The sequence below is a fragment of the Suncus etruscus genome, chromosome 7 (genome assembly GCF_024139225.1).
Source record: "Suncus etruscus isolate mSunEtr1 chromosome 7, mSunEtr1.pri.cur, whole genome shotgun sequence".
Classification (NCBI taxonomy): Eukaryota; Metazoa; Chordata; class Mammalia; order Eulipotyphla; family Soricidae; genus Suncus; species Suncus etruscus.
In genome coordinates this window covers 58965725-59108896 of record NC_064854.1, presented here as the reverse complement: position 1 = coordinate 59108896, position 143172 = coordinate 58965725, and the positions used below count along the sequence as shown (strand labels likewise).

The window sequence follows — 143172 nt, the reverse complement described above, 5'->3', positions numbered from 1 at the left end:
TTCAGAAACATGTACCTTAGGAGAAATAGGAAGTTCTGAGTCACTGAGAACTTACTCCTGAGCAGTATCTATACTCTGATTTCAATCATGCTATCTACAGTGTCACAGGAATTCCACTGTGTAGATCTTGGCATTTTATGTTTTTCCTACGCTTCCATGGAACCCTGATTTTCCATGTCTAAAGCCAGTTCTCAGACCTCCAGAGTGAAAGGAGCAGCATCTCTGTGAGTGTCTTTCCTGCCTTGTGGCCCTCACAGGACCCAGATTTTCTGTCACCACTATTTCTCAGTTAGGACTTATGAAGTGTCTGTCTTTGGATATGGCTTTTCTCCTCCACCCTCCCCACAACCCCAGACTAGGACGTCCCCTGGGCCCCAACACACCCCACAAAGGGAAATTCTGAGCCCAAAGAACTCTACCTCCATGTGCTGATTCATTTGGTCCACACGGCACAGCCAACAGAAGATTTGCTCAATGATGTTCTTCATGTGGACTTCATGGCAGGGCGGGGTGGGGGCAGAGTGCACACACTTTTTTTATCCCCCTCAACATCTTTTATGTCAAGTACTTCTGAACTCATTGGCAAGAAGGCATAGATGCATTCAGAGTGACACTCGGGGTGGTCCCTTCACACGGTGGCCTTGAGCAGGGAAGCGCTGTGAGTGTGGCCCACGTGCATGGCTCACAGATGTGCACTCCTGTCACTGTTGCCTGGCTTTGTGGAAGCAGGGAAGGCTGGCAGAGAAGGATTAAGGGGGTGTGGGGGTCAAATATGTATGGATGCCATGCAGGGAGGCAACAGTACCTCAAAGGGCTGAAGCAAGCTTGGCACCCTAGGTTTGATCCTCAGCATTCCACAGTCCCCCAAGGGACTAAGCACCCAGTCAAAAGTAGCCCCAGCACAACGTCAGTGTGACACCCAAACCAGAACAACAACTACAACAAAATTCTGAGTTTGTTTGAGGGCATGTTTCAAGTGATTTCTTTCCATGCCTCTGCCCCTGTCATAGCCCCACAAGGCATGCTTCAGACACCAAGTGTAGGTAAGGGCTCTGGGCATGAGCACCTGGAAAAGCAAATGTCTGGGTAAGGGCAGCAGAGATCACACTCCTCTGTGGTCTCAGGGGACAGTCCTATTCAGACATGGCCCTGGGACACAGAGGCTTCCAGCCTCAAAGTTTCCCCTGACTTCCCTGGTCAACCAGAGTGGAACCATGAGAGAAACAGTGGCTTAGGCTCAGCCCCACCCCAAGGCCATGGTAAGAGGGCTTCTCTTTCTGCTGCCAGGAGCTGGCAAGCCACCCATCATTGGCTGGACTCCTTGATGCCACTTCTCCTAAAGCCAACTCTGCTCACTATGGACTTGCCCAACATTCCAGAGAGGAGTTAGAGTTTCCACCGTCTCCGTCAGGGACCTGATCTCAGATTAGCCACAACTGAAATATTATCCATGTAACGAGAACATAGGACCTGGCTTGGAAGAACCTTAGTTTGACCCACCATAGCTCTGAGTCCAGCTGTTGCCCTCACTGCCCAGCCATCCAAGGGGTTCTTTGTTTACACCCCAATGTCTCTCACAGTACTTGACTAACATGGGCCTGTTCCCTGGAGGCAGGGCTGAAATGAGGTGCTGGGTAGCAGTGGGAGTCTTTTTCCAGCACCAAAGTCAGAAACTACTATGAAGACTCTGTGTGGTTCTAACCTGCTTCGGAACCTCATGCAGTCCTGCAGGGAGGAAGGGGGACTTGAGAGTTGTGGTAAGAGGTGATGTCATGCCAGAGTGAAAGGCCAAAACATTAGGACGGGCCATAAGGGCACCAGGTTTCAGAACACTGGTAGCAGCAGGGCTTTCTCGTCTGCACTAAGTGCTTAAACTTTTTTTACTCTGGACCCTTTTCACCCAAGAAACTCACCACGAGGGAGCACAGCCAGAAATGCATCCATTTGGGGGACTGGAGCAATCGTACACCACATAAGGTACTTGCCTTGTAGGTGGCTCACCCAGTTCGATCTCTAGCATCCCATATTGGCCCCCCAAGCATTGCCAGGAGTGATTCCTGAGTGCAAAGCCAGGAGTCAGCTCTGAGCATCGCAAGGTGTGGCCAAAAACTAGAAATAGAAAAAAATAGTAACGATAACAACAACAACAAAAAAAAACAAGAACCCCATATAGGATCACTCTTCCCAGCTGAGTAAATTGGGGTGAAGACTTGCTGGTCAGGTTATATATGGTTCTAAAGGCTACTCATCCTCCCAGGTTCATAAGTCTGAATCTGAGGCTGAGGCAGATATGGTCATCGGCAGCCATATGATCACATGGCTAGTATGTTCAACTCAGGTCTCCCAGACCTCAGCCTCACTGAACATGACCCAAAACACAGCCTGGGCAGTGTTGACTTTGGTCTGGCTGATCAGTGTGGGGAGCAACACTCAGAGCCCTCCAGAGAGCACCGCTGCATAGGGGTTTACAGAGCCAAGTCAAGGGTGGGAGTAGGATGATTTCCACAGCTGGGCTCCCTCTGTAGGCTTCCAGGAGCAGGGTCCCCTTCTTCTTGTAGCAAATGAGACAGACAGTTCTCAGGGCTGGAGGTCCAGGTTCAATTCCCAGCACCACGGGAATGACCATGGAGTACTGAGCACTGAATATGGCCATAAAAAAAAAGGAGGAAGTATGTTAAGATAAATTTAAGGAGGAGAGTTTTTGGGTTTTGTTGTTGTTGTTGTTGTTGTTCTGATTGTTTGAGGGCCACACCTGGCTTACTTTTGGCTCTGTGTTCAGGGATCACTCTTGGCTGGCCTTGGGGAACGATTTTCATTGGGAGAAAGCCAGGTCCTTCTCAAATTGAGATGTGAAATCTCGTGTGCATGTGTCTGCATATGTATTGATCGTGATCCTTGGCTTGTTTCTGATTTCAAACTCCACAAGAAAGCCAGCAAGCTGTGGGTTTCTGGAGAAGCAAGAGTGAACCACGCAAACTCTTAAGATATCGGCAGAGTTATGTTCCTCTCTGCGTGCATGTTTTTGAAATAAGCAAATCTCAGGGGAAATTACACAGAACACAATTGTCAAAATTGAACTCAGTGAGATGGTTTGTAAATACTCAGAGGACAATGAGAGCTGCCCCGGCCCCCCATCCCACGGGTTTGGGGGACATTCCTGCCGTGTACTGTGATCACCAAGAAGACGAGGTCAGCCCCATGCTGTGAGCTGAGAGAGCCAGAAAAGCTCTGCATGTAGAAGGAAGGTCCGTGGGGATCCCATCACTGGCACCACATGATCCCCTAAGAACTGCCAGGACTAATCCCACATTAAAAAAATGACCAAGGACAAGTCTAAACTGTGAGCAGCGGAGAGTTAGTAGTTTTTTCAGAGGGATAACTAGCTTCATGGGTATTCATCAGAGATCTGCTTATGAGACCCCATCATTCTGGGTCCACCTTCTGGGACAATAGTAGGTTTCGCCAGAAGGGCAGTAGTCTTGCTGTGGCCAGACTCATATCTACCTGTAAACAAGACCTAGTTTTAATTTGAGAGCCATTCAGTCTTTGCTGTTGTTATTGCCAAATAAAGAAGCATCTAAGAGTGGCAGTGATGAAAGTACAGGGGAGGCACTTGGGTTGCAAGAGGCCAACCCTAGTTTGATCCCCAGAATCCCATGTGGTGCCCTGAGCATTACCAAGTGATCACTGAGCATGGTATCTAATAAACATTCTCTGCTTTGCCAGTCCTGTGGCAGAACTGTGGCCTGTGGAAGTTTATGGATGGAGTACAGGTATTGGACTTGGCCCTCCAGCTTTGGTTTACCAACTCCAGGTCTGATGGGCCCTGTGTGCATCTTGCTCTGCTGTCTGGCATCTTTGCTCTACAGATAGGGAATCTCATGAAATACAGCCAGGCCATGTCCTGGCTCTGGGTCTTCATCAGGAAGTCAAAGTGCTTCCCAGAGCCCCCAATTCCTCCATGCTCTCCACTAGCCCCTCTTCCCCAGATGCCTTTTTCCCAGGGGCAGGAGATACATATGATACTTCTCCCAAATATCCTGGTGGCCTATGTTCGTCTGCTTCCCTTCCTGGCACAGGGAAGCTGAAATTCTTACTTGAAGTCCCTACCTTCCCTCATACAGCCCACACCCCATATTCAACTTTCTCTCCTTTCCTCCCATCTCAACAGAAAAATTAACTTCAGACAATTCATTTTATCCTTTTGTGGCATCCTTCCAGAGTGGGGGACACTGGGATCATCAGGTGTGCCTGCAGATGCAATTCAAAAGGGGCCTGTTTTGCATTGTTGCCTAGAGAAGGTAGATTCCTGACGGGTGTTGAGTGATTTTTTTTCACCTCAGTACAGGGCAGTCAACCAAACAAGTTTGGGTTTTTCTGTGTCTTTCTTCTAGAGCACAATCCCCCACAAGGGATCTCTAGGTTCATTCCCCAAGGTCCCAGAGTAGTGCATGGCCCTCAGGAAGCCTCCAAAACTGTATGTAGAGAAAGTGAAGCCATGTATCTACCAACAGTGGGGAAAGTCAGTCATCTGGGCTTTAGATTACCCAGAAATATTTTATTTAATCAAACTGCTTTTACCCTTTGTCTGTGACCTTTCTCAAGTTCTTTTTGCTCTGCTTTATTTATTTGTTTATTATTTACAGCTCTTATTATTTATATTACTAGTTATCTCTCTTATTACTTATTGTATTATTATTTCTATTCTATATAAATGTATATATTTATAGTTTACATTATCATTTATATTATAAATTATTATTTATATTATTTCTATTCCCAGTACTGAGCTCTGATCTTCAGGGTCATTACCAGCATCTCATCACAGGTGTCACTATAGCCTGTCACAGAGCAAGCCTAAGCCTGCCCACTTGCTGAACACACAAAGGTACAGACGGACCCCAAATCACTAATTCTGAGTCATTTCTCCTCTAGCCCCGCTTTGACTCTATGTACATACACACACACACACACACACACACACACACACACACACACACACACACCCCTAATTGAGATCATAGAAAACTCTTTTTCACATATTTGCTTAATTAGCCGACAGTGACCCCTGGTCCACACTGGCCCAAATGATTGCACGTGGTGCCTGTCTGCCAGGGCCAGAGCATCAGAGAATCAGCAAGCAACAACACAAGTGGCTTTAATCACTCCTGACAGGCAGTCTACTAGATCTGACGCACATCTTCACCCCAGTCCATCACTCAAAGCAGGGCTGCGTACAGGAAATAGGGGGGAGAAGGGTGGGGAAGAAAACCCCACGCCAGTCCATGAATGTGTCCATAATATAAAACAGAGCACCTTTCACCTGCTGACCTTCTCCGCTTTATTTGATATTTCTGTGATGGCCTGAAATGTCAAGTCACTCAGCCTGCAAACATGACCAACTTAGGTGCTTGTACTTAGGGGTCATGATCCAAAGCGCTGAAGGTTCTAGAAGAGCAGGACAGCCAATTTTGCACCCATTTGTGAATTGCCCTGGAGACCCTACAGGGGTCCTAAGGAGTTCATTTGGAATTGCAGGTTTATGGTGAACTTGCCGGTCCAGTGTAGTCCTTCCCTTTCCGAGCAGGAGGGTTATTTGGAGCAAGAACCTGCCTGGCTTTCTTCTGACAGGCAGCTTAACAGGAAGAATTTGGGGTTATTTTGTGCTGATCTCCCGCATAGTTCTCACATGTTTTTCTATGAGGGATGTTCACTACCCTAAAGGAATGATGGTCTCAGAGGTGGCCATATCCGAGAGAGGGGAGAGAGAGAGAGAGAGAGAGAGAGAGAGAGAGAGAGAGAGAGAGAGAGAGAGAGAGAGAGATTGAAGTTTGCAAATATTCTTGCTATAATGTCCTCCCAGCTGTTGTCTGTTCTCTTCCTGGGCCTTCTTATTTCTAGGCCTTGCCTGGTTCTTGCCAGTTTGCAATTTTTTTTTATAAAGGCCTCCCTGGTGACATCCCAGGGCTGTCACCTGTGATGCTCAGGATAGAATCCAGTTCCTGTGCCTTTAACAGCCTTTATTCATCTCAGGGTAATGGACCTTCAGAAATCCTTGGTTTCACCAAAGTTTTGGCTCAGAAACCCTTTAGATGCCTTGAAATTTTCACGTTACCCCTTCCCCAAATTTTTCCTCTTGTATATCGTCTCTCAAACTTTAAACAAGTTTGTGGTTCTGACCATGGCCCCAGGTGTCTGCTCTAGTCTTTGGTTTTGGCTGTGAAAGCAGGAGAAAATGCCTCTGTGTGACCCACAGAGGGCGAGGGCCATGGGGAAGGGTTAGGAGCATCTCTGTCTGGGGCCTTCTTCCTGGGTCAGAGCATGAGGCTGGGCTTGCCAGAAACGGAGGAATGCAGTGGCCTCAGGAAGTCTGAGTTGGTACTTCCTGGTACTTTATAGGGTGGCTTCGGCCTACAGAGCTGGGCAGAGCTAGGCAAGTGTGTGCAAGTGACAACAGACTGGCATGGCATGCGCCATGCACTCAGGGACCACTCATGGTGGTGCTCCGGGGACTATATATATAAGCTGGAGGTCAAACCAAAGTAAGCTGCCTGCAAGGCAAATAAACTTTCCGCTGTGCTATCATTCCAGCTCCCACCCCACTTCTTCTCATTTCTGTTCCTGTTATCAGCAGTCAGGGGTAGGTCTGTTTCTCCACACCACACCACCCTGTTTCTCAGTGAAATGCAATTGAGAGCTGGGAAAAGCAGAGAGCAACAACAACCTGGAAAGTTTCTGAGGCAGCTAGACAGTGACTTGGGAGAAAAAAGGGGCTGCTGAATACCTGAATGATTCCCTATGTTTACGATCATCTGCTTCTCTCTCAATGGGACAACCAAGTCTCGCTCCCCATCAGCTCAGGTTCTCCTGTGCAGGGGAAACTGGCAATTGTGTGAATATGCCTGAAGGGACAAATGAACAGAGCAGTGCACAGGGAAGGGGTCCTGTTCCCCCTTGGGTCATATCTGGTCCCAGACCCATCACACTGCAGAGAGTCATGGGGAAGGAACCAGGGACAAGTCTCCTTCCTCTCCCACCCTTTCCAGGGCACACAGGGAACTAGCCTGGCAGTTCTATTGCTAGATATTAAATCTATCATATGCAGGTACAATCCTTAGAGTGTAATAACCAGGTTCTGGACTTGCCTCACTTCCATTGTCTCTAGCATATCATAGAAAGACATGATGCAGATACATAGATTTGGGTGTTTTCTCGAGGCAATGATCCTCTTTTTCACTGTTCCACTTAAATAAATACTTTTTTAATTAAATTTTATTCCTCAAAGACCTCATTATTTTTCACTATGCCTTGAATGTGTCCAGTTTGGCCCATGTTTGAGTTTGTCCTTTCCCAACAGACATTCCCATTCCTCATGAATGTTGGAACAGCTGCAGAAGAAGCCCCTGAGTGTTGGAGGCCAGGGGTGAAAATTCAATTCTAGACAATATCCACTGCTCTGTTCACAGCTGCTATTCTAAGGCTCTATGTTCTCCCCCAGAAGAAGACACTGCCCTTTGCTGACAGACACACTCATGTAATCAAATTACACCCCGATCCATCACCGGGCGGCCAGACTCAGCCCACATTGAAAGTGAAAACACGCAGTTGACTTGGTTGGAGTTTTTTTGGTTTTTAATAACCAACAGAAAGACCAAAGACAAAATTAAGTCATGGCCTTGTTTCCATAAGAGTATCTTCATGGGCACCTCCTTAATTTGGTGGGGTGGGGGAATTGTGGGAATTAATTGTTTAAGAGAGTCATGATTACAAGGATGAAGTGTAAGTGTGAGGACAGAGAGGGCTCTGGGCCTTAGCCTACAAACACAGTGTAGACCAAAAGCAGTTTAGACTGTGTGAACTCCACTCCCTCTCCCATGGACATTCTCCATCTCCCACTGTAGGAAGTATTGGAAAGTCCCCAAGTGTATACATAGTCTCACTGGGAGATGGTGAGATTGACCATCACCCCAGTGGAGTGCACACACAGACTCCAATGCTTCTCTTCTTCCTGTATTGTAGGCCCTCAAAAGATGTTCTGCTTGTTAGATATTAGCAGTGCCCATCGTGGCCCTTTCCAGACCAGCTCTGTCCATTCGTGCAGGGCTGTGGGGGGCACCTTTGAGCCCCACAGGTTTACTGTACAAGGCGAAGGTCCATACCGGGAGACAGTGCTCGGGGAAGCCGTCCTGCTGCTCCTGGCCCAGCACTGCCAGCCCACTCTGAGCCACCAGGCTGTGGAGTGTGGCCATGTCCCGAGTAATGCTGCTGTCAGACGCATCCAGGATGCAGCCCTGCCGTGCCACATTGTCCTTGAGGATAATGACCCCGTTTTCTCTCAGGCCAGCCTGGCACCGGGACAGGAAGGCTAGCAGGTCTCTGTCTGTCAGGTGGCCTGCAGAGGAGGCCAGGGTGGGGGATACAGTGGGTGGGAGGAAGGCAGCAGAAGGGCTTGGTGTTGCCACCTCTTTGGCCAAAAACTTGGCAACCACTTTGGGGCCCATAGAAGACATTGGATGCTCTCTCTAAGTGAACTCGGGTATACACTAGGACACTGATCTAACCAATCACAGGTACTAGGTGCGGAGCTACCCATCCCCTGGATTTCCCCAACACTGTCATTGACCCACACACATACCCACATTTAACACACAGTCCTGATCTCCCCTTTTGGGCCCAAGATGCCAGAACTGGCTAATCAGGCCAGTAAACAGGGTAAACCTTTGCGCCCCACTTTGTAAAGTTTGTTTATGTCTTTGGGCTCCTTCCAGGTATGTGGCTAGAAAGGTGCGTGGTCTCTCTGTTCAGGAGTTGGGGGGTTCCTTCTGAGCATGATCGGGGAGAAGAAGGAACCCATGAGGTGAGCTGAGAACTGTGAACTTGATTCCAGCACAAAAGCCACTAGGGCATCCCCCATCCCATCTGGGCTTCAGTTCCCTGTGGGCCTATCTATGGGGAATGGGAAGAGAGAGAGGCTGTGTCATGCAAAACTGACCAGAAACCCACTGGATCCAGATGACATCATATCTGCTTTGGATCAGCTCGAAGTCCTGCAGGCTACAGCAATGGTAATTCTCCACCCGATGCCCTAGCGCCCGAAGATAGCTCTGGGCCTCCAGAAGGAAGGATGGCATCATGTCCACCAGTTCCACGCTGCAGAACACGGGCAGCAGCACATGCTTGCTGACCCTCCCGATGCCTGAGCCACAGTCTAGGGCACAACCTGTGCCCGCCTGGCCAGGGCCCTGCAGAAAGGCACCGCATAGGACAGACAGCTCAAGGGCAGAGACATATAGGCACATATGCACGCACGACACACACACACACACACACACACACACACCCCTCAGGGCCTCTGATTTACCTATTTGTCTTTATTTCTTAGTTCACCATAGCAATTTGTCTTTATTCCTTAGTTCACCTCAGCAATGTTCAGGGGGTCTGGAAGCCCAGGCATTTCTCCTGACCATGTATGGGGACCTTGCATGTGCTGGGCATTGAACCAAGAGCAACCCTGTTCAAGGCAAATGCCTTCCCTGCTGTACTAGATCCTCAGCCCCATACTAACTCTTATTTTATATCATAAATGTCAGCATTTATGTATCTTGAACCCTTTTTCTCCATTGCTTTTTAAAGTAAGTTTGTGCATTAATTAACCTGGAGATGAAAGATAGATGGGACGGTGGGGGGTGAGGGGTGGGGGGAAGTTCACCAGTAAACACCTTCACCTCTCTCAAGTCATACGTAAAATCCAATGGAAAAGATTCAAAGAATAAGCTGGTCCAAATTATTTGTTCATACTTGAAAGGACTCTGAATGGGTTTTGCTCTAGAAATTTCGGTAACAAGATACTCGAAGTTGCCAATCAAGATCTTTAAGGAAAACCCACTCTTGATTTCTCAGGAACTAAAGATTTAAAAATAAAAGGAAGAAAAAAATAAAAGAGCAATTGACTAAAAATCAAAGGTGACTTGAAACAGAAGGAAAAGAGCAGAAATGTTGCCTTTGAGCTTGCTCAGAGAGCAAAGTGAGTGAAACCTTCCTAGCATCACCTCTGATGGAGCTGTAAGCAGAACAGTGAGTTATTAAAGGCTGATATCTTGATATTAAGGGATAATATCAGCACTTTTTAGCTAGAATCTCTGCCAAAGGGCCTGGCATCTCCACTCTGCCTGTGACTGCTCCAGGGAGGTGAGATGGGGCTTCTTGGACTTCCCAGCTGGCAGAGCCAAACCCCAACCACTGACAGTGTTTACAGTTCCTTAATCAGAATTAAAGGGGCATCCAGTTTCAAAGAAAACTTATAATTAGGAAGTAGGATGGGACCTCCTTGTCTACTAGGACTTTGTTCTCAGCATGTGGCACTGAACTCTAGCTTCTCACATTCTGTGCCTTCTGACCATGCCATGAAACACCACATAATTGGAAGCAAGCAGACCAGAAATGCCTGTGCCACTGTCATGGTAGTAAGATAGGAGACAAGTAAGGGACAAATAAAATTAGGCACTCAGTCTGCCCCATAGCATTTGCTTATCACATAACATAACCAATTGAGGTGGGTACCATGGTTCTGTGCCAGTCCCAGGTAAGAAAAGTGAAGCAAAGAACATTCAGTGGATAAGCTCAAGATGGCTCTGCTCAGCAAAATAAACACCATGAGAGGGCCAGGAATATTGTACATGGGTCCTAGCACTTGTCTTATATGTGGCTAAAGCCAGTTCAGTCTCCAGCACTGTATAGTCCCTGAGCTTCATAGGGTACAGTTTGTTCTGGAGACCCCTGAGCACCCCCAGGATAATCCAGGGCATCACCTGATACCATATACTTGGGCCCGAGCAATGGATCACTGGTATGATTGGCCAAGAGTCACTAACAGGGGTTCCTAGGCCTCCTTATCACCACTTGGGAGACCTGCCCATTCCCCAACATAAAAACACTCAAGCTTTCTAGTCTCCTCTCAGAGTTTGACAAGGTGGAATGGGCGGAAGAGGCTTCACCAATGCCAAGACTATACATAGACCAGAACTCATTCTGAACCCCATGTGGAATAACCTTGCTCTCTCTCCTGGACTGACTTTGAAACAAAACTCTGCTGCACATCTCCTCACCACATCTCATTTCTATTGTCAGGAGCCAAACAGTCACCCCCCCCCCACACACACACACATGGTCCCAGGCAACACAGTCTCATCATCAGTGACTCATGAGCCAGCTGTTTTAGTGACAATAAAAGAGTTCTCCCCTGCCCCATGCTTGATACCAGCACTTTGAGCTCATATTCCTCTAAAGGATGAAACATTAGTGGACCAAGGGGGGATGTAGACCCCCAGTTGAATAAAGCAGTGTACTCATTTTGTCTGACCTCTCTCAACAACCTCAAACGGGCTTTTCTGCCAGCCTTGGGGGCTCTGTGTCTCCACTATAGCCTCAAGTGATAAGATAGAAGCATCTGAACTCCATGTTTACAGGGACTTTGTCTCCTAATCAAGTTGGATCACTCACCCCAACGAATTTCCCAAGAAATTTCCGTGAGGCCTGGATATCCAGATTGGACAGTTCAAGGAAATTCCCCATCATGCCCTCTTCGGTGGCCGGCACTTCCTGGTAGAACCGTTTGGCTCTGGCATAGAATTGCATCTCCCCATTGATGACGTGGCTTGTCAAAGAGTACAGTTTCACTGTGGATGGAACATCACAGGTATGCGTTATACTCACAAGGGAGAATAATCGATAATTGATGGGTGCAGGGAGTGCCCAGTTGCCAGGCAACATGACCAGTGATAGGTGACCCAGGCCTGGCTAAGGAGGTTGGAGCATAGGTCAGGCCTGGCAGTTTAAGACTATTGAGGGCATGAAGGGCACACCTCCACTGTGAATACTTCCACTCAAGGAACAAAACCTGATACCTCCATATATCATGCATTTGTTCTAGCATTTAGAGCCATATCCCTGGTCCTCTAGATCCATCTAGGGGACCATCATGCATTAAATTGCCCCTGAGAAAGAACACTGGTTTGAGATTGGAAACTACAGCTTTAAGCTCTGGGTCCTGTCTTAACTGTATAATTTTGGTAAAAATGCTTAATCCATTTCATTATCCTGGGCTTTATGAATAAATTGCAGTCATGATCTTTTTTATCATAAAATGATACTATTTTGAGAAGAAGGATTGAAAATCCATTTAACCTTAAGCAGAAACGTTTTTATTCAAGTAACAAGCACGTGGTATGAACTAATGTGTCATTGGGCTCTGAGCTGAAGGCCAGCAGAGGCCATAATTTTTATTCTAACACATATAAAGACAATAAGCACCAGTTATGATGGCTGTATTTCATCTGATGCAGCTTCACATGTAAGACATGGGAGCTCAAATTTGGACTTCTTGACAAATATGTATTCATTGAAAGGAATATAGAAATACCTATCATTCTCCAGCAAGTAATAATATTAAATACTACACATCTACTGTCGTCCTTGTTGATTTGATAAGCATTTATTATTAATCATAATAGTATTTTTCATAAAATTTTATAAAATGTTTTATAAAACATTTTTCATAAAAGTAATGTTTGTTTATTGTTATGATTAACATAACAATCTACACTTTATGTTATGCACCACTTATTTCTTTAAAGAATTAATGAAGATGCAGATGTTTTGGGGGACCTCTCTAGACACAAATTAGTTGCTGGTGGGGAGGAAAACAGCTTTAAAAAGAGAATTCTCGGGGCCAGCATGGTGGCGCTAGAGGTAAGGTGTCTGCCTTGCCAGCGCTAGCCTAGGACGGACCAGGGTTCAATCCCCCGGCGTCCCATATGGTTCCCCAAGCCAGGCGTGACTTCTGAGCGCATAGCCAGGAGTAACCCCTGTGCATCACCGGGTGTGGCCCAAAAACCAAAGAGAGAGAGAGAGAGAGAAAGAGAGAGAGAGAGAGAGAGAGAGAGAGAGAGAGAGAGAGAGAGAGAGAGAGAGAGAGAGAGAGTGAGAGAGAGAGAGAGAATCCTCATGTTCCAAACCCTGGACAACCATTGACCTACATACTCCCTGATTTCTTTCTTGGCTCTTGAGAAAGTCATGCAAACAGCACTTGGCCTGGTAAATATTTATCAAGGCAACAGGGATGATAAAAAGAAAATGTCACCATTGCAATGCATGACCTATCTAAACTCTTCCTATGTCACAGAAAATAAAGGCACATAAATCAATGTTCATAGAATCTTCCTGGGCTTGAGTGTTGTCTGGGATCAGGCACGCTATAGTCTGGCACTGTCTGAAGCAGCCATGGTCAGCATCATCGGCTTAAATTAGTTAGTATAGTCTGTTAAAACCTTCATCTGCACAGGGAAAAGCCTATTATGCTAGCTATGCCAACTCTGAGAGGACAGACTTCATGGATGGGTAAGGGTTTTATGACTATAGGTTCAGGTTCTCGTTTTCACCTCACTGATGGGAGCAGTTTCACTAGAAAAGATATATAAGATCCCTGGCAGTCTGATTTACCTGGCAGCACCCCCAATGCCTGAGGCCAACACAGATGTCTTTTACCTGGGGCTTCCTTGGTGAAGCTCTATCTGGTAGTTTATTCTTTTCAGCTTACAGAACCTCTGTGTAAGACAGACAGTGAACACATGATGGGTTTTGATAGAACGAAATGCTACTTGACCTATATTGTAAGTCAAACTCCCAAAGACCAGCTGTTGGTTTTCATGTTATGAAAACAAGCAAGCAAACAAAAACCCAAATAACTAGCGCAAGTTCATTGACCCCAAGAAAGAATGTAAGTCTTGTAGCTAATTAAGAAAAACAATTTTTATAACTGAGTAATTATGTTTGCTGGGTAGCATCTCTTATTTATTGTCTTTGTTTTATGATTAGTAAGGATTATAAATTTCGAGCACTCGAAGTTGTCCTTACCAAGTCTCAAAAACAAACCTTTGCTTTGCTTCTTCTTTGCTTCTGAAGTTAGACCACATCTACCAAACATAGATATCAACATCTTCAGAAGATCAACTGGCCTGGTGTAGACAGTTAGCTAAAAATTATTCAAGAATGGGAATATCGTGGCAAGTTTGCTTTGCATTTACAAGAAGATGGGGAGTCCAATGATGAAATGCCTTTGTGAAGGCTAAGATTTTTTAGATACCTCCCAATTTGGCCATTAAAAAGGCAATGAGTTAAAAGGGAAAAAAGGAATAAAAAAAAAAACAAAGAAAGAAAGAGAAGGAAGAATAAAGGGGAAGAATGAATGGAAGGAAGAAAGGGAGGGAGGGAGGAAAGAAGGGAAGAAAGGAAAAAGGAAGAAAGGAAGGAAGCTGGTAAGTACAGTATAATCTTATTCAACCATTAAAGAAAGAAGTAAGTCTTGCATTTTCAACACCTGGATGGACACTGAGGAATTTCTATAGTGCAGTAAGAAAAAAGAAAGAGAAATACTGTTTGAGCTCAGTTTTGCAGAATCAAAACAACCAAGCTCATGGCTGTCGCTGTTGTGGTTGTGTTTCCACCAATGGGAAACTTGGGAGTCAGTCCTTGCTGTTTCTATCATTGTTTTTATTATTTTTACACCAATGGAAAGGTTTGGGAGTAGTCCTTGCTGTTTCTGGCAATATCCAGGGATTGGCTGTTCCAAGGTACTAGAAAGTTGTCCTAATTTTCCCAGAATTGAAATTCTCAGAATTGCCTTGAGAGAGCCTCTAGGGCAGGCTGTGTTGTTCCTTTGGATTCTGGTCTCATTTTTCTTGTCACTCAAGTATGTGTAGACTCTGAGCTTTGTAGGTCTTTATTTTTCCCTTTCCAGTTGAGAGCCAGTTTCATGCTTTCTTTTTCCATACAAGTGGGAGGGAAACTCCTCTCCCCACCCTGCCCTGTCAGCACATGTCCCCATGGTAGATGCAATGGCCAGTCCTCACACAGCAGCAGCAGTACTCCTGTACTTGATCTCCATGTGCTCACACCCACCTGCCTCTCACCAAAAGGTCCCCAGCTGCAACAACCAGGAGAATGCTCCTTGGTTCCATTAAGGGCTGGGTCATTCTCCGGCCCTCCAGAGCAGAAGCAGATGTGCGATGTCACCTGGATCCTGTTTGCACTTATCATCCTTGCACCAAGAATGCAAGGCAGAGACTTCTCTCATCCTCAGCCCCCACTGCTTCCCAGCAGTTCTGTTCATGGGAGGTGCATTCTCATAGTCGTTGGCAAAGGAGGTGTGGCCAGGGCTAGAGAGACAGTACAGGGGGTAAGGCATTTGCCTCCTCATTCTGGGAAGAGACAGCTCAATCCCTGTACCTCACCACCCACACCACACAGTCTCCCAAGCATCACAAGGAGTGATCCCTAAGCACAGAGCCAAGAGGCATCCCTCAGCACTGCCCAGTAGACTCAAAAAAGGAATGAGAGAATGTAGGCAAGACAGACAAGCTTTTGGTTTTGGTTTGGGGCCACACCCAGCAGCACTTAGGGGTTACTCCTGACTGACTCTGTGCTCAAAATTACTTCTGGCAGGCTTAGGGGGCCATACAAGATGCTGAGGATCGAACCCATGGCAGCCACATGCAGGGCAAATGCCCTCACTGCTGTGCTATACTCCAGCTCCCAGGCAAGCTTTTTAATGACCTCTTGTTCAGTTCCCTGAGAACCAAGGAAATAGCAAACCTGAGACAGGCCCCTGAATATTTCTTTCCTGAACGGTCAAAGACCAAACTAAGAACCTGGTTTATTTTAGGTTCTTTCTCTGCTTCTGTGGTGTGTGTGTTCATTTATAGACATATGCATGTACAGACACATGGGTCACATGCACATGCAAACAGCAGGACACATGACACACACTGTGCACACAGACACATGGACACACATCCATATGTATGAATTCACATAAATGCACATGTCCCTATGTCCATACACACGTAGACCTGTATACACACACATGAATCACACTCTGAGTCTTTCTATTTCACACTTAGTTCATGTGTCACTCGATTCTTGGATCCACTCACCTTGGATTTTCCGCCACTTTCTGATCCTCAGTAGAAGTCTCCAACGGGGCTCAGGAAGTGACTTCCCAAGATGCTAAGATGGCCACCAATCCCTGTCCCTATACTCATGGGGTTCCCTAGGGCAGGGTCCATGGTTCCTCCCCGGCCTTGTTCCCACCACACTCACCTAGGGGGAGCGTCTCCAGCAGCTGCAGGTAACTCTGGAAGAAATCCTTGCTCACAGCCCTGTGCAGCACGAATGATAGGCTATGGCGGCAGAGCTCCTGGTCAGTCTTATGCCAGCGGGCCCTGAAGGCCAAGTGTGCACCCAGGTGAGCCATGGGGCAGCGGCAGCTGCTTTGAGTGGTCCTTGTCTTCTCTTCTCCCAGGAACTTCAGTCTGTCATTTAAAACCAGGTCAAGAAAGGTTGTGGTGGGGTTGGGTTGAGGAGGAGCTGCAGACTCAGGCTCTTGGCAGTCCCCTGGGGCTGCTGGCCAAGAGGTGCTGGGTCAGGATGAAAATAGGCCTTATTCCTCAGGAGAGAGCACGCTCTCCTCCCTCTCCCTCTTCACCTCCTGGCTCTTGCCCTTCCCACATTGCTCTGATTTCAGTCTTCCGTGAGGCATTTGGGAAGATCCAGTGCTTGGTGTGTCAGCTGTGGGAGTCTCAGGTTACAAGGACCCTTCCAAGGTCTCCAGTACCCTCCAGCTCTGTCTTCTCAGTAACTCTCCAAGAGGCCATGGCAGGGAAGTGTGTGGTATGCCTGCTTCTCCACTTGTGATCCAGACTTCTCAGTTGGTGTCTGTACCAGATCATCCCATGCCCCAGTTTATTCTCCTTGGAGTGCCCCTGCCCATGGAAAAGGCTGGCCTATCTTGAGGCCATTAATGTACCCTTCCCCAGTACCTGTGAAGCTCTGTGCTGGGCAGTGCAAACAGATCACCATAGCAGTGAGCAGCCCTGGCATCTCTCCTCAGTCATATTCTTTAATAACTGCACAAGGGTCCTGCCCAAGCTCTGCCTGTGACCTCTCTTGCTTCTGAACCTGCCTCTGCTGGCTAAGGCATCTCAGGTGGCTTGTATCAGATCTTACCAGATGCAGGGAACTATCACTATTCCTCATCACTGTCCTCGACTTACTCACTTCTCTATGCTGGTGCCTTTGTCTAACTTATTCCAGTTCCCAAATCATGCAGGTCCCTGGTTTCCTGGAGGGACCCTGTCTCCCATTGATATTCCCCACAAGAAGATGTGTTAGAACCCAGTATATTCTCTACTACGGTAAACTGCTCCCAGCCTCCAGAAAGCACACACACACACACACACACACACACACACACACATGCATATATACAGAGACACTATGCATATATGCATGCATATACACATAGTCACATGCACATACATACATGCACTTGCCACTTTTAGGTGCCCCACATACTCCCCACCTCCACTGGGTTGTGAAGCTTTTGTGCCTTCTGCCTTTTGTGGATGCTTGACTTACACCTCACCCCAAAGAGGAGGAGATGAAGGCAAGAGCGTGTCACCTCCCAGCAAGTTTTCCCTTGCTCTCAAATAATCCAAGGAGAAATAGATGCCAAGGAAATGCTGGATCAACTAAGAGTAGATGAATGAGCTCAGGAGGTCCCGATCAAGGATCCCTTTAGATACCCCTGGGGTTACTGAGCTTCAGAAATGGAAGCCTGGCACTTTGAGCCAGAAGGAAAGGGCATTGACTGGCCATCGCTGAGGGCAGGTTCTCTGTATCCTTCATTGGAAGTTGGCAACAGGAGATCTTTGTTTTTGCAGGAAAAAAATGTCTTTTCTAGAAGAAGGATATTATCCCCTTACCTTTGGAGAGACTCATTTAGCATTCTTAGGTCTCTGTATTTCTGCACCCTAATGCCTTAGTGAGGGCAAAGGAAGGACAGATGGGCATAAAGGAGAGTAACCAGCTTTGTTTTCTTTCAGGGCACCACCTTTTGAGTCCTAGCACCTCATCCTGGTCTCACTTGAATCCAGTTATGACTCACTGTAACTGCTCTTTTATTCCAATAATTACTCTCAATACTAATTTGAAGTTATTTATTTTAATGATTATTTATTTATTCAAATAATTCAAAATTATTTTCTCCTGACTGAACTGCTTCCTTCACACCACCTTACACTGTTCTAAACCTCCTTTCATACTGAGGGAATGAGGTTACAGAGCAGATCTAAACTCTACCCCATGCAGCCCATTTCCAGAGGTAGTATAGATGAAAGAAATACAGCTGTAGCAAGAGAAAATGGACCCAAGTGGTTATCCTGTCTTCATAAGTGATCCCTTGTGAGGCATAAACTATGACTGATACATGAACATGGAAAGAGATGAAGAAGTAGAAATCTAAAGGGGTAAAGAAAAATAGCTAGAAAACAGTCATTCAAATCAGGAGATTTGAAAGCCCGCTTGATAAAGAAATGCCCTTTGAATTAAAATTCCATAAAACTTTAAATCAAAAATTCAACTGAGAGTATGAAATAAAGATGTTTTCAGGCAAAGTTGAATCTCACTCCTCCTTCCTTGCTCCCTGAGATTTTCATTGGAAAGAACATGTTTCTGTTCTGGAGCAAAAAAATGAAAGATTGTGCTGTTAGCATCAAAACAGGTTTAAAAATAAAAATAAATATTGTTGTGAAATAGAATAAAGCCTCTCAGGATAACTCTTGCTTGGCAAGTTGATGTAAGAGAGGAGCTAGAATTGTAATAAACCATACTTCAATAGCTGTGCTGATACCAGAAAAATTTCTATCATACATCCCACAGGAAGCAACTCTAAGCAGATGAATGATACCAAGGTAATAAAAGACATATATATATATATATGTAACTAAAACACTTTGAAATACATTATAGGAAGACATTAGTGTTATTATTTCTGTGGAGTAAAGGAGTTTCTCTTTTTCTAATGTCATGAAACAAAGCAAAAACATTTTTAATTAAAATTTTATTAGTTCTGCTGAATGACTATTAGAATAACAGACTTTTGGCCATCAGAAAAAGCCACAGGGCAAGGAAAAAGATAACCCATCAGTGTGAAAAAGAAAAAACCATTGGAACATCAACCCCTGATGCAAATTATGCAGACTAGAGCTATGAATCATTCCTGCCAATAAATAAAAAGAAAGTGAATGGTCCTAGAGGATTAGAAAAACCAAAAATACAGAAACTATCCATGAAACATTTGAAATAAAAAAAATGCCCAACTCGGGGCCGGAGAGATAGCATGGAGGTAAGGTGTTTGCCTTTCATGCAGAAGGTCATCGGTTTGAATCCCGGCGTCCCATATGGTCCCCCGTGCCTGCCAGGAGCAATTTCTGAGCATGGAGCCAGGAGTAACCCCTGAGCACTGCCAGGTGTAACCCAAAAATCACAAAAAAAAAAAAAAAAAAAGCCCAACTCACCAATAGCTTGAGATAGACAAATCTAAACCCCACAATCCCTAACTTAACAAAAACTAAGGTCAGAAATGCCAAGAGTGCCAGGAATGTGGGCCACAGAAATCTTTCATCAACTCTGTGTGGTAATGGAAAGGATAAGGATCCTTTGCAGGAAAATACGGCGTTTCCTCGTAGACTTACTCCCATCTGCACCTTTTGCCAAACAGCTCTGCTTATGGACAAATGCCCTAAAATAACTCATTCCTCTGCACTCACAGATCTTTATATGAAAGTGTGGGCCTTGGGGTCCATTGGGATGACTGTCCTCCTTAGAAAATGCTCAGGCTCATCCATCTGTGTTTCGTTCAATTTAGTCGTCACTGTGCGGCAAAGACACAAGCAAATCATCCCATTCTCTTTCCAACTATGATTTAATGCTTTTGAGGGCTGCCTAGAAAATGGGAGGGGGGGGAGATCTGGTAGGGCTCAGTCCTGCCATCAACAAAATAGCAGCGAGGTTCCACTGTCATATTTTCCATGTTTGGATGATCTGGAGGCGGCGCTTCCATGGGCAAAGGGGAAAACATCCTCATCTGTCCAAAACGACTGGGCCTGGGAAAGTCGTCATGAGCACCTCAAGATGGCTGGGGTTGTCACGGGGGACAGGGGATTAGAACCTGGTCAAAGAGGCAAATAAAAAAAATTTAAAAAGCTCTTAAAAGAACCTGACAAGGGACACTTAAATCTTATTTAAAGGGCCGGATTGTACTAAGCCTTGAAACACACGGTCCTCTGGAGGACTATATTTCACTAAGAAAGCACTGGCTAAGTTCCTCGTGTATCCAGCACCTAGACATTGGGCCTTGGAGACCACTGGGATAATATTTCCTCTGGATTAGCACTGAAGCTTGCAAGTGACATTTGTAGGAGGCAGCCCTGAAGCTCTGGGGCTTTTCCAATTACAGACTGATCATTCTGAGTTGTCAGGGGAGGGGTGGAGAAAGGGGGTGCTCACTGCAGAGCAAAAACTGTTGTGATTTATCAGTCTGGCTCAGCCTGCCCTTTTTCACACAGAACTTGTGAGAACTTTTGTGCGTTTGGCTTTTCCTTTGGCGTTTGAACTTAGGTTGTCTTTCAATTGATGCTAGAATGTTTGGATGTTTTCAGTTCTACAGTGTCCAGAAGAATGATTGGCTAAGTTTTAGTTGCAGGTGACATTAGCCCTCTGTGGGAAATGGTCTCGTGAAACTCCAGCACAAAACCAGGGGACCTTCTGTCCCTTCACCCACCTGAGCCTACCCTCTCATCTCAAACTCAGGGCCCTTCTCCCTGTGACTAGGTTTCTGTTGTTAGAAGTTGGACAATGATGGGCAGAGAGGTGCTACTTCTTGAGGCTCCTGCTGGGATTACTGTGAAATCTCCCATCCTCCATACAAAGAGCACTTGGGATGAATGAAATATCTAGTGTCAGCCCAAATCATAAACCCCTCTAATCCCTGGGCTCATTTGGCCAGCCTGGTTTTCATAGGATTAGGGGCTGTCTGTTTTTCTCCCTTTTGGGGGTGGGAGGGAGAAAAGGGGTTACACCACACCCAGCATTGCTCAGGGCTTACTGCTGTCTTTGTGCTCAGGGGTCACTCCTGGCAGTGTTCAGTGGCCATGTGGAATACCAGGATCCCAACCTGGGCTGGCTACATACCAGGCAAGCAAGGACCCTCTGGACTATCAGTCTAGCCCCTTCTGTGCCTTTTCTGCAACTCTGAGCTGCTGTGTGGAGCAGCATATTTTGAAAGAACTCTAAGTGTGCATTTGTACATGGACCTCAGGGATCTGGGAAACAGGAGTTGCTTGTGAAGATAAAAACGATCTCTTAACTTCTGTTTCTTTTCTACACTTGCAGGCCAGATTCCTGAGGGACACATTTCTTTTACAACTCCTTGAACCCTACTCCAAGGGCAATCAAGTCACTACAAAGAAAATTTGAAAAACCATGGCTGTATCACGCCAAGGCCATCATCCCAGGAGAGAAAAATAATCCCTGATGGAGCAAGATAGTAGAGAAAAAATGGTTCACGTTCTTTGAACATGAATCACAAAGACCATGGACTACGCCAAGTAACAGGGAACAATAATTTATTGACACTTCCACAGGTTCTATAGGTTAAGGATAATTATGAAACCTGGTTTCTGAAACCTCGGGCTTTAACTAATTCTGAACTCTGGCCTCTCCTGGCTTTCTCTTCTCTCTGTCCTTTCTCCCCTGTTGCTATTCTTCTCCCTTCCCTCTTTTTATCTGGTACCTTGAAGTTTTTATGAAGTCTTTCAGGCCAGAGTCCTGTCTGGAACTTCACACATATTCAGATCTCTTTGACCAAATCTTACTGAAAAGTAAGTAACTACCGAAAGTGTAGTTAGCCTTTCTTATTTATAAGGAAATGATGAAAATTAATAACTCTTCAAATCAGAAATTCTGGAACCATGTTATAAAATCTGCTCTAAGTGTCAAAGCAATAGCACAGCATGTAACATGCATACCATGCATGCAGCCGACCCAGCTTTGATCCCTGGCACCCTGACTCCCACAAGGAGTGGCTCCCTGAATCAGGAGTAAGCTCTGAGCATCACCCAGTGTAGCCTCCTCCCAAAACAAGCAAACAAAACAGCATTAATCAAAATGACACTAGAGGGGTCAGAGAGATAGCACAGCGGCATTTGCCTTGCAAGCAGCCAATCCAGGACCTAAAGTGATTGGTTCAAATCCCGGCATCCCATATGGTCCCTCGTGCCTGCCAGGAGCTATTTCTGAGCAGATAGCCAGGAGTAACCCCTGAGCATCGCCAGGTGTGGCCCAAAAAACAAAACAAAACAAAACAACAAAAAAAAAGACACTGGAATAATAGAAAAGCAATGCACAGTGCATTTACCAAAATTCAAAGTTCTGACTTTTGAGAGTGATACTGTATGATGCTGTATAGCTGAGTCACACATACTCCGTGTGACAGACCACAGTTTCTTGGTCCATTACATCAGTCATTGGGAGCAAGAATTATTTATGTTGTTACATGTAAAATATCTCATTGATATTCATATACTCCCCAAGGGAAAATTCAGTATTTACATTGTTTTGTGTAACATGTGTTTCTCCCCCTTAAAATCCAGTATTTATGGTATCCTGTGTAACATGTACTCCCAGGAGAAAAATACAGTATTTATAGTATTCCATGTTCAGTGGTCCTCAAACTATGGCCCGTGGGCCACATATTGTATTTGTATCTGTTTTGTTTCTTCATTGCAAAATAAGATATATGCAGTGTGCATAAGAATTCATTCATAAGTTTTGTTTTTACTATAGTCAGACCCTCCAATGGTCTGAGGGACAGTGAACTGGCCCCCTGTTTAAAAAGTTTGAGGACCCCTGAATTGTAAAGTATCTCATCAATATCCTTGTACTCCCCAGAGAAAAATCCAGTGGCTTTGACCTAATCAGGTCTTGAAAAGAATTTGAAGGATAACATTTTTTCACTTAATAAATAATGTTTACTTAATAAATCTAATAAATACTTTACATTTATTTATAAATATATTTATAAATTTATATATTTTATTATTGAAGGATAACATTTAACTAATTTCCTCTCCACCAAGACCCCACTTAGGCCTAAGCTACAACCAAAAGCAACTATAAATATCCACAAAGAAAACTATCTTAATTGAGGAGAAAAGAATGACAAATAGAATGCCAAATCTCAGTTTATCAACAAAATTAACTTTGCTTGGGGCCGGGAAGGTGGCGCTAGAGGTAAGGTGTCTGCCTTACAAGCGCTAGCCAAGGAACGGACCGCGGTTCAATCCCCCGGCGTCCCATATGGTCCCCCCAAGCCAGGGGCGATTTCTGAGCACATAGCCAGGAGTAACCCCTGAGCGTCAAACGGGTGTGGCCCAAAAACCAAAAAAAAAAAAAAATTAACTTTGCTTAAGAACCTTCTTTTCTTTTTTTTTTTTTTTTGTGGTTTTTGGGTCACACCCAGCAGTGCTTGGGGGTTATTTCTGGCTCCACGCTCAGAAATTGCTCCTGGCAGGCACAGAGGACCATATGGGGCGCTGGGATTCGAACTGATGACCTCCTGCATGAAAGGCAAACGCCTTACCTCCATGCTATCTCTCCGGCCCCAAGAACCTTCTTTTCTAAGCAGCCTTTCTTGCTACCAGTTTTAAAACCATGTTAGGGTAGCAAAATTGTGAGAGTCAGCATCTATATTGTGACCCCAAGATTCATTCGTGAAAATCCTAGTTACTCTAGAGTGCTTATTGGGCCTGATAGAGTGGTTTCCTGGGCACTGTCTTGTATAAAATCATCTTTGGTACTGCCACAAGACACTGCAGTAAAAGAAAGATTAATGGTTTCCCTAAGACAAATGATTCTGGAATAATTTTTTTTTTTTGGTTTTTGGGCCATACCCTGTGAGGCTCAGGGGTTACTCCTGGCTATACGCTCAGAAGTTGCTCCTGGCTTCTTGGGGGACCATATGGGACGCCGGGGGATCGAACCGCGGTCCGTCCTAGGTTAGCGCAGGCAAGGCAGGCACCTTACCTCCAGCGCCACCGCCCGGCCCCGATTCTGGAATAATTTAATTCTGACTTTTGTGTTGACCAGCCTCCCTTAGAACCTGTCAGTTCTGTGGGCTTTGATAACTTAATGGTACATGGGGTCATTTGTTCAAATGGAACCTCTGATATCCCTTAAACATGTCAGGATGGCTGTGATTTGATTTGTATGATGTGACCTAGGCCTGCATGGTGAAGACAATGGTCATACAATTTGGGTATTCAGCACCATGGCCAGCTTCTATTTTGCCTATAAATTTCCTCCCAGACTAATGACAAACATCACAGCTATTTTGGGATTTCAGTGTTTAAGGAATTCTTGGTTTGGGCCAATCAGCTTCTGTTTAATCCTGGTATTTCCTCTACTGCCCTCCAGACGCAGGCCTGAATGAGTGGCATCATCGAATGGATAGAGTTGTAGACATGGTTCTCTCTGTCCAGGCCATCAACATACACAAAACAAAAACTAGAGCTGCTACAGGGTAGAAAGAAATTTTTATTAACGATAAATAGCTTCACATGAGTTTGTGCTGGTCTCATCTGATGATTCCCTCTTTTCTCCCAACAACCACCCCCCATGAATGGGGGGAGGATTTCTGGGATCTGAAATGAGGAGAGAAAGGAGAAAAACAAAAACAGGAGGAAGGAAAAAGCCTTTTTCTCAAAGGATGCATGTCCTCCAACCAACAATAGCAAAGAGCTGCCTTATAAAATATTGAGTTTCTTAGTTGGATGTCCTAGAAGGAGAGCACACAGAGCTGTGTCTTGGGAGTTCCTGGTCAGTAGGAAAAAGATGAAAAGGGATTGTAGCTCAGACCCTTTGCCAGGGTGTTTTATGGAAGGAATAAGCTGAATAAGCTTAGAAGTGGAGAGTTAAAATTAAGTTAGTGAACTCTGGACTATGACAGGGTTCATGGTATTTTGGTCGTAGGTCCCAAGGTGACAAGGTCTGGGAGAATATGGACTTGACTGACATCTCAGGGTTTGACAGAGGGGAGCATTGGAAGGGTAGTTGCTAATTAATTGTGCTCACAACTTGTGTGCTAACTAAAAAGCCTCTCTCTGGGCCCTTAAGTGACACTCTAAGATGTTAACATATTATAAAATGTAGAAAATGAATATACACTGAATATAGGAAACATTCACAAAAATAGGTAGTACAGGGGTCCTCAAACTATGGCCCAATCTGGCCTACTGCCTATTCTGCTTAGCAACCAACTCATTGGGCCCTGCAGTGTGCATGTATGGGATATGGACCACACTCTCTGACTCACCTCCTTTTCTCTGTCTCTCAACTCCTCTCAATCTTGGACAGGGGTCCTCAAAAACTACAGCCCATCAAAAGCAGACCCATAGTTCCCAATGAAATACTGGTAAGTTTGTTGATTTAACTTTACTTGTTCTTTATTTTGAATATTATATTCCTGCTTTTTTACTTCAAAATAAGATATGTGCAGTGTGCATCAGAAGTTGTTCATAATATTTTAAAAGCCCTCCAAAGTCTAAGGGACAGTCAACTGGCCTCATTTAAAAAGTGTGAGGACCCCTGATAGGATGAGTTAGTGAATTGAAAGAATAGGCAAAGAGTCTGGAGTCAATGTGATTGTTATTTCAGCTTTGAAACACAAATTTAATTTCTTGCATTCACATATGTAGACATATGGAGAGAGAGAAAGTTGGCTCTATTTTTCTTTTGTCTTAAAGGGGTGACAATGTAATCAAGTTGGGTTTGAGGACAGGTAAAGTATAAACAGGTTCAAATAACTGCATTTTCAGAAAAATATGCAGTGGGTTAGACCTAAGTCCATTAATGTGTGTAGGATATTTTAGCCAATCCTACCTTCGTGGGTTGAAACAATTAATACAGCTTCAACTTTACAGTCATTATATTTAAGTATCAGCTTACTTCACTTCAGTCTCTGACCCCATTACTTTTAATTCTGAACATATATTTGAAACAGACATGATTTTAAGCCATGTTTCATTAATGGCCTCTGTTTTAAATGAGTTGCTTTGTATAAGTAATACCACTTTGACTGTGATTTGTTCAAGAGCCATTTCAAATCCCTGGAACCTCAAGTGCCTAACTAGGCCTTAAAGCTGTTCTCATTTGTGGAAAGCAGCAGAACGATTTCACCTCCCGCTTCCCGTTCTGTTTGCTTTCCCCCCGAAGGGAGCTAATTGTGTGTCTAGAAAGCAAAGTGACAATTTTCAATACAGGTTTCTTTAATTTTTAAAAATCACTTAGAAACGATCAACATACGCGCTAATGGGAAACATCTGAGAGGCTCCGAGCACTTGGGAAATGAATACAAAACAACACCCCCACGACACGGGGCCGATTTCCTGCTCTTGTTTCTGCACATGCTGGAAGCAAGCGCAGGAGGGAGAGCAGCAGTGGCCTGGGAGCCGTTCAGGGCTGCGTGTGTGGCTGGGAAAAGGCTGGGCCTGCTCAGCAGCTTCCAAATCTTTGCTTTGCAGCAAGATACCCGCCAGGATATTAACACTCCACCATTTCCAGCAGCCTCTGTTCACACCAGCCCCAGACCAAACACCATGAATGAAGGAGCCCCACGCTGCTAGGAGAAGAAAAAAAAACCTAAATAAATAAAAAGAAAAGGCACACAAGGCAACAAGAAGTAACAGTCCCAACTCATAAAAATGGGAAATGTTTTGAGAACAACTGCCCATTTGTTCAGTGCCCCACAGAGCACGGGGGTTAAATAAAATTCCCCTACCTGTTAGATTTATAGGCACATAACCATTATCTTCTGTGGGTAGATGAGTGAGGGATAATTTTATGCAAACCACAGTAAGTAAACACGAACACTCTGAGCTAGGCAGGCTGGGGCAGAGCAGGAAACAAGGAAATGGTCTTTTCTCAGTGCGCTATTACCAACCTGGGAAATCCATTACAGAGTTGAAATCTGGAACCGGATTTTATAAAGGCATCGGCGTGCCCTGGAATTCTGCATCCCTCAGGACTCGTGTGGAGATTTCCTGCCTTAAGCAGAACTTTGCTCCCCCAGATCTGATTACTAATTGGCCCTGTACTCGGGATTATGGCGAATTAGTAAATGGGGAGTTTTCAAACGGCCGATTGCACAGTATAAATTCCTTGGGAGACTTCACGGTCTGTTCAGTTTTTGGAGGAATGAATTTGTTTCGGTCTAGTATTAGCCGAGAGGCCGAAGGACTTCAGCCTGGTGTGGACATGGGTCTCAGAGACCCCCAGCCCAGATTTCTCATCCCCAAACTCTCTGTACCAGAATCTAATCACAATGTCTTCGGGGCCTTTTCTCCTCCTCCTAGTGGTGGGATCATGTAACTTATTTTCCGTTAGCCTCGGTGCTGGAGTGAATGCCTTGTCTGCATGATTTCATGGCCATCTCCATTCCCACACACAGCATCGGAAGGATGGCATGGATCATGTTGCTTTGAATCTCATTTATTGAGCATCTATGCATCCCTTAATGGCTGATCTCATCCTTCAAGTCGAGAACTATGTCTATTTGCCCACTCAGGCCAAAAGCCAGGCCTGCTGGGCAATTTGGGTTGAGTTCATAAATCCAGCCAATACGTCTGGGAACATGCTCTTTTCCCCAGCTCCCTCACCTTCTGCATCCCTCCAAAAGCTTCTCAGTTCTCCTCCTCTCTTGGAGAAAACTTCTATGTATCCTCATCCACAAATTCTTCTTGAGTCTTCTTATATACACATCCATGACCACATCCATGTTTGGAGGGTGATTGCTTGCACACAATCTGTTAATAATAATTTTAATTTGATGAGATGATGCAGTGATCTGACTACATCTTTCAGTATCAGATTGGTATATTATAAACTACCCTTTATCATAGACTTTGCTTATGAGACAAGTGACAAACGCTCTTTTCATTGTCCTCCTGGGCCACCTCCCACCCTTAAATGTCCTGTGATGTCACAGTTGTCTTATGTCACACTAGCTGAAAACAGAAGGCACCAGCCTCTAGAGGATGTAAGCGAGTATCATTCTCACTGAAATCCCCTTTGCAGTATGATACGCAGATCACAGTGACTGGGGAGCAGAAAATGATGGCTTTAATGAGCAGCAACTTTGGGTTTTTCAGACCACTATGGCCTTTTGATGACATACCCAGTGCAATCACAAGGTAAGGACAGACTTTCTAGAACAGACCAAGGCAAATCTGAATAGAAATAAACTTCAAAGGTACTCGCAGGAGAACTTTTAAAAATAAAATTCTGGAGCTGGAGCGATGGCACAGTGGTACGGCATTTACCTTGCACACGGCTGACCCTGGACGGACTGTGGTTTGATCCCCACCCCCAACCTGGTGTCCTATATGATTCCCCAAATCAGGAGCAATTTCTGAGCACATAGCCAGGAGTAACCCCTGAGTGTCACCAGGTGTGGCCCAAGATCAACTACAAACATGCTTGTAATTATGGTTCTTAAATATTTATATTTTTAAAAAATTAAAATGAAAATAAAAGTAATTCTTGGGCCAGAGCGATAGCAAAGTGGGGAGAATGGTTGCATGCAAGGCACTGAACCTGGATTCAATCCTCAGCATCCTATATGGACTCCCAAGTATGCCAGGAATTACCCCTGAGTAATGCTGGGTATGACCTCTCCCCTTAAAAAAAAAAAAGAAAATAATTTCCCTCCTCTGTGTGGATAAAATAATTAATTATTAAAATAGACATAAGCATTTACCTTTCCTCCCCATGTCTATAGAAAATATTCTCATGTGTCCTTCACTGTCCTTCCTCTTGTCTTCTGGTGCTGAATTCTCAAACCATTTCAAATATAAATGCAAAGTGGTATAACCATACTCCGTTGGCCCTAGGAGATACCTATTATTCTCTCTGCTAAGAAATTTGGACTCAGGGGCCGGGTAGGTGGCGCTGGAGGTAAGGTGTCTGCCTTGCAAGCGCTAGCCAAGGAAGGACCGCGGTTCGATCCCCCGGCGTCCCATATGGTCCCCCCAAGCCGGGGCGATTTCTGAGCACATAGCCAGGAGTAACCCCTGAGCGTCAAACGGGTGTGGCCCAAAAACCAAAAAAAAAAAAAAAGAAATTTGGACTCAGGGGCTATAATGATAATATAGCCCTGGGAGGGTGTTTGCCTTGCACAAGACTGATTTATGTCTGATCTCTAATGTTATCCGAGCCCTACCAGGGTGATCCCTGAGCACAGAGCCAGGAATAAGTCCTGAGCACAGCTGGGTGTGGCCAAAAAACAAAAATAGGAGGGCCAGAGAGATAGCACAGTGGTAGGGCATTTGCCTTGCACGCAGACGGACAGTGGTTCGAATCCCAGCATCCCATATGGTTCCCTGAACCTGCCAGGAGCAATTTCTGAATGCAGAGCCCCGAGTAACTCCTGAGCACCGCTGGGGTGTGACCCCCCCCAAAAAAAAAAAAAACAAAAAAAAAAAGAAAAAAATTAGATTTATCCATATGAGCCCTCTCTGGTCATATTTCAGATTTACATAAAAGGTTCTGATTCTTTTTTTGGAGGGGATTCCACAAAGGTCCCTTTCCTGCCCAACAGCATGCCTTGTCCTTATTCTTATTCATTTCTGATGTATCATAATGTCTGAGTCTATTCTCGATTCTAGAAGACCATCTTTAATTTGGTACTGGATCTGAAGCATTGATAGCTTAGACTGAGGTTATATTTTCTTCCTCCCCCCCTTTTCTTTTTTACTTTTGGCAATACCTGGCAGTGCTCAGATGAGCCCATATATTGTTTGTGATCAAAATGGGGGAAGCCAGGTGCAAAGTAATCACCTTAATTCCCATATTTTGTTAGTGATTAAGCTTCATTTTTAACCTCCAAAACCCCAGCACACACACCATTTAACCTAGGTACTTTGTGTTATATTAAGTATTTGCATAGCTAATGTTTTCTTGCATAAATATAACTGCCAAACTGTTGGCATTGCAAAATCACTTTTTTCTTCTTTCGAGTCATCTGTAAAGTGAAACTTTGGCACAATGAATTACTTTTTAATAATAAAATTGGTGTTGTTGAAGCTATGAGTTTATTGGGACTTGCAAAAATAGGCACTAATGAATTTTCTCCTTCAAAGGCAGACTTTTTCCCTAAAAGAGAGATTTCTCTTGACTAGATTAAGTACTTAAATTTTAAGTAGCTTTCAGACTAAGAATGTGACGTAGCTGCTTCCTCTCTGTGGAAATAAGGTTTGTTAGGTTGTTGGCGTGAACTTCTGGGTTAATATTGTGCTAAGTCAACCACAGCGGTTGAACCACCTCAAAACTGACTGGCATCTCCATTAGCTTTTCAGTATTTCCTAAATTTCAAGACTAAATTACTAAAGCTGGCTCATCTAAGACTTTTCCAGCTACAAGCTGGACATCTTTTTAGCTCTGCCCCCAAATCGGCTTATCTCTCGATTGCTCTAGTTTTCAATCTTCAGGTTTTTATTCTCCCCATTGCCTGCCTCAAGGACATCATCACCACTTCCCTTACCTTGTGTTAGGAATATAACTAGGGGAAGAATTGAAATTCAGGAATCGTCTTAAGTGGAAAAAAAAAATTAAAAAACACAAAACAAAAACCAAAAAGTTGTAGAGCCTGGGAATTGGGGTGCTTCCTATTTAGAACCCCCAGGAGAAAAAGTGCCAGATTGACTTCTTTGAAGAAGCCTAGGTTAGATACTCATTTCCTACCAGGGTCAGAGGACTTCTGTGCATACTGTCCCTCAAACAGCCAGTTTTTTTTTTCACCAGTGCTCCCCAATAACGATGAGTAGCAGAGGCTCTGGATCCCCGGGGGGCTAGAGCAGTCTCTTAAAATCCAGGTTTTGGCCTAGCATTTTGCTGTCCTGGGATAAAACTCTTCTCCATTTCGAGCGAAGGAAAGCCGGAACCCGATGCAAATAGCACAGGCCCGCCTGGAGCTGCTGCAAAATCTTTCCCGCCGACTTCCGGGCTGGCGTCAAATAAGTCCTAGCTGCGCTCACTGAGTCTGCGCCTCCTGGGAGAGTGGGTGGGGGCAGCGGCGTGAGCGCATGCGTGGTGGGGTGGGTCTAGCCGTACAAGCTCCGGGCTGGTCGAGGCGCACCGGCGTCGGGGTAGCAGGAGCTGGGGGAGGAGCCGCGGCTCACCGTGGTAACCGCAGCGCCGCGCCCCGCCTTTGCAGGCCTCGGGACTGTCATCGCCTTGGGGCGTGGGGAGGGCCCCCGAAATAACCCCGCGGGCCTCTCCCAGCTCCCCCCCCGCCGCCGCCACCATGCAAGGGGACGACGCCCGGTACCTCAAAAGGTGACGACGCCCCTTGGCGCGGTCTTGCTCCCCCAAATCCATCCCCAGCCCTGAGCCCGACCCTCGGGTGTCCCAGGACAGGAGGAGCGGGGAAGGGAAAAAAAGAGGTTTTAGGGGGGATGCAAAACTCCCGCGCCCCTTTCTCCACTGACATCATGATGTTGATGCAGGCCTGGTGCTAAAGAGCCCATTATGCACCCCAGTTTTTGGTCCTTGGATCTTGCTGGGCGATTCTTTTCTTTCAAAGACTAAGATGCTTCCCTTTGTGTTTTTAAAATCTGAACACGGTAACAGTTTCAGTTGCTAATTTGCACCAGTGGCTTCATTGTAGCCGGCACTCGGGCCTTGAAAGGTCTCTATGCAAACACGGGCAACATTTGTAAATATTGACAACGGAATCGGAAGGGGCCTCTGCTACAAAATAAATACTGGTAGCAAAAAGCAGGTTTGACTCGCTGACATTTAATAGATCTCAGATACATGGCGTATGCCTACTTCTGGCCCTGAGGGAATGGGAGCTCAGCATGGTTATGTTAATGTTTTTTATATTCTTTATTCCCTGTTTTTCATGGGTTTGGGGGGTTGGTCCTTTTTTTGCCTGGTTGGAGGTTCCAGATGAGAGCATGAGGATGATGTTTAGCTTTTGCATCCCGGTTTCCGGCGCTACATTAAGGGAATATCTGGCACCCTGAATCAAACTGGGTTCAGCTATCATGAGCCCTAACATCTATACTATCCCTATAATTCCATTTTTATTCCCTCTTAAAGCCGAATGCTAATGCCGTGACTGGGTAGGGAGCACTGCTTTGTTTCTACATTTATCTATTGATGGATATTTATTTGGGTAGCTTCCATCAAGCAAATATTGGTGGCTATGACTGTTCCCATCTTACCTACTTTTCCTCTTGGTCTCTGCCCCATTGCTTTTGTGTCATCTGTTAATTCTCTGTCTAACTTAGTGCGAGAACCACAAGTGGTTTTTGGTGACCAGTGTTTATCATCCACACCGGTTATGGATGAGTGTTCCAAGTTTCCTATGTGCTCAACAACATTTATTTTCTTTTTTGTTGTTGTTAGTTTTGCAATAATGTACATTTACACAGATAGATGCTTTAAGGCTACAATTCCATGCCTCTTCAAAAACACATGTTACCACACCATAATCATCACCAAACTACCAATTTTGGCCCTTCTGTTGTGTGTGAAGGGAATTTTATTGTGATTTTATTTACATTTCCTAGTTACTAGTAACATTGGTATTTTTTCAGGTGCTTTTTGCTTATTTTGGATGTTCTTAATAATGGGCTCTCATCAGATGAAGAATTTGCACTTGGGGGAGATGATTGAGACTAACCCGTGGTACTCGGGCTCTGCTCAGCAGTGACCCTGGCAGTACTTTAGGGATTCTATCTACTGGCAGGGATTTGAAGTAGAGAGGATACCAGGCATATTAAGAACCCTGGTTTCATCTCTCAGGCCCCAAATAATCATTTATAAAGCAATCATTTATAAGGCAATTTCTTAGTCATTTCTATGGACATTACATTCACACTCTATTCTTGGAAGGGCTGGAAAAGGGTTTGAGGGCTGAGCGCATTCTAGACACGAGCAAGTCCTGAATCTTTGGCTGTGTGGCCATAGCCCCAAGAAGCCCCAACCCAAACATCAAGCAAATAATCTCTGTCACTTGGCAAATTATTCATCCACAATACTGGCACATCTTTCACAAACCTGGCTCCATTAGATGAATTTGAGTGGGAACTGTTCATAAAGGTCCTTTTCTGTGAGACAAAGAATCACACAGACAGGGCAGAGTTGGAGAAAATGTTCTTTCTTTAGCACATGCTGAGATTCAGTCTGATTTAAAATGCATGTTTTAATCCACCCCACATGTTTCTGGAACTAGAAACTAGATTTAAAAAACCCTGACATTTTGTGAGTATTTAATCTGGCCTGCCTGTTTCTATTTTTGTGCTGTAGGAAGGTGAAGGGAGGAAATATTGATGTCCATCCATCAGAGAAAGCACTCATTGTTCAGTATGAAGTGGAAGCCACCATTCTCGGAGAAACCGGGGACCCTATGCTTGGCGAACGGAAAGAATGTCAGAAAATGTGAGTTGTCTGCCCTTGTATGCATTTTGCAAGTAGTGCCTGACCCTGGCTCTGGCAATAACCAAAATCTGGTATATTTATTCTCACCCAGAGGAGAGATAATCATGGAATTCATCTAGACACACCTCTTCTGAATAAGGCAGAGACTGTAAAACATAAAATGTTTTCTTACACAGAAAAATGAGGTTTGTGAAAGCCTTATCAGAACTTGACAAGAACCACCTATTCCGATGGGTCCCACCTAGTAAATTGGTGTGGAGAACATTAACTATGAAAGTTGTGTTTGTGTTTTGAACTAGGGTAGAGAATCCTATCCCTTTCTTCCCTGGATTTTTAGAAACTGGTATGACTTCTAGAATTCGCAAACAGGGATTATATACCTTAAGAATCCTGCACTCTAGAAGATGTTAAAATAAGCCAAAGCAGGTTTTTCTGGTTCAATAAAGTGAGCTATTTTCCATTAGCTGCCCATTCTCCTTCCTACACTCAATTCCTTGTAGAATCCCCCTGAGAACTGGCCTTTTTCATCAGATGAGTGGTTGTTGTGACCCCACCGCTTTCCATACCTTTGTGAAGGTAGGGAAGACTTGAGACCACTTTTTGTGATGCTCAGGGTTGGGGCCACACTGGCAATACTCCAGGGTAGCTAGCTATTCCTGATTCTGTGCTCAGGAGTGTGGTAGTGTGAGGGACCATCGGCAGCACCAGCCATTGGCCACATACAAAGCAAGCACCTGAATTCTTTTTTTGAGTTCCTGGAATCATTTTTTTTTTTATTCTCTCCCAACCTTTCCTTTAAAAGAGAATCACTTTGGGAATTATTTGAAAAGAATAGCTCTGAGTTCTGACCTTGAAAAATATTCAGGTTGGGGCCTGGAGAGATAGCACAGCGGCGTTTGCCTTACAGGCAGCCGATCCAGGACCAAAGGTGGTTGGTTCGAATCCCAGTGTCCCATATGGTCCCCTGTGCCTGCCAGGAGCTACTTCTGAGTAGACAGCTAGGAGTAAACCCTGAGCAACGCTGGGTGTGGCCCAAACTCCCCCCCCCCCCCCAAAAAAAAAGAAAAGAAAAGAAAAGAAAAATATTCAAAATATTTAGTCAGTGAAGAGTGTGTTGGTGACAGATTCTAAAACCACAGTAGTGAACATAGATGTGATTCTGGACTTTTGGATATTCTCCCCAGCAGACACTTACCATCTCCTACAAACAAAACATTGTTGATCCCCTCCCTACTTTCAGTCCTGCTGCAATCTAGAAACTTCCAAGTAGAACACTCTGAAAAGAGAAGCTGCCAATTAATACCTGAATCTTTTTCTCTTCTTTAGATCAGGGAGAACCTATATTTTTGTTTGTTTGTTGGGGAACCATACTAGGACTTACTCCTGGTGGGATTAGGATATCCTATGAGGATTAAATCTGGGTTGGCTTCATGCAAGGCATGCACAATTTCCAATGTCCTGTTGCACCAGCTCCCAAAGAAAGTCTAAATTAGAGAGGATTTATTAAAAACTGTTCGAGGCCAGAGTGATGGCACAAGCGGTAAGGTGTCTGCGTGTCTGCCTTGCTCATGCTAGCCTAGCACAGACCTCGGTTTGATCCCCCAGCGTCCCATATGGTCCCCCAAGCCAGGAGCGATTTCTGAGTGCACCGCCAGGAGTAACCCCTGAGCATCACCGGGTGTGACCCATAAACCCCCCCCCCAAAACCAAAAACCCCAAAACAGTTCACTTAACTAATAAAAACCAAAGTGCCTGCATGCAAACAGATTTGCACTTTACCTTTGAATTCACATAATCACACTTTGCTCCATTTGTCTGCCTTGTGATTGCTACTGCGTTTTAGACATTTAGAACACAGATGAAAGAGGCCCAGTTCTTAGTTTGACACCACAACCCCCTAGTGCCAGAAGATCTGATCACCTTTTAAAACCTGATACAGATTTCAAAATACAGACGTGCACCTAATTCCATGAGAACTAAACGAGCGTGTTATTGTTTGAAAATCTATAGGCTCTCTAGACCGGAGATTTAGCCCCCTAGAAAAAAGTACTACCCGACTAGGACTCGAGCAAGTGGATTTAAATATTAATAAGCAAAAACAACCAAGTAAAGCAGCCTTGTGACCTGTCCCACTCTAGCTTTGCACGATCTGGAGAGGAACTATATTGGAACCAATGGGAAAAGGTCACTTATTGACAGCTCATGAGTTCTTACCAGTGGCAGAATCTGGTGAGGCTTTTAAGGGACCCCTCATATAGATTATGATAGTTATGAGGTGAAACTGTTGCTGAATTGTTATCTAGCTCTGGTTAGAGTCTGGAAGATGTGAGTTTCATTTCCTTATTTTGAAAAAAAGAAAAAGTTTATCTTCAGCAGATTACCCAGTTTCCTGAAATTTTCTTGTAATGTCAATTATACCCAAGGTTCTTTGTGAGTTTTTGATTTTTTTTTTTTGTTTTGTTTTTGGTTTTTGGGCCACACCTGGCGGTGCTCAGGGGTTACTCCTGGCTGTCTGCTCAGAAATAGCTCCTGGCAAACACGGGGGACCATATGGGACACTGGGATTCGAACCAACCACCTTTGGTCCTGGATCAGCTGCTTGCAAGGCAAACGCCGCTGTGCTATCTCTCCGGGCCCAGTTTTTGATATCTTAATAATTTTTAATAATAGGTCACCTCATAAAGATTTTTATTTTTAGTTTTTAGGTCACACCCGGCAGTGCTCAGGGGTTACTCTTGGCTCTGTGCTAAAAATCACTTGTGGCGGTCACGGGATCATATGGGATGCTAGGATTCGAACCACTGCCCATCCTTGGCCAGCTGTATGTAAGACAAATGCCCTACCGCTGTTTTATCTTTCCAGCCCCAAAAGATTCCATTTTTTTTGAAAATAGGAATTCTCCAGTAAGCATAGAGGTATATTTCCTAAAGATTCTAGCCCTTGAACCAAAGAGGTAGGGCATTTACCTTACATATAGCCAACCCAAGTTTCATCCCCAGCATCCCATAAGGTCCCCTGAGCCTGCCAGGAATAACTTCTGAGTGCAGAGTCAATACTAACCCTGAGAGCCTCTGGGTGTGGCCCAAAAGCTAAAAAAAAAGTCATCAAGACTCTAGGCCTGTCTATATCTTGCCTTTATCTTGCATAATAAAGGGAATTTCTAGGAGTACGCCTTTATAACAAGATCTTTGAATATGGTACAAAGTCTCGAAGACACAGATGCAAATCTTTTGTCCCTTTTGTTCCATTGTCCAGTCCAAAGAAAATCATTGCTCAAGTTTTTTCTAGTATTTAATATCTGATATGTCTGACATATTTTATAGTGAGTAATGCAGTCATTTATTCAGAGAAAGGATTGCTTGGCATACTCTGACCTGAGTAATTCTGCTTACCTTGCAGCATCCGTCTGAAAAGTCTCAATGCCAACACAGATATCTCTTCTTTAGCACGGAAGGTGGTTGAGGAGTGTAAACTTATCCACCCCTCAAAGCTCCATGAGGTGGAGCAGCTGTTGTACTATCTGCAGAACCGCCGGGATTCACTGTCAGGAAAAGGTACTAAGAAGAAGTCAAGACATAGAGATGCCACTGCTTCTCAACTATGCTTTTGATATTAGAGTGGTGATGTGAGGTTAACGGAAAAAAATGAGCATTGACTGAAACTGGAACCATAGCACAGTGCGGAGAGCATTTTCCTGCACAAGGCTGACCCAGGTTTGATCTCCAGCATCCCATATGGTCCCCCAAGCCTGCCAGGAGTAATTTCTGAGTGCAGAGCCAGGAGTAACTCCTGAGCACCATTGGGTATGGCTCAAAAACCAAATAAATAACACTTATTTATGGCCTTACGTATGGCTATACAAAACTGCTAGTTTTTTGTCTTGTACTGTGTCTAAGTATATGTAGCAGTAAGGCGAAAAGCTAATTCCAAAATTCTATAAACCTTTCGCTTAGTTTTCAGGTTGATTCTGTCTCTTTTCCCCTCTACCCAGAAATGAAAGGACTCAGGAACTTTCCAATCATTGTTCATGTGAAAATAAATTTCCAGTCCAAAAGTTAGCTTTCCACCCCACATTAGAGTTTTTTGGCAAAAAAACAAATCCATTATTCTTTCTTCCCAGTTTCCCTGGTGACCCTGGGAGATGACCAAAGGGGTGAAGTGTGGGCCTTGCATAGCAGGGCCCAGAGTTTGACCCCTAGCACAGGCGGTGCCTGGAACACCACCTTGTTGATCCCAGTGGCCCTGCCAGGATGCTGTCACCAAATCCCCAAAAAGAAGCAAACAAACATCTATTTTAACTTTTCTTTTCCTCCCTTTCCTAATGTACATTTTGAGGTGGGCAGAAAAATCAATAAGGCAAGGAAAAGTAGCTGTATAACTGAAAGAAAATGTAAAATTAAAAATTAAAAGAAAATAATTTTGCTGGGGAAGCCCTTGCAAAGAAAAATATTTTTACTTGGTAATCGCTTTGGATAGCAAGTGATTGACACAAAGCATTAATGAATTGCTTATGCGATTCTTGGTTTGTTTGGGAACCATACCTGGTGATACTCAGGTTACTCCTGGCTTTGCACTTAGGAATCACTCCTGATGGTGCTCGGGGACCCTATGAGATGCCAGGGTTTGAACCTGGATCAGCCACATGCAAGGAAAGTACTTAACCTATATATATTGTATTATCTCTCCAATCCCATTTTATGAGATTCTTTAGTCTAAGCTGTTTTTTGTTTCTTTGCTTAATAGAAACCATTGATGTAGTTAATAATCTAGGTTAAAATCTAGCAGTGGAGAAAGCATAACTTTATGTTGATTGGCCCTGAAATCAATTAGGGCTAATTTGTGGGACATATATGTCAATTATAAGATCAAAAATATTTATACTACTAGAGCTTGTTCTAATGTATATGTAGTGCCAGTGTTTGAGCCAGAACACAAGCATTTTTGATCATTTTGGGGGGGGGGGTAGAAAAAATTATTAGTAATCAGGCAAATTCAATATAAAAAATTTCTCAGTCTTGCTCAGTGCCTGTAGATACAGTGAAGATTAAATTAATTTAAATATCAAATTTGCCTTTTAATTTATGATTCTAATTTTATTTTAGCTTTGAACTTTACAAACTGAATCATTTCTTTTGCTAATTTTTCTTTCAGTTATGTCATGCAGCAACTTCTCTTTGCCTTAGTTATTTTTCTTTTCCTACCTCAAATGTACATTAGGAAAGGGCGGGAAAGAAGACTTTAAATAGATGTTTTTGCATCTTGTTGGCAAGTCTGGCTCTCTTTGTACCCAAATAGTCATCCAGGAAGGAAACGTAGAATTTCTGCCTCACATAACTTAGTGATCAATTTATGGATTTTATTCATGTATATGCCTTTAATAGCCTCATTAGGATAGTGGGATCATAGATGAGTGTGTTTCTGATACCATTTGGAAAAAAAAGGTATTTTATAAAATGTTTTATTAAAAAACTGCATGTATCTAGAACTAAATTCAGCTACTGAAAATAAAAATTATTTTAAAATAAAACCCTAAATTTAAATTTTTCCTCATTAAAAAAATTCTTTTTACAGAGAAAAAAGAAAAATCGAGCAAGCCTAAAGACCCACCTCCTTTTGAAGGAATGGAGGTAAAATGATATTTTGATGATATTGTGATCTAGGATAGGTCTTACCGAAGGTATTGTCTTTGGCCTCACAACGTGTACAATCACAACCAGATTTGATGTGTGGAAAACTGAACTTAGAAGCATCCAAGAAAGGTAGAAAAATTCAACTGAAAATTGTTAAAGTCTAATTGACAACCATCTGAGCTTTTTCAAATAGTATTTTTTCCTCCCATTTTCTTATCTGTCTCATTCACAGAGGGTTTAGCTACTTTGTATTGAAGTCATCATACCCCAAGATCTAATTTCCAACTTGTCCAAAGATGACTAGTATGAGTTCTTGGGAAATTGTCCATTCTAATAAAGGACAATGCATTGGTCTCAAATCTGACATATTGATTTACAGTGTCCTTCTGTAGGCAGCTCACTGGGCCATCCCTCCTCTGTTTCAGATTGATGAAGTTGCCAACATTAACGACATGGATGAGTACATAGAGTTACTGTACGAGGACATTCCTGATAAGGTCCGAGGCTCTGCTCTCATCCTACAACTGGCTCGAAATCCTGATAACCTGGAGGAACTACTGCTGAATGGTGAGTTCTATCTGTAAATACTTTTTTAGAAAAGACTTATAAAATATGAATTCAAAACTGTCTAGAGAGAAAGAAGCAAAAAATATTTATACCAAAGGAAAATGCTTATTTTCCAACTCCTGATTACCTTTGCTCCTAATTTTTGTTTAGTTTTGATTGTTGGGCGGCCACTCTTGACAGTACTCAGATCTTACTCTTGGCTCTTCACTTAGGGATCACTCCTGGTGGTTCAGGTATCTACTGTTTAGGATGCTGGGGATTGAGTTAGGGTCTGCATCGTGCAAAGCAAGTGCTTTATTCACTGTACTATCACTCTGGCCTGGATGTTTTCAGTTTAAAAAAAAAATCCTCTGGGGCCGGATTGGTGGTGCAGTGGTAGAGCATTTGCCTTGCATGTGACTGACCTAGGACAGACCACAGTTCAATCCCCTGGCGTGCCATATGGTCCCCAAGCCAGGAGCGATTTCTGAGTACAGAGCCAGTAGTAACCCCTGAGCATCACCGGATGTGGCCCAAAAATAAAACAAAACAAAAATCCTCACTTAACCAAAGATTGAAGGACCCCCAGTATGCAGTGGCCACTTAGGTTATAGCTTTTTGTTCCCAGGGAGTGGGAATTCGAAGTGAGGGTGGAGCTACGTGACCCTGCACAAGAAAAAAACAAGAAAAAATCCTCACTAAGCAACTTAATAGTAATCTAATAAATTCTTCTTAGCCTAAATGACCTATAGCTCAAATAAATGTAACATTTCATTGCCATAATAAGTACTGATAATGCAATCCATGAAGTACAATAGATCCCAGGTACCTGTTATAGAAAGTTTAGTTATGGTCTCTGTATCCTGCAAATATTTTCCCTTATTTTTTATTATTTAAGCATTGGCTAGCCATATAACAACACTAATTTGAAACTTGTTGCATTACGTAATGTTCATTTTTGTCAACTCATTAATTTTTGCACCTTTTTCAAGATAAAAATTTAGCAGGGATATTTATTAACTTACCCTGAAGCTAATTTTATGAAAGTATTTTTTGTTCTAAGCTTATTGGCATTAGTTTAACATGCCATTAAGATATTAGACCAATTTTCTGTTTGTAAGTTTAGTTATTAATTTGCTTTCTTGCTGCTAGAAAACTTCTAAATTGCTCATTATTTTTTATGTTTTGGTTTTTCTCTATTTCATAAACACTAAATCAGATTTAGCAAGATTATAACTGGAAATGCAAATCAAAAAATAAATTACTTTTATCATGAACCATAATAGGCCTTTTGTTACTTTATCTAAATCAAATTTTTATTTTTATGGCTCTAGACTACAATTTTGTTTATGAGTTTTGAAGTAAAAGTTGGATTGTAGTTTTAAAAATAGCATTTCTGTATTGGAAAGAAGCATCCCATTTTTTTGTCCCAGTTCTGCCTGAGCTTCGTTACTTATTAATAAGCAGACATTTAAAACTGATTGTCCTTGAGACAGTGCCTCCAGCAATGATCCCTTTCATTTGGCCCCTTTTGCTTCAGAAACTGCCCTAGGTGCGTTAGCCAGAGTCCTGAGAGAAGACTGGAAGCAAAGTGTTGAATTAGCAACGAACATCATCTACATCTTCTTCTGCTTTTCCAGGTACGGACTTAGGCAATAAACACAGGAAGTCATCTGGGCCTTTGGATGGCTTCATCCAGTGCTTCTTGTATCTGCCTCTGTCTGTCTCATTTCCCATCCCTTGTCTTTTCTGTGGTTTGATCCATCAACCTGTACTCACACAGGCATACACATTTGCACACCATACACACACACACACACACACACACACACACACACACCGAGAGTAAGTAGGACAGTGTCAAGTATGAGTGCGGGTCCGGGTCCCAGGAGCAGACCTGCTTCCATCTGAATCCAAATCCTCCTTAGATTGAGGCCTTGCTCAACCTGTACTCACACGGGCATACACATTTGCACACCATACACACACACACACACACTCTCTCTCTCTCTCTCTCTCTCTCTCTCTCTCTCTCCCCTCTCTCTCCTCTCTCTCCTCTCTCTCCTCTCTCTCTCTCTCTCTCTCTCCTCTCTCTCTCTCTCTCCTCTCTCTCTCTCTCTCTCTCTCTCTCTCTCTCTCTCTCTCTCTCTCTCTCTCTCTCTCTCTCTCTCTCTCTCTCTCTCTCTCTCTCTCTCTCCCCCCCCCCCCCCCGAGAGTAAGTAGGACAGTGTCAAGTATGCGTGCGGGTGCGGGTCCAGGTCCCAGGAGCAGACCTGCTTCCATCTAAATCCAAATCTTCCTTAGATTGAGGCCTTGCTCAAAGCACTACATTCATATCTTGGTTCCTCTCCTGCAAACTAGGCAGTAAAAGTGCCTCTTCAGATACTTAGGCTAAAGCCTGACCTGGAGTTAGTGCCCGGAGGCATTTTTAGTGTCATTCAGTAATAAGGTTCATATGTACATGTGATCAATATCTGTAATGGTGCCTATAACATCTGCTTATATGTTATTTATATGCATGTTCTTTAGAAGTGTTTATTTTGATTGATTATGAAAGGTTTTCAGCCAGTACACAAAGAACTACTTTCATCTCTTCTATAAATGCCCACCAACATATAAGATTTTGCTCAATAAATACTTGGGTGAAGGGAATTATCTTAGAAATACATGCAAAGTTAATTGCTAATTCTTTCCTAGTTTATTCTTTGATACTTGATCCAATGCTAGTATCATATTATTCATTTTGTTAGACAACAAGAACCTTCATTTTAGATTAAATAGTTTTGTGATTAGTTACAAAAATGTATTTAATTTCTAGCTTTAAAATAATAGGATTGGGAAAAAATAATAATAGGACCGGGGCCAGTGCAATAGTACAGTGGGAGGGCATTCGCCTTGCATGCATTAACCCTGGTTCAATCCTTAGCATCCCATATGGTCCCTCAAGCCTGCCTAAAGTTTCCTGTGTGTGAGCCAGGAATAACCCCTGAGCTCTGCTGGGTGTGGCCCAAAAGCCAAAGTAAAATAAAATGTCATTTACTGAATTGTGTACCTAAAAGTTACTTTCTAGAGGCCAGAGCCATTCTACAGCAGATAGGGTTCTTGCCTTGTATATGACCAACAGTGTTCAAATCATAGGCATCCCATATAATCCATGAGCCTGAGCATTGTCAGGTTGGCCAAATAAACATAAAATAAATAAAAACAAATATTTATAAATATTATTTTCCTAAATAATAGTAATAAATTTTAAAATAAAACAAACCTTTATTGTCTACATTTGTGACAGTGGTCGCCCAGTATAGTTCATCCAACACACAAAAAAGCATTTCTTTGAACCATGCACTAATATTTGGGTTTATTTAAAAGTTTTTCCCAGTTCCATGGCCTCATCACTCACTATAAAATTGGAGCTCTGTGTATGAATATCATCGATCATGAGTTAAAAAGGCATGAGCTTTGGCAGGAAGAACTTTTGAAGAAGAAGAAAGCTGATATCCTTTTAAACTAGCACTTTCTCCCCACTTTTGCTGCCTGTGACAAGGAGTGTTAGGTGGATGAATGATTTTTCTTTTTTGCCATTCATATTGTTTTAGGGGGGGATACAAATGTCTTGAAGGGTAAGCTAAAGAATGAAACTCTTAGCATTAATGTAATATGACAAATATTTATAATATTGTTATAACTTTGGGGGACAGGTAATAGTGATCCCGGATAACTATCTGTGAGTTTCTGTTCTCACTGATTTTGGTCATTGTTCATGTTAGTAGCATATTTTCTTATGAAAAATATTTTGTATCCTTTATTAGATCTCTCCATTGAGTATTTATTTTCCAGTTGGCCTGTTTTAAACAATGTGGGTGCTCCTTAACTTAGACTTTACTTGATGAAGATCCTGACAGCCAGCCCTTGAGAAAGGATTATGAAAAGACATTTAAAAAGTACCAGGGGCTTGTAGTGAAACAGGAGCAACTTTTACGAGGTAGGAATTTCTGAGCAATGAGCAGAGTGACTGAAAGCTTTACTCTGCATTAATTTTTGTTTGATTTTGGGATCAGATTGGTACAACTAATGGAAAAGTTCTATAAATTTTGACATGGCACTGTTTTTATCCTTTGCATGTTTAAATATCACTCTACTATTTTATCATTTTAGCTAATGGCTCTTTCAGTTCTTTTTGTTTTGTTTTGTTTTGTTTTGTTTTGTTTTGTTTTGGGGGAAGGTTGGGCCACACCCAGTGGTGTTCAGAAATTATTTCTGGTGCTGCACTCAGAAATCGCTTCTGGTTCAGGGAACGATATAGAATGCCAGGGATCGAACCTATGTCTATCCTGGGTCAACTGTGTGCAAGGCAAACGTCCTACTGCTGTGTTAGCACTCCGGCCCCCTTCCAGTTTTAATATGTATAGATTTATCATTTATTTACTTGGGATTTTTTTTTAATTCTCTGAGTAACTTCAAAAACAAGAAGTGCGGGACTGGGAGATAGTACCAAGTAAGGTGCAACTACCCAGCTTCAATCCTCTGAATCAACTGGTCCTCCAGGTATCAGAGTAGAGCCGTAGACACCTCCCTAAGAAACACTTCTGGTGACTTAAAGACTCCCTGAGCCCTACTTGGGACCACCCCTCCAAAATCATCTCTCAAATCCTATTATACTTACGAATTATTATGTTACTTTCCTAGGAAATTTTAAATATTTTAAAGTATTGCTCTTGCTTAATTTTTAAATAAAAGTTTCTTCTTTCTGAGGCTTACTAAGAGATATAGACTTTAGTATCAACTTATTTATATAAAAATAAATTTGGGGGTCTGAAGAGATAGTAGAGCAGGTAGGGTGTTTGCCTTGCACACGGCCACCTGGGTCCAGCACCCCAGAGCACAGGCTGGAGTAAATCCTGAGGGTTGCTAGGTATGGTCTCCCTCCAAAATTAAATAAATATTGGTATCTTTATCATGAATTCATTAAATATATACATTCATTTGGGAATAATTCACATCTTAACAATATTGAGTCTTATGGCCAGAGAAAAAGCTACATCTTTTCAGTTGACATTTTATTTCCACATGGCACCTTATTAACATAGAGGGTTTTGGGGGGGGGGCTTGGGGGGGTTGTTTGTTTTGGGGCCACACACAGTGACACTCGGTTACTCCTGGCTATGCATTTAGAAATTGCTCCTGGCTTGGGGGGAGACCACATGGATGGCGGGATTTGAACCACCTTCCTTCCTGGTTCAGCTGTGTGCAAGGCAAATGCCCTACCTCTGTACTATTGCTCCAGCCCCAACATATAGGATTTTTTTTAATGTATTTTTTTTAAATATATCCCAAGCATTTTATTTTATTTTATTTTGGGTGGAGGAACATACTGTGCTCTGGGGCTATTTCTGATGCTGTGCTCAGTAATGACCCCTGGCATGCTCCGTGGACCATTTGTAACGTCAGCCACCCAGTTTCTGACTTGATGATTCTGTGACTATTGTGATAGTTCAGGGCACCCCAGAATTGTAGACTGGCTGATGAGGACCAGCTATGATGTGGAACATGTATGGTCTGTTGCTCACCAAAGCAATATGAATCAAGGCCTGATTGTATTTGTATTAGTAGATTTAATTTGCTGAAGCTTTGTCTAGTTAAATTCCTGTTTAAATTAATGTTATTTCAGATGGACCCTTTTCTACACCCAAGAGTCAGTGGGAATTTGGGAAACTCACATTTCTCTATTCTCAAATTTAGTTCTAGTTATATATTTTTTAATTATATCTCTTTTTCTATCCAGCTGTCCTTACTAAATTGTTACACTATTTTGCTTTATTTTCTATATGTATAAAATATTTTCTTTGTACAATCTGTTTATTATTTACTAATATGTATTTTGCCTTGTTTTCTTTATGTATAAAATTATTTCCCTGCCTGTCCAGTTTATTAACTAATAAATATCTTTGGTTGGTATTTATTAATATTAAGTACCAAGAACAGAAGAATCATTATTTTATTTTATTTTGTTTTGTCCTTAATATAAGAACATAGAGATGTGTATATTCATTCATATATGCACATTAATAATGCTTTATTTCTTCTATTTGTACATTATTCAGTAAATTAATACATATTTTCCTAGAACCTCACTTGTCCCTTTGTTAAGTAGAAATATTTTGTTAATTTTTGGATCACTAGTCAGTCATTTAACGCTTGTCAATTCTGCTTTCCCAGTTGCTCTTTATTTGCTTCTGAACCTTGCTGAAGACACTCGCACAGAATTGAAGATGAGAAATAAGAACATAGTCCATATGTTGGTGAAAGCCCTGGATAGAGAAAACTTTGAGCTGCTTATTCTAGTTGTCTCATTCTTGAAGAAACTCAGTATCTTTATGGAGAACAAGAATGACATGGTAACTTCCATCTTTGCTAATTTTCAAATTAGAATATATTGAGGGACTGGAGCAATAGGACAGTGGGTGCTGGGCACTTGACTTGCATGTGACTTACCCCAGATTGATCCCTGGCACTACATACAATCCCCCGAGCACAGAACCAGAATGGATGCACCCTCCCCCAACACTGCCATGTCTCCCATACACACACATCCTTTAAATAAAGCTAGAGATAACAAATTTTCTAAAACCAAGAGGAAAGAAAAATGAATACCACATACCAATGTTCTCTCTCTAGTCTCTCTGGCTTAATTTTTTTTTTGGGGGGGGGCCACACCCGGTAACGCTCAGGGGTTACTCCTGGCTATGCGCTCAAAAGTCGCTCCTGGCTTGGGGGACCATATGGGACACCAGGGGATCGAACCGCGGTCCGTCCAAGGCTAGCGCAGGCAAGGCAGGCACCTTACCTCTTGCGCCACCGCCCGGCCCTCTGGCTTAATTTTTAATATCTTTAGCTGTGTTGTATCCACTCATGCTTGCTTTGATATGGGTAGCTGGATAATTCATGAGTGTTTTTGTATTTTCATTTCATTCCCTTAGTACCTTTGCGCAAAATCCTGTCCTTACCCATCTCTTCCAATAGAACCTCTTTGTGTGGTTTTCATCTTTGAGTGAAGTATAGAGAGGTCAGAACCAAGTCCGGTTCTGTTGCTCTCTGTTTTGTTGCCTTGTCTCTTACCAGTATGTTGTTTTCTTCATCTTATTCTTGCAGCATAATTTTTGGCTGAGAGCTAGTCACGCAGTTAGTAGAAACTGAGCTCAGTGCTTTTTGTGTGCTGGAGCTAGACTGGCATTTAGCTTCCTAGGCCTTGGACTTGACGGGTTAGGTCTTCCTTGTCAAGAGCTTAGCTCTAGTTGGTCACTCTTGATCCCCTTATGCCTTAGTGTGGCTCTGGTGCTAGACATTTACTCTTCCTGATGGTTTTTCTCGACATTTCTGTTTCAGTTGATGCTATTAAGTGAGAAATGGGAAAGATGACTGAGAATCTGTTTTTCTCTCCACTATTTGATTTTAGAGATGCATGTAGATTAAAATTAGGTTCTCGAGATTCTTTTTTAAAAAGGTATATGAGAGTAAGAATTTTATTAAAAAAATAGTAATTTTCAACATATGTGATCTTGCTGTACCTTCAAGACCCTCACTCCATGTTATTATACATAGGTGGAAATGGACATTGTTGACAAACTGGTCAAGATGATCCCATGTGAGCATGAAGATCTGCTGAATATCACCCTCCGGCTCCTGCTCAACCTGTCCTTTGACACAGGGCTGAGGAACAAGATGGTACAAGTTGGGCTACTCCCCAAACTCACTGCCCTCCTAGGTATGTACCTTAGAGCTTCCTACTAGGATTGTCATGTAGCTTTCACCGCGGGAGGGTGGGGAGTGGAAATCAAGCTGTGTTGAAGGTCTGCTGCTCAGCAGAGGGATTCTCTGTGTGTCTGGGACAAGGAACTGGAGAATGGAATGCAGCAGAGTAAGTGAAAAGACTTGCATTAGGATTTTCATGGTGAAATGGAAGAAAAAATATTAACTGTTTCTTTATCCACATTGAACCAATGTGAAAGTATAGAAGTGCCACCAGGGGCCAGAAAAATAAAAATAATACACATGGCCAATCCGGGTTCAATCCCCGGCATTCCTATTCAGTGGTCCCCTGAGCACTGCCAAGAGTGATTTCTGGAAACCCCTGAGCATTGCCAGCATTAGATGTGGCCCCAAAACTAATTTTAGAAGTTCAGAAAAAGGTGGGCAGAGGGATAGTGCAGCAGCTAACGTGTTTGCTTTACATGCAGCCCAACTGGGTTTGATCCCCTGAAGTGATCTCTGAGCAGAAAGCCAGGACTAGACTCTGAACAACACCAGGTGTTACCATAAAATACAAAATAAATAAGAAGATAATTTTTAAAATAACAATACAGGGAAATTAGAAAGTATGTGCTCTTCAGCATTTTATTAAAATGCAGATGTTTAGGTTCTTATGTTCTGCCATACTTTTAAAATAAATTCCAAACTTTAATTACCAGTTCATATGTAAGTAATTCCTGTAAACTTTCAATGTTCTTATCAATCACTTCTCAGGAAACATCTATTAAATGTATTAGGAGAAGGTGTGATGATTAATAAGCAACACTATCATCTTGGTGGCTTAAAGTAAGAGAAGAGCAGAGAAGAGCCAGTACAATCGCACTGCGAGTAACATGTGCCTTCCACACCCTGACCCTGATTCAATCCCCAGCATTCTACATGGTCCCCCAAACTACCAGGAGTAATTTCTGAGTGCAGAGCCAGGAGTAAGCCCTGAGCATTGTTGTGTGGTGCCCCAACATCAAAATTAAATTGATGAAATAGAGCATGGGTTTAGTCTTGATCATATTGCAAGTTTGTTGTGGGTCAGTTGACAGTGATGAGGATATATTTTTCCTAGAAACTCCATTAGCCCCAACCATAGTGATGAGATTTCAGAAATCTGGAGTCACCCCCTACAGCTTTAATGTTGGTTAATCAGTTTCCTGCATTGTGATATTATGCTTATTTTCTGACGGTTACCGTGTGGCAATCTCTTGATGTCTTATATGTAGGCAATGATTACACTTTTGATTAAGGGTATATTAAATATGAAGTTGTATGATAGATTTTGAGAAATTATCAAGTATGTAAAAACACATAGAATATGAGTAACAGATTCAGAAATTGGTCTTTTCTGGCTTATACCATTCAGTGTATTCCATGGCTTTGTGTGATTCTGGTTTTTAATTTTTATTTGTGGAGCAACATTCAGTGGTTTTGGAATCCAGAACCATGTGATGTTTGGGCTATCAGTGCTTGCAGATCCCCCAGGTTGTTCAGGGGGAGGGGCTAGGAAGTGGAGAGGAAGCATTTGGTGCTGGGGATTACCGACTTCGAGAGAGTGTGAGTGTCACCTGTGCGTGTTTTTCTACTGTCCTGTGACCTGAACCTCTCTTAAGTGGGCCAAGAAGGGCCCAGCAAAATCGCTCTCCTAGAATTGCTTGGGGCCGGAAAACCAAGGAATATTGAGTCTCAGAGTGAAAACCACTATAGAGGTAACCAGCAGAAAGGCAGGTCCTCTGTCTGTGATGTTAGGCTGGAGAAATCTGCCCCTGCTGAGAGATTAACAACTGCGAGAGACTGAGTGTTGCCTGTGCGTGTTTTTCTACTGTCCTGTGTCGTGAACCTCTCCTAAGTGGGCCAAGAAGGGCCCAGCAAAATCGCTCTCCTAGAGGCTCCAGAAGAGCACAGCAACCCCGCATCACTTCACAGTCATGCACTCTTTCTAATGAATGAACCCCACCATAACACGTAGAAAAAAATTACACTACAAGTGTGACAATGGGAAAACCTCGCAGGCAAACTCCATGCACAGAGAATGAAGATGATAGCTCTGATGGCACAAAAAATACAAAGCATCTGATTAACCTCTCAGATAAGGAGTTTAGAATAGAAATATGGAGGATCCTCATGGAAATCAAAGAAAATACAGCTCTAGCTGAACAGAACACAAAGACAGAAATCAGCATTTGGTGCTGGAACTGAGACCAAGGATCTGGCTCTTGTCAGTCTTGTGCTCCACCACTTGAACACAGCCCAGGCCCCTGGTATGAAGGCCTTTAAGCGCATCTTTCTTTTCTTACTTATTTTTCATAACTTTTAAGTTTAAGGTCATCAGCTTTAATTTAGATTTTCTATCACTGAGGAACAGTGAATGACATGATGAGAATCCTGGGGTTTGGAAATAGCATTTCTAGGGCCCAGTACTCGGTGAGCCCTGCTGTCACTGCTTCAGTCAACAGTTTGTTCAAGTGTGTTCATCTGAAGGCAGTTTTCTTTCAGGCCTTAAGTAGTATTACTTAAGTATTTTTCCTACTCAATGACTCCAATACCATGGAGTTCTCATTTTTACACAGTTTTCTATTCTCCTCCCATGTCCTTGGCTGTCAGTTCTCATTCCTTCTGTTCCAGCAGCAATTCGCTAGCATCACTTTTTCGTTTCTCTGAAGATAGATTTTCCAATCTCTTGTGATCTTGGAGGCTCACAGCTCAACTTACTCAGTGTGTGTTTTTTTTATTAAAAAAAAAAAAAAGTATTCCGGGACTGGAGTGGTGGCACAAGCGGTGGGATGTTTGCCTTGCACAAGACTGACTTAGGACGGACCGAGGTTTGATCCCCTGGCATCCCATATGGTCCTCCAAGCCAGAAGCGATTTCTGAGCACATAGCCAGGAATAACCCCTGAGCGTCACTGAGTGTGGCCCAAAAAAGAAAGAATTCCAGGGGATAGGCTCCTGATTGGGGCACCGGGGACCCTGCCCAAGTTGGGAGGTTGGAACCAGATTAGATTGGGGGAGAGCATCTTTACGGGATGTGGGGGAGTGGTCCCTGACCATTTGGGAGAGCATATCCTAACTTAGTTGGGGCAGGGGACCCTGGTCTGGTAAGGAAGAAGATCCTGAAATGGTCGGGGGAGGTGCCCCTTATCTGATTGTGGAAGGAATGTGACCTGGTTATGGAGACACCCTGACAGGCTTAAAGTTGGGGGGGTGGGCTCACCTCATTGTAGAAGGGCTTCAGCAGAGATGATGCCTTGTGTGCTGGGAAGCACTTTATTTTTTAAATCAGATCTATGGATTTATTCAAATAATAAATTGAATCTATTTTAATTAAGATTAAAAAAAAAAGGAATTCCAAATGATGGCCCAAAGGGTTCTTCCTCTGTAATTCTTAAGCTTTATTGAAAGCTATTGGAACAGGTTTTTGTACTGAAGAAACCCTTTCTGCCTAGTCCAGCTCTCAGCTTTGTCCACAGACGTCTCATCTACCCCATCTCATTTGTCCTGGCAAATGAGCTCTAGAATTTCTGCAGTTGTGATAACCAGCTTCACTTGCATTGATCATCAATTAACCCCTAACACATAACAAATTACTCAATTAAGTAAATTCACTGAGAAGTTTGCTTTGTGGAATACGTATATATTTTATATATAAACTACTTATTTCTAAGAGTAAGAAGAAGCACTATTATGTTTTCAGTGTGCCTTCTGGGGGTTGGGGATGCTCCCAGGTATGCTCCTGGAGCTATTGACCTCTCCCACTGATTCTCAGAGGTGATTTTTCTCTTCTTTTGGAGAGAGGGGACAGGGGACCCTATCGGATGCTGGCTGGGGATCAAACCCAGGTCAGCCATATGCAAAGCAAGGGCCCTCCTCATTGAACTCTCTCTCTCTCCAGCTCTATTTTCAAGTGAAGCTATTTGAACTGCAAGTGCTATCTGGCCTTAAGTAGGCTTTCTTTATTATTATTTGAGGACTCATCATATCATAAGCCTTTTCAGATTTAATAGAATGATTTTTCACGAGTAGAGTGATTCATCAGTCTTTGGGCCATTCAAAAGGAATGCCATATGGATCCGGAATCCCCCTGGCCAGATCATGAGACAGTGTACTGCGCCCCCTGCTGTTGGGAGAATTGTGATAAAGGAACGACAGATGGATGACATCTGGTGATGTGACCCTGTCCTGGCTGTTCTGTTGGGTGGCTCCCAGGGACTCAAAAGTGTTTGCTCTTTTATCATGTCAAGCATTTCTTAAGGAACTTTGAATTTAGTTTTTATTTTTCCTGGAACACCAGGAATTGCTAAAGGGATTGATAAGGAATTTTAGAAATCATTATTTATTTTATTTTGGGGAGGGAGCACTTACCTGAATTTGATTTGTTTGAATAGTTTTGATTTTTTTTCTGAAGAATAAAGAAAACAAATTAGCATTTCTCAAAATATGTCATATTTATGTATCAAGATTTCCAATGAACTAAACCTTGATACATAAATATGACTTTTTCCCAAAATGTACCAAACTTGGCTTATTTCTTCTTTCTTTTTTTGTTTTTCATGTTATTTTCCTGATTTATTTTTTCAGGGTTCATAAATTAGCTGTGTACTTCACCATCTCATACATATTTTCTGTTCTAACCTGAATTTGCCAGCTTCTACTGTGTAGTATCTTTGTTATTATCTGGGAGACCTATCATAGCAAATGTGATGAGTGCAAATAATCAAACCTACAAAGCTTGACTTTTGTTATCTAAGTGTTAGTTTCAGCAGGCTGGATTTTGTTTTATTTTGTTTCCATTCTCTTCCCACTCCATGGTATTGTTCAATATCTTAGAGTGTCTAAAGAGTTTTGCTCATCTGGGAACCACATTTAAACCATATATTCCCTTGTCACAGATCCTTAAGCCACTTGACCTTGAGATGCCTCCAAGTGCTTCCTTCTGGCAAAGCGTCCTGTGCTGGGAGAGCAAGGAAATTCCTTGTCATAGTGTATTCCTCGGTCGCCCAGAGAACATCCAAAGTCACCCAGAACCAGACTTTCCCAGCCCTTGGTCTGGGACCTGAGCAAATGTCTTGCCCTGCTTTGTAATTTTGACATAGCTGCTCCATAAGCCTAGTATTAGGTATGACTTGCACAGAAGCAGACACACAAGCATGGGAGTCGGGTGAGGGTGTTCTGGTTTCTCATGATGGTTCCTGTTTCAAAGCTGGAACCACTCATACTGGCTGAGACAGAGCCTTCCAGGCCTTTTCGCTTCCATTTTATTGGTGACTGATTTGATCGTCTAACCTAGGTCAGCTTCCTTGACCCATCACCCCCTTTCAGAAAACAATAGTGAGGCAGCACAGACCTGGGAATCTGCAAGAAAGCACCCCAGGCTCCTTCTGCCCCCACACCCCCAAGTAGATCCATAGTCCACCGTGGGGTGTTGTCACCTGCTCTAAGAGATCACTCAGATGCTCCCCATATCAGCAAGAAGCTATTTATATTCTTTTCACTCTTACCATTAATTTTCCCTAGACTCTGTATTTCCTTCTAGAACATTCTCCAATGCCCATGACTTTGCCAACCTGCACAGGGCAGTGTTAGGGCCTCTCTCAGTTTCCCAACATGCTTTCCTCAAAGAACCTAATTCCTTCCTAGCTTTGATGTCAACTAAAAAGACTTGGGCTTTGGCTGGAGCGCTTGGTGGCTGATTATGGGGTTATTAATCGGCCTGTTTTTTAATATCATATCATAGCTCAGGCCCCCAGAGAGGGACAGAGCAAATGGGGAAGTGCTGATCAATGGGACAAAACACTTGCTTTCTCTCTTAGACTTTTCATCATCTTCCCTGGGCAGAGCTTGAGGCCTGCCAAGCCCACAGTACCATCCCAGATCACATCGAGGAGACAGAACAGCAGGCAGGTGGGAAAATCTGGAGAGTCATGGATGTGTCACACTCAACCATAGTGAGCTTGGGCTACAGGCAAAATGATGCCAGCATTGGCATGACTTTCCTCTTCAACATCCCCTAAAATAACCAGGAACTCCGATGGAATGGGGAGAACATTCCCCACCTGGCCCTCGGACCCAGATAATTTGGAAAGTGGCTTTGAGGGCTAGAGAGGCAGGCCCACTCCTGGGTCAGCAATTTACTCCATTTTCAGCCTGTGCTAACCTGTATTCCTGATTCTGACTTCACTGACATTGAGGCAGAAATGAGAACATGTCCTTGGAAAATAAGGCATGAATCACACTTCAGAGTGCAGTTGCTGATTTTTTCAATATCTCTGGTTAGCGTGAGCAACAGATCAAACGTTCCCTCCATGGACAGCCACATGAGCTAGGACACTGAAACCTGGATCATGTGAGTCTCTTCACAGGTGTGCTCACAAGTTAAACCAGATCAAAACAGTCACCTTGAAACTAGGGTGATGGCACTGCCTGAATGCTGGGGCTCATCATTTCAGACCTGTCTAGAACCCAGGTACATATGGGTACATATAAATTCTTCTGAGCCTGAGGATCGTTGCTCATTTGCATGGCTGCCCTGTGCTAAAACGCAGTATTGGCTGTGGCAGGGAAATGAGAGCTCCTCAGTGGAGTAGCACATGGCACGAGTGTACACAAATCCCTTCCAAAAGGAGCCAAATCTCAGCTGTGCGAGACATCCTTTCTTCCTAGGAAAATAATTTCATTTCTGGGATGTTCCAAATCGATAGAGGAGTGTTTCAACCCCCAAGCTCACCCCAAAGGTTCAGATGGAAACATGACACCTGATCCATCTTGATCAAGATTACAGTGGATAATCTTGGGCTCAGGGCATTTTCCAAGACGATAGATTTTATCAGCATGTCAGGAGGCAGAGCAGGTCAAGAGTTCAGTGATAAATGTTTGATTTCTTCCTGTGGAAACAAGTCTGATTTCCCTCATTGTCAGAGATTGCCACAGCAGATACTGTTAGACTCCAAACTTTGATCAGTAAGAAATTAAGGGTTATCTTCTTTGGTCATGCTGTCATGTGTCCTTAAAAGAGAATGGTGAAATTAAAGTTCTCAATAACCTTGGAGAGTTCCCCATTACATTAAATTGACTTTCCTCATTGCACTTTAATGTGACTTAAATTTTAATTTATTAAAAGAAATTAGGCGAAGAAATAAAAGAGTGTCTTTATTTCTTTAAAGAGAATAGTATTTTGCAATTAGCCTGTTCAGAGTTATTTATTTAAAAATGGGTTGGAAACAGCTGGAACCATGTGGTTTCCAAATAAAAGGTATTTCCATTTTAATTTTCTTTTTTGGACCACATCCGTGGTGCTCAGGGGTTACTCAAAAATCACTTCTGGTATGCCGGAAATCGAACCTAGGTCAGTCACGTGCAAGGTAAATGTCTTACCCACTTTACTATTGCTCCGGCCCCATATTTCCATTTTTAAAAACCTATTTGCCTATACATAATGGATGTTTTGGGTTGAGTTTTTTCCCCCCACTTAAAGAAAGAGTAGGGCATTTTTTGTTTTTATTTTTAAAATAACTTAATTTGGCCTGTTTATTGCAAAACTGTTACAGAATCTAATACATCTGTTTCAGAACTCAACTCCTTGTAGTCGACTGCCCTGTCTCAATTTTAATAGGCCTCATTTATCCTATAAATAAACCTACATTTTCTTACCTGATCAAGTCAGCAAACAATGGAGGTCAGACGTGGCAAACAGTCTAACAGAAAGCACATGTCTCGCTGTCAGAGTGAGGTAAAGTCCTATCAGGGTTGCTTAGAGTCATCAATAGCAGCAAAATTTATGCTTCCTCCTGTTTTACCAATTAAATCAAGCAGCCCTTTTTTCTTAAGATTCTTCTCTCACCAGCTGGTTTTAATCCTCCCTGTGTGAATATTGCTTAGGGCAGGGGTCTCAAACTCTCGGCCAGCAGGCTGCAAACGGCCCTCCATACAACATTTTGTGGTCCTGCCCTAGAGGAATCTTTTTTTGTTTTGTTTTAGTTGTTTGGGTCACACCCCCCAATGTTCAAGGCTTACTACTGACTTTGCATTCAAGTATCACCCCGACTTTGCCTCCTGCGGCCCGCAGGTAAATTGAGTTTGAGACCCCTGGCTTAGGGTGTCTCCATCTCTCTTTGCTCAGGCCGAACACTGAAGTGACTTGAGGAAACAGTGTGGACCATCAGGGTGGAAAGTCATTCTTGTTTGGGGCTTTATGCTGCCTCTTATCATTGCCCACAAGTATGCATATTTTGTAGGTATTATAAATAAGTTGTTGCTATATGTTCTGGATGTAATAAGAGAGTATGACAAACAAGGGTAATAAAATAATAAAAAACATGTTGAAAACATTAGAGCAGGCCACATAGCAAAATGTGCAGTTGGGTATACTAGAAAGTATAAAAATGCATCAAAAGTCTTTTTGGGTTTTTTGTTTGTTTTTTGGACCATACCCAGCAGCACTCAGGCTACTCCTGGCTTTGTGCTCAGAAATCGCTCCTGGCAGGTTAGGGGGGGACATATGGGTTTCCAGATATTGAACCCGGGTCAGTCCTCAGTCGGCCATTTTCAAAGCCCTATGACTGTGCTATCACTCCAGCTCCAAGTCTTGGCTTTTAATGAACTCTTGAAATTGTGACTATCATATAGTATTATTTGCTATATATTAATCATAGGTTTATAAGTTATAAACCTATAAGTTTATAAGATCTTATACTTATTAGAAGTTGAACACAAAAATAAATCATATGACCATGAATCATAGTTTCACAATTCTTTATACACTTGTTTTCCTACTGATATGTTAACCGCAGAATACTGCCTTTCTCTCTCTCTCTCTCTCTCTCTCTCTCTCTCTCACTCACTCACAGCTTAAAACATTTGGCTTTGGGGGCAAGAGAGATAGTACAGTGGGTAAAGTGTTTGCTATGCATGTGACTGGCCTGATGATCTCCCAGTGCTGCCCAAAGTGTTTCCCAACCGCAGACCCAAGAATAAGCCCTGAACACAGCTGACTGGGGCACATTCAACTTTTTATCATTTCATTTTTAACTTTTTACTAGATATGACTAAAACTGTAGAGAGAACAAGATAAGGCAATACTCTGTGGGCCAGAAAAATAGCGTTGCAGGTATGGCATTTGCCTTGCAGGGATAGATGTGGGTTGGATCTCTGGCATCCCATATGGTCACCCAAACCTGCCCAGAGCCCTGAGCACTGCCTGGTGTGGCCCCAAAACAACAAAAAAGCAATATTCAAAACTGCTGTTTTCAAATTAAAGTATTATTAAGGGTCTCTCATCAATCTGCAATATGTGCTCTTAATTAGTTATCTCCCCCAAATTATGCAGAATCATTTTCCCAACAATGTCATTTGGTTTTGGTTAATCTACACTGCCACTATGTCTGTTCAGTAATGGTTGCAGTTACCTTTTCAGCTGTGGCTTTTTCAGGAGCATTTATTTTCTCCTGACAGCGCACTTAAGTTTGAGCTGTAGGAAATCTCTATACCCTTATGATTTTTGAAGTATTGTCTATTCACAGTTGGCCGTTCTGAGCTGGCTGTCCACTTGAGCATCACCCTTCTGACGCGGTTCCTATCTGTCCCCCCACCCCTTCTCTTGGTTGTCCCCAGAGTCTTTGTGACTTCACAGAGAATGTTCTGTGCAGGAAACCTGGAGTGTTCTCAGGGAAGGAGCATATGGCTACTAACATGGCCCCATGCCTGTGTCCTTGCTCCTCATTCAAAGAGCGCCAGGCAGGGGCCCCTGGAACTGCAGAAAGCTGGTCCTTAGTTTGGGTGTTCAGAACCCATATTTCCACTAGACTGAGCCATGAGTGGAAAATCTTAAGTGTCTGGCAAAATGAGTAGCTCAAGGGTGTTCCTACCAATCATTTCAAAGATTAAAACACTGAAGATATGTATATTTTTTAAATTCAAGATCCATTAGCATGTGTTCACCCTTTAATTGGCAGAAAATTGATGGCAAGAGCCCAGAAAAACTGCCTTTCTTCCCCTTCAGCTGCCCCAGCTGAACGACAGCTGTGAATTTCTTTAAAACTAGGAAAAGGGGAGTGGAGATGCCCACTGAACATACTTTGTAAGTGCAATAATTCCTACAAAAGTAAGGTACTGGAGTTAATGAGCAGTTTGTTAAAGCCTTAAGTGCCCTCAGCTGGGAATGGCCAATTTTGGGGGGAAAGGGGAAGGTTGCTAAACTAAGATGATTCAGTAACACTTTTCAAATAATGATCCAGCTAATTAACGGTGGATTTCTGTGGAAATCCTCTCCAGGTACTCTGACCCTGGCGTTTAAGAGCCAGTGAGTTCATCATGATTCATGTTTATTACCTGAAATACCAAAGGAATCAAAATGACTTTTCTTCCCCGACTTGGACAGATTTGGCTAATTCACCTCTGGTCCTTAGGCCCTCATCCTCAACATATTTTGTCTTCTCAGTGCTTGGCTCTACAGGACCTTTGGTGCTGCGCCAGCAAACTTAACTCTTGACCACCAACTCTTATAATGGTTTTCTCAGAATAATCGAAGTCTGCTTTTCTTATAGGGTCCCATTTGAAGTGTCTTCCATCTGCAGGCTGTGGAAGCTTCATAGCTGGAGTTTATGGATCTTAGTTTTGAATTCTTAGGGTGAAAACCATACCCCCCCCACTCAGAATCTAAATTCGCTGAGGATATACATGACTTATTTATCTTGAGAATTATTTTGAAAAATTTCAGATCCTTTATTCCAGGGAATGAGGAGGGTTAGTAGCTTAAAGAGTAAACTCTTCATTTTTCTAGCCCCATTTAATCTCTCTTAAGGACTTTATTGCTGTGTTATATGCAAATTAGTCCTAAGTACTAATCAGAAACATGGGAAGCCAGGAAACCTAGATTTTTGTATGCAGCTATGTGTTCTTTCCAAACAATCTTCTTCCCCCTAGGTGATTGTTTCCTGAAATACTTTTTATTCTAGCTGTCAGATGCCATAATGTCAAGGGCTGCATTTTCTGCATTTGTAGAATCACTTAAGATTCAGCAAAGAAGAGACCTGTGGCTTGCAAATTTGAGCCTTCATTCATATGCTGTAGTTATTTAAAGGCAAAAGGAATGGGGCCTGAGTAGTGGCGCAAGTAGTAGGCCGTTTGCCTTGTACACACTAACCTAGGACAGATCATAGTTTGATCCCCCAGCCTCCCATATGGTCCCCCAAGCCAGGAGTGGTTTCTGAGCGCATAGCCAGGAGTAACCCCTGAGCATCACTGAGTGTGGCCCAAAAACAAAACAACAACAAAAAGGCAAAAGGAAATTTAATTTGCAACAATAAGATGGCAATTAGATTTACCAAGGAAACGTGGGCATAACATGCCCTCAGAAAAGTATTTACATGCTATTCTGAAAAAAAAAAAAAAAAAAAAAAAGACAGTGTCTGTTTATATCTTTTTTCATGCCCAAAAGAAATACAAAAGAAAAGCAAATTTATAGATATTTTAAAATTAAATTCCTGGAAACCTTTACCCAGATAGTAATCTCAAAGGATTAAAGTAGATCCCCAAGCAGAAGGCCTATTATTGGCCTTTACATCCCCCAACTTTTGGTTTGTTTTATTTGGGGGTCACACCCGATGATGCTCAGGGGTTACTCCTGGCTCTGTACTCAGAAATTGCTCCTGGCTTGGAGAATCATATGAAACACCGGGGGATCTAACCAGGGTCTGTCCTAGGTCAGCGCATGCAAGGCAAAAGCCCTACCGTTGCGCCACCACTCTAGCCCCAACTTTTCTATTTTCTCAAGGAAAAAATAATTTATGGTTTACTTGGTTACTTTTGTTCTGTTCTTCTCAGCACCTCCCCAACTCCCAAAGAGGAAATATTTAAAATGAAAGAAGTTTCCTTTGCTGTGTAAATGGAAATAGATTAATGCAGAGGTTCCAACACTTGGTATCAGGGGGTTCCACTTCACCCCAGAAAAAAGAAAATCCCTCAGTTCCCCCTTGCAAATCTACCTTCTTGAAGGGAACACTGAAAAGTATACCCTCATTGCACTAAAGCTACTACCTTCCCCTTGGATCATCCCAACACCCAGTTCAGCCCTTCACCCCATTATCATTCCCCACACTGAGTAGAATAAAGGGGCCATTACAGATAAGGAAACATGAAAGAAATGTTATCACTGAATTTTTGGGGTGTTGGAGGGGTTATTTGTATAGAAGCAATAGTCTAAAATAGCAGGTTATTTAAAAGAGGTTTTGTAAAGAAACACACACAGGGCCCATTGAACAGTGCAGTGAAAGGTGGTTCACAGTTGTGGGTCAATGAGTGAGCTAAACTGCTCTAGGCCCACTTGAAATTGGGCAGGGTAAGTGGCTCAGAAAATGTCTCTGGTCCCTTCCTAGATCCTTCTTGCCTGCTTCTCAGTCTTGCCTTCACAGACTCTGGCCTTGAGGTCGGCATGTCTATTTGGGGCCTGTGATCCTCCTGCTGAGATAGGCCATGTCACTTTGGACACTAAACTAGTGGGTTTCATGGAAGACTCGGTGCACATTTTCTTTATAGATACTCCTGCCTAATCCTTGGAGAGCCCATTGAGATGAAGGATAGCTGGTATACCTGTGCCACAGACTATGAGACGGGTCCAGGGAGCTAAAGTAGCTCTTGCAGTCTCTCCCCCATGTCTGCCCTCTTCATAGTACTGTTGGACCTTTCTATTCACCTGGAATCTTCTCTCACCTTTTTCCCCCCTCATATAGTCAAAACACATCGGTAGTGCTTCCCTGCCACTTTATTATGTATGAAATGTTGGCTTAGCCAGTCACCATATCATGACTTCTTGTTTGCAGGCAATGAGAATTACAAACAAATAGCCATGTGCGTTCTTTATCACATAAGCATGGATGACCGCTTCAAATCAATGTTTGCCTACACAGACTGCATACCCCAGGTGAGTAGCCAAAGGGTTTGTTCTAAAATGTATGTGTAAATATATTAGTTTAAGCATTATCTTGTGACTCATTTTCAGTTCCCCTATTCCCCTTCCGTTCCTTTCCCTTTATGGTTGTTGATTTGGTGGTGCTGTCGTAATGAAGGGTTGTTGCAGACAACTGCTGTGCAGTTGGCACCGTTTTGGCCATGGTGTTGGCTGAGGGTCACACAAGGCTGCAGTGCCTAGTGCCTGCCAAGCTCCACACCTCTTAGTTTGTTTTTGTTTGTTTTCTTTCTTTCTTTCTTTCCTTTTTTTTTTTTTTTTTTTTTTTTTGCTTTATGGGACACACCTGGTGATGCTCGGGGGTTATTCCTGACTATGCACTCAGAAATTGCTCCTGGCTTGGGGGACCATATGGGACCCCAGGGAATCGAACCTTGGTCAGTCCTAGGTTAGTGTGTGCAAGGCAAATGCCCTACCACTTGCGCCACTGCTCCGACCCCTGCACCCCTTAGTTTGCTGCTTCCATTCATACTACTCATTAAGCCCTGAAAGTGTGGCTTGTATTCCTCTCTTGGGACTACCACAGTGCTCACAGTGCAGTATTCAGAGCCTTGGTGTTGGCACATCTGGCTGTGGTGTTCACTGCAGGGATCACACCACTTTTGGTTCTGCCTTTACCTACCCAAAAGTGGTAAGTTATATGACTGGAGAACAGTTGTAAAACTGGAGATAGTTGGATAGAAGCCAGTCATATTATTTCTTCTGGGTTACACCTGGCAGTGCTCAGGGGTTACTCCTGGCTCTGCGCTCAGAAATAGTTCCTGGCAGGCTCAGGGAACCATATAGGATGCTGGGATTTGAACCACTGTCCTTTTGCGTCTAAGGCCCTACTGCTGTGCTATCTCTCTGGCCCCATAAAATGTTTTCTTTTAATCAATAAGGGTGGAAGCTTAAATAAGTAATAAAACACTTTTTAAAAATATTAGATGAATTATACCTTAGAAAAAGTTACAAGAAGGAAATTATAACCTAATACAGACATTCCTTATTCCAATTCCTTATTCCAATATCTCTTGTTAGCCTGAAACAAATTATTAAGCGTACATTTCATAAAAAATATGTGATAAGCAGTAGACCATAACACTTTCTGTTCATTCTTACAGATCATCTTTCTTTTCATCTGAAAGACACTTCCAGAATTAAACTCACTATTCTAGGATGTTAACAGTTTCTTTCCAGGCTATTACAAATCTGATAAATCCTCAGGAATCATTTCTTGGTCTTTTCTATTGGGATCAACTAATTATGCTGGCCCCTAGGAAGTGGACATTACTCAGAGAATATACAGCAGATCTAATGAGACAGGACTGTTTGCAGAGATAACGCGTGTCTGCCTGTAGCCGGAGCAAAGTGTAATTACACTCTTGTCAAGCAAGTTTTCAATAAGAGAGTAGCCATGTCAGGGAGAGAGATTACAGACAATTTACTCCAGTCTCTTTCCATATGTTCCCGAAGAGTTTCTGTTTTGCAGTTTCAAAGGCTGTTCCTTTTTCAATCCCACTTAGTGTCAACTTCACTGACCGCAGGATATGAGCTGGAACTCAGCCAGGATAGATGAACAGTAATTCTTGCCGCCACTGGTGCTTTTTACCCAACTCAATCTTACAGAAAGGAACATTCAATAGAAAAGAGAAAGTGACGAGAAACTTATTGGGCTGATTTCAGAACGTCTATTTAGTTACACCTCACTTTTGGCACTCAAAATTCAAGCATGAAAAATGAAATCTCAAGAATTAGAACTAAGGAACTAGTTTAGGTTATAGAGACATTCATGTTTTTCTTGCCATTTGATTTTTCCAACATGAGATTTTCTGCCATGGAGTTTGACAACACTTCTGATCTATATTTTATAAGCAAAATATTCTAGAGTTCATCCAGAAATTGGGGTGAGGGGTTTATTTAAATTATATTTTTCTTTTTAAAAGTTTGACCCTATAGGAATAATAAAGATATGTATGTCATTAGCACCTTGGAGCACTTCATTATGAGGCTTTTTTTTTTTTTTTAAGTTTTTAGGCCACACCTGCCAGTGCTCGGGTTACTCCTGGTTCTGCAGTCAGGAATCACTCCTGGCAGTCTTTGGAACCATATGGGATGCCGGGGTTCAACCCCGTGTGGGTGTGTGCAAGGCAAGCACCCTCCCCGCTGTGCTGTTGCTTTGGCCCTGTGAGGCCTTATTTTGAGAAATAATCAATAACCTAGCCTGCATTTGTTCCGCCTGAACCTTGTATTTCATCGGATTCAGTCAAAGAAAAGGAAAGCCATTTGTTGGCTGTCCAGTTTCAATTTTATAGTAAAGTAAAACAGCAATAGGAAATTTCAGGAATTCAATGAAAATTTCTAAGCTCTCAATATACGAAAATAAGTATTCCTTTCAGGGGCGAGAGAAATCGTACAGCAGCTAGGTATATATGCCTTGCATGTTGATCTCAGGCACCACAGTGGGTTCTTCCACCCCCTCCAGGGTGATCCCTGAGTGCAAAGCCAGGAGTAAGTCCTGAACACAGCCAGACGTGGCTAAAAATTAATATAGAAAATAATATATACATATATATGTATATACACATATATACATGTATTCATTTCAAAGATATCATTGGCTATTTTGACTAGTATTTATGGTGCTGGCAAAGTTCAAAATTGATTTGTGACAGCAACTGATTAGCCTACTTATTAAATAAAAATCTGACTGAAGTTTACAATCTGAAGGTCTTGTTCACTTTGATGTTAGGCACACTGCTTTTTTTCTTATTAAAAATCATTCGGTACTGCAAATAAATATTGCAAAGGAGAAGTCCAATATAACTTTAAAGTACATGAGCAATATTTTAAAATTATAATATTTTAATGATCAGAATGTGGAGAATAGAATCATAGTCTTTAGTTAAATTAATAAAGGAAATTTGTGGGGCCGGAGAGATAGCATGGAGGTAAGGCAGTTGCCTTGCATGCAGAAGGACAGTGGTTCGAATCCTGGCATCCCATATGATCCCGAGCCTGCCAGGAGCGATTTCTGAGTGTAGAGCCAGGAGTAACCCATGAGCGCTGTTGGGTGTGACCCAAAAAACAAAAAAAAATTAAAATAAAGAAAATAAAATCAAGGAAATTTGTAATCTACAAAGCAGTAGCAGACCAAAGAAAGGAACTTTTAGCAAGACATCAAATTTATTATTTTGAACCTGCTTTTTAAACTTTTAGTTTAAATTTAAATTTATATGTGTTTTATGATATAAAATTCTTATTACCATTTAGAATAGGCCATTGTATGTTCCCCCAATAATACATGCCTCTTGTATTATCTCCAATATTATAATGCTTTGTTTCTTTTGTTCTTGGTCACGTCTAATTAGCCATTGCATTCAGTGCCCCCCACCCACCCATGTCATTGTTCTGCAAAATTCTGGATGGGCAAGTCTTTATATCTGACCTTAAGGGTCTCAGTGGGTGAGTGGGTTTTAGGTAAGCTGACTTGGGGACAGCCAGGAGTTCATGATTGTCCTAATAACAGTTAAAACGTCCACATTAACAGTTCATTGTTATTTAGACCTCTAAGATGCCTGTTTTGTTTAAATAGGTGCAAATACCATCCAGATGCTTATAAAAAGCATTTATTGGTCACGGAGTGGCCAATCCAAGTGCATGTTTAGGTCATGATGTCACGGCGTTATTTAATCTTCTCCCTGAGAAGTGGGGTACGGGCATCTCCTTAGTGCTCCACATGCTCCGCTCTGTGGTTGCTCTCTGTGGCCCCGGCTTTGATCTGCCTGCTTCGCTCCAGCGAGTGCTGGGAAACGTCCGCTCTGACAGCCCCCTGGGCTCCTGCTACCATTATCTGCCCAAGTTCAGAGACCAGAGTGTCACTTCAAACGGCGCAGCTCGAGAGTGGGCAGGGCAAGGAGATTCCTGCTGCATGCACGGGTGTGCCATAATCATTCAAAGATGTTGGGGTGGGGGCCAGGGTGCCCGAGTTGGATGGGGCTGGGGGGGAGGGCTGGGGGGCCCCTCTGGTCACTGGGAAGTAAGTGAAGGCAGGTGCCAGACTGTCTAGACGCGTGATTCCAGCCCTGGGCCTCTGGTATCTGATACCCAACATGGGACTCGTCTGACTGAGCGATGCTGTCTCTTCCCTGCACAGACTGAAACACTCCCCCCCTTCTTTTTAAGGACCTTCCTGTTAAATTAGTAAAAGATGCCGGTGGACAGCATTAAAACAGAGCAAATCCCATCTCGCTGTTCCCTGGTTGTCAGCAATTACACTGGCTTTTGAAGCGCCCTGGGCACCCATCAGACTAGAGGCAGAGTGTGGTGATGTGGCCTTGGTACAGGGCTGAAATTTTAAAGATTGGAATAGATGCTTTAATTAAAGCAGGAGTGTTTTCTCTTTCTTGGTTTGAAAAATGAATTCTTTATCAATGTACATTTCATTTATATTTAGTCTTAATTCCTCTTGGGGGATTAATTTGAGGGCATGAAAGTTGGAGATTTCCAATTGGATGTTGTTTTTTTTTTTAATCTAGCTCCTTATTATTTAACCTTATGGGTCTAACATAGGACTTTATAAAAATAAAACAAAACAAAAACTTAGCTTTTAGGTAAATCACCTGTAATCTGTGTTCGGTCTTTTTCGATTTTTATATCACAAATATTAGTTCCAAGTAAACACTGAGAAATATTTGACCTATTAAAGCATTGCTTTGGTATAACTTTAATTATAAAAATGTCTCAGGGGTAGATATAGTACAGCAAGCAGGCCATTTGCCTTGCACACGGTGAACCTGGGTTTGCTTTCCAGCACCCTATCTGGTCCCCTTCACACAAAGCCCTGAATGCCACTGGGTATGGCCCCAAAACCAAATTAAATTGCAAGTTTCAAAGTTGAAAAAAAACAGGTGGGTTGGAAAGGAAGTGCAACTGATTGTGGGGAGGCCAGGGTTTGATCCATGGTACCACATGACCACCTCCCCAAGAATTGCCAGGAATAACCTCTTAAGTCCCACCAAGTGCGACCTAAAATCAGAAAACAAAATAAATATATCTAATTGACTTCAGAGTATAAAAAAAATATGCCTACGTTTTTGTTCGTCATTTTATTTTAATGAATATTGTTAGCTATGGCCTAATAATTGTATCTTAGAAGTTCAATAACAGCAGTTTTGTCATCTGAGAGTTACCCTTAGAGAAAAGGCAGGTCTTGTTCCCTGCCTTCACCCACTAGCACCTAGCAAATTGTATTCATCCACAAGATAATATTGTCACAGTAATGCCTAAGTAGTTGGGAGACGTTCTTAAAGAATTTGTTCTTTGAGCCAGAGAGATAGCATGGAGGCAAGGCATTTGCCTTGCATGCAGAAGGGCGGTGGTTCGAATCCTAGCATCCCATATGGTCCCCCAAGCCTGCCAGGAACGATTTCTGAGTGTAGAGCCAGGAGTAACCCCTGAGCGCTGCCGGGTGTGATCCAAAAAACCAAAAAGCCCCCCCCCCCCAAAAAAAAAGAACAAAAAAATTTTTTTTGTTTTTTTTTTCTGGCTCTATGCTCAGAAATCGCTCCTGGCAGGCTCGGGAGACCATATGGGATGCCGGGATTCGAACCACCGTCCTTCTGCATGAGAGGCAAACGCCCTACGTCCATGCTGTCTCTCTGGCCCAAGAATTTGTTCTTTAATTTTGGGCCCTCTTGTTGTCTCCTAGCACATGGACATACAGTTGATTTCTGTGTGTGTTTGCCTTATATTGTTTTTGAAGCATAGAAGTTCTCTGGAATTAATAGGTAGTCATCAAAGTAAAATTGATCAAAAATGGAGATACCCAGTCAAATAACAAATAATTCATATATACTTAAGGCATTCCACTAGATTCCCAAAGGTCTTCTGATCTTAAAAAAAAAAAAAAAAAAAAAAAAATGGAAGAAAATTTTAGATTTAAAATGCTAAGATTAACTTACCTTTATTGTTGGCAATCTTATTTCCTAAAGCCTTCCATGATGCAGAAGTTAATTTGTTATTTGCCAGTAATAGACTGGCTTCTCAAAGTTAGAGCATCTAATTTCTTCTTTAACAGCAATTGTACCTCATCATAGAAAAATCAAGCCACTGCTAAATGATAATTCCTTCCCTTTCTACTTTTCTAAACTCTGCTTCTCAGAATTTTACCCCCACATCCACACACCCTGTTTTAGCATTAAGCATTAAATATACTTATTTTTTCTCATGTTATAGCCATGCGCAAGTGATTAGATCTAACTACAGCATCAGTTATTAATCTTATGACAATCTCTAGATGGTCCCTGAAAACATTTCTTGTAAACTCGGGCCTGTGAACTTAGCTTGGACTTATCTGTCCCTATTTGTACTGGCAGCATAAACTCAGCCTGTTGCAATCCTAAATCACTCTCTTTCCCCTTATAGTTTTTGACTACTATACAACTTCCCCTTTTATCCCTCCTTCCTTTCCTCCCTCCCTCCATGTCCCTCCCTCCTTCCTCCCTCCCTCATTCCCTCCCCCTCTCTCCCTCCCTCCCTCAGTCACTCCCTCCTTCCCCTCTTCCTTCCTGCCTCCCTCCCTCCGTCCCTCTCCCTTCATTTCTTTCTTTTGTTCTTTTCTTTTTTCTTGGAAAATGCTAGTATCTCTGTCCTTGTCAGTGGGGAAACTTGGAATCAGTTTTGACTCCTTAACCACATCGAACCAATGATTCAAGCTCACTTACTATCCAGATACATTTCAGGCCCATCCTTTCATCTGGTGCCCCACTGCTCCACCTTTCTGGGCAATCTTCCTCTCTATTGAATTTTCTGCTCACCCTCCTAAATCACTTTCTCCCATTTTCCTTCCCCAGCTCCAGTGTGTCTACCACACTGGCCAGATTTTTGGAAACACAAATACCATCATGACACAGGCCTTACTATGTAGCTTTAAATAGGTTCCCTCATCCTGAAACATCAAATCTTTACCATGTATTCCACAACCCAGCTTGGGCTGGCTTTTACCTCCTTATTTCTCAATACCCTTCAAGGCCTTCTTACTACCTCTTAGTTCTTCAGGAGAAATCATATGCTTTCAAAAACTACATTTTTCTTTTGTTCTTTCAATCTTTGAAAGCTTTTTTTGAATGTGGGCCATTTAGTAATCCATTAACCATTGGTTTTCATCATTCAGCGTTGTTCCTGGTTGATTGTGTAAATAACCTGTATTATTTTCAACACAATACACTAAGATAACATGGTCAGATACTACTACTTCTAGGGGGCTTGGTGTTTTGTTTCTTAGATTGTTTGGCTCTGTTTATAGTAAATTATGCCTTGTGTTTTTTACTAGTTAATGAAGATGCTTTTTGAATGTTCGGATGAACGAATTGACTTGGAACTCATTTCTTTCTGCATTAATCTTGCTGCTAACAAAAGGAATGTACAGCTTATCTGCGAAGGTCAGTGCCTCAGGGCTTCACAGATAACCCTGTTATCATCTGGTCATTAATAGAATCTGATAGAAAAGAAAGAAGGAATTATGAACTATAGTAGCTGTGTAAATCTGATTTTGTCTTTTTATTTTAACAAGAGCTATAATCCTTAAAGATCATATAAACTCAGGATAATCTTACATCTGAAACAGAGCACTCCTCAGTAATAGTTTATAAATCAAGAGTAGTTAGCTATCATTGAAATTTGGCTTTAAAATTTTTATGAAAATAGTCACAGGACTAATCCCTGAGTGCAGAGCCAAGAGTAAGTCCAGAGCACCTCCAGGTTTGACTCCCAAAACTTGACAAGACAAACCATTTTCTAGATGAAAATACACTGGTTATTTGAAGTTCTGTTATAAGAGGATTCAATGCAAAAGTATTGGATGTTTATTTTAATAATCTTAGTAAACTGGCGTATACTTTTTGACATTACAGAATTTATTCAATAGGGTTATTTTTGTTGTTTTTTTGTTTGTTTGTTTGTTTTTGGGTCACACCCGGCTGTGCTCAGTGGTTACTCCTGGCTGTCTGCTCAGAAATAGCTCCTGGCAGGCACGGGGGACCATATGGGACACCGGAATTCGAACCAACCACCTTTGGTCCTGGATCGGCTGCTTGCTAGGCAAACGCCGCTGTGCTATCTCTCCGGGCCCCAGGGTTATTTTTATTTGACATAAAAAAAGTACAAGTGAAAAAATAGAAAATAAACAAAATCCTTATTTCCACTATCCAGAGATGATAATAGCTAAAATGTTAGTGCAATGCCTTTACATATTTTAAATTAAAACGGAATTCCTCTCTCTTTATATAGAACATGTTTTTTAAAGTTTTTTTAAATATATTGACTCTTTTTCCAGTGATTAGATACCTTTATAAACAATAATTGCTAAAGCCTACAAAATAATCCAATAAAAAAGTTTTCTTAATCTATTTTGAATATCCAGTTTGTTACCAAGCAGCAGTGCTATAATTTTCTTACAATCTGCATACTTTTGCATTTTATATTCTAAGGATAAATTCCCAAAAGTATTTCTGGGAACAAAAAGTCTTTATATTTTTTTTAACTATCTGAACATACCCTGGACACACAAAAGGAATACATGTGTATGATTCAATTTATGCAAAATTTAGAACAGGCAAAGCTAATCTTTGTTTAAAAAGAAGAAAGAGGAGAAGGAAATGAATACATAGGATTGGATCAGGAGGGGCTAAAAGGAGTTTTCTAAAATGACTGGAAGTTACTCTGTGTTGCTCTGTGATTATACATGGACATGCATTTATCAGAGATAACCTACTGTACACTTAAGAGTCATGCATTTTACTTTATGAAATGGATGTTATTTTGAGAACTATAAACTAAACTCATCAAACTTAGTGACCCTTAATTTTACTGGAGTTGGGGGTGTCATCTATGTTCCTGTCAGGAAATGGGCTGAAGATGCTCATGAAGAGAGCCCTCAAGTTCAAGGATCCATTGCTGATGAAAATGATCAGGAATGTTTCCCAGCATGATGGACCCACTAAAAATTTATTTATTGTGAGTACACATTCTGATTTTTCATCTTTATATAGCTCTAAATTGAATTAAATAGCTCCAAATTGAAGCTCTATATTGCTGCCTTTATTTTTGTTTTGTTTTGTTTCTTTTTGTAACCCCTGCGCTCAGGGGTTACTCCTGGCTCTGTGCTCAGAAATCACTCCTGGCAGGCATGGGGGACCATATGGGATGCTGGAATTCGAACCATCATCCATCTGGATCAGCTGTATGCAAGACAAACGCACTACTACTGTACTATTTCTCCAGCCCTATATTGCTCCCTTTAGAAACAGAATTCAGAAGTTCCTGAAATGTAGAACAGTGGGGAGGGTCTTTCCCTTCCCCAGGTTTGGTATTCATCACCCTGTACCACGTGTGTGTGGAATCCCTGAGCACTTTTGGTTGTGGCCCAAAAACTACAAATGAAACAGTTCAGCTTTTCTGTTACCAGCCGCCTTGTAAGCTTAGCTCCTACCAATCTTGGCTTGATTTTTTTAAAATCTTATTTTGTTGTATGATTCCTTCCTGACACCCATTACCTTAGCTCTCATTTAACCAGTTCCCCAAAGACTCCTGTGGTAGCAAGATTATTCAAATTTACAAAATGATGTTTGAGACTCACTTTTTTTTTTTTTCTGTGTTTTTGCTTTTTGGGCCATATTGGTGATGCTTAGGGATTACTTCTGGCTATGCGCTCAGAAATTGCTCCTGGCTTGGGATGCTGGGGGATTGAACTGCAGTCTGTCCTAGGTTAGTTCATGCAAGGCAAACACCCTACTGCTTGCGCCACCACTCTGGTCCCACATTTCCTTTTCTTCTTTTTGGTTTTTGGGTTACATCTGGCGGTGCTCAGGGGCTACTCCTGGCTCTACATTCAGAAATTATTGCTGGCAGGCTCGGAGGACCATATGGATGCTGGGATTCGAACCACCGTCCTCCTGCATGCAAGCAAACTCCCTACCTCCATGCTATCTCTCTGGCCCATACATTTTCTTTTTTTTTAATTAAGTGATCAGACTTATTCTAGCCTATCCTTTTATTTAAAATTCTCTTTTGGGGAAGAAGCGATAATACAGCAGATAAGGCATTTGCCTTGCATGTGGCCGACCCAGGTTTGATCCCTTATAGGACCCCAAGCCTGCCAGGAGCAATTTCTGAGCACAGAACCAGGAGGAACCCCTGAGGGCTGTTAGGTATAGCCCAACAAACTAAACTAAACTAAAATAAAATTCTCTTTTTTAACTCAGGATTATGTTGGGGACCTGGCCGCCCAGATCTCAAATGATGAAGAGGAGGAGTTTGTGATAGAATGTTTGGGAACCTTGGCAAACCTCACCATTCCAGACTTGGACTGGGAGTTGGTCCTTAAGGAGTATAAGCTGGTCCCATACCTCAAGGATAAACTGAAGCCAGGTCTGTGCTGTTTCTTTTCACCTAAGAACTGAGTCGCTTCCTTCTTTGGGGCTGTTTTGAGACCATTGTCAATCATTTTCCTCCATTCTTGTTCTTTATCTTTCCACTTTGCTTTCTATTTCCATGTAGATGGTCACTGTTTTCCTCTGGAATGTCTGAGCTTTTTCCCATGTCTGTTTTCCTAATATGAATTTCTCTTCCCTGTCCTACCTCATTTATCTTCGAGTGGCCAACTACACCTGAAGCAAAGTTTTTCTGAGATATTTGGAGGCATCTGCTGCTCTCTGTGATGTGTTTCACAGATGTATTTCCATGTCCCCGCTGCCCATACCCAGCACAAAGGGTCTTCAGTGAATTAGACATTGGGGGATAGGACCCCAATATAAAAGCACACCAAGGATTCATGAGAACTGATTTACTAGCTTTAGTTCCTCTGTGTACTGGGATCCTTCTCAGTCATGGGTCAGAACTTGAACCATCCTAAATGTTTCCCTCAAAACTCACTGTGGACTTGCTCCCTTTGTAGGAGGTGCTGAGGATGACCTGGTGTTGGAAGTGGTTATAATGATTGGAACTGTGTCTATGGATGACTCGTGTGCTGCGCTGCTGGCAAAATCGGGCATCATACCCGCGCTCATCGAGCTGCTCAATGGTAAATTAGGGTTTAGCTCTGCCTTTAGGACCCTGTTTGCTTTTACATTTAATGCAAAATAATAAGGATACATTGCTCGGCAGTGTCTAACAACTTGCTTAGTTAAGAAAAATGTAAGTTATGTCAGTCACGAAGTAAATCATTTTTTTTTTTTTTTTTTTTTTTTTTTTTTAATTTTTTATCTTTATTTAAACACCGTGATTACAAACATGATTATAGTTGTATGATTACAGTCATGTAAAGAGCACCCCCCCTTCACCGGTGTAACATTCCCACCACCAATTTCCCAGATCTCCCTCCTCCCCACCCCCCTACACCTGTACTCGAGACAGGCTTTCTACTTCCCTCATTCATTCACATTTTATGATAGTTTTCAGTGTAGTCATCTCTGCAACTGCACTCATCACTCTATGTGATGAGCTGCATGTCCTGAGCTGCACCTACCAGCCCTCATCTCTCTTGTCTCTGAGATATTGTTAAAAATGTCCTTCATTTTTCTTAAAGCCCATAGATGAGTGAAACCATTCTGCGTCTTTCTCTCTCCCTCTGACTTACTTCACTCAGCATAATAGATTCCATGTACATCCATGTATTGGAAAATTTCATGACTTCATCTCTCCTGATGGCTGCATAGTATTCCATTGTGTATATGTACCACAGTTTCTTCAGCCACTCATCTGTTGAAGGGCATCTTGGTTGTTTCCAGAGTCTGGCTATTGTAAATAGCGCTGCAATGAATATAGGAGTAAGGAAGGGTTTTTTGTATTGTATTTTTGTGTTTCTTGGGTATATTCCTAGGAGTGGTATAGCTGGATCGTATGGAAGCTCAATTTCCAGTTTGTGAAGGAATCTCCATATCGCTTTCCATAAAGGTTGTACTAGACGGCATTCCCACCAGCAGTGAAAAAGAGTTCCTTTCTCTCCACATCCCCGCCAGCACTGCTTGTTTTCCTTTCTTGTGATGTGTGCCAATCTCAGTGGCGTGAGGTGGTACCTCATAGTAGTTTTGATTTGCATCTCCCTGACGATTAGTGATGTTGAACATCTTTTCATGTGCCTTTTGGCCATTTGCCTTTCTTCTTTTTCAAAGTGTCTGTTCATTTCTTCTCCCCATTTTTTGATGGGGTTAGTTGTTTTTTTCTTGTATAGTTCTGTCAGTACCTTGTAAATTTTGGATATTAGCCCTTTATCTGATGTGTATTGGGTGAATAATTTCTCCCACTCAGTGGGTGGCCTTTGTATTCTGGGCGCTATTTCCTTTGAGATGCAGAAGCTTTTCAGCTTAATATAGTCCCATCTGTTTATCTCTGCTTCCACTTGCTTGGAAAGTGCTGTCTCCTCCTTAAAGATGCCTTTAGTCTCAATGTCCTGGAGTGTTTCACCTACATGTTGTTCTATATACCTTATAGTTTCAGTTCTGATATCAAGGTCTTTAATCCATTTGGATTTTACCTTTGTATATGGTGTTAGCTGGGGGTCTGAGTTCGCTTTTTTGCAAGTGGTTAACCAGTTGTGCCAACACCACTTGTTGAATAGGCTTTCCCTGCTCCATTTAGGATTTTTTGCTCCTTTATCAAAAACAAGGTGGTTATATGTCTGAGGAACCTTCTCTGAGTACTCAAGCCTATTCCACTGATCTGAGGGTCTGTTTTTATTCCAATACCATGCTGTTTTTATAACTGTTGCTTTGTAATACAACTTAAAATTGGGGAAAGTAATGCCTCCCATATTCCTTTTCCCAAGGAGTGCTTTAGCTATTCGAGGTTGTTTGTTGTTCCAGATGAATTTCAGAAGTATTTGATCCACTTCTTTGAAAAATGTCATGGGTATCTTTAGAGGAATCGCGTTAAATCTGTACAATGCTTTTGGAAGTATTGCCATTTTAATGATGTTGATCCTGCCAATCCATGAGCATGGTATGTGTTTCCATTTCCGCGTGTCCTCTCTTATTTCTTGGAGCAGTGTTTTGTAGTTTTCTTTGTATAGATCCTTCACATCTTTAGTCAGGTTGACTCCAAGATATTTGAGTTTGTGTGGAACTAATGTGAATGGGATTGTTCTCTTAATGTCCATTTCTTCCCTATCATTATTCGTGTATAAAAAGGCCATTGATTTTTGTGTGTTAATTTTGTATCCTGCCACTTTGCTATACAAATCTATTATTTCTAGAAGCTTTTTGGTAGAGTCTTTAGGGTTTTCTAAGTAGAGTATCATGTCATCTGCAAACAGTGAGAGCTTGACTTCTTCCTTTCCTATCTGAATTCCCTTGATATCTTTTCCTTGCCTAATCGCTATAGCAAGTACTTCCAGTGCTATGTTGAATAGGAGTGGTGAGAGAGGACAGCCTTGTCTTGTACCAGAATTTAGAGGAAAGGATTTTAGTTTTTCTCCATTGAGGATAATATTTGCCACTGGCTTCTGGTAGATGGCTTTGACTATATTGAGAAAGGTTCCTTTTATTCCTATCTTGCTGAGAGTTTTAATCAAGAATGGGTGTTGAACCTTATCAAATGCTTTTTCTGCATCTATTGATATGACCATGTGATTTTTATTTTTGTTGTTGTTTATGTTGTGTATTATATTAATAGATTTACGGATGTTAAACCATCCTTGCATTCCTGGGATGAAACCTACTTGATCAAAGTGAATGATCTTCTTGATGAGGCACTGGATCCTGTTCGCCAGGATTTTGTTGAGGATCTTTGCATCTGTGTTCATCAGGGATATTGGTCTGTAATTTTCTTTTTTGGCAGCATCTCTATCAGGTTTTGGTATTAAGGTGATGTTGGCTTCATAAAAGCTATTTGGAAGTATTCCTGTTTTTTCGATTTCATAAAAGAGCCTGGCCAGAATTGGTAGTAGTTCCTCTTGAAAGGTTTGAAAGAATTCATTCGTGAATCCATCAGGGCCTGGGCTTTTGTTTTTGGGTAAATTTTTGATTACAGTTTTAATTTCCTCAATAGTGATGGGGGTGTTTAGATATGCTACCTCTTCTTTATTCAACCGTGGAAGGTTATATGAGTTCAGAAATTTATCCATTTCTTCCAGGTTCTCATATTTAGTGGCATAGAGTTTCTCAAAGTATTCTCTGAATACCCTTTGAATCTCTGCAGTATCTGTAGTGATCTCCCCCTTCTCATTTCTAATACGCGTTATCAAGTTTCTCTCTTTCTTTTGCTTTGTGAGTTTTGCCAATGGTCTATCAATCTTGTTTATTTTTTCAAAGAACCAACTTCTGCTTTCGTTGATCTTTCGGATTGTTTTTTGGGTTTCCACTTCGTTGATTTCTGCTCTCAGCTTTGTTATTTCCTTCTGTCTCCCTATTTTTGGGTCCTTTTGTTGAGCACTTTCTAGTTCTATTAGCTGTGTCATTAAGCTACTCAGGTAAGCTCCTTCTTCCTTCCTGATGTGTGCTTGCAAAGCTATAAATTTTCCTCTCAGTACTGCTTTTGCTGTGTCCCATAAGTTCTGATAGTTTGTGTCTTTATTGTCATTTGTTTCCAGGAACCTTTTGATTTCCTCCTTGATTTCATCTCGGACCCACTGGTTATTGAGTATGAGGCTGTTTAACTTCCAGGTGTTAAATTTTTTCTTCTGTGTCCCTTTGCAGTTCACATCTAACTTCAGAGCCTTGTGGTCAGCAAAGGCAGCCTGCAAAATGTCTATCTTTTTTATTTTATGGAGGTATGTTTTATGTGCCAGCACATGATCTATCCTGGAGAATGATCCATGTACATTGGAAAAGAATGTGTATCCAGGTTTCTGAGGATAGAGTGCCCTATATATATCTACTAGGCCTCTTTCATCCATTTCTTTTTGCAGGTCTAGTATATTTTTGTTGGGTTTCCATTTGGTTGACCTATCAAGTGTTGACAAGCCTGTGTTGAGGTCTCCCACAATTATTGTGTTATTATTGATATCCTTCTTCAGATTTGTCAACAATTGTATTAAATACTTTGCTGGACCCTCATTCGGTGCGTATATGTTTAGGAGAGTGATTTCTTCTTGCTGTACAAATCCCTTGATTAGTACATAATATCCATCTTTGTCCCTTACAATTTTTCTGAGTATAAAGTTTGTGTCATCTGATATTAGTATGGCCACCCCCGCTTTTTTAAGGGTGTTGTTTGCTTGAATGATTTTCCTCCAGCCTTTGATTTTGAGTCTATGTTTATTCTGACTATTCAGGTGTGTTTCTTGTAGACAGCAGAAGGTTGGCTTCAGTTTTTTGATCCATTTCGCCACTCTGTGCCTCTTAACTGGTGCATTTAGTCCATTGACATTGAGAGAAATAATTGTCATGGGATTTATTGCCATCTTTGTGTAGAAGTTTGGTGTGTTTTTTGTTCTGTCTTGTTTTTAGAGTAGATCTTTCAGTTTTTCTTTTAAGGCTGGTTTTGAGTCTGCAAAGATTTTGAGCTGTTGTTTATCTGTGAAGCCGTGTATACATCCGTCAAACCTGAAACTTAGTTTTGCTGGGTGCAATATTCTTGGCGAAGCATTTATTTCATTGAGTTTTGCCACTACGTCCCACCACTGCCTTCTGGCCTTGAGTGTTTCTGGTGACAGGTCTGCTGTAAATTTCAAGGATGCTCCGTGGAATGTAATTTCCCTTTTCGATCTTGCTGCTTGCAGTATTCTATCCCTATCGGTGGGTTTCATCATGGTGACTAGGATGTGTCTTGGGGTGTTTCTACTGGGGTCTTTTTTAGCTGGTACTCTTCGGGCATGCAGGATTTGGTCACATGTTTTCTTTAGCTCTGGTAGTTTCTCTGTGATGATGTTCTTAACCATTGATTCTTCCTGAAGATTTTCTTCTTGGGTCTCTGGAACTCCAATGATTCTGAAGTTGTTTCTGTTGAGCTTATCAAAGACTTCTATTTTCATCTTCTCATATTCTTTGAGTAAATTTTCCATTGTCTGATCATTTGATTTGAGGTTTTTTTCTAATCTCTTCTGCTGTGTAAAGTTGTTATGCATCTCATCTTCTAAAGCACTAATTCTATCCTCAGCTGCTGTTAACCTGTTGGAAAACTCATCCATTATGTTCTTCAATTCGTCTATTGAGTTTTTCAGACCTGTTATCTGATCTGATATTTCAGTTTGGAGTTTTCTGATTTCTGTCTTCATATTCTCTTGATTTTTATTAGTGCTCTGATTTATACTTTCTTTGATATCTGATAGCAACCTCCATATTTCGTCTCTAAACTCCATTTCTGAAAGACTGCTTAGGTAGTTGGTCGTTGTTGGGTCATCAGAGTTTCCATCTTCATTCTCTATGGTTGAAGTTGGTCTGCGTAGTCTCCCCATTGTCTCGCTTACGCTGTGGGTTTTTCTACGTGTTGTGGTGGTACTCATTGGCGAGGTGGAGTGCGCGGCCGCGAAGCGCAGCGGAGCGGCCGCGCTCCGGCCCCCAAACACTCACCTCAGCCGAGGCAAGCCGTCAGGGGATGCCTGGGGAGGCCCCCAAGTGTCTGCCAAGCAAAGAAACCAGCACAATCCACAACTCCAACAGAAAACTCACAGCCCCAGCGAGACACGCCTTGAAGAGATTAATGCTGAATCAGGTCAAAGTTCCCAGGTTGATGCAGGCTGGGGGAGGTCCCAAAATGTCTGCCGGGCCTAGGGGTCCAGCAGTCAGCCTGATCTGCAACTCCGGCCCCCAAACACTCACCTCAGCCGAGGCAAGCCGTCAGGGGATGCCTGGGGAGGCCCCCAAGTGTCTGCCAAGCAAAGAAACCAGCACAATCCACAACTCCAACAGAAAACTCACAGCCCCAGCGAGACACGCCTTGAAGAGATTAATGCTGAATCAGGTCAAAGTTCCCAGGTTGATGCAGGCTGGGGGAGGTCCCAAAATGTCTGCCGGGCCTAGGGGTCCAGCAGTCAGCCTGATCTGCAACTCCGGCCCCCAAACACTCACCTCAGCCGAGGCAAGCCGTCAGGGGATGCCTGGGGAGGCCCCCAAGTGTCTGCCAAGCAAAGAAACCAGCACAATCCACAACTCCAACAGAAAACTCACAGCCCCAGCGAGACACGCCTTGAAGAGATTAATGCTGAATCAGGTCAAAGTTCCCAGGTTGATGCAGGCTGGGGGAGGTCCCAAAATGTCTGCCGGGCCTAGGGGTCCAGCAGTCAGCCTGATCTGCAACTCCGGCCCCCAAACACTCACCTCAGCCGAGGCAAGCCGTCAGGGGATGCCTGGGGAGGCCCCCAAGTGTCTGCCAAGCAAAGAAACCAGCACCGAAGTAAATCATTTTTTTACTGGGGTTAGAAAGAACAGTATTGGGGCCGGAGAGATAGCATGGAGGTAAGGAGTTTGCCTTTCACATAGAAGGTCATTGGTTCGAATCCTGGCATCCCATATGGTCCCCCGAGCCTGCCAGGAGTGATTTCTGAGCGTGGAGCCAGGAGTAACCCCTGAGTGCTGCCGGGTGTGACCCAAAAACCAAAAAAAAACCAGTGTCAGGCTTAGAGAGTGAGTACCAAGGACCATTGTGTGTGCTGGGTATACAGAAGGGCCCAGCACCCTCACCTCCCCATGCACCAATGAAAATGATACAGAAGAGCAGGAGACTGCGGTATTGAGGATGTTCCTGTATGTAGCAATTTGGGCTCAATTGTACAGATGCCTTGCACACCTAATTTCCTGTCCTTTCTTTTGAGCTTAGAGCTAGTTTTGTTGATGTCTTATTTTATGAAGTTCCTATCCCTCTTTTTAAATCTTGATTTCTAATCAGGAAAGTTCATTTGGGAGCTAATCTTGTTTGATTGTTGTTTGGGGTCATTCCTGGCAGTGCTCATGGGGGACTGACCCAAGTATCCAGGTTTGAGTCCTTTTAAAGTCCTTTTAAAGGCGGGAAGAAGTAAGCTTTATGTTGGAACATTTGTACATACAGTATAACCTTCTGACTGTTAGGAACATGAAAGCCTGTTTAATTATTTTTTAAAGGAACACCTACCTGGTGATAAAACATAGTGATGATTACAAAAGTGCTAATATTGCTGGTGAGGTGACACTAGAGGTAAGATGTCTGCCTTGCAAGCGCTAGCCAAGGAAGGACCGCAGTTCGATCCCCCAGCGTCACATCTGGTGCCCCAAGCCAGGGGCAATTTCTGAGTGCTTAGCCAGGAGTAACCCCTAAACATCAAATGGGTGTGGCCCGAAAAACCAAAAAAAAAAAAAAGTGCTAATATTAGCCTGTTGAAAATAACCTAGTCTGGAACCATAGAAGCAGGTAGGGCATTTGCCTTACGCATGACTGACCAAGGTTTGATCCCCAGCATCCCATATAATCCCAGAACCCCCCAGAAGTGATTCATGAGTGCAGAGCCAGGAGTAAGCCCTAAAGCACCACTGGGTGCAACCCCAAAACCAAATAATCATAATAATAACTGTAGTGGTGCTGGTGGGTGGTGAGTGGTCGTAGTGGTGGTGGTGGCGGTAATCTTGAAACCTAGGTTCTTCCTAAGGATAAAACCCAATCTTTCAAATAACCTCAGATTTAAGTTTTGCTTTAAATTCAGAAATGATGTGCTCTTCTTCAAAATCTTTTTTATCTTAGCATTTCTGGTAATATAAACTATTTTAACTATATCAGGGGTCTCAAACTCATGGTCCATGGGCCGTTTGCAGCCCTCCATACAACATTTTGTGGCCCTGCCCTAGAGGAATCTTTTTTTGTTTTGTTTTGTTTTAGTTGTTTGGGTCATACCCTCCAATGTTCAAGGCTTACTACTGACTTTGCCCTCAAAGATCACCCCGACTTTGCCTCCTGTGGCCCCCAGGTAAATTGAGTTTGAGACCCCATAACTATATATTCACATATATGGAAAGTGCTATAGAAAAAAAATATATATATATATATATATATATATATATATATATATTTTTTTTTTTTTTTGGTTTTTTTGGGCCACACCCGGTGACGCTCAGGGGTTACTCCTGGCTATGCGCTCAGAAGTCGCTCCTGGCTTGGGGGACCATATGGGACGCCGGGGGGTCGAACCGTGGTCCGTCCAAGGCTAGCGCAGGCAAGGCAGGCACCTTTACCTACCTCTAGCGCCACCACCCGGCCCCAGAAAATATATTTCAAAAGTTCTTCATTCATCACCATGATACCAACTTAGAGTAAAATTCTAGGACACAAGTATATATTCACATACTGTAATTTAGACTGACTGTCTTTGTCACCCTTATATCTTCTTATTCTGGATCATTCCCCTCATAATTTTAAACATTGTACATAGACATAGTTTTCTTTTATTTTTAATTTTATTAGAGCACTATGGTTTAAAAAGTTAGTTATAGTTGGGTTCCATCCCCAATCTCACCACCAGTGATGTCTTGACTTGAACTATTCTGTTTCCCTTTAGCTCAACAAGAAGATGATGAGTTTGTGTGTCAGATAATCTATGTCTTCTACCAGATGGTTTTCCATCAGGCCACGAGAGATGTCATCATCAAGGAGACGCGTATCCTTTCCACTGCTGTCATAGACTGAGTGGCCTTTCACATATTCCAGTGTTAACATTGGTTTTCTTGAAAGTATTTTTTTTAATATATGGGCTCTAGTAATAGTATAGCAGGGAGGGCTCATGCCTTGCATGTGACTGACCCATATTTGATTCCTGGCATCCCGGTGGGTCCCCCAAGCACTGCCAGGAGTAATTTCTGAGCACAGAGCCAGGAGTAACCCCTGATTGCCACCAGGTGTGATCTAAAAACAAAAATATTATTAAGGCTAGAAAGAATAAAGTGAGTAGGACACTGCTAGGTGTGGCTCAAAACCCAAAAATAAATAAGCAAATAAATAAAATGTATAAAAACATCAAGCTTTGAAATAAACTTATGAGACCAGGTTTGTTCATTGTTTTGGGTTTTTGTTGTTATTTCTATTTTTACCAAAATTCAGCCATAGGGCCAGAGAGATAGCATGGAGGTAGGGCATTTGCCTTGCATGTAGAAGGACGGTGGTTCAAATCCTGGCATCCCATATGGTCCCCCGAGCCTGCCAGGAGCGATTTCTGAGCATAGAGCCAGGAGTAACCCCTGAGCGCTGTTGGGTATGAACCAGCCCTCCCCCCCCAAAAAAACACCAAAATTCAGCCATAGATTTAAAAACAATAAATTGTATGTGGCAAAGTCTAAAGAAGTACAGGCTGTGATGCATCGCAGCTTCACAAGCACAGCAGAGCTTCTCTGGAGCACTGCTCGACCTCAGGCTCCCAGAACTGCCCTTCTTCCTCACAGTCAGTGTCATCCCACCTTCCAGCCAAGGTTCAAGTGTCCCCTCGCTTCTGCCTCTTCTCAAGTCAGATGGTCCTTCCAACTGCCAGCTGTATGTCTTCTCTCTCCAGATTTGAGCCTGACTGGATCCTCAGCCCCCATTCTCACCAAACTGTGTCTGGGACCAGGGTTATAGCAGGGCTCTCACTCTCAGGACAAGCATCCTTTGTTCCTAGACCAGCTCCCCAGCCACTATTCACTAGCTTGTCTGGCTGAGACAATAGGCAGTCATTTTGTGTTATCTGAACATTTTTATTCCTTCAAATTTTATAATTCTCCTTGACATTATTTGACATATATTCTTTTTTTTTAACTGTCCCTTATTTCCTTTAGAAATTTAAACTTGTAAATTCTATATTTGAAGTTTCTCTATAAAATAAATATATGTGGAAATTTTTCTAGAGTGACAATTTTTCTGAAAAAAAAATTTTTTTTTAGTTTTTGGGCCACACTTTGTGGTGCTAGGGGTTATTTCTGGTTCTGGTTCAGAAATAACTCTTGGAAGGCTCAGAGAACCATATGGGATCCCTGGGATCAAACCCAGGTTGGCCACATGCAAGGCAAATGCCTTACCCGCTATCATTCCAACCCCTGTTATGAACTTTTGGAAGTAGGTTTTATAACTATGTAGTTCTTGAGTAGCCCCCAGTTATTTTTATGGTTTTTATGTTCCAGAAAATATGACTTTGTAATCTTTCAGATTTTTTTTCTGATTTATTGTAATTCTAATCACCCCATTTATAAATCCTAGTTGCCATCATATTTTTAGAAAAAATATTAGTTGCTTTTTGTCACTTTGTATTTGTGGTTTTATTTTAAAACTTGGTATTTAATTTCAAGGTAGCATTTGAGTTTAAAGAAATGGAATTTTCTGATAAAAGGAAATACCTTGATCTCAGACATGGTTTGTATCTTTAATCATTTTTATTCAGAGGCCCCCGCATATCTCATAGATCTGATGCATGATAAAAACAATGAGATCCGGAAGGTCTGTGACAATACATTAGACATCATAGCGGTGAGTAATTTTTTTTTCCATCACAAAGTATAAAGGGCTTGTCTAGGGTCAGTCAGAGGTGGAGGAGAAAGACACTGTCTACTTAGAACTTGACAGTGAAAGTTAAACATCATATTTGGGGGGCAGTCAGACAATATAGTGACAGTAAATTAACTTTTTAAATTTAATAAGACCTTTTGATTTTTAAGTTGAGTATATTCCCCTACATGTTGTTTCAGAGTCACTGGGTTTTTTCGTTGTTGTTTTTTTTTTTAGAGAAACTCGTGTAAGGAGCAAGAGGATTGATGGCAATTTTTGCCAAAACCTAGTGCTATTCATTTTGTGATTTACTCACGAATTTGTTTAAAAAAATAAATCTTGTGACAACTGTGAATCAGAGCATCTGAAGGTTCCTGATTCTCTCTCTGGGCCCCGCACAAACCCTACAAACTAAGGATTTGTTGTGGCACCAAGTTAGTGTGGAGTATTACAACTCATGCTCTGGAAAATTCTCCTGAAAAGATTTCCAAAATCCCCAACTTCTTCACCTTAGGGTTGGATGGTATAATCCGTGTAAATCCTGCTGGGCTGCTCCAATGACTCGTGTTCACACCGTGTTTCCTAGGAGGGATTAGCCCAGTGCGGTGCTGAGCCAGGCCAGAGCCCAAGCTAGTTTAAATTGATGACTGTACTGTGGGGCAGACCCACCTTCCTGGCAGGAGCACACGGTTGCCTGAGCCTGGATCTGCAGGTGTGCCTAGCAGGCAGCACCAGGGAAGTCTTTTCTGAGCCCCCAAAGGCATTGTCTAGCAGCCACTAGTGACCTTCACCCTTAATGAGCAGCTAAATTTCTGTCACTCTGTTTCAATATAGGGTGGAGAATTGTATTAAATAACTGCCATGGCCTTCATCAGGGGCTGCCACATGAAAAGCTGATCAGTCCATTAGGAGACACAGCAGCCCTCGGAGCACTCTGTAATCTTCCCTGTGTTCCCAGGACATGGTGTAATATGGGACAGGATCTTCCCTGAGAGTAATGGTTCAGGGGTTGTTAAATAATAAACAGAACAAATGAGCATTTCAGCAAGGGCATTGCAGGCCAGGTGGAATCAAGTTCTCAGTCTTTCATGACCCTCTTACTGATAGAGAACAAAAATCTGACTTCCTGGAAATATAAGCCAAAGCCAGGGTTTCTGGGTACCACCTCAGGGGGAAAGGGATCATTTCAGAAAGCAGTTTCTATAATGTTTGCACAGTGTCTTAACAAACTTTGATAACTCCCCTTGGCTGGGATGTTCCTAGGTTCCCATGACATTGCTTAGTAACCAGGGATCAAAGCGAGTATTTTCATTTGAACGTATTTAAATTCTAATACTGTAGATTCTCTTAGAATTACCCTTTGGCTTATTTTTTTTATCCTCTTCCCCTATTTGGCTTTTTTAGCCCAGCATCTGTCAGTATAGGTAGAAGGGAGGAATAGTTTTATGAGGGGCCTACTTTAATAGATTTTTCACTTTGAGAATCAACATGAGTAAATATGAGATTGATTTTATTTTGGAAATGAAGAACCTCAGGGTTAGAGATATTAGAATCCCAGAGTCAGAATCCATGCAGTGAGATCTCTGTGCTCCTGAACTTTGCTGGAGTCTAGGATCTCGTTTTCTCAGTTGTGAGATGCAATCATGAGATGCAGTAGTGCCTCATCCAGACATGTTTTGCTCCATTATGAAGCTGTGGCAGTGAACAGGAAATGTTTGCAATGTAAGTGTTCTATATACCTTGTTGTATTCTCATTTCAAGAAAACAATTGGTGTATGGTCAACGATTGGATGACTGTATAAATTACTTGGATTCCCTATAACCTTCCCAACATAAAATGGCATCCAAATTTGGGATTTACTTTTATAGCTAAGTTTCTTCAGTTTAAATATTGCAGTGATAATAGTCAAATGAATAAAGTTATACTATTTTATAAGCAAAACAATAAAGCTTGATAGTTTATGATAACTTTAAAGTTTATGATATCTATTTGATAACTTAATTTTAAATAATTCAATAAAATAATAGCTAGTAGGAATAAGAATACTTATTTGAAAGAAGATAAGACTGATTATAAGCTTACCATGGCTATTTAAATTCTGTCTTCTACTTCTACCAGCCTGTTGGTTTTATAGACATCTAGGACAGAACATACAATTTGATACTAAGAGATATTTTTTCTAAGAGATTTATTAATAATGTGGAAGCCTTTTATTTTATTTTGGGAAGGAAGCACATACCCCGAAATGCTCCGGATTGATTTCTGGCTCTGCACACAAGAATCATTTGTGGCGGAGCTCAGGGGACCCTTTGGCTCCGGGGTTCAAACCCAGTTCAAATTCAACGCAAGGCCAGTGCCTTCCCCACTGTACTGTTGCTTTCCATTTTGATGCACACATTTTAACATGGGAAGAATATGAACTATACTCATGGTTATAAACATTTCAGGCTCCTTCTTATAATACCAGCAGCTGAAGCCAAATTCCATTACTCTCTGTTGTGTTTCCTGTAGCTGGAATTCTAGAATTTCAGTGACTGGAATAAATGCTGGCCTAACATTCTGATTTAGGGGGGTCACTTAGGAAAGTATCACTCACTGACCCGCCCTGGAGGACTCCTTTGGGAAGCAGACACGCTCACCTCTGGCTCTTTGGTGCCCTAGGAGTACGATGAGGAGTGGGCCAGGAAGATACAGAGCGAGAAGTTTCGCTGGCACAACTCCCAGTGGTTGGAGATGGTGGAGTCCCGCCAGGTGGATGAGAGCGAACAGTATCTGTATGGGGATGACCGCATTGAGCCGTACATCCACGAGGGCGATCTTCTCGAAAGACCCGACCTGTTTTACAGCTCAGGTAAGGGGATAAGCTCAGTGGGGGCCGGGACATGGCTGGCAGTGGGACACTCAGAGTGTCCTTGAGCCTTGTAGACACAGGCTTTAGCATAGGAATGACACTCAGGGTCCCACCCGACATGATTCATATCATCACACACTCAGAACCTTTGTGCCCTCCTGGTCAAGCTTGGATCTGGTCTCCTGCGAGAAGGGCCATTGCCAGGAAAGTGAATTGCACTCAGAAATTTATTCCTTCCTAGAACATAATTTAATAATACAACTTCACAATTTTTTTACTTCTTTTTTACTTCTATTTGAAAATATTATTTTTCTCTATTCTGAATTTATTTTTTAACTTTAACTCACTAATTTGTGGCTATTTTGATGTCTTTATTCAATTGGGAAGACTTAGGGAGAAATTTAGTTAGAGGGACCAGAGAGGTAACAGAGTGGGTAGGCTTCTGGCCTTGCACACAGCCAACATGGGTTTGATCCCTGGTATCCCAGACAGTCCCCAGAGCATCACCCCTGAGTGTCACTAGGTGGGGTCCAAAAAAGGCAAAAAAAAAGAAGAAAAAAATTAGGTTTTCAATTTTATGTTTACATGTTGGTGTAAGACATGTGTAAGACATGTTTACATGTCTTACATGTAATTGTTGATTTGTGACAGCCCATCTTTTCCTGGGCTTGTATTAGACAAAACGATTAGTTAGGCTTTGGCATATTCTGGCTTTCAATATATTACATGATTGCCAATTGTTAATATTATTGCATTGAAGTCACTTAGTTGATGAAAGGAAGGAAAAACTCTCTAGATCTATGAGCAGGAGTCAGACTGTGGCTCAGTTAATCAAGCACAAGCTTTGCATGTAGTAGAGTCTGAATCTGATCCTCAGCACCATGTGACACTCCCCCCAAAATCTGTTGGCTGTGATTTCTTTCTATGTGGAGGTTTTTTTTGAGGGGGGGATTTTTGGGCCACACTTGGTGACGCTCAGGGGTTACTCCTGACTGTGCACTCAGAAATCACTCCTGACTTGGGGGACGCCCGAGGATTCAGCCGAGATCTATTCTGGGTCAGCTGCATGCAAGGCAAATGCCCTACTGCTGCACCATCGCTCTGGCCCTATGTGTATTTTTCATAAGAGAGCAACAGCAAGTTTTGGGGGGGAAAGCATTCAAGTAATTACATCTGGTTTCTTTCCATTCTATGTTGAATTCATTCTAATGTTTTTTTATACTTGTTTATTATGCACTGTACCCATAAAGTGCATGTTTTCTATTTTATTTAGATTTTTGAACCTTAGAAAATAGAGACTTTGCCTTGAAAGTTAAATAGGATTTTTCCCTACTGAGAGTCACAGTAGTTAGAAATACTGATTTGGGTTCAAACCAAAAGGAGCAGGCTTTTAATTCCCACCAACCAAAATCTCGTAGTTTAGTAATGGGAAACAGCTGATATTCATGAAATAAAATTATGTAAAGTATACATTTGAATGTGTTATAAATAGAATCAGAATTTCTTGGAATCAGGTTTCTTGCTTTGAAGATTGATAATACTATTCAGTGTGAATCAATTACACAACCAGATAAATCAATTTCCAACCAGATAAAACTTCTAAATCACCTCAGGTTTGTTGTTTTAATACAATTAGAATTTCGAGAACAGATATCTGTAGCATTAAATAATTAACGATGGTGGTGGATAGAGATGGATGGAGGGATTTTTCTCTGCCATCCCAGGCCATGTGGCTCCGAGATCCCCATTCAGCTGGCGGTTCCCAGGTTTAGGTGAACGGCGGAATCAGACTCATCCAGAGACAGGCATCAGGAAACATCAACTTTATTCATGCCCTAACCACCACATGTGTGTGGCCTATATCATAACCTTTCAAGCACAGCCATTCTTAGCTAGCCCTGGATCTTAATTCCTTTCAGCCATCTTCCCTTTGACCTCCATGCTGGTCAAAGACCAAAAGGGCAGAGCCGCAGAGAGCTAATCCCCTGGGTCAAAGGCCTTATCTACCTTTTCCAAGACCCCGCCCATTCCTGCAGGTAAGGTCAGGTTACCTAGGGAGAAAGGAGGGATGAGGCTTCAGATATCCACAAAACTCAACCATATTTTTAGAATTAATTAATCTAAATCAGCTTCTTAAAATAAAAACATAATAGTTCTTTCATATATTTTATCATGAAAATGTAAAACTTAAGCCTTTGTGAGAAGTTTGAATTGTTTTTATATTTCAAAATTTAGAAATAGCCACAATAGATATAAAATGAAATGAATTGAAGCATTTGTTGGATAAATAAAATATTTCCATTTGGCTAGAGCAGGGGTCTGAAACTCACGGCCTGTGGGCTGTTTGCGGCCCTCTGTACAACATTTTGTGGCTCGCGGCCAGCCTACAAATATTGTAGTATTCGCGATTATTTGCTTACCAAATAATTGCAATAAAAATCGCATTAGTAAGAAAAAAATTGCATTAAACATTCACATACCCCGAGCAGTTCTGTTCAGGGTATGCAAATGTTTAATGCGATTTTTTGCGATTTTTTTTCTTAATCGATTTTTTATTGCGAATATTCGGTAAGCTAATAATTGAGAATACTTTGCGCCTAACGCAGACGTCATTTCCACTGCTCCTGCCTGCTGTCCCTTGCATTATCGGAGGCCTAAGAGAGAGAAGGGAGAGAAGGGAAAGAAGTTTATTACAGAATTAGATTTTGTCATACCTTCATCATGACTTCATCAAAGCCTGCAGTGAAGAGAAAGATTGATGATGAGCACAGACAATTTCAGGAAAAGTGGGAGACACAGTATTTTTTTGTTGAGCACAGGGGCATCCCCACATGTCTTATTTGCTCAGAGAAAGTTGCAGTGCACAAGGAATACAACTTGAAACGCCATTATTCAACTAAACATGCTGAGGAATGTGCAAAATATCAAGGAAATGAGAGAGCCAAGCAGGTTGCCAGTCTTAAAACATGTCTAATGAGGCAACAAGATTTCTTCAAGAAAGCAACCAAAGAGAATGTTGCATCAGTCGAAGCTAGATACATGGTTAGTGAGATGATTGTTAAGGCAGGGAAACCATTCACAGAAGGAGAGTTTGTTACAAAATGCGTGTTACAGGCTGCAAGTATTATCTGTCTGGAAAAGAAAGGTCAGTTTAGCAAAATCAGCCTTTCTGCCAACACTATGGCAGAGCGCATTCTTGACATATCAAGTGACATTTATCATCAACTGTGTGGGAAAGCCAAATGTTTTGATGCATACTCAGTTGCTCTTGACGAGGGCACAGATATAACAGACACTGAACAGCTCACAATTTATGTCCATGGTGTTGATTGCAATTTTGAATTGACAGAGGAGCTGCTCACAATAATTTCAGTGGATGGCCAGACCACCGCTAATGAGATATTTTGGCATCTGTGTGATGCCATTGAGAATGCAGGTTTGCCATGGAAGAGGTTTGTTGGAATAATAACCAATGGAGCACCATCAATGACAGGAAGGAAAAATGGACTGGTGGCACTTGTTCAAAAGAACTTGAAGAGGAGGGTGTAGAGAAGGCCATTGCTCTTCACTGCATCATCCATCAGCAGGCCTCTTGCAGTAAATGCCTGCTGTGTGACAATGTGATGTCCGTTGTTGTGAAATGCATCAACCAAATCAGATCCAGGGGCTTAAACCAAAGGAGGTTCCATGCTTTTTTTTAGAGGAAATGAAGTTAGAATATGGAGATGTGCTCTATTTCACCGAGGTACGTTGGCTCAGCAGGGGAAATGTCCTGAAAAGATTTTTTGAGTTGAGAGAAGAAGTGAAAGCTTTCATGGAAGGATGGAAATGCTGTTTCTGAGTTGAGTGATCACAAATGGCTCATGGACTTAGCTTTTCTTGTTGACATCACACATAAGCTGAATGTACTAAACAAGATGTTACAAGGCCCAGGGCAGCTTATCAGTGCTGCCTATGACAACGTGAGAGCATTCCCCACAAAACTTGTGTTATGGAAATCCCAGCTCTCTCAGACAAACCTTTGCCATTTCCCAGCATGCAAAGAACTTGTGGATGCAGGCATACCATTCAGTGGTGAGAAATATGTTGATGCTATTTTTAAGCTAGAGAAGGAATTTGATTACAGATTTGCAGACTTCAAAAAGCACAGAGCCACTTTCTAAATTTTTGTGGACACCTTTTCCTTTGATGTGCAAGATGCCCCTCCTGTGCTTCAAATGGAGCTCATTGACCTGCAATGCAACTCTGATCTCAAAGCCAAGTTCAGGGAGATTAGTGGAAAGCAGACATGCATGGGCAATTTTTGAGAGAATTGCCCCCCAGTTTCCCTGAGCTTTCCCGAATGTTCCAGTGCACCATGTGCCTTTTTGGGAGCACATATTTGTGTGAAAAGTTACTCTCTCGGGGCTGGAGAGATAGCATGGAGGTAAGGCGTTTGCCTTTCATGTAGGAGGTCATCGGTTCGAATCCCAGCGTCCCATATGGTCCCCTGTGCCTGCCAGGAGCAATTTCTGAGCCTGGAGCCAGGAATAACCCCTGAGCACTGCCGGGTGTGACCCAAAAAACCACCAAAAAAAAAAAAAAAAAAAGAAAAGTTATTCTCCACATTGAACTTCAATAAGTCAAAGTACAGGTCTAGACTTAATGATGATCATCTTCAAGCCATACTGAGGGTCTCAACTGCTTCCTCTCTAAAGCCAAATGTGGTTCAGATTTGTGAGAAGAAGCGCTGTCAAATCTCTGGCAACAAGGAATAGGCAAAAGATGCCATGTTCAGAAGAACTCTTCATGATCTTCACTCAATGTTCCATTCATGTTCAGAAGAAATAATCAAAACTGTTAATAATGACGTTTGAGGACTTTTTTTGTGAAATCCCTTATGCGGCCCTGCCTTACCCCGACTTTGCCTCCTGCGGCCCCCAGGTAAATTGAGTTTGAGACCGCTGGGCTAGAGTAATAGTTTGTCTTGCATGCGGCTCTCCAAGTTTTGATCTCTGACATCCCCTGAGTGAACTCAGAGCCAAGAGTAACCTTTAAGCACTGCTGGGTGTGGCCCCAAAACAAACAAATTACCATTCAATATCTTCAAAGTACTTTCCCAGCCTGCTGACAGAGGAAACTTTGGATAGTGGAGATCCATCCCTTTGAATTTAGACAGACCTCTCCTATCAGACCTTCTAGATGTTCATGAATTATTTTATTCTGTGGGTGTTGCTTTTTGGTTTGGGAACCACACCTCACATCTGTTCAGAGATGACTCCTGACTCTGTGCTCAGGGATCTCTCCTGGTGGGGCCGAAGGGACCCTATGAGGTGCTGGGGATTGAACCCAAGGTGACTACTTGCAAGGCAAGTGCTCTATCCACTGCATACTCTCTATCATCTGTGTATTAAAACATTTAAAGTATCAAATAATGCTAATTTAGGCTAGCGTGATAACACAGTGGGTAGGGTTCTTTTTGTACACAGCCTTCTTGGGTTCCATCCCTGCCATCTCATCGGGTCCCCTTATCCCTCTTGGAGTGATTCGTGAGTGAAGAGCCAGGAGTAACTCCTGAGCTGGGTTCTGACCCAAAGAAAAACCAAAAAACATATATTGCTAATTTAGATATGCTTAAGAATTTATTTCTGGACCAGTATAGGGCTCTTCCCATAGGACAGGCTCAATAAAATGTTCATTGGTTGTGACACTTTGTCATGAAAGCACATTTAAGTGTGTATAATCCCCCCTTGCCCTCAACTCCTAGGAGGAATGGATGATTCTAACACTTTCTCCCAAGTGAAGTACCACAGGTGGTTTTCCACTGTGTTGCTTTCTGGATAGTTCCCCACTTCTGGAGAGTGTATTTCCCTTACTGTCCTCCTGTAGAGCATATCTCATTCATTGTCATTTCCCTTCCATCTAGATGGACTGATCGCCTCAGAAGGAGCCATCAGCCCAGATTTCTTCAACAACTATCACCTTCAGAACGGGGATGGCATCAGCCAGCACTCCTTTCCTGGCAGGTATGAGCCACTGTCTCTAAGAGTCTCCTGGGCCCAGAACCATAATGCAGTCAGTGGGCAGTTGACATGGGTTCCATCCTTGCTTCCCATAGGGCCCCATGAACACCTCCAGGAGTAATTCCTGAGCACAGAGCCAGGAATATGCCCTGAGCATCGCCAGCTGTGACCCCAAAACAACCACCCAAAAATGTCTTCCTTGTTTTAGAGCAGCCAACATTCTCTCCATTCCCTCTTGGTCTGTTGTTTCTTGTTCAAGTGGGACAGGAGATATTTTCAGTATTATTAAGAGCACCTTCATTGGCTTTTTAATTAGCTCATGAAGTCACATTTTCTTTGCAAAGAACTAGAAATCAAAGATCTAATAATGTAGAGCTGGAGTGATAGCACAGCGGATAGTGTTTTGCTTTGCACGCAGCTGACCCAAGTTCAATCCCCAGCATCCTATATGGTTCCCTGAGCCTGCCAGGAGTAACCCCTGAACACCACTGGGTGTGGCCCAAAAACCAAAAATAAAGTAAAATAAAATATCTAAACATAATATTTCTGCATTTCCTTGGAATTTCAGGCTGTCTATTGAAAGAGACAGACTGTCTGCCAAGGTAATGAACCTGAATTTTTCCCTCTGTGCCTTCTAAAAACAGTAAAAAGATAACATATAAGAGCACGATACATACATTTAGCGACTGTCCAGACATCGTTATTTATGAAAACTGATGCTTTGAATTTTCTCCCTCCTTAGATGGTATCCAAGTGAAATGTTTAATGAAAGAAAATGTGACAAGTCAGTATTGTTCCACAGTAATAATAAGGTGCCCAATTATAGGTGTCGTAGATTTTTAAAAATCATGCCAGAAAGTATAAATAGTATTTTCCCCTAAAGGTTATTCCTAGAGGTATAATATTTAGGCTGACTGGAAATTTCATGAGACAAGTTTTGAGAATATTTGTGGTCTTTTATTGCCTGTATTTATTTTTCTTTAAATTGTGATTTAATTTCCTCTTAAATTTTACTTTTCACTAACATAAAGTATTTTCTGGTCTGGAGGATGTGTTCAGATGGTCTCTCAAAAGGAAGAAAAGAGTTGTGACTGATGAGTCATAACTTTTAATTCGCTTCTAATAAGCTCTCTTAGTCCCACTTTTATAGGTATTGCAGTCATTAGTTATCATGTTATTTATAGCCAGTTGTTTCAAATATCCATCTTAATTGTTTGAATCTGAAAAATCAAGAATTACAGTCTTTTTCTGGGTGAAGAAATCAAGGCTCTCATAATGTAAGTAACCAAGTCACATCAAGGTGATGGGAGATCAGAACTTTGAACACAGGCCCACGTTTCGCCAAAGCTTCTGTTTTCTCCATTAAAGTTTCCTAAAAAACATCCTTTAGTAACTTGTTTTTCCCCCCACAACCCACAGAATGAAATAGCTTTGTTTCTGCACTGCACCCCAGTGCGTACATGGGTGTTTGCCTATATGTTTGGGTATTTGCATATTTGCAGCATACCACGCCATAGATGTAAAGACTAAACATCTCTGAAGGTGGACATTCCTGCCTGTAATTCACGGTGGTATGTGCCATTGTACATTCTGTACTTCATTTTTGAAATTGGATTGCCCCCCGCTGGATTCATCATGTAATGGGCTTAGTGTTACATGAAACGTGAGACATTCAATGTGCAGTGGTGGATTCAAAATAGTTTAGAAAAAGGAAGCAAAATTCTATTTTCTAAACTCATAGAACTAGGTTTTTTGAAAACCTTTAGAAATGATTCCATTGCTTTACTGGAGTGTCATGGTAAGAATTCTCTTGCTTTAGTCAAAAGTTCAACATGTTTCCAATATACCACAAAACATATGGCCTTTGATTACCGCTGATGTTTCTGTCTATATTAGCTCTAATTACTTAAATAGAGGCTCTGTTTAATCATTGTAACTGCTCTACGCATCCTGTGACAGTTTGTTGTATAAATGGTTTCTGAAACATAATTAGAAAAGGGAGAAATTATTTGGCATGTGATTCTGAAACTTATAGCAGACATTTTGCTGATACGTATTTACAGGATTGATTGTTTTGCCACTTAGATTGTGCAGTGAGCAAGTATTCTGTATCTGCAATAGAACCTTTCTAGTCCAAGGATAATTTACCCAAGACTAGTATCCTTGACTTGTTTGAGACAGATTTTACTCTCATTTTGAAATATAATTATGTCATTTTGAAGAATCAAAAAAATTTTTTTCCTTTTTTACTAACTACGGGAAAAATGAAATGAATTCAGTTCAAAAGAATCTTTTCTGGGTTTTTTCAAAAGTAATCATTTGATAAGCTATTTTAAGGGGTGGTATCTTAAGTGACTACTTGAGGCATTCTGTCCAAAGACTTTAGGATTTTATTACTTAGTTTTGTTTGTGATCCAAGGGGAATTATCTCACCTTTATATTGTCATTTTCTGCTTACTGTTTAAGCAGTTCTTTTTTCTATCATAAAAAACACATTATAGGGATATTGGCTTACAGGATTAGTTCAAAAAGTTTATTGGGGCAGGAGAGATAGTACAGTGGTAGGGAGTTTGCCTTGCATGCAGCTGATACAGGATGGACAGTAGTTCGAATTCTGGCATTTGATATGGTCCCCTGTGTTTGCCAGGAGTGATTTCTGAGCGTAGAGCTAGGAATAATCCCTGAGCACTGCCGAGTGTAACCCAAAAACAAAACAAAAAAAATTATTATAGTTACTATAGCCTTTCTGAATAAGAAGGGTGATAGACTTATTTACTTTATAGTCATTTTTATTGGAGAAAGCTTTGCCATTTTAAAATAAACATTTTCCTAAGAAACGCCAGTCTTTCATCCCTTGTCTTGGTAATTTTTTTAGAATTTAAATCATGAATTACCATATTTTTTTGCTCTATAAGACGCACCTGACCATAAGACACACATAGTTTTTAAATGAGGAAAACAGGAAAAAATAAAAGTTGCAGCAGTGATCAGATATTCTTTTTTTTTTTTTTTTGGTTTTTGGGCCACACCCGGTAACGCTCAGGGGTTACTCCTGGCTATGTGCTCAGAAGTTGCTCCTGGCTTGGGGGACCATATGGGACACCGGGGGATCGAACCGCGGTCCGTCCAAGGCAGCGCTGGCAAGGCAGGCACCTTACCTTTAGCGCCACCGCCCGGCCCCAATCAGATATTCTTAAACAACAAAACAAACAAACAAAAATATTCTTAAACAAAAGCTCTATACGTGACAGTGAAAGTACGCTAACCTGATTGCTTGTACTATGTGGTATGTCTGCACGATAAAGGTACAAAAAATATGGTATATCTTTTTACTTCCCTAAGAAATAATTAGAATAAATTTTCTTATTTGGGGGGGGGTGGGCTATTTTTGATAGACAGCAGTTCAAGTGAAAACAAACTCTTAATTGAATCAACAAATACACCAAGAAAGTATACACAATGACCCATAATACCTCATTTGTTCCTTGCTACATTGTGTTGTGGTGACCTACTCTGGAGTCATTTGTTTTTTGATTCACTTCTTTCGGATTGGGTACGTTCTCCTTTTAGTAAGATTTCTATGTTCTTCTCTGATATAAAAATCCATGGCCTTTCACTCTGGCTAAGTATTTTTTAGTGGGGCCGGGCGGTGGCGCTGGAGGTAAGGTGCCTGCCTTACCTGCGCTAGCCTAGGAGACGGACCGCGGTTCGATCCCCCGGCGTCCCATATGGTCCCCCAAGCCAGGAGCGACTTCTGAGCGCATAGCCAGGAGTAACCCCTGAGCGTTACCGGGTGTGGCCCAAAAACCAAAAAAAAAAAAAGTATTTTTTAGTGTTTAGAATTCTGGGAAGATTTAGACGTCAAATTGCTACATAAGTATTCATATACTCAGGCTTGGTAATTTCACTACACAATGTCCCAGATGTGAGATTTTAAATTAGTACCTACCTACCTTTTGATAGCCACTGATCTTCGCAGGTACATTTAAAAGTGTTTCCTCCAACTACTTTGACTTAAAATACAGCTTTTGAATGTTCCCATTTTCAAATGACTTTAAGAAAAACATTTTTGTAAAGACTTCATACTTCCACTTTTTTTTTTTTTTTCGGCTGTGAACATGAGAGTAGATTTATTGGAAAATGTGGAAATTAGGGCTGACTCTGAAAGAATAATGTCTTGATTGAACTTTGAGTATTGGCTGGAGGAGGGGAGTACTTTGAAGGAGAGGAAATGTTAACTATTTGGGGGCTGAGAGGGGGAGTCCTTTTTCAAATCAGGGAACTTGTCCAGCTAACTTGATGACTGTTTTTTTCTGTTCTATGTCATCTGTCTAATAGCGAAGTAAGCGAAGTAAGTCAGGTTACGTGTAGGAATAGTTCAGATATGAAGCGCACATTTCATCCTTTTGCACAAATTAGCAAGATAGCGAATAGACTGCCAGCTCTGAGGATGAAAGAGCAGAGAGTGCTGCTATTTTCTGTAAATGGGTCAGAGAAAACATCACTTCCTAAAACGACAGTTTGTTCATTGAAGCTGGGAGGAAACGGAACCAGATTTAAAGAAGATCGCTTATTAACCAGTTCATTTTAGTATTTTTGTCTTAAAATCCGAGTCTGGGGAGGCCTCTTTAATCTCAAGACTGCCTTTTGGGGTAATGGAGCAAGGCAGTTTAATCGGAAACAGTGACAAGCACTGACCGAGTCTCTCCAGCTTGAGGCCATCCGGATGTTGGAGCGAATCTGTCCTGGCAGCTGGAAGGCGAATACCTGCCCAGGTATTTGAACATGATCAGTTTGAAACTCTTGGTGCCAGACTTGTGGGACACTTAGAGGCAAGTAAAATAACATTTGGGCACCAAGAAGGTCCTAGCATCAGGTCTGGTGTTTCAGCCGTATTTCTCCCCCTACCCACTCTGGTGTTAGAAAGCAGCATGGAACTCGCACTTGAAGCTAATTAAAAATAATAGGAGCAAGACTCTCTGCCCCCCTTATAGACCATGTGTCCGCACCATATTTGGACCTTTTTTTTAAAAATTATTATAACTCTTATTTTCAAGACTTAACAAGAACCTCATGTTGAGTATTTCTAAACTGCTTCCAGCTTTTACAAATCAGTTTTTGTTGCAGTAAAAATGGCCCATTTTTTTTTTCTTTTATGGGAATCTAATTTTCATGAACGGGAATAAAATTGCCCACTATTTAGGTTTACTTGAGGCTTTGAAACTGCCTTCTCAGAGAGCCTGGCCTTGCACTCGGCTGGCTCACAGAGTACTGGCTGTGTACTGTGGAGCCCGCTGGCTCTGGTGTTGGATTTTCGTCTCTAATATCTGCCTCTTCTCCCCTTCCTTACCTTGCTTTGGCATAAATGTCTCTGTACGTTACACGCAGTAGATCTTAGAGATACTGTTTATGATGTTCGATTTTTCCCCCACCTCATTAAGTCAGCTGACATCTTTCAGACTTGTACTTTTAAAACTAGCGCTGAATCATTTTCTTAGCCTATAAAAAAATAAATAAACTTTTAGCCACATTTTCATGTGTAATTTTTTGGAGGCCAGGACTGCACTTGTAAAAATTTGACTTGTTCCTTAGCTTATAAAGCCACCGATTTAGCACTTTAGTTTACTCCCAATTTTTTCCTCTTGAGAAAGCCTCAAAATTATATATTCCCAGTATAAAAGGAATTTACCCTTGGCAAGGATACCTTATTGTTTCTAGAAGTATTTAAATTTTAATATTTTTTCAAAGTAGTTATTCAGAGGGTAAAACAGATTATTGCCACTTAGAACCCTTCATTTGCCCAAGCAAGAAATCCTTTTATGTGGAGAGAAAAATTACTACGCCTATATAGGATTTTAAAAAATTTCTTTTTCTCTCTATTATAGGGCTTTATGAAGTCTATAAATCTTTTATCAGTGTATAATTAATAACCCCAACTTGTGCTAATAATAGTCTGTTTCAGTAGCCGCAATTACTATGTCTCTAGTACAGAAGTTGTATGGAAGGATTCAGTGGAGGGGGATGAACCTTCTAGATCTCCTTTGACAGACATTGACAGCAATCATTAGCCTGTGAGAGTTAGAGAGATTGGTAAATACGCATGAAATCTTGTCAAAGGTGATCATGAAGCAAAATACAGCCCTTAAGTGTTTTGTTAAATTTTGTTTATCAAAAATGATTGCCTTCTTGAAGCCAGGGGCAATTTCTGAGCACAGAGCCAGAAGTTACCCCTGAGTGTCGCCAGATGTGACCCAAAAATAAAAAAAAATATGATAAATGTTTTTTAACTAAATAAAGCCATTTATTAAGAAATAGTTACGGGGCTGGAGAGGTGGTAAACAAGGAGGGCATTTGCCTTGCATTCAGCTGACCTGGGTTCCATCCCCAACATCCCATATGGTCCTCCAAACCCACCAGGTGTGATTCCTGAGCACCAAACTAGGAGTGAACCCTGAGCATCACCAGGTGTAGCCCCCAACAAAAAAGTTTACTGTATGATGGGTAAAATTATATGGAAGAGTGATAAAGCGCTGCAGTCTAATTTTGAGGAGAAGGTTAGAAGAGTGCAAAATGTTGTTTCTTTACTGTGAGACTTGGTTTGACCCAGCCCTTACATGAAATTACATTTTCCTTCCAAACACTACTATGGTAATTTTGGCAATTACTTCCTTATCTCCGAGGAGGAAATATCTTAGGGGTTCTATACATGCTTCAAAGAATAAAATGATAAAGGCTTTTAAAAAAATTCTAAACCCAAGTATTGGCGAAGACTAATAATTGTCTTTATCTGGCAGTTATCACCTCATCTATCTTATCTTATTTCATTGTCAAGTAGATAAAGTCAAAGAATAGCACTAACCTTCTCCAAAAACTGAGAGTGTTCAGTGGGCTGACCTCAGGCTTCTGAGTGACCCATGAACACTGTGGGTGTGACCCACAGTGGTTTTTGACAAGGTAAGGTTCAAAGATTAAGGAACTAGTCCAAATAAAATGTGAGGCCATTAAACTTGATCCAAGAGATGGGACTGTTCTCCCTAGTGTTTTTGAAACAACAAGCAACTATATTCATCTACCCATGAACTGTGCATTAGAAAGTGGAGAGTCAAAGGTATTCACACTCAGAGTATGATCAGGAGTACTTTTTGTGCAACACAGTGCCTGTCACCTTTGGTGTTAATACATGTCTTGTTTCTGCAAATAAGGGTTTTAGATTGTTTGGAACAAGTTGCAAGAAGTAGTATATGCACACATTCAGGAATCTTTCCCCACTGTTCAGTCCTCTTAAGTGTAGTATTAGATTCTATTCAGATGAATCCAATTGTATTGAAAACAAGACGGAAGTTCCGGGTGGTAATCTTGGCCTAGGAGAACTTGGGTCACATGCGTATCAGTAATTAGCCAGCATAAATGTTTACTATCTAGGTAATGCTATTACTCTATGCCCATAAATGATTCCTCAAAGATTGCTTAAATTGTCTTACTTGTTTAGACTTTTTATAGAGACAACTTCTTCCATGCCTGTTTAAAAAAAAAAGATTCTGTCTGACTGCTGGGACACTAATCATTTGCATTTCCCAAGGAGAATTGCATTAGGTTTTATTAGTAAATTGGGCCTATAACTTTTAAGGCCAGATTTTATTAGATATCACACATCAACATTAGCAAATTGTAAACTTGACTGAAATACAGAAACGCAAATCAAGAAACCAAGACTTAGAGCACTGGAAACTTGGGGGTGGGGGGTGGCTTACATGAGAGAAATTATACTCCTGGCTCCGAAAAATATTTTAAGTGCTTGACTTTCCTTTAGAAATTGAGCAACCAAAAAGCACTGGCAACCGACACACTTTGCCCTGTGTGTTTTCAGTCTGGTGGCCTGAGCCAGCTTCTTGGGAGATGAGCGTCTTTGTTGTCTCTTAAACCCACAGCTGGCTCCAAAGGACAGATTCGCTGTCCTACAGTAGGACTTCAGTTTAAAGACATCCCATATAACTGAATTTATCCACTTCAGAATTAATCTAAAGGTGGCCAGATACTGTAAAAAATGTTCAAGCATCCATCTGGTGTGACTTTGTCCTTGAAGAAATGACCTCAGAGTTGATCCAGTTGTGACCAGGGACTTGATTATAACTCCATCAAATAGGAGTAATTGTCTAGCACTTCGGGTTTCCATGTTTGTCTGTATTTGTATTAATCACAGTCTCTTGCTGCCTCTACAAGTAGATAAAACTTGTGAGCTGAAAGAGAATGAGGCCCTTTCGCAAAATTGAAAGCTTTTGTTAACATAGTTGGCCCATAAAATGCTTTTTCCTTTTTTCAGAGTACCTCAAATTAAAGTAGGCCTCAAATTAAAGTCTTGCATATTCATATTGTAGTGAGAATAATAAAACTGTAGGCTATTTGGCCAGTAAGCTCCACAAGCCCCTTCAAAAAGAATAGGAGTTAAGTCTTTTCCATTGTTGTTGTTGTTGTGCCACCCAGCGGCATTCTGGGGTTACTTCTGACTCTGATCTAAGAAATTACTCCTGGGCAAGTTCTCGGGCCATTTAGTATGTCGGATCAAACCAAGGTGGGCTGTGTGCAAGGCAACACCCTCCCCGCTGCTGTCCTATCACTTGGGTCCCTAGAAGAGGTTAATTCATACCCCAGCATATCTCCATCTGTTTCCTCTAAGCCTGGCTTCCATAATAGGAGCTGACTACTAAACTCAGAGGTTTTCTAATCTGAGCTTGATTTATTCTTCCTCATCAGTGTCCTGATTGATTTAGCAAGGTGATTTAAGTATTAACAAATTTTCGTAAAATTTCTTATATACTAAATGTTGGCCCAGATATTTTTGAATATAAAAAAAGTTTAAAACCTAGAGCCTGTCTATTTTAAAATGTCATATTAGCTAATTAATTCCCATATTCTCCATAATGCGCGTAGTCTGGCCAACTGTGCTATTCCAGATAATTCTCCCTCCAGAGATATGAGCCAGGTGGACTCTTGTAAAGTGATTTGCTCTTGTTTTGAGTGGAAATTGTACAGCTTGCAGATGAATTATTAAATCAAATACATATTAACAAATAAATCCAAGTGCAACATGCTAAAAGCTGTATGTAGTAAATGAGAAAGGAATGTATAAATTAAGACCCACCCACTTTAATAAGTTGAAACCACCTTGGTTTCAGCCCAAACAAAAGTTTCTTTTTCCCCCTCTCCTTGTCAGTGTGTGTGTGTGTATGTGTGTGTGTGTGTGTGTGTGTGTGTGTGTGTGTGTGTTTAAATCTATAAAAGTATCTTAGACCAAAAAAACAGGCAATATAATGTTCTAAACTCAGCCAGCCCAAACCACTTGAGCTGCACGCTATGACAGCTCATAAAACCGAGAGTAGTTTTTAACTGGGCTCTGTTTGACATTGCCAGAGTGAATTTTCCTTGCAGGAAGTAGCCAGAGGGTTTATTTTGTTTCCAGCCCCTGGCTTTGATCTCTGTACTGTCACGTCTCTGGTTACATAGCCCTTTTTCACTGCCGTAAATCTGCAACAGTTAATGAGAATAAAATTTCCTCCTCTGGCTGCTCACATGCTGTTAAAATGCCAAACCACAGCCAACAGCATCTTTGCAGATGGTCAGCGCCCCGTGTCTGCAAACAGAGTGACCCACTGGGATCATCTCACCGCTGTCTTTGTAATTCCTTTTATTGGGTTTTCTCCTGGCCCAAGGAACTCATTTTACTGAGAAGAGGGAGTAAGGGATTGCACGGGTGCTGGGGAGAGGGCAGGGTTTGGGGTGCTGCCTGCCATGAGATTCGAACAGGGTCTCCTTTAAAGAACAAGCCTGTCTTCCTTCTCCCCTAAATTAAGTCACCGGAGAAGTTGGTTTCTTTGAGCACCTTCCTATGCTCTGTTTCAGCACCTCATCAATTCATTTAATAAGTCAGAGCTTTGCTTTCCACGTTTTGTTCCAGCGGTGACTGTGGGACTGAACCGGACTGAAAAGGTTTTGATCAACTTTCTTTCCTCTACATTTAAGAATTTTAAAGTAGGTTGAGCGAGAGCAATAGCACATAGGGCCTTTGCCTTGCATGCAGCCAAACTGGGACGGACCTGGGTTTGATTACAGCATCCCATGTGGTCCCCCGAGCCTGCCAGGGGTCATTTCTGACTGCAGAGCTAGGAGTAACCTCTGACTGCTGCTGGGTGTGGCCCAAAAACAAACAACAAAAAAAGAATTTTAAAGTAAAATGTATCCCTGTTATGAGGGTCCTATGATCCATCTTCTTAGTGGGGCCTGACAAGTATCAGAAAGATGATAAATACCTTCTGGCTAAATCACACCTTTACAAGATGAACTTCATACATATTAACATATGCATCTCCATAGGCGTACAGTCAAATTTCTTTTTATTTTTTTCTACTTTGGGGCATCTTCATTGAACATTTTAATTCTTTGATTCAGCAGTCAAGATATTATTAATTCAGAAACAAAAAAATTAAGGAGAAATAGATATCATTAATGACATTATTGGCATTTAAATTAATTGAATTGATTTCATTGAAATCAGTTGAGTTATTTTGAAATTACTTGTCAAGAAATTCACTCCCAGAAAGTCATTGAGTGGCTAGAGAGTACAGTGTGCCTTTCCTTGCATACAGCCAACCTGGGTCCAATCTCTGTGCCACATAGGACCCCCCCACACTGCACACTGCAGATGTGCCCCAAAAAAATGAGGAAGAAAGGACAGATGGACAGTTTAGTCATTGAGTCAGTAAAACTGAAATTTTGGGGGACTAGATTGATATCATAGTGGTTAGGGCATTTGCCTTGCATGCACTCAACCTGAGTTCTGTCTCCAGCATCTCGGATGTTCCCCCAGCCTTCCAGGAGTAACCCCTGAGTACTGCTGGGTATAGCTCAAAAACCAAAATAAAAAAAAAAAAACTGAAGGAGAGAATTCTAAATTACATAGACAGTTGAATTAAATATCAAACTTTTGTGATGGTTTAATTCACATGGATTTATTTCACTATCATGATTAGCACTTTGAAAAAATCATCAGCTCAAACATTGGTTTATTATGACTTGAAAATAGATGTATTTGCTTCTGTATAAACACAAAAAAGGCTCTAACTAGGACGTTCTGGTGGGAGCCTTTGTATCGAAGAGTTTAGTGTAAGTATTATTTCTAGCACCCACCTCCCCCAATTGTGTTTAATAGAAACTGAAGTTTCAGTTTAGTTAGACTGCATTAGATGGATAGAAAGATATACAGACAAACATTTCTGTCTCAAGGGCCCTTTTAACACTGACATCATCACTATTAGTATCAAAAACTTTTCACTGAAAGTGTTTTTGATTTATAAAATCCATCCATTAAAGTCCATCAGGTTTTCTCATTTCTGAGAAATGAGAAATGAGTGGAGCCTGAAGCCTCCACTGACAGTAACTCAGAGAGGGAAAGGGAGTGTGGGGCTCATGGATTAGCTGTGGACTCCAATCCTTTAGATTTGCACCATTCTGGAGCCTGAGCGATTGTCAGCTTTCCCAGTGGGGACCAGTGGCACCTGGAAATCTGCTCAGCACCTGTCAGTTGAACAGGACAACCTAGTTTGTCCTCACTAGAGCAAGCGTGGCACTGCCGGGGAGTCTGTTTTCTGGAGTGACTTGGTTTTCATATTTTATCAGGACCACTGGTGATCTCTCAAATACCTGTTATCACAGTCAGAAAAGGGTTCAATCTTCAGTTGCTTTCTATGTCCTTTGATTAAGTAAAAGCTCTCAAGTGATTGGTGTTTGGGACAGATTAGTAAATAGTATGGCGCAGTCTTCTACCAAGCTTGTCATGTGTGGACATGAGTTCATGAGTCAACACCCCGTCCCGAGCACCAGAACCTGTGTGTTTATGCCTAAGCATTTCTGTTTCTCCATCTGAAGTTGACACCATCCTGTTTTTCAGAAATTTTTTTCATTTCTGACTTTTCCAGCCCCAAATAAAGCCCTATCCATATCCAATATGGAAAGGCATAGCAGTCTTAAGAACAACATGGGAAGAACAGTCTGATAGCTAACTCAAAGCCCTCACATGTGCAAAGATGGGGAAGACATCTCTGATCATGGTTAGGCCAGCCAGAATAGGAGTGGCAGCTATAACTTAAAAGCTCCATCTTCTCAGATGAATCCAAGGCACCCCCTAAAAAGCCCTGTGATAAAGTCTCAGATTTCCTACAAAGGTTTTTTTTGAGGTAGGAAATAAGCAAGAATTCTTAAAAATATTAAGAAGGTCTTCTTTAAAAAAAAGAAAATTGGGACCAGAAAGATAGCATGGAGGTAAGGAATTTGCCTTGCATGCAGAAGGTCAGTGGTTCGAATCCTGGCATCCCATATGGTCCCCCGTGCCTGCCAGGAGTGATTTCTGAGCTTAGAGCCAGGAGGAAGGCCTGAGTGCTGCTGGGTGTGACAAAACAAAAAAAAAAAAATATATTGATTTCTGGGTTTTAAGAACTTTCTGAATAGTTGGCTATTCAAAATTAACTTCAGAATCTGGGGCTGGAGTGGTAGCACAGTGGAGAGAGTGTTTGCCTTGGAGGTGGCTGACCATCCTCCTCCATCCTACCATAAGTGATTTCTGAGAGCAGAGCCAGAAGTGACCCAAAAACAAACAAACAAAAAGAAATATTGGGGCCAGAAAGATAATACAGGAGTTAAGGCACTTCCTTGCATGTAGCCAGCTTGGTTCATTCCCTAGTACCTCATATGGTCCCCTGAGCACTGCTAGGAATGACATACCACCACCACCCCTAGCAGTAAGGCAAGAGTAGCTCCTTCCAAGAACTAATAGATAGAACCAAATGCATAAGATATGATGATAGATATGTGAGCCCTAGTTCGATCCCTGGTACCATCTGAAATATAGGGTAATAAGGGTGGAAGCTCAGCAAAATAATTGCTCGAATCCATATTTCTGCATCCGGCCAACACTAACTATGCCCAAATCCATATAAAGTGAATCCAATGGTGCCACATCACCCTGTTCTGTGCAGGAGAGAGAAAAACTGCCACCCCCACCAGTTTGATGATATCTTTGTTTAAAGGCAGCATATTAGTTTCTCTGAATGGTTTACAGCTTAGCTTTTACTCCAGCCTTACAGTATAAAAGTCACCTTGGAAATCAGCGTGTAGAGAAAGCGAAACTTGCCTGTTGAGCCAAGTCAGATCGATCCATAGTAGAACAAGGGCCCAACATGGCAGAGCAGAATGCTAAGAAGTAAAGGGGAGGTGCCAGCCTAAGTCTCTTGTTCCTAATGCTATATGCAAAGCTGGAATTTGATGCCTCAGCTGAGCCACAATGCCCTGGGCCCCCCCAGGATATTTCCAAGGGGGGTTCAAGTGAAAAAAGCACATAAATGGGGAGCCAGTTAGTAGGATAGGTTGGTGGGTAAAGAAACCAGAGGCTGAGGGTGGCTGACCAGACAACAGTGGAGGGAGAAGAAAGAACTACAGCCTACCCTGCTGTGGAGTCAGTGTAAGCAGTGGGAAGTGTTCAGACTACGTGGTCCTTCTCCAGGGATGTATAAGGGCAGTGTCATGAAATGCTACCTTATGCAGCTGAAATCATAAACTTGCTCAGTATCCCCCACTTTTTCTTTTTAAACCTCTCATACTAAGCTCCTTGAAAAAACACCATTTGTATTTTTTTTTTCAACTAGAGCTTCTCGCACATCTGTGTGTTTCTCAGTTTTAGAATTAGTCTGACGTAGTTATGTGGACCTTTCCTCAATCACCGGCACTTGATATTTTATCTGAGCTCAGCTGCACCATGGCACATAGAGATGTGATGGCAGTGTGAGCAATATTTAATGTTTGAGATACCTACCAACCAATAAAAACATGCACCCAACTATTTATTAATGTAAGGTAACAAATGAGAGCAAAACGTTTCAAGGCCATCTCCAAATATTCCTAAATTTGAGTCTTTCCAAATTTTTGATGAATTATTTTCGTTTGGTTTGGGGGGGCACACCCAGTTGTGCTGAGGGATTACTACTGGCTCTGCACTCAACAATCACTCTAGGCAGTGCTCAAAGCGCCATAAAGGATGCTGGGGACCAAACCTGGGACGGCCACGTGCAAGGAAAGTGCCCTCCCCAATATGTTATTTCTCCAGTCCCATTAGATGAGTTTTAACAAAAGCAGAAATAAGCTTTGTATTCACAAAAGGCTTCTGTGGTGGCAGGGTGAACTGACAAGTTTGTTGCTTGCTTGGCCCCTACTAGGGTGATGTCCAAATGTCAAATTTCTGTCTCTTATGGGATGGGGGGGGGGGATCATGGTCATTTTTAGGGAATGGGCATGCCAAAGTGGGACTCTGCCACTTGAAGATTCTCTCTGGCAGCCTGCGACCTCTCTAGTAGCTTTTAGAGGGTGCTTAAATGCCATGACTGGAAGCCATGATTCGGTTCTAACTGGACACCTGAGTCTTTTTTTTTCTTTTTCCACGCACTCACGAACTCTCTTGAATCATGTTTCGGGCCATGGACTTCCCAGAATGTTTCATTTCCATTTAATTTCTCATTAGTCTTTTCCAGAGGTTTATCACTCCCTTGCCCCCACCACCAGCCAGGCCCCACTGCTGCCACCACCCTCCACATTCTCCCTTGTGTTTTCCTCTCTGGCATGTGTCCCCCACCCACCCACCCTCCCAGAAGTTAAGCAGATTGCAAAGTTCAGCTGTTGCCAGGAAGGTCAGAGATCACCCTGGTAGCCCGAGTAATCCAAGAGGTTTTAAGTATTGGAGCATGTAGTTGGAAATGAGATGTGCTCTGACAGGACTGGCAGACCAATAGGAAAAAGAAATATTTGTGCTTGGAGAAGCGCATGTGTAGCGACCGAAGTCAAAACTGATGGCTGGAAGTGATTTCAGTCTGAAAAAAAAAAGTCATCAAGGTAACACAGTTCATATTTTAGAGAGTCTCAAAATGAACCGGCAAGGAGGTCAGTGTTGCACAGTAATTAGCTGGACTGCTTGGGCCTTAACTCGCTCGTTCCTGAGCCCTCTGGTTAAGCCATCACCGGGGAATGAGGGGATGCGGTTTCATCTGCACTTTAAATCAAGGAGATGTGTGTTTGTGTGTGTGTGTGTGCGTGTGTGCATGTGTGTGTCCATGTGTGCACACCTTAAAAAACAAGGTCTTATGACATTATATAAATGTTGAGCCAGTAACAGACAAACAGTTATTCCAAGAAGGTGCTAACGACTCAGTTTATTGACCTAAGGGTTACTTAAGTAGCTCTACCAGTTCCCTTCACTTTGGTCCTGCAGAGTGAGGCACTGCCTGGTTTTATACCCAGATACCCCTTTCCAGCCGCTCTTCCCCTCCCGGGAGAAATGGAAGTCTAAATGAGTAGATGCTCGCTCGATGGTTAGAAGGTCTGCAGTAGATTTGGATAAATATTTGAGCTTTGTGATCACATCTGACAGCTTCCCCCTCCCCCTTTTTTTTTCTGTTAATTGCTACAAATAAGGAAAAGGAAAAATCTCTTTTTGTGGCCCTGGTTAGTTCTTATAAATCTTTGTTCTCTTCAAACTAGTCTGTTCGGAGTACACAGTTTGCATGGTTTAGAGGTCCTTTCACCTTTGAACCGTGAAGAAAATGAATAAAATTAAATGGGAAGCACCTTTGCTTCAAAGGAGGCAGTTGGGGCGGCCAGTGGGCTGGGAAGGGAACATCAGGGTGTCCAAAGTAAGGGCCAGGCTGGGTCTTAGGAACCAATAGCCAAACTCTTCCTGGCTCAGTGTTGGCTTTGTGGGTACCTGGGGTGCTCCCTGTAAACCTGGCCATGAGTTTGCCTTTCTGCTCTACTTTTCTCACCACCTTGCTAGGTTTTCCTTCTAAACTTAGCCACTGGCCCAGAATCCACCAGAGTTAATCTTCTGTCTAGGACTTCAGACTGAGATCAGTCCCGAGAATTACTCTTTTCTGAATTCAGTTTGTTTCATGTGGGTTTGGGGCCTCACCATGCAGTGCTCAGGAACTGTTCCTGGCTCATGCTTAAGAGAGCACCTCTCCATCCCCCAGAGGGCCATATCAATGCCAGGGATAGAACCTGGGTCGGTTAAATGCCAGGAGGGTGTACAAACCATTCTGCCCCCTCACCTCTACTAAGGTCCCCATGTCACTGATGGGGTTGGATGTTAGGAAATCCATCTTAGAGTTTGAGGTCTGGGAAACCCCTAGGTAGGCCTTGATGTTTTGTCAAACTTTGTTTGGACTCTCAGAGCCCAGAGCCAGCAGCCAGTGCACAGTGCAGATAAACCTCAAGTTGAACACAGTAAAATAGGCAAAAGCTCTAGAAGCAGGACCATCATGAGAAGTGCTTGATCCATGAGTAAGAAGATCCCCTAAGAACTAGTTAATAAAAGTTCCATGAAACTGCTGTTAAAGGGGAAGTTTAAAAATGCAGAAATCAGCTGTGACCCCACACAAATGAGAACCTCACGGATAAAACATTTTCCAAATAGATTCTGCAGCAGGGTGAAATAACAATTAAGATGTGTAACAAAAAGTGTATGTGGAGTGTTGAAGGAAAAACAAACTAAAAAAGGAACATTGAAGGAATGGCATTGAGGTGGCATTCCTTTACCGTTGGAAGAAATCAGAGACTATTTTACACCTGGTTCTTTCATCCTTTGTATAAATTAGTTTGTTTTTTTATAATCTGAAGCATCTCAGTATAGTAACTAAATTGAAAATCTCTGTACTCAAGGTGTGATTTCCAGCCCAGAACTGACAGCTGTCTTTTAAAAAGATCTTTTTTTCTGAAGTAATTCTAGGTGATTACTGTAAATCCTTCTACTTAAATATTTTATGCTGTTCGTCATTTGTCCTCAATTTAGGTAGGAATTACTGCTTGGTCTAATCCCACTAAAGATAATCTTTAAATTTCTGAATTCCTTCATAAATGAAAAACTGATACGCATCTAAAAGCTTGAGTTAGGGAAAAAACAAATGGGGAATGAAGGCACATTTGAAATAGATTGGCAAGATGAGAATATGCTTCACTCATGGCAGGAATACAAAGTGCAAACTTGGAGCAGCCTAAAGAGCGTGCTGACTAATTCCAACACACACAGTAGACAGTTCTACCACCGTCTTCAAAGTGACCCAATGGGAGTTGGGGTGTGTATTCCCTTCACCCAAGACAAGGATCTTCTACCATTTCCATAAGCTCCCCCTCACTAAACTTCTTGTATGACATATTCATGTTTAATCTTTACTAAACGCCTTTCACATCGAGAAGATAAAATATTGGTGATCTGGGCAGAGAAAGCAAAAGAAACGACTTTCTATCCATGTTATGTATAGTTGAGGCACTTGAAAACCTAATTAGGAGACAAGCCCGCCCCCTGGTGGTTTATCTGCGAATCTCCGGCATATTGACGCCTCCACTATTCCAATGTTGGTCTGACCACTCTCGCCAATCCACACTGCTCTATATAGAATATAGAAGAATTTTAGGGGATGGGGCTATTGTACAGAAGGCAGGGTACTTGGTTTGATTCCTAGTATCCCTAAAGAGTCTCCCGAGCCCACCAGGAGTGAACCCTGAGCACAGCCTGGTGTAGCCCCTCAAAATTTTTTTTGTTTGTTTTTTTCTGGCCACTCCCATTTGATGCTCAGGGGTTATTCCTGGCTAAGCGCTCAGAAATTGCCTCTGGCTTTGGGGGACCATATGGGACACCGGGGGATCGAACCGTGGTCCTGATCCTTGGCTAGCGCTTGCAAGGCAGACACCTTACCTCTAGCGCCACCTCGCCAGCCCCTCCTCAAATTTTTTTATGTAATAAAATAATTGTAAGGGACCTGGGAGAATCTAAATGGTAAAGCACATGCCTTGCATGTCTGAAGAGGAGGAAGAAGAAGAAAAGGAAAAAATCATTTCTTCCAAAATAGTCCAGTAGTTCCTAATACATCTTCAGTCTGAACTGAATGGGGTTGGCGCCTACACAGAATCTTACGTTGATATTTCTATTAGAGCTGGCGTAATAGCATAGTGGGTAGAGCTTTTGCCTCGCACATGGTTGACCTGGGTTTAGTCCCCAGCATCTCAAAAGGTCCCCCAAACCTTCCAGGAGCAATTTCTGACCTCGAAGCTAGAATTAACCCCTGAGAACTGCTGGGTGTGATGCAAAAAAAAAAAAAAAAAAAAAAAAGGAAAACAGGAGTTAGATCTTGTATGATGTCACAAGATAAAAGAGTCAAAAGTCAACTTAGATTATTGCTAAGAATGTTTCTCTGGAAAGGGGGGAGAGGGGGGAGAAGGGGAAGAGAGAGGAGAGAGAGAGGGAGAGGAGAAGAGAGAGATGAGAGACTTAGAGACAGAAAGAAATTCTGACTTGACTTCACTGTCTGACCTATTTACTTGTAACCTCCACTAGTCACAGTCTTTATCTGCACCACACCTGCGTGACTGGCTGGGGAATCTAAGACACAATAGACTTGGCCTGGCCTTGCCCCTTCTCGGTACAGTAATGCTGATTACTTTTCGCTCGTGCAGCACTTTCCATCCAAGGATGCCAAAGAGCTTTGCCGCTATGCACTAACTAGCCTGGCCGGCCCCAGGTAGGTGGTCTTACCTGCATCCACAGGAGACGAACCCCCAGCCCCAAGATGTGAAGTGAGCACTGCGCACCTGCCTGCGTCACCCCAGCCCTCACTGCATGCGCCTGTCGCAGTGCCTGATTTCTTTCCCTGGCATCATCTGGGCTTGAGTTTTGTGCCTCTGACTGCCAAAGCTGCTTGTTGCCAGGAGTTGAGCTCTGCTTGCTGAAGGCACATTCTGCATGGAAGTGGTTCTTTTCCAAAGCCATTGAGAAACAAGCTTGACAGGGACCTGGGGCTGATTCACCTCTCAGCAGAGGTGGAGCTACAGGTGTATAAAATCACAGATTCTTTAGTCTTCCTTTGGCAACTGAGACTAGAGCTACAAGCAGAAGCACGAGGAGAAAAAAATAGGAACAGCCAAACTTCTCCACTAATTCAAACCTATCTGTCTCTTTTGGTCCCTAGACACCATTAGTCTGGGTTGGGTTTTTTTTAGGGGGGTGGGGGTGGGGGGACATCTTCAAAGCTACCTTCAGAATTTCATCAACAGAAAAATGTCATCTTCTCACAAGATCACAGTAAACAGGACACACTCATAATTTACCATTTCAAAACTCATTTCCAAGATTTTAACTAGCTTTCAGAAAATATGCATACTTTTTGACAGAGAAAGAATACAAGTAAGTTAGGTCCTGTCTTTTTAATAAATTCTCTTTTCCTGGGAATAATATGTCTTGTGAAGACTTTGGTTCTTTCCATTGAATCTTTTTTTTTTTTTTTTTTGGTTTTTGGGCCACACCTGGTGACACTCGGGTTACTCCTGGCTACGTTTTCAGAAATTGCTCCTGGCTTGGGAGACCATCTGGGACGTTGGGATAGAACCCAGGTCTGTCTTGGGTCAACCATGTGCAAGGCAAACGCCCTACCACTGCACTATTGCTCCGGCCCCTCCATTGACTCTTTAACTCTATTCCAAAATACATACGTGCATGTACACACACACACACACACACACACACACACACACACTTCATTATAACCCTAAAACCCTAAAAATTTGTGGTGCTTTGACCTTTATCTCATTTTGAATTGTGAGAGGAAGTTTGTGCCCCAATGAATATACTGTTTGAGATTTTCCTGGTAAAGAGGAAAAGGTATCTTTCCATCAGTTGTAACCACATGATTTTTAAATCATTTGTATTTTCTTCAAGCTTACACCTGCGCGTAATTCATTTGCTCTGGTTGGCAACATGTTCACCATTTGTCACTGCATGCATGAGCTGTGTGCATGGGCAATTTCTGACCTCCACCTTCACTGGGAAGGCAGACTTTGTCCTTCTGCTGTATCGGTGCTTCTCTGCCTCTTAGATTAGAATGTGTTTTGGGGAACATGTTTTTCCTCGGAATTATTTTATTACTAGATGAAGAAATCTGGTTTGTCTTTTTAGTAATGAAATGTGTCTGTATGAAGCTCTTGGTAACTTTGGACTTCTTTTTTTTTTTTTTTTTTTTTTTTTTTTTTTTTTGTGGTTTTTGGGTCACACCCGGCAGTGCTCAGGGGTTATTCCTGGCTCCAGGCTCAGAAATTGCTCCTGGCAGGCACGGGAGGACCATATATGGGACGCCGGGATTCGAACCGATGACCTCCTGCATGAGAGGCAAACGCCTTACCTCCATGCTATCTCTCCGGCCCCGGACTTCTTTTATTTCTACAGAACCAGTTAAAACTAAAATCTATATTGTATTTTAGTCACTCAAAAGTTATATGTCCTTTTGGGGCCAGAATGATAGCACAGTGGGGAGAGCATTTGCCTTGCATGTGGCCTACCCAGGGGATGCCAGGAGTAATTTCAGAGCAGAGCTAGGAGAAACCCTGAGCATTGCTGGTTTTGGCCAAAAAACAAGACAAATGTAATATATCCTGTGCTATCAGAGGCTGGAACGATATAGCACAGTAAGGAGGGCACTTGCCTTGTATGCAGCCAACTGGGGTTCGATCCCTGGAATCCCATATGGCTTCCCTCCCCCAGCAATCAGTAGTACCTAAACACAGAATCAGGAGTAACCCTGAGCACCGCCAGGTGTGGACCAAACCCCCCACCCCCACAAGTTCTATGTTCTATTTAGTTTCTTTATTCTTTTATTTTATTTTGCATTGAGCAGTCAGAAGGATTAGCAAATGAATTCTGCCTTTTAAAATTTTATAAAAGTTCTTTTTCTTTTAGTCACAGAGCCTTACTATAGCTTAACCCTGAGATTCTACTGCTGAAATGTAGGTCGGTGCTTTCTTTGTCTCTTCTCCATGACCAGACTTAATAACTACACTGTATTTGTCATCATTTCACACAGAAAGTCTCTCAGAAAAGTACCTAACTTATATGCTTGAGTTCACTTCTCCAGCAGCCTCCCAATAAACACACACACACACACACACACACACACACACACACACACACACACACACACACTCTTCCATATTATTATGGTATAAACCATAGAGAAGTGTGATTTTCAAAAACTACTTTAAATTTTATTTTTTGGGGTGGCCACACCCAGCAATGCACAGGGATCACTCCTGGCTCTATTTGAGGATCACTTCTAGCAGTGCTTGGGGGGTGCCACATGGGATGCCAGGGATCAAACCCGGGCCAAATGTGCTAGGCCAGTGCCTTTACCTGCTGAACTACCACTCTGGCCTCCTCAAAAACTTTGTTTCTGTTCCCCTCTTGGTCTGGTATATGAGCCTGAGGCTTCCATTATTATAACATACTGTTGGGAAAAGTATGAGGTGTGATTCACTGAAAGGAGAAACTGAGTCCTGGCAGGCACCTAAACCATTCCCTGTGCCAGGGAGACCTGCAAGATGATACCAACCTCTTTCCCCACTGCATTGTGTGTGCATGTGTGCCTATGTGTGTAAATGTGTAGAACCCCAGCCTGTTAACAAGCACCTTTTATTGTTTTCTAGCCTCGGAGTGGACGGCTTTAGCTCTCCAGTTGGCATCCTCGGTCGCCCCGCCACTGCCTATGGATTTCGCCCCGATGAGCCCTACTACTACGGTTTTGGGTCTCGGTAATGCCCCCTCCTTGGGCATGCCCACTCACCTGTGAGAACTCGGCTGCTCTAAGCCTCCCAATGCATGTATCTTTCCGTCTGTCCTCCACCCCACCTTGGGTCTGTGTCTTCCTTCCCACGGTGTGAACTGCAGGTGAGCTTCCGCCTCTCCTCCCTCTACAAGTCAAAAGGCTTGACATGCCCCGCCATTCCCCCCAACTCCCGCGACCCCCCCCCCCCACATTCACTGGAAAACTACTCTACATTATGTCTGTGACATGACTTGTTAAATTGCAATTAATGAGAAGCAAAAAACGTGACTAGATGAGCAGCATTCTTGTGTCTCTGTGTCTGGGCCTCCCCACTTAAGAGAATTGCATGGGACCCTGAACTGTCCTTATTTCCCTTTGAAAAGGCTGTTTTTGTTTTGCTTTGTTGGTGTTTTGCTTCACATCACTCCTGCCTTTGTGCTTACAGACATGGAACCCAATAAGTTTCCGAGGATTGAACCCAGATTGGCCACATGCAAGGTCAGCACCCTCCATATTGCACTATCTCAGGCTCCGTTGGGGTACTGGGCACCTTCCAAGGTGACCAGCTCTGACTTAATTAACAGTGGCCAGGGGTGAGTAGAACTGGTAGAGAAGTTTCAGTTCCCCACTTTGAAAATGTTAACGTATGGAGCCGGAGAGATGGCATGGAGGTAAGGCGTTTGCCCTGCAAGTAGAAGGACCGTGGTTCGAATCCCGGCATCCCATTTGGTCCCCTGAGTCTTCCAGGAGCCATTTCTGAGAGTAGAGAGCCAGGAGTAAGCCTTGAGTGCTGCCAGGTGTGATTCCCCCACCCCAAAAAAGGAAATGTTAATGTAGGAACTCTGAGGCCAGACTCTCTCTGACAAAAAGCTCAGGCAATGAACTGGGGTCTGGAATTGATTCCTTAGAGAGTGGGTGGGGTAGGGTCGGGACTAAGTCACAGGATCCCCTGTTCACTTAAACTTTAGGCTCCTCCTCAAGTTGTTCATTTGTTTTCATGGGGAGATGGAGGTGCAAAATCATCAAAAGGTATTGCTCCTTTAGGAAACCTGCCACAGAGCTCGCTTTGGCAGCACATATACTGAAAACAGGAAACCTGCCACGAATGTTAGCTGAAAAAAAAAAAAAAAGCAAATACATTCCCTTCAATACCTACTCCAGGTACCCAAGATCAGAGGTGCCAAGTGAGGCTCAGAGCTTCAAATCTTGCTAGTCTGGCTTCACTTACCCTCTAGGCAGAGTAGAAAAACTGGAGAGAGTCTCAGAAAAAAGCACTGCTTAAGGCCAGTCCCATAGGAAACCCTCAGTGTGGTCTCTAGGGCTAGCACCCATCTACACTGGAACCCAGGGCTGCGCTGTCTTTATCCAAGGCCGGGTTTTCCCACACCTGAGTCCCTTAGCTGTGCAGGAAGGGGCTGCTATTAGTAGGAGGGTGCCTCAACCAACCTTGTGCTCAATGAGAACTCTTCTAGAACTGAGCCCAGCCTCTAGTACCTAAGGGAAGGGGCCCAAGAAACTTGCACAGGGTTGAGACGCAAGTGCACGCGGCCGACCCTGTTCCATACCTGGCACCACTTGGCCCCTGAGCATGTGGGAGCAATTCCCAAGCTCCACTGGGTGTGAGCTGCATCCTAAAATAATAAAGCTTGACGTGGGGGCCCTCAAGGCCCTCATATTCCTGCAATGGCTGTGTCATCTCTTCTTCCTGGCCCCTCTGTCACTCACCTGTGAAACAGCCTGAAGCGACCTCTCTGCCCCACCTTGCTTGGACACAGTTATAATTCCCCAGCAAGACCACTACTGCTTAATTTGGTAAGGGGTCCCCAGAACTGGGAAGGGGACGGTATTTTGTGGGTACAGGACTTGTGTTGGTAGAATTGGTGGGTTCAGAAGTGAGATGGGCCCCTGCAGTGCTGAGGATCTCAGCTGACCTCAATCCTGAGAGTCACATTGCAGAGACAGACCTGTGCAGGCCACCTGAAGAAACACGGAAACTGGCTTTTATTGGGCCAAATGAGCCACGCAAGCGTCCCCAGGAATATTTAGCACTCTTGAGCCATCCAGACGAGAGACTATGCTTACCGCCGAAAACTGGAATGTCTGTACAGGCTGCAAATTCTAGCATCCTCTACCTGCCTAGTCCCAGCTCCGACACTGGCCGGAAGTTTCTGGACCCCCGGGACTGAAGCAGAGTAACAGCCCACGGCGTGTGCACCTTTGCCAGAAACCACGCTGCACTAACCAGTCAAACACACACACCCTCTTTCATCTAAACCAGGTTTTGGAAGCTAAGACAATTGTGACTTTGTAGTTCCTGGCACAAAGGGCCTGTGCTGATTGAGGTGGATAGTTGGGCAAGCTTCATAGCACATTGTCGGTTTGATCTGGGGTTTGTGTGTGTAAGGGGAGGGGGGACTGATTCTATATTAGGGGAACGACTAGCACAGATTCTATTGGGCCTGCATCTGGGTGGAAGGAGGATGGGTAATAAATACGGCTTGTGGGTTTCTGGCAGGTGCGTACTCCCAGTGCCTTATTTTTGCTTTCCGTAAGGGTGAGGGGGGTGCATTCAGGGCTCCTTGTCCATCCTCTGTGGCCTGGCACCAAAGGGTGCTGGCCAGCTGTATTATGGTGGGGGTCGCATTAACATCCAGCACCAAACAACCCCCCCCCCGCTGAAAGGCGCCTGCTAAGGCCTTGAAACTGTCGCACATGTCCCCGTTCTTCTCCCACGCAGCAGCTCAAAGGCCAGATTTGGGTTTGGGAGTGACACCAGGGTGCTCAGGGTCACTCCAGGGAGCGCAGGAGGGGCGGGGAATCGAACCCGGGGCGGACTGTGTGCAGGCAAGCTCCCTCCCCGCTGGACTTTCACCCGGAGGCACAACCAACTGTGTCAACAGCAGACTTGGTCCTACGCGACTTCAAAACTCGGCCTCTAAAGGCTTCGGGCTAAGTTCCCGCGACCTTAACCAGCGGCAGTAGGTGCCTATCTATGGAGACTTCCGCCCGGGACGCGGAGCCAATCAAAAATGATAATTCGCTGACGTCATTCTCCGGAGAGTCCTATTCAATGGCGGTGCGTCTCCTCTCCGCCCCGCCCCTTATGCATCACTCCGAAGCGGCCTGTGGCCATTTAGGATCCGGGCGGAAGTCAGACCGCTGCCACCCCAGGGTTAAAGTCTTTCGAATTAAGATCTAGATTTGCCAATCCCTGCCGTAGCGTTCGCCTCGAGGGGTTAGAGAGAAGCCGTTTCCGCCGTCCGAGGGCCGCCCCGGAACCGGCGAGGAAACCTTGAGCTGACCCCTGCCGCCCACACTTAAGATGGCAGCGGCCTGAGCCTCACCTGGGCGACCGCTCTAGCGCGCTTCCGGGTCCGCCAGTCTCGGTGGTGGCGCCGAGGGGTGAGGACAGACCTTCTCTACGGGCTCCGGCCCGTCTCTATGGTGTCGGGGGGCACCAGACCCTGAAGGTTGCGGGGGTAGCCTGGAGGCGCGGGCGGGCGGCCCGGGGGTGCAGTGCGGGCGGGGCCGGGGCTGAGACGCTGGGCCGCTCGCCCGCAGGTGATCCGGGCCCGGCCGTGTCGACACGTCCCGCGGTGCGTGTGTGCGGGGTGGGCCGCGGAATGCGGGGGTTGCGGCCGGTTGAGCCCCTTGGGGTGACCCCCAGGCCGGGGCCGCGGCGGAAGGTCAGGGTCGCCGGGCTGGGCCGGCGTTCTGGTTCCGAGACCAGGTCCCGAGGCGCCTTCGCCCCACAGGGACCCCGACATGGATACCCCCACTTCCCATGCGCATCCCTTAGCGCACCGAGCCCCCCGCGGGCGAGACCCTCGGCGGCTGCTCCGCGGCCCCGACCCGATCCACAGGTGGCCCCCAACTTGCGCGGTACCCCTGTAACAGCAGGTAATTGGACGTGTCCGGGTCCGTCGGTTCCCACGAGACACACACACACACACACACACACACACACCAAACACATTGTAGAGGTGGCCCCAGCGGGATGTAGGTCACCATGGGGCCAGTTGGGCCTGTTGGTGCTGGTTCTGGGTAAAGCTGGACCCGGCACAGGGAGCTCGGTCCAGAGATTTCCCTGTCCTGTTGGATCACTTTCAGCAAGACCCCGCCCTCCCCCCACAAGTTCCCGGCTCACAGGACTCTGTCTTGGCATGAGAGGCAAACCCACCTTCCCCACCTTCGAGGGTTTTTACGAAGAAGTGGCCCCTGTTGGAACCTTACTGCCCACCCCCCTACACACACACATACACCCTCTGTTGGAATCTTACTACCGATGAGACACACACACTACCAATGAGACACATGCGCCCTGAGGGTCTGTTGGAATCTTTTTTTTTTTCTTCTGTTGGAATCTTACTACACACACACACACACACACACACACACACACACACACACACACACACACACACACACACACACACACACACACACACACACGTGTGCGCGCGCTTAAGGGGCCCGGCTGCCCGAGCTCCTCATCAGTCTGTAGGTTCAAGAGAAAGATGGCAGATCACTGCCTGATCTGGGTCCCTTCCCAGGTGGGCTCAGCTGGGACGCGGCGGGATGGGCTCAGAGAACAGTGCCCTGAAGAGCTACACACTGCAGGGAGCACCGGTCACCCTGCCTGCAGGCCTGGCCGTCTACCCCGCCCAGCTGCAGGATGGCAGAGCGGCCTCTGTGTTTGTGTACAAGAGAGAGAACGAGGATCGAGTGCACCAGGCTGCCAAGGTACCTGAGGTCTAGGAGGGTGGGACAGGGGGTGTGTCCCTCAAAGACACCCCCCCCCCCAGCTTTGAACACAAGTCCCATGGCCATTGCTACTGATAGTCAGGGCAAGGCTGTTGGAGTCTCTTCAGACTGGCTGTGAATGTCCTGGCCCAGCATGACTCTGATGGGCACCCCTCTCCTTCCTCCTGGCTTGCCTCCTGCAAGCACCCAGTACCTACCTTGACTGATTGGCCACCACACTTTGGCCTGGCCCTGATACAGGTGCCTGAATACAAGGCTGACCAGGTCAGAGAAACAGCCTTGGTGCCTGTTTGATTAGAAAGACTTTGGGTTGAGTCTATCCAGAGCAGCTTCTGGAATGTTCTATAGCGGCAGTTTCTCTCTCAAGTGACCTTGGTGGGTCACTCACTGGGTGTCCACGTTTCCTCAACAGTGTCCTCACTGTGGACACAGGTCGCAAGGTGACTAGAGTGCCCTAGTGGATCATTCAGAGCCAGGGTCAAGCCTTGGATGGGAGAACTGGCCTGTGAAGGGCAGCCTCGGCCACTCAAAGGGCCCTGGAGACAGCTATTCTGGGTCCTAGGCAGCATCTAGTCTTTCTCCTCCTCTTGGTGCCCCCTCACCCCCTTGGCACCTTTGATGCTCCCTGCAGCCACATCATAAGCCATGGACTCATAGTGACATTTTTGGAGCTCCTTCTCGCCACCCCCAGGCTGTTGGCTGGTCTCAGGTGGCCGAGAAGCCTGGGGGAGCCTTCTTGGAATGTGTGCTTGGGGACCCCGGTTCGTCCCACTCAGCCCCACCTGCCCGCAGCACCTGAAGACCCTGCGGCACCCAGGCCTGCTGCGTTTCCTGTCCTGCTCCATGGAGGCCGATGGTGTCCGGCTGCTCACCGAGCACGTGCGGCCCCTGCAGGCAGCGCTGGACTCGCTGGCACCTGCCGAGGTTTGCGCTGGCCTCTATGATATCCTGCAGGCGCTCATCTTCCTCCACGACCGGGTGAGCAAGTGCAGTGGGCCCGGCCAGAGTGCTTTGTCCAGCAGTGACCCAATTCTTATGTTCATCACCCCTCCCATCCCCCCAGGGACACCTGACGCACAATAACGTCTGTCTAGCATCCGTGTTCGTGAGCGAAGACGGCCACTGGAAGCTGGGGGGCATGGACACTGTGTGCAGCATACCGCAGGCCACCCCCGAAGTGAGCCCTCCCCACATCCCCTTCCCTGCACCCAGATCCCGAGCTTGCCAACCTGTCTCTGGGGTGACTCCGCTCATGGATCATGCCCTAGGGGCTACTGTACAGCACTTGGCAGCCCCATGTGGCCATCCTGGCCCTTTGAGCCCCATACCAGCCGCTCCCCAGAACCACCGGACCCCTGACAACCTTCCCAAACTTGGAGTGCTCAACTGACCACTCCTCCCCCCTCCTTCTTCCTCCTTCCCTTTTTCTTTTCTTCTTCCTCTTTCACCCCCTCACCCCATTTACAACTGGGTCTGCCTTTTGGAAAGACTCCCTTTAAAAAGTGGGTCCTCAGCAGAGTTGGGGACCATCCTGACTCCACTCAAGGCTGTGGCCCTGGGAAGCACATATGAGTTCTGGGGTGCTGGCCCCAGGAATAAGGGAACATGTGGGGTGCAGCCTCTCCACTCAGCTGTTTGTAACCCTGCTTCTCGATGTCGGTCCTGCATGTGACACGCTCCCACTGTCTATCCAGTTTCTCAGGAGTATCCAGCCCCTTCGGGACCCAGCGTCTGTTCCTCCTGAGGAGATGGTAAGCTGGCAGCTGCCCGGCAATGGGGGAGGATTGAGGGCTGGGAGAGCAGGAGCACTGTGCATATCCAGAAATTAACAGAAAAGGACCAAGCCTTGGGGCAAGGAGGCAACTCTGCTGTGCTTTAAAGAACAAACTGCACATAGCAGTTTTTCTTGGGGCCCAAGAAATTTGACTCTTGTCCACATGGCTGTGATGGTGTGTCAGTGGGTTTTTGTGTGTGTGTGTGTGTGTGTAGTTACAAGGTGTTCATACTACGGTTTTATTTCCAACAGATAAAGATGCTCATGTACTTTACCATTGTGCACATTTCCCACCACCAATGTCAAAAGTTTCCTTCTCACCCTCCCTGATGCCCTCTTCCCTCCCCATTTCTGGGGCAGGCATTTCCTTTACTTCTTTCTTTTCTTTCTTGACATTGTGGTTTTTGCACTACTGCAAAGGGCTGCCATGAATGTCCCTTCATAACAGACCCTTCTCTAACTGCACTTTCCGCTCTTGTGGCAAGTGTCCTACCATGTATTAGACCTCCTAATCCTCATCTCTATTTTCTCTGGATATCCTCCCATACTGTCTTTTGTTGCCTTTATATTGCACTGAATGAGATTATTGTTTACCCTCTTTCTCTGACTCATTTCGTTCCATATAATCTTCATATCATATATGTATAAGCAAATCTCATGACTTCATTTTTCCTAACGTCTGCATAGTATTCCATTGTGTAGATGTACCAGTTTCGTTAGCCACTCATCTCTTGTCAGGCACTTGAGTTGCTTCCGGATATGGCTATTGTAAATAGTGCCATGATAAACATAAGATTGCAGAGGGCATTTTTGTTATGTGCTTTTGCGTTCCTGGGTCTAACTCTAGGAGTGGTATTGCTGGATCATAAGGAAAGAAGTTCAATTTCCAGTTTTTGAGGAATATCTGTATTGTTTTCCAAAGAGGTTGGACTAAATGGCATTCCCACCAGCAATGAGAGTTCCTTTCTCTCCCCATCTATACCAGCACTGGTTGTTCTTGTTCTTTGTGATGTGTGCCATTCTCTGTGGTGTGAGATAGTACCTTGTTTTGATTTGTTTTTCCCTGATGATTAGAGATGTGGAGCATTTTTTCACGTGGCTTTTGGCCATCTATATTTTTTGAGGAAATTTCTGATCATTTCTTCTCCCCATTTTTTGATGAGGTTATATGTATTTTTTAAGTTCTGCTAGTACTATATCATATATATATAAGATAGATATATATATCTTAGATATTAACCCTTTATCAGATGGGTATTGGATAGTTTCTCCCATTCCATGAGTAGCCTTTGTATCCTAGTAGCTATTTCCTATGAAGTTGTCAGCAGTTTTTAAATGCTAGTCTGTGGGTTTGAAATTAGTTTGGGGGTCTAGGCTAACACTGGAGGGAGGAAATAAGACACCACCGAACAGCCTCTGAGGGTGGCCGGGAGGCCCAGGACTTGTCACACACTGGGCGCATCGTGTCATCTTCCTTCTCTTTGCTGCTAAGATTTCTAGACTAACTCATCCCTACTCAGCTCAAGGCCTGTAACAGGGAGGCCAGGTTGGTTAAGGGTATCAGTCGCCAGTCCTCACGACCTCACAATCCCTGCCTGATCACAGGCCCCTGAGTTCAGCACGTTGCCTGATGCACACGGCCACGCTCGAGACGCCTACTCTTTTGGAACACTGGTAGAGAGTTTGCTGGTACGCCTGCGTGAGCAGGGTGAGTGGGACACCCCAGGGGGTGGCCTGACTGTTCTGCTTGTAGTGTGCCCCCTCAGGATAGGGGGAGGCCTAGCCACTTGGGGCCCTAACTGTCCCACTCACAGTCGCAGCCGAGGCACTGGGCAGCCTACACCAGACCCTGCATGATGCTCTCCTACAGCCGCACCCACAGAGCCGCCCGCCGCTCCACACACTGCTGGCCCACGACTTCTTCAGGTGAGGGTTTAGGACCAGGACACAGCTCCCTCCAGGCTGCATGTTGAACCCAATCTTTGTTTGAGAGGCCTGTAGGGGAATGAGGGCAGCAGGCGTCCATCCTGCCACAGGCCTGTAGTTCTCTGCCGTCTCCCAGCACAGTCCAGCCCCAGGTTTCAGCCTGGAATCTGTCCTGCCAGGATATTCTCCCCAATCTGAGTGTGTTTCTGGTGTTCTGAGCACATGAATTTTTGGTGTCTAAGCTGTGTTTCTGGTTTTCCCTTTGGTGCTCAGGAACGATTTCCTGGAAGTGGTGAACTTCCTGAGAAGCCTGACATTGAAAAGCGAAGAGGAGAAGACGGAATTCTTCAAGTAAGCCAACGCCTTTTCTTCGTACCACTGTGGGGCGAAGTCCAGGCATGGGGTCACCCCAGACTGGGGCTCCAGGGAAGGAAGGGAAATTGGAAAGTTTGGTAGCAGCTAATAGGGGACTCTCGATATGTAGGACTGGGGAGAGGCAGGCGTGGACTTGTCTATGCCGGTGGCTTTGACTCGTGTCCACACCACAGGTTTCTGCTGGACCGTGTCAGCTGCCTGTCCGAGGAACTGATTGCTGCCCGCCTCGTGCCACTGCTCCTCAACCAGCTAGTATTTGCTGAGCCCGTGGCTGTGAAGAGCTTCCTGCCGCACCTGCTGGGCCCCAAGAAAGGTGAGGCCCATCCACTGAGCTGTGATGTCAGATTAGCCTATGGTCCTGCAAGTCACACACCACAGCCAGGACCCTACCCTGATTTGCTCCCCGGCATTGCTTGTGTTCCCATGTACGGCCGGGTGTACCTCAACCTTCATCCCCAGAACTACTTGTCCTGAGCTGATCCCTTAAACAGACTAGGGCCTCAGTCCATGGCCCCCTTAGGAGCATCTTTCTGTGATGCCGGTTGGCTTATCATATTTGTTGTGGCTTGTTTTGGGCCTGGGCACCCGTGTTCCACCTGCAGACTATGGCTCATGGCCCTACTGGGCCCAGTGTCATTCCTGGCCTTTTCTCTGGCTAATTTGCCTGATCTGGTGGGTTGTGGTCCCTGTAACACTGTTTCTCCCACAGCTAGTGCCTCGGGGGAGGCGTCCTGCCTGCTCTCACCAGCGCTGTTCCGGGCACGTGTGATCCCAGCGCTACTACAGCTCTTCCAGGTCCATGAGGAACATGTGCGCCTGGTGCTGCTTGCCCACCTGGAGGCCTACGTGGGCCTCTTCTCCCCAGAACAGCTGCGCAGCATCATCCTGCCACAGGTGAGTGCTGTCCCCAGGCAGTTGGGTTGACAGAGCATGGCCAGGGAGGGCTGACAGTTGGCACACACAGGTCTGGTCTGTGGGGGACACAACTGTGGAGGGATGACGGTTGGCACTTGCGGGCCTGTGTATACACTGGTTGGTGCTGGCCCAGCCCCGGAGAGAAGCCCTGATCTTGGGCAAGGAGCTGGTGTGAACCACAGCCCTCAAGTCCCCATTCCAGGACGCATTTCCAACTGCTTTCCTGCAGGTGCTGCTGGGCCTCCGTGACAGCAGCTCGTCCCTGGTGGCCATCACATTGCACAGCCTAGCTGTGCTGGTGTCCCTGCTGGGCCCTGAGGTAGTGGTGGGCGGCCAGAGAAGCAAGATCTTCAAACGCAGCGCGCCCAGCTTCAGCAGGGCCAAGCCACTGGCCCTGGGAGGTAAGGGGACACCTTGGCCATGCCTTCAGCTGTCGGCTGGGTATTGGGGGGCATCTGGGTTCTGCCCAACCAGTCAGGCTGCAGAATTGGGTCAGGGAAACTCAGAATGCCTGTGGGGGATTGAGGGGGAACCTCTGACCAGTCCTGTGGTATTGGGCTGCCGGACCCTTCCCAAGGCAGCATCTACTCACCTCTGGTGGCCATTTCCGGAAATGCCACCTGATTCCAGCGAGATTGCTGCCCACACTCCAGGACTCTTTCCCCCCCCACCCCCCCATCTTGGTGTCACTTTGTTTCAAGGATACTGTGCACACAGCTAGGAGGCACTGGGATGTAACCATGACCAGGCTGGAGCAATGAGGAGCATCCCGAAGCACCTGTCCGCCCACCTCAGTGCTCTAGGCACATACAAAAGTGAAGCTTCTAATAACCAGTTACTGACCCACAGCCGGTGCCTTAGAGCAGTCAGCCTGGGTGATTCACTAGTGCCCATAGACAGTTCTGGAGTGACTCAATGTCTATGTGTTCTCACAGGTGATCCATCTCCTCAGCTGGTCCCAGCTTCTGTCAATGGCGTCATGAGTGGAAAAAGTCCAGGAGACAATGACAACAGTGACAAGCAGGTCCCCAATGACTCTGGCACCAGGATACTTGAGGACTGGCCAGATTGGGGGGAGCCAGACAATAGTTCCCCCACACAGTCTCAGCCCCCTGAGTCCTCCATCCCAGATGCCAGGGAGCCCCCAGAAGGGCCAGACAGTTGGGACCCCAGTGGACTCTCTGAGGTGGCAGTGACCAGCAGGGGAGCTGGTGCGTTGGAACAGAGGGCAGCTCCTAGCGTCGCTTTGGACCACAGCCCAGCCCACACCAAGCCCCCCAGAGCATCTCGGCCAGAAAAACGCCCTCAGGGCCCAACCCAGCTGGGCTTGGGTGAGGAGTTCACCATCCAGGTGAGGGCGACCCCAGCGGAGCCCGAACTGGACTGGTTCGCAGACATGGTCCCCGAGATCAAGCCCTCAGCCCTATTCCCCGAGCCTATAGACGGGCAGACCTGGCCCCCAGCCCAGCTCTCCTCCAAGTTCGCTGCTGCAGACATGCCTGAGGTTAGTGGGGCACCTTCTTGGATGGGGATGGGCTGGAGGTCACTGGATCTCTCACGGTGCACCCCTGCTTCTTCCCTTGCTGCAGGCAGAGGCAGAAGGCTGGGGAGAAGATGGGGAGCTTGCCTGGGCAGAGACAAACTGGTGACAGGATCAGATCCTTTGAACTCGGCAAACAAGTACCTCAGCAGGCCGGAGCAGGATCAAAGCGAATGGCTGCCGCTATCTCTGGAACAAGCAGGAGCTGCAGGAAGGGGAGCACTGCTCCAGGAGCCCCGGGAGGGAATAAATACAAAGTCCAGCTGAGTAGCCAATTCTGTGCCATTTCTTTCCCAGAAGTGAAAGAGAATCTAGCCCAAGAACCTAGAAATGATTGAAAGTTGCCATGGTGTCCTTGAGCAGCTTATTTATTTGTTTACAGCCCCTACCCCCAAATGTCCAATAAAGACTATTTTCACTAGAGTCCACTTCCCAAACTTGTTTCCTCTGTGCTAGAAGTGGGACCGCCGTGATTCCGCTGGGGCTCGTGTGGGGTCTCAGACAGGCGGTTCAGCACCTCTATCCTGCGCAGCAGCACCCTGAGCTGAGCCGGCAGCCAGCCCGGAGCGGGGCCCATGGCCAGCAGTTCCTCCAGTGTGTCCAGTGCACCCTCTGCAGCCTGCAGCACCGCCTCCAACGGGCCTGCTGTACAGGCTCGCTTTGCTGGGGGCTGACAAAGTAGACTTGGTAAGCACCAGTGCCTCATACATACAGTTGAGCAACCTAAGAATGTTTGGAGTTGCTCTTATAAACCCTGTCATGACCTTTCTTCTAGTCACTGTCTCCTGGAGGCCACCCTGCAGACCTGGAGAAGCGGAAGTGGAGTCCCCTTGCCATCTCCGTGAGTACCTGAAATGCAGGCTAGGGGAGGGGGACAGCTCTTCAAACTGAAGTTAGTTACTGCCAGGGCTTTTCATTTACTTTTTGGAACCAGGTCAACTAATTGTCAGGTTCCTAACATCACTGCTGCCTTCCCAGGCAGAATCACCTAACAAACAGGTTCTCAAGGGCTGGTTATCTGTCTGGCATGTTAATATGTTCCAGACAATGACAAGTTCCCAGCATCTATTCTAAAGACAGCACCACACTGTGGTCAGCTAGAGCTGTGTCAGAGTCCCATGAAGTGTTTCTGAATGTTGTTAATCAGCAGCTTATTCTATCAGTTTCAGTGGGACAGGGACCAAAAATGTCAGTTACATAGGGTGGGCATCAGGGGTGTGAATGGTTCCTTTCCCGTGCACCAGGAGCGGGAAGAGCAGAGTTCCCATCCATACCTCTAAAGATGACTCGACTGCTCCTGCGGTGATTCCCACCAAAGGACCCCTGAAGATGCACTTTTCCCTCTTGACACGCTCCACCCTGGCATCTGCTGTCTCCTTCACCAGCTCAGTCTGCACAGAATACAGAAGCCCCGTGAGGCAAGAAGGAGCCTTCCACCTCCCAAGAGCCCATGTCTTTCCTGGAGGCTGAGGCAGCGAAATCGGTGTGGACATGAGAAAGTGGCAAAGGTATAGTGTCCCAAGGAGCTGCTTCCACTGAGGGGAACAACTGCAGTGTGAACTGGGTTCATGTGGAGCTGATGCCCAGGAATCCATTTACACAGCATCATGACTCCTCAGTGCTACCTGAGCCAGGATAATGGCCTGGGAGTGGGTATAAGACTGGTACAGAGATTAACTGAAAATACCTTCTCCAGGAAGGAAACAATTTTGTTCTTCACTGCTTCAGAACTGAGACACTGTGGAACTATCTCTTCATGACTGGTTCCCTATGACGAGATCAACAGAAAAATTAATTTTAATCTAGGCCACAGACTACGGATTACCCTGTGCTTTGTTGTTGGACAAGGCACACCAGAGAGGTGCAGCTGGGATTCAGTGTTACCTCAGCAAATTTGGTGAAGGCCTCCAAGGCATGTTGCTCCAGCAGCCATGTCCCATCAGCAAGGAGGAGGTCCAGAGTGGAGGCAAGACTGGGCAGGACTTTATCCTGAGAAGGGAAAGAGGGAGGAAAAATTCAGCACAGCTGGCCTGACCCAGTGTTGCCCCTACCCAACCCCTCACCACTCTCCCAGCTCAGGAGCCTTATTTCAGGGTCACTGAGGACAGCATCCCCACATAGACATACACACACTCTTCACCCTTCAGCCTCAATAGGCCTTCTTGTACCTCTGATATAGTTCTCCAGTCAGAAGCATGGCTGGCCAGCACATGCCAGTGAGCCTTCTGTACAAAGCACCCCACCATCACCCCACTTCCTCCCAGTCCCAGAGTCATTAGCGCAACAGGTCCAAGTGGTACCTGAGTGTCTTTAGAGATGTAAAGTCTCCCTAGAGAAGAGACAAAATCCAGCAGAGCCAGACGGATGTGGTCGGACGGCTCCAGCCTCAGCAGTGCTGTCTGTGCGGTCACCACCTGAGGAAGAAAACGCACAGGAACCCAATCCAATCCAGGCTCCTGCTACACCCGACACCCCAAAAGGTGTAAGCTGGGGCTCAGTGCAGGACCAATTACACGGAACCTCAAGATCATCTCTGGACAATGGCAGCTACACACACACAGTGGGAAGCCAGAGTAAGGAGGACTGGATGGATGGACAGACGGCAGCAGGCCAGCCTGACACTGGAAAGGTACAAACAGAACCAAAGCTTGCCAGGATAGGCCACTTCTAGACAGAGCTGAGATGAGTTTGACAACTTCCCCAGCAAAGAACCAAGTGTTCCTCTTACCTGGCTTGTCAGCTGAGGGTCCAGTGTTTGAATGAAAAAGCCCAACAATGGAAGCAAAAGGCTGAGTATGTACTGAACACAAGGTTGATCCATTATCTTAAATAAAAGACGAAAAATTTCGTGAAACAATTGACATGACAGCAACCATTTCCTGTGCATTTATTCCATATAACTGATAACATGCTAACTACTTTATCAACTCCATACTATAAATGAAGTTCATGGAATCAAGCAGACAACATTCCTAGTCTTGCCTCAGAGTGCTGAACTCTCAGGGTCACCTATACTTGTACACCTTCACTTGTACTTCTATCACCATCACTTCTGTGTCTTTGGTTTTGGGGCCATACCTAGCTGGCTTGGGGAACTAGGAAATGCCAGGGACCAAAACCAAAGTTTTGGTGGGGCTGGAGAGACAGTGCAGTGAGTGGGGCATGCACTTGCATGCAACTGACCCTGGGTTAGATTCCCAGCACCCCATGTAGTCCCCTGAGCAACACCAAGTGTGCCCCCCCAAAATAATAACCAAATAAAACTTAAACAGGACAAAACATATCCTCTGGCCCCTCCATCACTTAGAAGAAGTAGCCAGATTTAAGTTCTAGTTCAAGCTTCATTGTTCCCCTGGCAGACCTTCCCTCTTCAAGGGAATGTCCTGCCCTTTCCCAGCATTTTCTTAGTAAAGCAACAATGCATTTCTCTTCTTACTGGTTTACTGTGGAAACAAGCCCAGAGCCGGCTCCCGACTTCCATGATCACAGCCTGCTGGCCTAGATCTAGCACGTCCTCGGCAGAAGTACACACAGCCAGCAAGGCCGGCAGGACCGCATTCTGCAGATCAAAACTAAGCTTAGAGAGAGACCCATTTACAGAGGTCCAGACATTCACACCACACACAAGCTTATCCAGTCAGGGCCAGAATAGGAAGACGTCTGCCTTGCACACAGCTGACTCAGGTTTAATCCCACGCACCCCATATGGTACCCCATATCCGCCAGGTGATCCCTGAGCTCAGTCAGAAGTAAGCCAGGTATGGCCAAAAATATAAAAAAAAAAAAAAAATGCTGGCAGGAATAAGCAGGGGATGCAGTGGATCAGGTAAAGCCCTCGGAGTGTTCTAGATAGAAAAGTGCATGAAAGCTGGAGAAGCTTGACAAAAGTGAGATGGTTAGGGTGGAGCGAGCACAGCGGGAGGACCCTGCCTTGCATGTAGCCAACCCAGGTCAGACCCCAGGCACTCCAGATGGTCCCCACAATGCACAGAACTACCTGTCTCCCCAAAACAACATCCACAAGCCCAGGGAAAGTTCTTTTTCTATAGCACAGACTGAAAACAGGGCTCAGTTCTAAAGAAGATAAACTATCTGTCCCGAGTCCCTCAACTGACCACTCTTAACTCAGCCCCACAATGATGCAGAGAATGTCTATCCTGTGATCTCCCCACCCCAACTGACCACCCTCACCAAGGATGCTGTAAGGGCTGCCCCACATACCAGAGCCTTGAGCTCAATGTAAGTGCGACTGCTGCTCAGCCACTCCCGGCACCGCAGGACGCCGGCTCGGACCAGCTCCAGGGCCGCAGCTTTGCGGAGCTCAACAGAGAAGGCCTGGAAGGAAATATGTTGCCACACAGGCCAGTTCTCTGCCTCTTGCGGGGGAAACTTCTGGATAAACTCCACCTGAATTGAACCATCAAGTAAGAAATAACAGATGAACGAATATACAAAACAATAGGAGCATCACACTGGGCAATGCTGGGAGCTACTCTAGGAGCTGTGCTAGAGGGGTTGAGTGTTGGTGGGGGGGGAAGTGATCTGCAGAATAGGTGTCCCCTCCCACAGACAATGTGCTCAAGCCTTTGGGCTTAACAAAGTTAACCTTACTACAGTATCACAAAGAGAATAAACACTACCAAAGTGACCCAATAATCCAAAGAAAAACAGAAATGGAACCCCAGAAAACTTTCTTGTTAAAAGTCAGCAAAAACAACCATATACTAATGTCAACAAGAAAGCACACTAACATAATTTTTAAGTAGAATTCAACTTATAATAGCCAAACCTATTTAAAGAAACATCAAAAACTAAACACTATTGGGCCGGAGGGATAGCACAATGTTAAGGCCTTGCCTTGCACATGGCCAACACAGGATGGATCCTGGTTCAAATCCCGGCATCCCTTATGGTTCCCCGACCCAGCCAGGAGCAATTTCTGAGTGCAGAGCCAGGAGTAACACCTGAGCTATTCAAGTATTCAAAGCTATTGTGTCCTATCCTACATTCATCTTCACACCACATTTATGTTGTTTGAAAAAACTATTTTGCTGTTTAAATAAGGAAATGACTGGGAAGATAGTATACCTTGCCTTGCACATGGCCAACCTGGGTTCAATCCCCTAGACCATCAGGAGTGAGCATTCCTGAGCAGAGCCAGGAGTAAACCCTAAGCACAGCTGTGTGTGCACACCACCCCAATCCTGTAGCTGTTTGGGGGGTCGGGGGAGAGGTGAGCTGCTATGGACAGAAAATTAAAAAAACATTTTTAGTTAGCTACTCCTAAATTGACCTACAGCAGGAAAGCCATGTGAAAAACCAACAAGCATCTCTCACCATCACCTTTCCAGTACCAAAGTCCACCGAGAGAGTGCCAGTTCCCAGAGTAAGGGCTAATGCCTAGGACAGGTACCGAGGGGTACTCCAAGCCTCACCCACAAACTATTTCTACATAATCTGTCAAGTTCCAGTAGTTCGCTCCCATGAACAGGCTTTGTCAGAGTGGGGGAGAGGAAAGGCAGCAACTGGGTGAAATCAGACAAACTCAACGCCCTTTGGGGGACACAGACTAGAAGCCAAGTCCCTGGCAGAGGCCTCAGCTCCCTTTCCTCTTCTCTTTCCCTTCTTACTCCTAACAGTGGAGCTGGTTTGTGCCTCCACTGGTAACAAAGTACTTTATGAGTCTTAGAATCTGCCTCCTAGCAGATTCTCCAGTGTCTGGGGCAGTGACTACCGCACTCTGAGTCTGAGGACTCAGGAATGGGGCAGTGCGGGTGGGCACATAGGAGGCCACAGGCTGACTCTGCCTCAGCTTTTCTGACCCAGTGGCACCAGTTCCTGGCTATGGAACTGTCCCTCCCCTTCTCGGAACCAAGGAAAGTCTTTACTCAGGTCGCTGCCCACTATCGCTACAATTCCTGTCAAGATGTTTTGTTACCTTAGAGCTTCAGAGCTCTACTTTTTCATTAATAAAACAAAATGCCACTACATTAAGAATTCACATACAGGTCACATGAGCAAGAGACAGGAGTGGGGGGGAGTAGGGACAGAGGTGGCCTTGCCTGCTGTGCTGGAGTCAAAAAGAAGAGGAGCCGTCGCAACAGGACTGACAGGTTGGTGAGCTGCTGACATTGTCCAGGACAAGATCTGATCTGGGAAAAGGAGAGATAGGCTGATTAGAAACTCAAGACTGGGGGCTGAAGACATAGTATAGCCTTGCACACAGCCAACCCAGATTCAATCCCTTGCACCCCATCTGTTCTCGAGCCTTGCCAGGAGAGATCCCTGAGGGCAAAGGCAGGAGGAAGCCCTGAGCATAGAGCAGTGGCCCCCAAACAAAAGCCAAGTTTAGCAGTGATGAGCTTTAATATGCCCAAATAGGACCTGCTTATTCTACTAGCTTCTGCTTCAAATCCAGGCATGACCCTGTATCAGAGGTAAGCACCCCATTTTACATCCATTCTAGCGTGCCTGTTCCAACAGTGTCAGCACTCATGCAGACTCAGTGATAGCCCCTTTGATAGCCACATCCTTAGAGATCATCATCTCTGGAGAGAGCACAGAAAAGGGGAGGCAAGGGGCACTCACCAGATGGGCCACGATGGTGATGTGGTGTGCACAGAGTTCAGCAGTCCCATATCTGCAACAAAGAAAGGAGCCTTTACAACTCAGAAAAACAGGCAATGATCTTCCACACCCCAAATACGCTGCCCAGGGCCTTAGAAGCAATCAGCATACAGGCAGGAAGCAGGGAGCTGCTTTTGGTGACTGGCAGCTCAAGCTCTACAACCAAAGCACTGCCCAGAATCATATAAGCTCAGTCTCAGCTACAAGTCTCCCCAAACCCACAGTCTCTCGTACCGGGCGAGGAAGCACCAGGCATCTATGGCAAGCAGGGCGGCGATCATCTGAGCACTGAGCACAGCCTCCAGCAGAGCAGCATCCTGGAGAGAGTTGGGGGCACCTGAGTACCCCTGGCTTGTCTCCATATCCCAGGCACAGCTCTGCCCTCAAAGCCCATCCCCGGTGTCAGGCAAGCACCTACCAGAGGCAATACAGGGCTCGGCTACTTGGTGTAAAATGTGGCTTTAAATGTAGCACCTCAATAAGAGGATGCACAGATTTTCATGAGCCTGAAATTGTTGGAAGGACATATAGGACACATACAGCTGTGTTTGTTTTCAGCGACTGAAAAATACCCACTAGAAGCCACTACACAGTCTCAGATGACACTGAAGCTCGGGCTGGCTTTGAATCTGTTCGGCCTCAGGTCACTAAGAGATACACTACACTGATTTTCGGAGGGAGAGGAGCACACCCAACAGTGGTCTGGGGACCAGGCGATATTGAGATCAAACATGGCTCCCCCAAACAAGGCACATGCACCCTTTGAGCCATCTCCCAGAATCTATTTTCTCTGGGTATTTTATTGCTATTCTCCTTTTCTTAATGCTACTGACTTAGAAAAATTCCTCCATCTTTTCCTCTTCTTACACACTCGTTTCTAAATTCCTATTAAAAATGTCTTCTCAGGCCCAGAGAGATAGCACAGCGGCATTTGCCTTGCAAGCAGCTGATCCAGGACCAAAGGTAGTTGGTTCAAATCCCAGTGTCCCATATGGTCCCCCATGCCTGCCAGGAGCTATTTCTGAGCAGACAGCCAGGAGTAACTCCTGAGTACTGCCGGGTGTGGCCCAAACACACACACACACACACACACACACACACACACACACACACACACACACACACACACAAAAAAGTCTCAACTATTTTTACTCAACGTTAGAGCTGAGGGATAATCATTAACATTAGAGCTGTAGAATAATCATTTCCTAGTACAGACTGAATGAAAGGTGAAAAGCTTTCCTCAGTTGACCAACCAATCACAAGTTCAATGGGGTGGGGTGTGTAGTCAGAAGGAGAAGGGCACCCTCAGCGACTCAGATTAGCCCAGCAGCAAGTGCCAAACTTACCAGAGCAGGGAAGAGTGAGGAATGTAGAGAAGCAATGAAGGTGCAGAGATGAACACAGACATGCTGATACAAGGTGACAGGCACTTCTGCTTGGCCCTGTCCCTTTGCTGCCCGCAAACAAATGGGCAGGGAGAGCTCCCCAGAACACTGCGCAAAAGTGTGGAACAGGGTTCTGAGAATCGGCATCCTGGGTGGGAAATGAAGAACACTGAGCTCAATGTGACCATTCAGCAAACAATAGGTGGAGCAAGGGTCATTTTGGCAAAACAAAACCAGTCAAGAGGTATCAAGCATTTATAGTATGTGTAGACATGTATAGTCATAAACATAAAACCTAGCTGTCACTAACTTCCTTAATGGTCAAGAAATTTCCTACACACCTCTGAAAATCATAGGCCAGCACCTTAGTGATAGTGCAAGGGTAAGATTCACATGGCCAATCCTTGGTTTGATCACTGGTCCCCCCAATATAGTCTCCGCAGCCCTGTCAAGACTGAGCCCCGAACACATAGCCAGGAGTTAAACCTGAACGCTGATGGGTGTGGACCCAAAACAAAACATTAAAAATATTAAAATAAGGTAAAGGCAAAAACAATGTAATACAGTACCAAGATATTCGAAATCAAAGACAAATTTTGCCTCATAACTTGGAATTAAAATAGCTACATTAGGTATCATATAATAGAAAATAAGCCATAGTTAAGACAGAGAAGGATCATTTTCAGAATGGAAGAAGAGTTTTAGAATCTTCAGAAGCTTTAAAGAACAAGCCAAAACTAGGCAGACTATACTGGTGAGCAGCAATTGCCAGTGACATTTCCCAATTAACCTGCAAGACCCAGGACTCATGTCAGAGCTGTTTCAAATGTTCAAGATCTGCTGAGTCTGACACTATTAAGAACCACCTTCCAAAGCACAAACCGAGACGCAACAGTTTAACATCTGCTATGCATGTGTGTTTCTCTTAATAAAAGGCTACAATATAAGGAGACTCCAATATCCCTATGAGAAAGCATCCCCAAAGAGGGGATAGACACTGGACATAGAACACATGAGTGCTCCCTCTCGCCTTCCTTACCTGCCTGTCGTCTCTGGGCCAGGACTCAAGCAACACCACAGGGCCTGCACATCCTCAGGTTGAGTAGGCAGCTTATCCATGAGCACCACCAGCAGGAGGCACTGTGGGAACTGGAGGTCCTCCGGCAGTCCTTCCAGTAAGAGACACACAAAATTACAAAAAGGTCAAAAAGCACACTCCATCTATTTTTAGTAAGAATATGGTGAACAAGGATATTAAAGGCACAATGTTTTTTTTAAACAAATTTTGTTTGTTTAAAGAACTCCAAAATACAAAGCAGAAATTACAAATCAAATTGACATAAAAGCCCAGCTAAGAGAAAACAGAGCAGCCTCTGACACTTCCCAACTGAGGGTTTCACATCACTGGGGCTTACCTGGTTCACTATTCAAAACCACCTGTGCAAAAGGGTGGTAGGGAAGCAGCTGGCTGACAAGCAGGTCCAGTGTCACCAGGAAAGTGCCAGCCACCTCCTCTTGCTGTGCTCTCGAAATTCCGGGTGCATACAGGCTTGGAGGCAACTTGCTGAATGGAGGCAAAAATGCCTTTTCATGAACAGCTAGCTGGGGGCCAGAGAGAGTACAGCAGGAAGGGATCTGCCTTGCATGGGGCTAACCCAGGTGTCTCAAACTTGCGACCCGTGCGCCGCAAACAGCCCTCCGTACAACATTTTGTGGTCCTGCCCTAGAGGAATCTTTTTTGGTTTGGTTTTGTTTTAGTTGTTTGGGTCACACACCCCCAATGTTCAAGTCTTACTACTGACTTTGCACTCAAGGATCACCCCGACTTTGCCTCCTGTGGCCCGAAGGTAAATTGAGTTTGAGACCCCTGGGCTAACCCATATCAATCCCCCACATCTCTAAGGTTCTGAGTGTAGAGTCAGGAGTAAGACCTGAGTACTGCTAGGTGTGACCCAAAAATCAAACAAGCAGCTGGCTGTGGGCTGCAGAGAGCCACTGTCTGGATCATGGGAATACTCCAAACAAGTAACAATTCATCACATAAAGGGAGACAATCAGTGTTTTCTGGCATTATTCTGATGCCCTTTAATACTAACCTGGGTGGTTTCCTTCAAAAATTTTTTAATAATTGTTCTAACACTAAGGATGATATAAAATCCTTTTCAAGGAAAAATTAATCAAAAACCACATGAAATGAAATATGCTTTGCCCTCTGGTTTTCATTATGGTGACATAAAGTATGTGAGAAACCCACATCTCTCAGAGGAAGAACGAGTGAGTAGTATTTAAACAGAGGCACCTTAGGTCCAACCTTAGGTGACCATAAAAGCACCGGTTTATCACTGGTTGTGTGACTGATTTGTTCTTTTTTATGGCAATGATTTGTAGTTGTTGTGAGAATTAAATTACAAATAAAGTAGAAGACATACATAAGCATTTAATAACCTTCACAGACTTGACCAACAGCTACTGTGCAGCAAAGCAAAGACAATCTGTTTGACAATTAGGCAGACAACTGTTCAAGAGATACTAAGTGTCCAGAGCACACTGGGGGGGAAAGGTGTACAGCTGTAAACAGAATCTCAGCTAAGAGACCTCCTGTGAACAGGGCTGGTAACAATGAAGTGAGCAGCTTTGTGCTTCCTGCAGCAGATGCTACTCAAACAATGGAGAAAGGGGTTGGCAGGTGCCCTGAGATATTCCAAGGTGGCCACAGGTGTCAACAGGGGGAAGGGGAAATCGAACTAGAGTAGAGGGCCAAACAGTAAGAAGTTATAGTGGAAGGGTGAGGAAACAAAGATCAGAAAGGGGCTATGGACAAAAAAGAAAAAGAAAAAACGGGGTGGAGGGGAGACCAAAAACTCAAGATGACCAAGAATTAGAAAAACTTAGAGGGGTGGTAGTTCGAATCCCAGCATCCCATATGGTCCCATGTGCCTGCCAGAGGCGATTTCTGAGTGTAGAGCCAGGTTTAACCCCTGAGCGCTGCCGGGTGTGACCCAAAAACAAAACAAAACAAAACAAAACAAAACAAAAAAACTTAGAACTGCTGGGGTGGATGAAAAATTTTACTACAGAGAAGTAAAACAAAATTACCGAAGCAAAAAAAAAAAAAAAAATACCCCAAAGTATGTGCATGCACATTAAATCCTTTTGGGACCTTTGATATTTACTACTACTCGAAAATCACCTGTTAATAGGTTAATAGGTTAAGAAAACAAAGTCAAGATGGATCTACAGCAGCTGTGTAAGTTCATGATGAAAATTCACTGAAACACAGATATTTTTAAATAATACATTTTTGTTGTTGTTGTACTGGGGTCACATCCAGCAGCAGTGCTCAGGAATTATTCCTGGCTCTGCACTCAGAAACTGCTCCTGGCAGGAACAGGGGACCATATGAGATGCCGAACCATATTGAACCCAGGTCAGTTCTGGATTGGCAGTATGCAAGGCAAATGCTCTACCCTCTGTGCTATCGCCCTGGTCCCAATAATACACTTCCAGTGCAAACAATATAGCTAAAATTTAATAATCTTACCTGTGTATCTGAAGATAAAGTCGGTGTAGCATGTAGCAAGAATCAGCAAGGAAGGGAAGAAATTCCTGAAATAAAACAACTCTTTGGTCTTTGCATACAGGTCTGTCTTTAAATGCACCATTTCTCACAAAAGCATACAAAGCCACAATCCTGTTTGTTTGGGATTTTTAGGGTCTTAGTTTTTAGAAACACCCAACAATGTTCAGAACTTACTCCTGTCTCTGAGCTCAGGGATCAGTTCTGGTGGGCTATGGGGACCTTATATGGGTCCAGGGATCAAACACAGGTTGGCTGCATGCAAGGCCAACACCCTATTTACTGAACTATGGCTCCAGCCCAGGAAAATACAATTCTGGATATGACATATTGAAAAAAGGAAAAAATATCATGAGTATAAAAATAAATATATAACTATGAAACTCCTGTTAGAATTCTTTACTGCCAAAACTATAACCACACCCATAACTGGGAGCTGTCATTTACTGAGGGGACCATACAGTGCCTATGAACAAACCCAGGTCTCTGGCACAAAGAGGAAACTCTGGATTCTTTCAGTCTGTTCTCTCTCTGGTCCAAGGTTTAAAACTTCCAAACTTGAAAAATCTTGCTAATTTAGAAGTATTAGAAATAACCTACCACAGTATTTAAAGGCAATCTGAATTATCTTCTGAAAGCAAATCATGCTTCCAGAAATTTTACTTGTATTTGTACTTAAAATTTTTACATTTTTTCAGAGAATTAAATAATATATTTGATTTAAAAAACTATGCCATAAAAAAGACTAATAAACCCTTGACAAATTTACTTCAAGACTGCTCTTGAGGGGCTGGAATGATAACACAGCGGTAGGGCCTTGTACACAGCTGACCCAGGATGGACCCAGGTTCAATAAATGGCATTCCATATGTTCCCCCATGCCTGCCAAGAGCAATTTCTAAGTGCAGAGCCAGGAATAACCCCTAAGTGCCTCTGGGTCTGGCCTAAAAAAAGACTGCTCTTGCGAAGAATAATAAAAACAAGATGTTTTACAATTTATTGTTCACATTTAAACATAAAATATAATCCTTACCTTAGTATAGTGCAAAAGGGAGTTAGCAAAGAAACGACATAATTTGAGTGTCTTTTGAAATAATTTGTAGTCAACATTTTCCTGTTCCCAAAAAAGCAAGAATAAGAAAATGCAGTTAGTTAAATTTCCAAAGGTGACTATAGTTTTTTAAGTCTCTTCATGAAAATACAGTGTAAAAAAAAAATATATATATGTACAGTGTAAATATTTTTTCAAGAAAATTAATCTTCGGGCCCGGAGAGATAGCACAGCGGTGTTTGACTTGCAAGCAGCTGACTCAGGACCTAAGGTGGTTGGTTCGAATCCCGGTGTCCCATATGGTCCCCTGTGCCTGCCAGGAGCTATTTCTGAGCAGACAGCCAGGAGTAACCCCCTGAACAACGCCGGGTGTGACCCAAAAACCAAAAAAAAAAAAAAGAAAAAGAAAATTAATCTTCCCTGAATTGTTAGGAGCAATACAAACTCTCATCAAATGAGATTTCAAAATTAAGCTCTAGATTAGTGACATCTTAACCAATAAACAGAAAGACAACTGATTCCTAAGTTGTCTGAATCAAAAGGGAAAGACCAAAAATCAAACCACTAAGCCACTTCCCTCCTCAGCCTTATTGAACTGTCACTGAGATCAACTGAAATGTCCTTTTCCCTAACCCTAAGATCTACTCAATGCTAAAGGAAGAGCCCGCAGGGGCTGTGAGCCCAGACTCTACCTGTGTCCCGGACTGAGTCATATGCTCCGCCAGCTGTAAACAAGACTGGAAGGCACAGAGAAGGTCTCCACACAGGCTGCTCATTAAATCTTTGTGCTTCAGCTGACTCCTTAGAACTGACTGGTGTTTAAGGCTCTGCCTAGAAAATTCCAAAGGAAAGCAAATGATCACTAAATGCGATTTGGGACGATAAAAGTAATCTGGACATGTCAAACCATTTCAACATCTCAAATGTGTTAGAAACCGTTAAAATGTGTCAGCTTAGGGGCCAGAGCAATAGCACAGTGGTAGAGCGTTTGCCTTGCATGCTGCCGACCCCAGACGGATGTGGGTTTGATCCCCAGCATTCCAAATGGTCCTCCAAGCCTGCCAGGAGCAATTTCTGAGTGCAGAGCCAGGAGTGACCCCTGAGCACCACTGGGTATGGCTCCAAAACCAAAAATAAATAATAAATAAATAAAATGTGTCAGCTTAATCTCAAAAGCACTTTTGCTACTATACATGGCTAAGTGCTCTTCTTCCTTATCAAACATTAACTGAGCTGAGGAGGCCAGCTCCTTTGCTGGGCCCATGAAGAGGTGAATTTCTCCAAACACTGAAGAGCAACTCTGGCTGTGGCGCTGGTAGGGAGGAGAAGCCCAGAATTAGGTCACGCTCAGGTCGAGGAGCTCAGGGGATAGAGGAACAGCATGTCAGCTGAGAGCCATGGGAGCAAGGAACTGGGGACCCAAAGTCACTTTGGGTTAAGAGCTACATGCAGGATCTCTGCAGTATGAAAGCAACAGAAGTAAGACACACAAATATTTTAAGCACAGTCCAAAAAACTTGTAAAGAATTAGTACCTTAAACATTAAAATACAATACAGATACTCTTATATAAACAATACATTTTTAAAACTTACTTGATTATACACTTCCAAGTGTTGGCATGAAATGCATGGTCCATATTGGAAATCACAGAGCATATGTCCAACAATGAATGAATAACTACAGGGTCGAAAACAAAAGTGTCAAAAATTCCTTTTACATTTAAAAGTAGCTACTGAATAACTCTGAAAAGTTGATAAAGAAGTTTTGGGAGCTGAGATAGTAAAGGGGTTAAAGCACTTGTCTTGTACATGGCCCATCAGGTCTGATCCCAACACCACATATGGTCTCCCAACCACTGCCAGAAGTGACCCTTCAGCACAAAGTCAGGAACAAGCCCCGATCACTGCTGGGTGTAACCTAATAGGCCTCTCCCACCCCCAAGTTAAGTTTTTAAAAATTATCAAGATAGTTATTGGAAGTATTATATTTTTAAGGTTTTTGCAAATGCTAAAAAATTGTTTTCTGAAGTTTATATCTACCAGACCTCTCTCAAAATATTCAAAAGAGCGGACAGAGATAGCATAGCAGTAGGGCGTTTGCCTTGCACACAACCAATACGGGACGGACGATGGTTCAAATCCCAGTACCCGTGTCTGCCAGGAGCGATTTCTGAGCGCAGAGCCAGGAGTAACCCCTGATCTCAACCTCCCCCCAAATATACATATATTCAACAGAATAAAAGTTGTGCTCTGGTAAACTGAAACAATGCAGGCACAATTCTAATCCAACAGACCTCTGTGCTGATTAGCCAAAGGTATTCTCTGCTGAAGCTATGAATACAATCTCAGAGGTTGGACAGTGCTTTTCAAATTCTAGCCATGATTCATTAGTGAATAAGATCAGGTAGGGTACAATCAATAGTTACTGAGTGGAAAGGGGTTATGGGTTAGAATTTGGAATACCCTAGTCATCTGAGTGTCATGTGATGCACACAAAGCCTAATCTCTAGTCCTTTGAACCATCTCACAGTCCTACAATCAAGAATTCTTTAAAAGTTAAACAGAATAGCTTACACAGTACGTGTAAAAAGGGCACTGTCACATACTCATTATATCTAATGAGTAAGATGTTTTGAAATATTCAAAACCATGCTAGATTCAATATAAGTTAGCTTTCCTCACCTACTACCATAGCCTCGGTATCACCCTTCCCAGCGGCTCCAGTGTCCATGCAGACCATATCTAGCAGTTCCATGAGCTGTTTCTGGAGTGAATAGGCCTCCTTGAAAAGAGCCTGGAGAAGGTCCGCTACGAGGTGCAAATGCCCAGAATAGATAGATTCACTGTTCTGATCACAGACACAAAAACAGAAAACCAAAAAAAAAAATTTCAAGAGCCAAATTTACTCTATGAGAGATAATAAAGTTACTATTTTTAATCATTCACATATTTGCTAATTAAATAAGATCCTGTTGTTTAATATTTAGTCAACGTTCTTGGTCTACTTTAAGAGATAGATGCTAGATATAGTACAGTAGGTAAGACGCTTGCCTTGCACATGGCTGGCCTGGGTTCGATCCCCAGAATCTCATATGGTCCCTCAAGCTCCTCCAGGAGTTAATTCCTGAGTGCAAAGCTAGGTATCACTGGGTACGACCCAAAAACAAACATCAAAAATGAGACACTAATGTCTAACTTGCCAAGACTCAAGAACAGAACTAAAGAAACATTAATTAGGTGCCTGACAGGTTAGCACCCATCACCAAGGAGCAGCTTTCAAAGATCTTCCTCAGTGTAACATTTCCCACAGTAGCAAAAACTCCAGTGACCCAGCTAGTATTCTGAAGGTGCTCCAGGAATGCAGACTCTTACTTATGGCTCTGCAATCAAGAATTACTCCTGACAATGCTCAGGGAAGCATATGGGATGCTGGAAGCCAAGGCAAGTACCCTCCCCATTGTACTATCACTCCAGCCTATTCCATGACATATCCCTGTAATTTTTCCAAGTCCATACTATATAGAGAATAAAGAAAAAAAATTACACATTTTGCTTAACTTCTTATAAATACTCCTGAAGCAAATATTCACATAAGTGCTTAGTTCTACGAAAAGATTTCTTCCTGTTCTACAGAGTAAATACACAACTCTCAGTGCAAACATTACTGTACTCTGCCCCTTTGCCCAGAGGTTCCAGGCCTCTCAGATCTGTCACTCACCTTACAATGCACAAAGGTGCTCTTAATTACTTGTAAGACAGAAGAGGGAAGACTATGAATGTGTTCTAGAACAATGGGTTCCCCAGTGGCACAAATATGATCAACACATCCTTTAAAAACTCCTAGAAGCTGCACCATATTCTGAAAAGTAAGGAAACAGACTCCATTCAGAATCAATTGGTCAGGTATAATGATGGGTGCCAGGGACACAGCAAAATGTAAAAATAAAACACACTTTCCTTTGTCACAGAAATACATTCTCATAGAGCTACAAACACTGGAAATAGTCCATCCCTGGTTTAAAATGAGGAAATTGAAATCCTAAGCATGCCAGCTCTCTTACACACATGCTCAATTATAGAGGTAGGGCATGCTCTCTTGTCTTGTAAATACTGAGAAGTTTAGTCAGTGCAAAACAGTGAAAAACCTGGCATTTTTTTTATTTTTGTATGTACAGTCTTGTCTATAAATGTAATTCCAGAATTAGGTCAGACACAGAGAATACCTGGATATTCTCTGGAATACATGAGATAACAATTCCCCCAGTCAAAACCTCCTTGTTGGGGCCCGAGAGGTGGCGCTAGAGGTAAGGTGTTTGCCTTGCAAGAGCCAAGGAAGGACAGCGGTTCGATCCCCTGGCAAATTGCTCCTGGCAGGCACGGGGGACCATATGGGAAACCGGGATTTGAACCGATGACCTGCTGCATGAAAGGCAAACACCTTACCTCCATGCTATCTCTCCGGCCCCCAGGGGCAATTTCTAAGTGCTTAGCCAGGAATAACCCGAGCATCACACGGGTGTGGCCCAAAAAACAAAAAAAAGAAAAAAACAAAAAAAAAAAAAAAAAAAAAAAAAAAAAACCTCCTTGTTACTGGGCTTACTTGTAAAATATTCCTTAGAGTGGTCTGGATTTCCAGATTCTGGCTTGACAGTCCTTTGGCTTGATTAGATAACTCACATATCATGTCATCAAATAATTTCAAAGTCTGTGTAAACAAAGCAAATTATTCATAAGAGTAAGAGAAACCACATCTAGACCTTCTTTTATAAAAAAGTCAGATGATTTGCTTTTGCCTTACTACACTCAAAGGTTAAGTCTAGCTTCGCAATTGTACCTAATGTGCGAAATATGTTTTATAGCATATATATTACAGATAATATATATTGCTATGATATTTTTTGTAATAATTTAAGTATGTTAATATATGGTATCTATTAATTTTTAAAATAAAGTTGCAGGCAAAAATGAGTTATTTTGCCATCTTGGACCTATTTAATACATCAGTAAATATATTTCTGGTTAAATAAGTGGGGCTGGAGAGATAACAATAGAAAAGGCATTTGCCTTGCACAAGATGGACCTGAGTTCGATCCCCAGCATCCCATGTTGTCCGAGCACCACCAAGAATGATATATGAGCATAAAGCCAGGAGTAATTCCAAGCATCATCAGGTGTGGCCCAAATATTACCAAAATAATATCAAAAAACATTTTTTGGTTAAATAACTACCATTATTACTATAAATAACTATCACACGTGCTACTCCTTCCAAAAAATGGTATTTTTTTCTGGTTGTTTTGGTTTTGGGGCTTATCCGGCAATGTTCAGGTTTTACTCCAGACTCTTCACTCAGAAGTCACTCCTAGTAGGTTTGGGGGACCATATGGGATGCTAAGGATTGAACCCGGGTTGACCGCATGTAAGGCAAATGTCCTACCTCTGTACTATCGCTCCAGCCCCCACAAGATGGTCTTTTTCAACTATCACACAGGCATTTACATGGGGATTTTTTGGTACTGGAAATAAATTTGTGCTCAATCATCAATTTACTCCATATAACCAGCTGCCCAATTTGACCAATTTAAAATACCATTCCTAGGGCCAGGTGTAGCGCCCCACCCCACCCTAGCCAAGACTAAAAATAAGTTTAAAAAAACTATCTAAAAACCATTTAAATTCAGTTCACCAAAAATCCACACTATTTGAGAACATGATCACTTTTAATATTTATTTTGGGCTTTGGGGTCACATTCAGCAGTGCCAAATACAGCACCTGAGCCTCCCACATGCAACTCGGTGTGCTCTGGCCCTTTGAGATATTTCTCTGGCTATGCTAACTTTTAATAAATGATTACAAGAATACCATCAAGTTTTCATGAGATAACTAACAATCTAAATTCCTAATGTTTGCTACATAAAAGTTCAGGGGAAAGTTAAGAATGCTCCTGCACAGAGGTCAGTTCCAACATCCTATACCAGGCAAATGAATAACACTATCATACCTTTGGCAGCACTTGTGAAAAGAAGGTCTCTTCCAATGTCAGGGGGTTCATGTGGGGCAAAAACTGATCTATGGCAGTTCTCAGGATTTCTATAAAGGAAGACAGTAGCATAGTTTGTAGGAATTACAAAGAGTCCTGTTCCTTCCCAATGCTAAAATGGTCCTGTAAAATAATGACCATGTAATAAAATAATCAGATTTAACCACAGCAAGACATACTGTAAAGACAATTTTACTCACGAATATGTTTCACCCAACTGTCAGCCTCCTGAAACATGGAGTGGCAGAGTTAAGGAAGACACTCACCTTGAAGGAATCACTTATTTTGTATAGAATTGGGGTGGGGGGCACACCCTACAGTACTATGGGATTATTCCTGGTAGAGATCCTAGAAGGAGCCAGGATTCAAACCCGGGTCAGCCATGTGCAAGGTTAGTGCCTTCACCCCTGTGCTGTCTATCTCTCGGACCCATGAACAATTATTTTTCAAGGTCGCTTCTTGAAATCGAAGTAGTTAAGCTACTAATGGCAGGCAATTCAATTCAAATTCCTAGCTTTATTTTGCGTTTAAAAACATAACATCTGGGGCCAGAGCAGTAGAACAGAAGGTAGGGTGTTTACCTTATACCGTGGTTGCCCCAGATTCAATCCTAGAAACTCCATATGGTCCATGAGCCTGCAAGGGGTACTGAGCATAAAGCCAGGAGTTACCCCTGAGTGCCCCCAAACGTAGCCCAAAAACCAAAAAATATATCAAAGTAATATCTGGGGGGTGGGGCGCAGAGAGATAGAATGGAGGGAGGGCATTTGCCTTGCATGCAGAGGGACTGTGGTTCAAATTCTGCATCCCATATGGTCCCCCGAGCTGCCAAGAGCAATTTCTGAGCATAGAGCCAGGAGTAACCCCTGAGTGCTGCCAGGTGTGACCCAAAAAACAAAAACAAGAAAGAAAAAAAAAGTAACATCTAGGGCCAGCTCAGTAAGATAGCAGAGAGGAG

At 43.6% G+C, this 143172-nt stretch overlaps 4 protein-coding genes across 6 annotated transcripts; 2 read left to right on the top strand and 2 right to left on the bottom strand.

Moving 5' to 3' along the window:
* Positions 1-7621: 7621 nt before the first annotated feature.
* NTMT2 (N-terminal Xaa-Pro-Lys N-methyltransferase 2) lies at positions 7622-16361 on the bottom strand. Its single transcript, XM_049776668.1, has 5 exons — positions 16156-16361; positions 11500-11675; positions 8993-9242; positions 7988-8392; positions 7622-7949 (listed from the first exon to the last, which is right to left on the bottom strand). Exons 1-4 carry the CDS (start codon positions 16307-16309, stop codon positions 8043-8045), a joined length of 930 nt encoding a protein of 309 aa, XP_049632625.1. The 5' UTR covers positions 16310-16361; the 3' UTR covers positions 7622-7949; positions 7988-8042.
* Positions 16362-31054: 14693 nt separating this feature from the next.
* KIFAP3 (kinesin associated protein 3) lies at positions 31055-112531 on the top strand. Of its 2 annotated transcripts, XM_049776452.1 has the most exons (21): positions 31055-31284; positions 33265-33396; positions 36796-36950; positions 38968-39023; positions 39452-39593; positions 41113-41212; positions 42942-43066; positions 43456-43554; positions 45789-45967; positions 47172-47334; positions 60178-60278; positions 67636-67744; positions 69205-69317; positions 70565-70730; positions 71257-71382; positions 79759-79857; positions 81604-81689; positions 84370-84559; positions 90465-90564; positions 109102-109166; positions 112117-112531. In XM_049776452.1, exons 1-20 carry the CDS (start codon positions 31253-31255, stop codon positions 109145-109147), a joined length of 2319 nt encoding a protein of 772 aa, XP_049632409.1. In that variant the 5' UTR covers positions 31055-31252; the 3' UTR covers positions 109148-109166; positions 112117-112531. The 2 variants fall into 2 exon arrangements, with proteins under 2 accessions (XP_049632409.1, XP_049632408.1); XM_049776451.1 differs by lacking the exon at positions 109102-109166.
* Positions 112532-115386: 2855 nt separating this feature from the next.
* On the top strand, positions 115387-123966 carry SCYL3 (SCY1 like pseudokinase 3). 2 transcript variants are annotated; one of them, XM_049776479.1, is made up of 13 exons: positions 115387-115637; positions 116789-116978; positions 117792-117977; positions 118063-118176; positions 118694-118750; positions 120379-120481; positions 120588-120699; positions 120973-121050; positions 121248-121387; positions 121784-121968; positions 122219-122390; positions 122925-123493; positions 123579-123966. In XM_049776479.1, the coding sequence occupies exons 2-13, from the start codon at positions 116814-116816 to the stop codon at positions 123636-123638; spliced, it is 1941 nt and encodes a 646-aa protein (XP_049632436.1). In that variant the 5' UTR covers positions 115387-115637; positions 116789-116813; the 3' UTR covers positions 123639-123966. The 2 variants fall into 2 exon arrangements, with proteins under 2 accessions (XP_049632436.1, XP_049632437.1); XM_049776480.1 differs by lacking the exon at positions 115387-115637 and adding an exon at positions 115740-115796.
* FIRRM (FIGNL1 interacting regulator of recombination and mitosis) lies at positions 123880-142449 on the bottom strand. Its single transcript, XM_049776651.1, has 23 exons — positions 142415-142449; positions 142176-142264; positions 140774-140878; positions 139892-140032; positions 138856-139021; positions 137767-137851; positions 136865-137003; positions 136155-136235; positions 135086-135150; positions 132960-133108; positions 132584-132713; positions 131506-131692; positions 130391-130473; positions 130118-130169; positions 129592-129681; positions 127751-127936; positions 126966-127088; positions 126258-126353; positions 125830-125943; positions 125414-125518; positions 125217-125297; positions 124804-124920; positions 123880-124199 (listed from the first exon to the last, which is right to left on the bottom strand). Exons 2-23 carry the CDS (start codon positions 142224-142226, stop codon positions 123948-123950), a joined length of 2598 nt encoding a protein of 865 aa, XP_049632608.1. The 5' UTR covers positions 142227-142264; positions 142415-142449; the 3' UTR covers positions 123880-123947.
* Positions 142450-143172: the final 723 nt, after the last annotated feature.

Bases quoted from the DNA above. Each gene is read 5' to 3' on its own strand.
- NTMT2 (XM_049776668.1), bottom strand. From the start codon at position 16,309: ATGGCTCACCTGGGTGCACACTTGGCCTTCAGGGCCCGCTGGCATAAG. The intron at 11,676-16,155 runs GTGAGTGTGGTG...TTCCATCCACAG, and splicing joins GCTGGAGACGCTCCCCCTAG to TGAAACTGTACTCTTTGACA. The intron at 9,243-11,499 runs GTGAGTGATCCA...GCCTTTCTGCAG, and splicing joins TTCTTGGGAAATTCGTTGGG to GGCCCTGGCCAGGCGGGCAC.
- KIFAP3 (XM_049776451.1), top strand. From the start codon at position 31,253: ATGCAAGGGGACGACGCCCGGTACCTCAAAAG. The intron at 39,594-41,112 runs GTGAGTTCTATC...CTTTTGCTTCAG, and splicing joins GGAGGAACTACTGCTGAATG to AAACTGCCCTAGGTGCGTTA. The intron at 45,968-47,171 runs GTAACTTCCATC...TATTATACATAG, and splicing joins TGGAGAACAAGAATGACATG to GTGGAAATGGACATTGTTGA.
- FIRRM (XM_049776651.1), bottom strand. From the start codon at position 142,226: ATGAACCCCCTGACATTGGAAGAGACCTTCTTTTCACAAGTGCTGCCA. The intron at 139,022-139,891 runs GTGAGTGACAGA...GTCTGTGATCAG, and splicing joins GCACCTTTGTGCATTGTAAG to AACAGTGAATCTATCTATTC. The intron at 137,852-138,855 runs GTGAGGAAAGCT...TCGACCCTGTAG, and splicing joins TACCGAGGCTATGGTAGTAG to TTATTCATTCATTGTTGGAC.
- SCYL3 (XM_049776479.1), top strand. From the start codon at position 116,814: ATGGGCTCAGAGAACAGTGCCCTGAAGAGCTACACACTGCAGGGAGCA. The intron at 117,978-118,062 runs GTGAGCAAGTGC...CCATCCCCCCAG, and splicing joins TCATCTTCCTCCACGACCGG to GGACACCTGACGCACAATAA. The intron at 121,388-121,783 runs GTGAGGCCCATC...TTTCTCCCACAG, and splicing joins CCTGCTGGGCCCCAAGAAAG to CTAGTGCCTCGGGGGAGGCG.